A 128,944-nucleotide genomic window follows, 5' to 3' on the forward strand; every position below is an offset into this window, starting at 1 on the left:
AGAATAATTAACAAAGAACAAATTCTAGTGCTAAAGATGTCTTAAAAGAAGACAGGTTCAAGTAGAATCTGATTTCTGAATTAATATATAACATGGGGCTGAAAATTAAAGCTTGATATAGCAATCCAAAAGAATAAAATTATCAAAAAAACAAGATCAAATAACAACATAATTAGAGAAATTGGATGTATTATAACCAACATTATCAACATCAATGAAAGAAATATCAAATTGAAATACCATTTGAAAGTCATGTCAATCATTGAATACAAGTAAAGATGATGTTTTTCAGTTTCCAGAATTCAAACAAGTTCACTATTTTCACAAACAAACACACTCAAATCAATAAAATCATCAACATAAAGGACAAACAGAGATGTACATGAAAAAACATACTTACGAAATGTTAGGTATAGAGAATAAACTTCTCTATTTCCTTTCTCATTCATAATCAGACCAAATACTTGGCATTGCAATTGAATCCCTCAAAAAATTCCTCTCCTGATGAGCTTTCACTTGCTCAAAACTCCATTTTTAACACTTTAAAGATAATTATTTCATCTTGAGCCTCTTTTCCATTATATTGAAAATTGACCGGAGGATCTTAACTTGGTTCTCTTCAGTTGCTGCGGGCCCTAGAGAGAAGTGTGTAGATGATATCTTCACTATCGGAAGAAGTATGGAGTTTTTAGATCCTCGAGTGGCGGAAGCTGGTGTGACTATGCCGGCAGAGGAGATTCATGATCAGGGCGCAGTCTAGAATTCTTTGATGGCTTTGATGGCCTTAAGGATTGTTGTTCTTCCTTGCTCTGTCTTTTTATTATTTGTCCTTTTTGCTTTTTTCTGTTCCTATTGTTATGTTACCACACCCTGCCGTAGTTGTTTTTTCCTGTTTGTGTGGTTGACTGTGTACATGTTTTTTTCCTTTTATAATTGGAGTAGTTTATCAATTTTTAAAAATAAATAAATAAATAAATAAATAAAATGGAATATTTTTACATATACATACATTATATAACTCTTTTCATACTTCTCCATTAAAATGGAAGATTGTTACATATATACATACATTATATAACTCTTTTCATATCTAAGTTTTTTTTTTATTTGAAAAAAATTGGATAGACCATTAACTTATTAAAATAAACGGTACAGAAGTTAAAAAAAAAAAGATATAAATATTAAAATGGTCCTTATATTTTTTTGTTTCCGTCTTTTTAGTCCCTCTAATATAAAATCCGCCCTTTTGGTCTTTGTATTTGTACATTTTCGTCCTTTAGTTATAAAATCTGCACTTTTTCTCCTCAGTATTCTAGCGTTTTTATCTTTTTGATCCATCTAATTCATCATCTAGAAAGGCTAAAAAGACGGATCAGTCGATTAGAGGGACCAAAAAGATAAAAAAATATGAAAGTCTTGGGACAACAGATTTTTATATTAGGACTAAGAGGACGGAAAACATAAAATATAAGGACCATTTTGATATTTTAACCTTAAAAAAAACCTTACTATCATGAGATGCAGCATCTAGCCCTAGGAAAAGGCATTAAAAATAAAAATGAAATAAAAAACATTTTTTAAGATAATGTTTAAAAGACATCATCAATTGCAATGACCAGTTGACCAAGGAGTCAAACTCAAAGGAACTAATGCACAAGTCGGCCAAGCGTCTTTTGATCTCTTAGAATTGTCATAGCCTCATAGGCTCAAGTCAACGAATAACTAAAAAAAAATCTCACATTAAATTTGATATTTTTTTTATTTTGTTATTTTTGAAAAGACTAGTAAATTGCATGTATTAATAAAAAAGAAGGAACAAGTACAAAAAAAAAATAAAAAAAATAAAGATAATAAGGAGGAACGGATTCTATCTTCTATATATACAAATGTGATAAGCGCCACCCCACGATGGGGGTGTCAAAATATAGGATCAAATACAAAAGTGAATATTGAAGGAAGACAAAATAAAAAAAAAAAGACAATAGGGAGAAACGGGTCCTATCTCTCATTTTTTTTTCTTTTACAAAGACAATAAGCGCCACCCTAAGATGGGGTGTCAAGAGACAGAGCATATATCTGAGATGCTCTGCATTTATAGTAGCTTAACAACCCTATAGAGATTTATTAACTCGGCCAGACATCATATGGGGTAATTAAATTTCTACCATGTGCACGCCTAAAAAATATTTTAGGAACCAAACCAAGTTAATAAATTTCCTGCCCTAAAATCCTGGATCAGTCCAGAAAATATTTACAGTATATGCATAGTACTGCTACGGTATTTTATACAATACCTACAATATATATATATATATATATATATATATATATATATATATATATATATATATTACTATAATGATCTTGTCAACCTAGGAGATTCGACCCCGGGTCAACCCATTCACTATTCTAGTAACATATTACTACCCTATCTCCCATTGTTTTTTTAGAATTTCTATATTAAGGGATGATTTGGTTTAATATAAAACGCCCTCTTATTTAAAAAAAAAAAAAATGACAACAAGGCAGACTTGGAGAAACAACATGGAATAACAACAAAATACAAGGACAAAGATAACATAGTGTCTTTCTAGAGCTAAAAGATGCTTGGAGAAGCACTACACAATAAAATCTCTAACAAAGAAGTCTAGCTAGCTTATGGCGTGGTGTGGACTTTTTTGGATCACATATGTTGTTAGATCTGAACCTCAGAAAATTAAGGTTTTTTTGCACTGTGATAATTAAGTCTTCCAATGTGTTTTTTTAAGTCAAGGATTCATAGAATAAATATATGAATAATTTTCGTTAAGGTCACAAATCACAATAAAGATTTCAAAGTTGAAAATCCACTCATTTATTTCCAACCGGATATTCCACTAATAATTCAAGAAAATTTTTTCTAAGTGTCCTTGACTCCTTAACCATATTTTTTTTGGAAGAATTTATGATTGGAAAAATATATGAGTTGCATTTTAATTAATTATTTAAAAATATATAGCAGGGATAAAAATATTCTAAACATGTTCGAATAATATTTACATGTTTATTCCATACATCAATTATATATATATATACACAAACACACAACATACAACTGGAATGTTTTTTTTTTAAATATATATATATTTTTAAATAATAGGTAATAAATATTTTTTTTATGAATATAAACAGTATTGAACAGTACTAGAGTACGGATATGCAGTGCATGTACAATACAAAATAATATAAGAATCATGGGTGAATAGTGTATAAACAATAAAAAAAACAATACTGTCGAGGGAAGGATTTGAACCCATGAGCTCCTTTTTTATATTTTGGTTGACCTTTTTTTTTAAAATATTTTTCACTTCTTTATTATTTTTTCTTTATCTTCTCATTGAGATATAACATTTTATTTTACATATATAAGATCATGATTAGGAAGCGTGTCCAATGTGCCGCAACAGGTCTGGCCCGGCTGGCAGCCAACCATGACTTGACTCAGTCCATTAGTTTCAATTTTTAATTTTTTAATTAAAATTTAAAGTCTATTAATTCCCAATAAATTCCCCTCAAAGTAAAAAAATTCAACTTCTAATTTCAGACAATATATAGATTTAATCATTAATTGATAATTTATTTCAACCTTTTGTTGATTTTATTTACTTATTTATTTTTAGTCCCAATTTTATAAATAATAATAAATAAATAGCCGTAAATAAGTGGGAAATTTTAGTTTTTATTTTTATAAATAAATTAATTTATTAAAAATTCCTTTTTTTTCTTTTTTATTATTTATTATTTTATTTCCTTGAATTTCTCTGTGCAAAAGCTCCGAAAAAAAAAGAGATTTTTTTATTTTCCATTGAAATTCCCCGCGCTTCTTCTCGAGATTTCCTCCGATCTCTTCCTCTTTCTCGGCGATCGACGCAATGATTCTTCTCTAGTGTTCACGATGTCCGATGATCACAAGGCCCTGCTCCGATCCCCGGCCTCTTCTGGATCTGAATTCGATCTCGAGGCGCAGCCCTCACCGCCGGTGTTGTCGCCGTCGGGGAGAAGGAGTGGAATCAGTGAACTCTTGAAGAATCTTGACCGAAAGCTGTCTGGCCGTAGGTTGAGCCAGCGGCAATCGCCGTTGCCTGCTTTTGATCAAGCGCATGATGAGCTTGGAGATGGTGCGCCGCCTGAGTGGGCGCTGTTGCTTATCGGGTGCCTTCTGGGACTTGCTACTGGTCTCTGCGTGGCTGCCTTCAATCGCGCGGTAAGAGAAAGACTTGTTTGTTCATTTAATTGCGCACTAATTGGGAAAGTTTGTTCTTTGTCGAATTGGATTTAGGTATATAATTTGCATCAGTGATCTATGTAGTTGATTATATAATTGCTGGCATCTATTGTGTATTAGGTTTGGGCAATTTCTTTCTTGTTTGTGCGTTAGTATGGCTGAGTTCATTACTTCATCATCAATATCTCTGTTCTTTTAGCTACTAATCTATCTGTTGTTGTTAAAAGCTTAATGGTTTGATTGTTCTGGCAAAGGAAATGGTGCCAAGTTTGGAATTTTATATTTTAAATTGCTCAAATAGGTGATTTTTCCCATTTTCCTTGGAGCCTATCAGCTGGTAAAAATCTGTAAGTGTATTATATTATTGAAATTTAGTACTCCTTGCTGAGTAACATTGTAATTGCTGTATAATCAACTAGACTTTGTGTAAAACTTATGTTTGAGTCCTTGGTTAAAAACATGAACTGGTGACATGCTTCTAGATTACAGTTGGTAGTTGGATCTTTTGTGCCAAGTGTTTACCTTTCAAATTACGGTGACTGTCTTGAATGGTTCTGAATGTTTTGGCATGTTTTTATTTTGATGTTCCTTGGTATAGGTGTATATAATACATGAGTGGGCATGGGCAGGCACACCTAGTGATGGTGCTGCCTGGTTACGTTTTCAGAGACTGGAGGATACCTGGCATAGAATTTTGTTGATTCCTGTGACAGGAGGTGTTGTTGTTGGCATGATGCATGGTCTTCTTGAAATCTTTGAACAAATAAAACAGTCAAGATCTTCACAGACACGCAGTGTAGATTTATTGGCAGGTATTTTTCCCACTGTAAAGGCCATCCAGGCTGCTGTGACTTTGGGAACAGGTTGTTCTCTTGGTCCAGAAGGACCAAGTGTTGATATTGGCAAATCTTGTGCATATGGATGTTCTGAAATGATGGAGAACAATCGAGAGAGGAGGATTGCACTTGTTGCAGCTGGTGCAGCTGCTGGGATTGCTTCAGGTGTTATTTTCTGAAACCTCCTCTTGTCCAAGTCTTCCTTTTACTTTATGCACAAATCTTATTAATCTGCTCTGGAAAGGGAGTAAATTATGCGCGTGATTCATAATGGTGAGGGGAACCATCAATTCTTACGTTCTCTCTTGAAATCAATACTTACAAGATGATTGTCATTGACATATCCTCTAAAGTCCAGTCCAAGTCTGGATAATTCTGTCAAATTGTGTCTTTTAGAAATTGTGCAATCCTACTTGGTGTTTCTTGTGATTTCCTTAATGATTTTTCTGCTACTTTGTGTTGAATGTTAAATCCATTTTTTTACATTCATTGGCCTTCAGGTTTTCACGCAGCAGTTGCTGGATGCTTTTTTGCAATTGAAACTGTTCTAAGGCCACTTAAAGCTGAAAATTCACCTCCTTTCACGACTGCTATGATAATCTTGGCCTCTGTCATATCATCAACTGTGTCAAATGTTCTACTTGGAGAGAAGTCAGCATTTACAGTGCCGACGTATGAACTTAAATCTGCTGCTGGTATTTTATCACATTCCATCCCATTAAGACTTTGGAAATGAAAATCACTATATTATAAGAAATTTGTTGCAAGTAACATGAATTTGTAATAAACTCTTACATCATGCTCACTGTAATTTTTTTTTTTTTTTGGGTATTTTATTATCTTTGTCATTTTAAAAGCCAAAACTATTCTCCTTAAACACTGCAATTTTTGTTACTTGCTTTCCTGATTTTTCATAATTATATACTGATGACTTTATTTACTCCTTTAGGAATGTTAACGTTAATGAAACGGTTTTCCCATGCAACTGGTTCGAGTCTGTTATCTGCGTAGCTTAACAATGTTTTATATAATTAATCAATTTTGTCTACTGTTGATTCCATCTATTGTATGTTTCTATTTTGTTATGGTGCATGGGTGCTGCTGGTAGCAAATGTGGTTTATTTTCCATGGTTAATATTTTAGCAGTTTGCCCTGGTTTAAATGTAGCATCTACAAACATTTGATTTGAGTACTTGCTTATCAGTTTGACTACCTACTATATTCATAAAGGGTATTTTAGGGGACTCAAGATTTAAGAGACTTCAAATAGGTGATTTTGGTTGTATATTGAACCCATGGTGGTATCAGGAACATATTTGGGAGGATAAGAATGATCTTGGTTCGCACTGTGAATAAGGTTGGGGTTCTTCAACTTGTGTCATCCTAGGAAAATCAGTCCGGAACATTAATCCTCTGAATTTTTCAGAAGAACTTAGAGGCTTGACTCCAACATTGTTGAACCTTAGCTGCTTGATTTTTTTCATGAAATTTTTAGGTTTGAACTTATGGGAATCATACTCATTGAAGTCTTGAAAAGAATATTTGTGGGTCCAGATATGTCATTTTTTTTTTCAAGAAAATATCATAATAAAAGTGCGCATGTTAGTTGCTTGTGGAACTTATTGTTGGACTGGTTATCTATAAAATGAATTGACTGAATGTGCTGCAGTTTAGAAACACTGACTTTTGAAATTATTCGATTGGATATGTGCATTTGAGATCTAGTGTCTACTTTGGTGCAATTCCTAATGTTCATCAAATTGTGATTGTATCATTTGTGTGTCCTCTGTTAAATGACCTTTTCACCCTGCAGAACTACCTCTGTACCTTATTCTTGGCATGTTGTGCGGGGCAGTCAGCGTGGTTTTTACTTGTTTAGTGACTTGGTTCACAAAGTTGTTTGATTATATCAAGGAAAGATTCAGTCTTCCTGCTGTTGTATGCCCAGCATTAGGTGGTTTGGGAGCAGGCATGATAGCCCTCAAGTACCCTGGGATATTATATTGGGGTTTCACGAATGTTGATGAGATCCTACACACAGGCAAAACTGCTTCTGCCCCTGGAGTCTGGCTGTTAACTCAGCTAGTTGCAGCAAAACTAGTAGCAACTGCACTTTGCAAGGGTTCAGGGCTTGTAGGTGGTCTTTATGCTCCAAGTTTAATGTTTGGTGCTGCTGTTGGAGCTGTTTTTGGTGGTGTAGCTTCAGAACTGATAAATTCAGCAATTCCGGGAACTGCTGCTGTGGCACAGCCTCAGGCCTATGCCCTGGTAAGTTTTCATGCAAAAGTTCAACAGGTGTCCAAAAATAGTTTTGGCCCATAATAATTTTTTGTATATGTTTATCTTCCCTTCTAACAGGTTGGAATGGCTGCTACTCTAGCTTCTGTTTGTTCTGTTCCATTAACTTCAGTACTTCTAGTGTTTGAGCTAACAAAGGATTATAGAATCTTGCTTCCACTTATGGTGAGTAGTTTCGTGCACAGTTATATATATATATATATATATATATATAATTCAGTTTGGCTTTACTCTCAGTTTAAGACAGTATTGAGCTTGTCCTATAGTTGTGGATTTTTGAGGATGTACATTGTATCCACCTTATGATATGCATCACATCTTTATCCCTTAACTACTGAGCAATCTCCTGTAAACCACAGTAGAAGGATTTGTTTGAGTTTAATCCTACTTTCCCTAGTCATTCACGCGCAACCCCCCTTTCTGTCTCTTGTCAACTGCTTTAAGCATTAAGCCTATATATTGTTGTTTGTGGCACCACTTTTGGTATCATACATTCATGAGTGAATATAACATATTTTTTCTACATGTAAGATTTATTATTACTTCATGATTTGGGAATTCAAGAATAAAAGAAAAAAGGACATATTTTCTTTTGTCTTCAGATGGAGAGTGAGAACCAAGTAAAGATCAATTCTAGTTTATTGATATCTAGTTGCTTTAAGTCCTATGCTGACACAATTCTTGCCTCACACCTTGGCCTTCCTGCAACAGAGGAAACTTTGGTGGTGTGAATCGCATATTTCTTCCTATTTATATTTCTTTAATTTCAACAACAGGGTGCAGTTGGTTTGGCGATATGGGTGCCTTCTGTGGCAAATCGGTTTAAAAAGAGTGAGGCATTGGAGAGAAGGGTCTCTGTTCATGGTTATTCTTCTCTCGTATCTGATGAAGACAAAAATGAGGCTACTGGGAAACAGTCTGATGGGAATGATGATATGGAACTTTCTAATTTAGGAAATCAGAACAGCTATCAAGGAATTATAAACGAGGAAAATGTTCTGGAGCACCTGAAGGTTTGATACATCTTTGATGCTAGTTCTATCATGTTACAGTTTTTTTTACAACTTTCAGTCATCCTCTCTGTATTTATTCAAATAGACTTAAACAGGTCTCTCAAGCCATGTCAAAGAACTTCATTGCAGTTCTTCCAACATCTACATTGAGTTATGCCATTGAAATGATGCAAAATAACCAGCAAAATTGTGTTCTTGTGGTTGATAAAGAAAATCTTCTTGAGGGAATTCTTACTCTTGGTGATATCAGAAGGAGAGGATTTGGGGTGCATGGAGAGATGCCTTCTACTCCAAAGGAGGATTCAGCCATCAAAGATGTATGTTTCTTTATGAATGCTTCTGCTTATCGGTTTACCTTGGATGAAATTGTTTCTTCAGTGTTCATCTGAAGATCTTTTTTTAGATATTTTTAGGTGGGTTTTAATTATTGCAAATCCATGAGATTTGCAGAAATATTTCCATGCTTGTAACTTAGCATGCAGCTTTCTTAAGATTATGATGTTTCAACCTTTGATATTGGTTAAAGTCTTTTCCAGGTGTTTATCATAAATGTGTAGTTCAAATCAAGTAATGGAAAAACAGTGACAGCCTGAAGCATATAAAAAATAAAAACAAGAGAAATACTACAAGGAAGAAAGTTTTTGGTTCCAGTAGTTTGAACATTCATCCTATTTGTGATCTTTATATTTGATGACTTCATTAATTGTGTTTTGTATTATACATTGCATTCTTATAATCTTTAACTGAAGTGAGAAAACTTGTTCAGGTTAATACATGCCTTGTTTCCTCATGTTGTATTCGGGGCTTTCAATATCAAGGGAGGGAACGTGGACTCTTGACTTGTTCCCCTGACACAGATTTGGCTACTGCAAAAGAGCTTATGGAAGCCAAAGGTATTAAGCAATTGCCTGTAGTCAAGCGTGGTGGTCATATCAGAAATGATCAGAAACACTCAGTCATGGGACTTATGCATTATGAATCGATTAGCCGCTGTCTTCGGTTAGTGTCAACTCCTTGATCTTTAAATTGATAATCTTCATTGTTTCAATTATGTTTTTGTCCTGGTTGCTAACATCTGATCACGATTCCGAAATATATAAGCTTTGATGCAGTGTTATTTTCTTTTGACTGCTCATGCTTCTGATATATAATCTGATGATTTATGGCTATGTGTCCATTTTACTTAAACCGTGTTTCATACAATGGCATGCACATATCAGGTGATGTGCTACTGTTTAACAACTAAATTATGAGACATAGATAACTTGAGCTGTCAATGATCCTTTATGACAATTAAGTATAATCATCATAAATAAAGAATAGTGTTCTAAGCTAATAGTTAATCCTTGATTTTCTTTAGATGTAGAACAACCCTGTTCCTGAATGTCTGATGTGCTATTTGTGTACTTTCACAGAGAAGTAGTTGAGCATCAGAAATCCCTCTACCATGACAGAAAAGAAGAGTTTCAGGACGTTGCAGGCGGTCATTGAAAATCTGCCCACGGTATCTTAGGTTCTGAAGGATGGCTAATTTCTTTTGCATGACTACTCTTGTCGATGGAATCATTTATATACTATTATAACTAGAAAGCTGCCATAGAACACTAGTCTTAACAATAGTTATGTTTATAGGACTTAGTAAAGAAAAGCAAGGGATGAAATCCCATTGATATGTATTACAATTAAGATTAGGATTGTTAAATGGTTTTGGAGTAATTATACATCACCTTCATTCTGTCATTCTGATCTCTCTCCTGAAGATTCTTTATGTTTAATTAGTGCGTAAATTTATTGAAAGATCATTAGAGGGTAAATTTTCTTCAAATTGGAAGTTTCTGCAAAATTTATAGGTACATGTACACCTCTCTTAAGTGATGATTATGTGATAGATCTTGAAAGGAAAATGCATATGATACAGGAATATTCGAGTAAATCACAAATATTGACAGAAATTGAACAAACACAACCAAATCATACAAACAACACTTCATATATCCCTATTAATGATGATTTACTGCTGATGATTTCCTATGTGCAACCTGTTTATCATCTGGTGATAAACCAGTGATTTTGCTGCATTCGGCTTTTAGTCTGACCAGAATCCTCTAGTGGCATCTGATTTGTTCTTTGTTTGGTATTATTAACCCTGTAATATTTCCCGTTTACTGATAACAATGGGTGAACTTGATGAAGTTCTGATACTTTCATCGGTGTCCCCATGCTTAACTCCATGACACCAAGATTATTCAGCCCCTGTTGCCTTATTGCTAGAGAAAAACCATCTGATGTTGTCAAACTATCTTGAGCCAGAGTCAGCTCCGGCCTCTTGCGAAGAAGTTGAGGACGAGATATGGCACTGGTTGTTGCTATGGATGATGTCGAGTTTGAGTGATTGTTGCCTCTGGCAGCCGGAATGTCATGGTTATGCTTACCTTCGTAGCTTGTGATCACTGATTTGAGATCATTCGATGCCCGCTCTACATGTTTCCGAACTGAGCAGCCCGGATTAGTGCACTTGTAGTAGCTTCTGAATTTCACAAGACGACTTGTTACACGATTCTGAATCTAATTCTATGGTTTTGCAAAATGAGTGATTGATTTATTTTCATTGTAGAGGAAAGAAACTAAGGATGGCAAGGAATCGATGTAGCGACTTATATTTAGGCTTTATTTTACTGAAAATTTGATGGATTACTAAAGTACCTTGGATTTGGATTCCCCTTAACTACCTTCTGTCCGTATTTTCGCCAGCGATAACCATCATCAAGGACGTCAATCTCGCTAGTTGTTTGGACGACGACTCTTGGTTCATGTGCTCCGCTTGAAGCTGTGCTCATGTCAATCACACTAGCATCAATCTTCCTAGACAACACAGTCCAAAAAAAAGAAAAAAATCTTGAGTTAGACTAAGTAATTGCATTTGAAGTGATACTCGAATGATGAATAAAGCTAAGTGGGAACCTTCTTTTTGACTCTGCCTCTTCCTTTTCACCATCACAAGCTCCCCAATCATCCTCTTCGTCACTAGATATGGATGGATCACCAAACTCAGATGTTGCACATTGGTTATAATCCTGTGTAGTTGTCGTTAAAAGATTCCCATCAAGATCAATTTGTGAAGCCATGTTTTCCAAGTAATCAGGAGCAGGAACCCAGTGACTCAATGGAGGCTTGATGTGGTTATGAGCACCTTTGTAGATTATCTTTGTAATGCGGTGTTCATGAGATTGCTCGACCTTCTTCTTCATCGGGCAATTCAAGTGCGCGCATCTGTAATAGGTTCGCGGATAATCACAGCCCTTAACTTGTTTCTGTCCATATTTCCACCAACTGTATCCATCCTCAGCTTGTTCTGCAATAATAACTTCTGCATCCTTTTGGTCATTGAGAGGCGGAGAATTATCGCTTGACTGGAAGGAATCAATGACTTTTTCCAAAGGATTGCTGATCTCAGATGAGTTAGAAAGGCCGGTTTGAAGATTTAAATTGGTCTGGAAGGTAATTGCTGTCTCTCCGATGCTTGTCAATGACTGCTGTTAATCAATGTTCAGAAAAAAATAAAAACATAAGGTAGAACCCATTCATAACTTGCATTGCATGCATATTAAGCTTGTTGAGATAGTGTAACAAAATGATCATGATATCATCGACACTATTCGCTTGTTTATGCTAAAATTATGGGTAACAATGACTCTTTGTATTAGGGGAGCTACCAGCTCCACATTGTTTAAGTTGGTAAGTGTCGACTTAAATATTCAAGCCTATGTCTCTCATCCTATTTAGTATCGACGAAAATATTAGAGTAACTAATTATTCTACCTCAGTTAACCTTAGTAAATATGCATATAAACATAAGTTTGTTTGTCATCCTATTAGATTACTCGTTTGGATTGAATTGAGCTTAGTTATGCTAGAGTTGTATAGCGATAAGAAAAGCAGCGCATGATACTACCAAGATAAATCAGTTCAAGGACATGAACTACGAAAACGAATGCTCTGAAACGAGTATAACATGGAACTATACATGATGAACTGAAAGAAGACTTGGCACATTACTTTGTTGTCTGCACTTGCGAAATAAGAGGAATATGGTTCAGGATGAGACTTGAATGCAAACAATTCAGGAACTTCTTCAAGTGTATGGTGATCTCTAGCTTTATCAGGAATTCTTGTCGCTGAAACTAGTTCGGTATTATCGTATTTATTGTATGACAACTTGCCTGTAGTTGGAGATAGTTGAGCCTGCAATGACATATGTAGAAAGAACATGGCAGTTATAGATCTGCATAAACAACAACTCATGGAGAAGATTGAGAATATGATGATATACCATATTCGAAAGAAGTTTTGGAGAATCCAACAATGTCGTCGGACTTAAACCGGGAGAAATTGTTAGATACGGTGATCGAACTTCTGATGTCGTGGAATCCAATTTTGCTGATATAATACGCGTTGTATTGATCTTCGGAGTAGTAAATCCTGACCATGCCGGCCTTCTTTCTGAAAGACCGGAGCGCGCGATCGGTTTATGAACATCAATCTTGCTTATTTCCACTGAAGGACCACTAGAGAACCGAAATCCATCATCCTCTTTAGCTGTCGAACTATCGAGTTTTTGTTTATCGGTCTTCATTCGAGGGACATCATGATCATCTTCGATCAATGGAGTGAACTTCAAACTGAAATCATCATTCAAGAAGTTTGAGATCGAAGTCGGAGGCCAGCCACCGATGACGGAATTGTCATCCCAACCATCCATTGAAAAGATTCAGAATGAAGCAAAATGGGCAACTTTATAGTGTAGTTACCAAAGATCAAACACAATGATCTGAAAGCAGAAGGTGTTAGCAGTTAAAACCAAACAGAATGAAAATTAAATGAAGGGAATGGTAAATACATTCTAGTGATTAGATTAGCTCATCTTAGAAGCACAAAGTTTTGAACTTTATAGAGTAGAACACAAAGATCAAACACTTAAACAAGAGTTGAACAGAAGAAGTTACAAGCAATCAAAATCAAACAGAAATTACATTAAACAGAATGAAGATCAAAAGGAGGAAATACATACCAATGATTAGCTCATCTCAGAAGCAGAAAGATTACAAAGACCAGACACAAAGATTAGTCTTTTTTCTCAAATGGGCAACAAAGAAAGGAGAGAAAGACAAGACTAACATCTTTTGCAAGAAGTAGAGGTTCAGAAGCTGGGGATATAAAGAGAGACAAAAGAGAGTGTTGAAAAGAGGAAAAGGAAAGAGAAAGTTTGACTGAAAATTGGGAGGAATCCTTGGAAGTGGAACAAGCCATTGATGATTGATGTAGTGTGTTTGTTTCTCTGTTCCTTTGCTTTTTGTTTTTGTTTTTTTATATTTTTGTTATCTATTTATTTTATAGTAATTGTATTTCAACCGTGTATTGGAAGAGAATCGAATTTTTGACATTTCAACCATGTATTAGAAAGGAATTAAACTTTCGATTTTCTCTATATTTCTCATGAGAATCAAATGTCTTGTTACTGGGTTATACGATACGTAAGTTAATTTTTTTGTTTTATTTTATTATTATTGTTTGTCTTCTTTTGTTTTATTTGTTTCTTTCTTTAGTCATTTTGGTTTCAAATGTGAGTTAATGGAGAGGTCTTTGGTGGGGCATAGACCAGTGCCACGTGGAGGTTTGGGGTTCGTTCAATGAAGGATTCTTGGTTGCCACGTGGAGGTTTTTTTTGGTTGGGAGTAGGAGCATTTTCAATGGTAATACTTGTTTGAGAATAATAACTTTTTTTTTACTTCAAGAATAATGATTATATAAATATACTTTTTATTGTTGAATTTTACCTTGTTTGGGTTGGAATAGGGGCATTTTGAGAAGAAAATTTTCACTTACAAGACTTGTTGGGGGATAGTTTTTTTTTTTTTCACTTATTTGACAAAATATGCATTTTGCACATACTTTAAACGGTTGTTGTACTAAAAATTTTATTAAAAAAAATAGAATTTTTTGAACAGATATTTTCAAATGTTTAAAAATTTTAACTCAAAACAATTTTCTTACCTTAAGCAACTGAAATCCATGTTGATGTAATATATGTATTCTATTGCCAATTTAATTGTTGTCTGGGGGTCTTCTCATAATAAAATGGGAAAATTACAAATTTTAATGTTGGAAATTAGTAAATTGGGTATCATAATAATGTATACATCTCAATAAAATATCACAATTTGCATGGCCAAATTATATATATATATATATAAAAGACCAAACATCATCTGCGGACGTTCGTAGAACATCCGCAGATCAGCATAGTAACTTTAATAGGATTGGACGACTGTGATTGATTCAGTTACTGTATTGAAATTGATTGGATGGTTCAGATTAAAATACTGTGCATCCCACTTTTTACTGTACTTATGAATAATGCGCAGTGTTACTGTTTATAGACCGGTGTGCAGCCGTTGGATTAAAATCCAACGATCCATATCAACATTCACAGATTACGAATCTGTGAACGTGGGCAGAAGATGCATCTTCTATATATAATTGTTATTTTTTAGAGTATATATATATATATATATATATCGACAAAGACGACAAATACCATTAAAAGAAATAAATAGATATTGAAATACACCAGTTACGATTGCTTAACCTTTCGGTCATGTAATTCTGAAGAAAAAGAAATATAATTTTTTCTACAAAGATCCACACTAAAATTAGTAAACAGTGATAATAAACAGTATTGAGTAATACTGTATAATCATGAACAATATTTATAAACAGTATTATAAAAATAAAAATTTCATACAAAATACTTTTTTTTTTTTTGTTATCGATAGGGTTTGAGTAAGGGTATAATGATAAGAAATAAAAAATCACTGCTAAGCTTTGTTTAAGAATAAATTGGTAAAACTCTAAATACATTTTATGATTGCCAAATTTTATCATTGTCTTTTACTGAAGCTTTTTAAAAAGTTTGAAAGAAATCAAAAAGCTTTGCATCACTGAACAAAAAAGTTTGATAAAAAGTACACAGACTAATGAATCTGATGCTTTTAAAACAGTGTGACCCCGTTGACTAATTTTTCCATAAATACCCCCGTCAAAAAGTTGGTGATTGCGTTTATACCCAACAAATATTACAAAATACCTTTTTACATATACAATTATATTTACTTTATATTTAACAAGTGAAAAAGTTAAATTTCACAAGGTTATAAGTGCAAATAGAAACCCCACAGAAAGATTAAATAATTGTTTTTGACCAAATAAATTCATACTTCTATTAAGTATTGAACTAAGAAATTTCACAGAAACATCAATATAAATCTTTTCCCGCAAATCCTATATTCAAATATATATTTTTTAAATTAACTGATGTAAAGCTATTAGTTACTCTAATACAGATATTATCTCACAAAAGGCATTCATTGAACCGAAAAATAAAATCGAAATTCATTTCGATGAATTCGAGCATTAGTTTATGTTTGAAATTTGGATTCAGGAAGAACAGAAGAATATAATATTTTCAATCAATCCAAAGGAGCAACACTGAATAAATTCTAATGGAGACATAATTGCATAAACAAGTTGGACTGATTCAAATTAATGATCAGTCAGGCAAGAATATATCAGTCTGAAGAATTGAAGTAAATTGACAACACAAACAATGAAGACGAATTCAAGTTCTTAATCAGTGAAATGCTACATATAACCGAATCGAATATCGTAAAGGTGAGAAATTCTTTTCTTGAAATATAGCTCATGAGAATTATTTATATACATCATGGTCATAAAAGTTGTGAAAAGAACCATGAATTGTTGACTAAACATTGAATCTAGTTGCATAATCAAATGGTGAAATTACGTGCAGGAATAAGTTGTAAGAAGCAACTTATTCGATGAATCAGTCTGTACAAGTAGAATGACAGATACAGAAGTGATATCATGATATTTATAATTTGGGTATAAAAACAAAACAACAAATAAGAGTGATATTGAAACACCATGTTGAATAAATTACCATCTTGTTTTTTTTTCCATAAAAAGAGTGGCATCATTTAAGTATCCAAACAATCAGCGGTTGAAGAGATTCGGAACAGCAAAACATTGTTTAGTTTGTAGATGGAGCCTTCCAATTACTCACAAGTTCTTGCATTTTTTCACTTCAGGCCTACAAAAGAGAGAGATTAAGATGCTAGTAAGTGGACTTGAAATACAATTCTTATAAAATAAGCATAAGAGGAGTTGAATAATCGTAGATTTCAAAACTTCTACCTAAATATACTGTTCTTATATTCTCATGCCTTAGCCTATTTTAATAATGATGAGGAATGGAGAAAACCTTTAATTCACTCTCAGCTTCTTCTTTCTGCAGTATGCTCTTTAATTTGCAGACTCACTGAATACTGGATCTGCCATTTCCATTAACCGGGAGGTAGTTATTTCAACCTGCCCAAAAGAAATTCGTGAAAGTCATTAAAATCATAAATACAAACACACATACAAGAAGAAAAAATAAAGCAATGACAAAGCATATAGATTTTGACCAAGATATACGAAGGAAGAAAAGAGGACAAACATCCCAGGTAATAGCAAAACCTTTTTTTTTTTTTTTAATTATTATTGTACAATCTAATAAACAGAATACAAGAAATGCTTTGTAGGCGTTGAGCAGACAACATATCAGGTTGTGGAAAATAGTCATTTGCCAAGTTTCTTCAATTCATGCCCTCATTAAGGTTTTGCTCTGACCTGGTAAAGAACACAATTATACCGTTGGCAACAAAGGGTTCTATTAAATCATATACAAGTACCACAATTCAATGACAATGTCAATGAGAAAAATACCAAAAAACTATATGAGAAAAATCGAGGAAACTGAGTGTCAAATAATTTTATGGCTATTGAGAACTCTTGTTGTACTTACAAGAAACTTCAAGCAACTGCCAGATATTCCACAACAACTTATCTCTGCCCTCTGAGCTATCTCATTTGATGAGATGACCCTTACTGTCTGAAGAACATGATCAGAGATCTTTGTATCCAACAACAAGAGTGCATACAGTATTGATAGACCAAACAGATTAAAGAATGTGAGTAGAGCTGATGTTTATTTAATCTGTATCAAAGATGTTTCTTTTTTCTGCCACCGGACACTATAGATGTAAAGGCCTCAAGATCACCAGCTGAATAAGGTGGTACTCTTCCCCTTATCAATTTCATAATTTCTCTTGCATTTCGATCCTTTGAAATCTCCATAAGGCCTTTTAGCAGACAATGAATAGTGTCCATACTAGGAAACCAATTCTTTTCCATGCTATCCTTGCATAACCTGAATGCCAAATCAAATTCTCTGGCTTTACACAGGTAATGAACCATTGTCTGATATATCCTACTGTTTGGTTTGCATCCCCTCCCATGTAGAGCATTAAAAACCCTCTTAGCCATCTCAAGCTCACCCATCGAGCAAAAACCTTTAATGATCAGATTGTACGTTAACTCATCTGGTTTTATGCTTGTTGCAGACATCATCTTATGCATCAAATCATTGGCCTGCCAACCTCTCCTCCTGTTAATCAGATACTGAATTCTAACATTAAAGGTGGCCAGATTCGGTGAACATCTCTTAAGCACCATCAGATTCCACAAACCATCACCAATCTCACGGTGATTACATTTATATGCTGCAGCCATAAGCGTGGTATATGTAACAACATCAGGTTTAATTCCGGCTTTCTCCATGCCTACCATTACCAAGAAAGCTGAATTCAAGCAACCCAGCTCACACAAACTCTTCACAATAATGTTATAAGATATATCATCCAATTCAATCCCATACTTCACAGACGCATCATGAAAAAGCATATGAACCTTATCAAACATGCGAGCTTGGGATAAAACCTGCAATGTGGCATTGAACGACTTGACAGTGCGGGGGACATCCAAAGAGATGCATTTGATCGAATGTCTTCAGTGCATGGTCAGGCATCCCGGCTTTACCATAGAGCATAATGATCCTAACAATGAATCCTTCTCGCCGGCCTTGAGGAAGAGCTTTCTGGTACTCAAGAAGCTGCTCAACCAAGTCAAGCCGGCGCGCTCCAGCAAGACGTGACACAGTATCCTCGAAAACAAATCGATTCTCAACAACAAGCCGATTGCTTGCATTTGATTGAAAGAGACGAAAGAGCTTCTCGGGATCTCTTTCTTTCTTGATCTTAATCAATGCAGGCTCACTAACTGCTTCCTGATCACAATGACTACTTAAATATGAATTCTTTTTCTTAATGGCAGCTGCGCAAGAGGCAATGGTGGGGAAGCTCTCAGGGATCTGGGAAGACGAAGGAGCTGCAAGATCGGATCTTGCTCGCAATTTCGAAAGATTGGCAGCAATCACAGTCAAAACAACAGTATCAATCGCCGCACAAACTCTGCGAATGTTTCTCAGAGAGAGCATGATCTAAGGATCCTTCAAAAACTCCCACAATCTCCTCAAATCCTACCACATTTCATCAACAACAAAACACCAAAAAAATTCAAAATATTAACCATAACTCACAATGAAAACAACAGAGAGGAAAGCCAGGTGGGATAATCCCATTTCTCAATGGAACCCTAATTTCGGAGAAATACTAAAATCCAAAAAAATCAAGCCAAAGACCTAAAAAGGAACAAACTTTGAAGCGAAAAAATCCCATCTGAGGGAGATTGGAATCGGAAAGCTTGCTACATCGATCGATAGAGGATGAAAAAGGGATTGGCGCTAGGGTTTTGGGGGCATTAAGGGAGCTGAGAAAAAGTGAAAAACCCTAGAAGAGATGGAAAGAGAAAATGATGGGCTGTGAGTCTTCCACAACAATAAGACTGCGTGGAAGCGCGAAACACCGAAGAATTGAACCGGTCTAATTGAACCGGACCGGTTTTTTGCGTATATACCCTGGAAAATTTGAAAATTATGTCTACACGTTGTAAAAAATTTGTTGAGAATGTGTGTGTGTGTGTTTTTTTGAAGAAAAATAAATGGAGATTTAAAAATTAGAGAAATTATTTATCATATTCTCACATTCTAAAAATACTTTTTTTTTTTACTAATAGGCGAAATCGGTCCCCATTTAAATGATTGTCAAAGAGATAGATAGATAAGGAAATGCACTAGTAACGTTAGCTTACAGATCTCCTAGAAAAATCCTCCTGCCCTGCAACTATGAAAGGGTGAAATCATTGTTTCTCTTACAGAGGACCCATATCTAGGCCCGTGAACAGTACAGTACTGGACCCAAGTGTACAGATGTATGGATAATACAAAAATAGTATTACAGGAAGAATGATTCAAATCCTTGTCCTCCCTCACACACTCTTGTGTTATACCATTTAGCTATCCAATGGTTGACCATTCCAAAAATACCTCCTAACTAGTTTTTTTCAAAATTCATTTACTGACTTGTAAATAATTTTCAATTTTAATTTGAGTTAAAACATGTGTAAACAATTTTTCACTCTCTTTGTATAAGTTTTATGATATATATCATTAGATATTATATATAAAATATGACAATTTTTTCATTTTTAATTTAAAAATAATTATTTTATTACAGTCAATTCAATGAGAGAAAATTCTCTGTCCTCTAAAATTCTTAATGTTTTATTTTAAAATTTATATATACACACACATCTAATTCTACAAAATTCATATTTGTGTTTTATTAATATATACATTTATCATAGTTGGTTATTAATAAAATTGCTTTATTCAGTATGTTAACTACAGTATAGTTAATACACTATTTAATTTTAAATTAAATATAATCAAAAGAATTCATTATAGAAAAAAGATTTTGTTAAAATAAATTTTTTTTGACGAATACAAACAAATTACGTCAGAAGAGTGTACAGATATGGAGTTAATATCTCACACACTTATATCCTCTGTTCTTATTTTACTTGAATTGAGATTAAGAAATTTTACGATAATAAACCAAACTCTCATGTTAAAATAAATTTGATTATATTAAAATGCAGGAGCGTCAGTTATTTGAAAAAAAGAAAAAAATTGAGAAACTTGTATATAACATGGCAATTACAGAAAAATTCAGGGAGATAAATGCAAAAATCGCCGGATCCGGGTTTGCGGGTCCGATCCAATAGTGCTTATCGGGTTTCAACTCGACAACAAAAAATCCGCTTGGAAGTCCACTAGTCCAGTGAGAAACCCTTCGCTGGTGGGCATTTTGGTTGGCAATGGCGAATCGAGCTCGAGAAGGCGGCGCCGGTGAGCTCATAGAAAGGCTCCCCAAGGATGCCATTCTCGAGATACTGCGTAGGCTTGACTTGCTTTCGCTCTGCTCGGTGGCGCCTGTCTCTAGATCTCTTCGTCTCTTGGTGTCTCAGTCCCTGTCCTGTATCACCACTCTCGATCTCTCCGTGAGTGTTTGTTTCGTGTTTGTTTCGATTTTTTGTGTTTGAACTCATGGAAATATGATTTATTTTGATCGAATGTTGTGATTGGAGTTGTAAAGTTGAAAGCTTTTTGAATATTTTTAAATTTTTTTGGCACTCGTTTTGCATGTTTAGGTCTTAGGTTTTCTTGTGTTTTCCCCTTTGTTTGTACGATTTATGGGTTTTTGATTCTGCTATTTGTTCTTCCATTTGATTCAGGTCTTTTTTTTTTCTTTAGTCTATCATGCTATGGTTTGTTTAGTTCTTTAAGTGATGGATTTCTTTGACTGTTTACAATTTTGCACTTAATTTAGGGTTGGAAAGAGTTTGTTTTTTTTTTAATATATTCTTCCTTTTTTGAACTTGTTTGAAGATTTTTAATTGAAGTTGATATAATTTGGAGTTTGGTCTTGTAAAAGTAGGAACCTTTTGAGGCCAGTTTTTCTCCAATTTGTGTTTCATGTTACAAGATTGTTATTTTTTCTTCTACAAGAATGAGTTCATGATTTGAGAATTTGAAAGAAAAATAAAGATTTTTACCTTTTCTTTTATCGTTCTATTAAACAATATTGATGACTATTGCAGGGGTTTTCTCTATCAACAACAATTCTTAAAAGAGTTCTCGGAGATAATAAAGTCTTGCGGAGCCTGACCCTTGATTGCACACAGTTAGAGGATTCCTCCATTGAAGTTTTTGCTAAAGAACATCTCGAAGAAATAGTGTTGCTAAAGTGTTTAATGTTTTCTTCTTATATTTTCATTGCGATTGGAATGAAGTGTCATAATTTGAGGTATGTTTCATATTCATCAAGGCCATTCCCAACTTGACTCATTTGCCGCCATTTCTTTTTAAAACTATAGTCTTTACAGTTCTAAACTATTTGACATAAACATTTCTTCTCCATTTCTAGTTTCACAATGGTGAAGAAAGATTGATGCCTACCAGTCTTTAACAACTATGATTATCATTTTCTTTCGTAGTTTTGTTCTTTATTCCTAACTGATGCATGTAAATCATATTCTTGATTCATGAGGTGATACTGACTTGACAAAGATTGTTTGCAGTACCATGTTTCTGGTGTTACTTATATGCCTTTCTTATAGACAATGATTTGACTTAAGAGTTTCAAGTGAACCACCATTTATTTCAAGTCTCTTGAATTTGTATATTTGTCTAATTGAGCCTATATTTGTGGTGGTGTTTTCTCTCTTTCTGAATATTACTATCCAAGACGCATATGTTGAAACTATAGCAGATAGACTGAATTTTTTGTTTAACAGGCGGCTTACATTAGAAATGTTAGCTTTAGATGAGTGCGAATCACTCGATACTTGCAACAAAGACTTCTCACAGATGCTTAGGAGGTGTTCCTGCTTGGAGGTTAATCCCTTGAAATTGAGTGTTTCTCAACTACTATGTAGATATCCTATTCACAGTCTCATATGTAACAGTTTTTTGTGCAGTTTCTCTGGGTAAAATTGCCAAATCATTGTCCACATCTCATTGATGATGAATATTGGGAGAGTATTGGTTATGAAGATTTCGAATCCCCCTTCCCGAAAAGAATCAAAGGTTTAGTGCTACAACCTTTATTGGAACACCAAGCAGAGCTACTAAGCATGATGATTGGACAGAGCACATCTTCAATTAATGTTGGCATGGGAGTTGGCCTGCAATCTCTAACTCTTGTTTTAAATTTAATAACTGATGATCTGCTTGTGTGCATCACTGGAAATCTCCGTCATTTGGTTGAGCTGTGCCTCGAAGACAGACCAGTGTATCAGCCCTCACCACCCAATGACCTGACTGGCTTAGGACTTCTAGCTTTAAGCTCATGCAAGGGTTTGGCATGCCTCACTCTGATCCGCAGCAAGATATATTGTCCTGCAACCTTTAAAAGTGTAAAAGACGTTGATATGCAACTCCTAGCTGAGGGATGCAGCAGATTCGAATCTATAAAACTTGGTGGTTTCTCAAAAGTGACTGATGCCGGCTATGTATCTATTCTCCATTCCTGCAGGAACTTGAGAAAACTTGAGATCATTAACAGTTTAACCCTATCAGATTTAACATTTCACAATCTCGCTGATATTCCCTGCCCTCTCAGAGAGGTTAGACTGGTTGCCTGCAATGCCTTAACTTGTGATGCTGCAAGGTCTCTCTCATCATGCAGAGACTTGGAAGTGCTGGACTTATCAGGTTGCAGAAGCATTGCTGATGCTGGTCTAGAATCAATTGCGAAACTTTGTAAACTCTCCAAATTGGATCTCAGTGGAGCTGATATCACTGACGACGGTATAGGACTGCTTGGTAATGGGACTTCTCCGATTGCCTATTTGTATATCCGGGGATGTAAGAGGATTACAGACACAGGCATAGCCATGCTATTAACCGGCAATGGTATCATAAAGAAAACATTGAAAACTCTTGATATCAGCTACTTGCCAGAGATATCAGACAGATCTATATCAATTGTAGAGGAGCATTGTTCAGAGATCACTGATCTCAGCATCAGATATTGTCCTTCACTGACCGATAATTCTATTAAAGTTCTGGGTTCGATAGAGAGACGAAGATCACTTAGAAGGCTTGATGTTTGCAACTGTCAAGGATTTTCCAGTGACTCACTTCGGCTGTTTTCTCCTCCGTATTTTCGGGGACTCCGGTGGCTTGGCGTCGCTAACAGTAAACTTTTCTCATCTTCTAAGAACAAAAGGGAAGACATGTTATCGGAACTCACTCGTGAGAGACCGTTGTTGCGAGTTTGTCAAATTGGATGTGAATTGGGGTGTCGAGATAGATGGCAGTACCACGAGAAAGTTCAGAACATGATGCATCTCTTGAATTAGACTTTCCGGTTGATCGTAAGCCATCACAGACAAAGCATTACTTTTTTGGTCCTGAGTTTTGTAGCCAGCATGAAGATGTAATTTGTGAATACTCTCTTCATGCTGCAATTAACTGTAAAGTGCAATGCACATACTCTTTTTCTGGACTTACTTTTTATCTCTTTTGAACTTGTTTAAATATGATTCTATTTCTTGTTATAATGCCAGGGTTGTCAATTACCATATTCCCACAAAATGAGGTTTTTTTTTTCAGATTATGGAGACGATCATAAACAAGAAATCCAATTGATTAAATTTTCTCCACATGGTAAGAGAATTTTAATTTTCTCCACATACAACATCAAAAGCTTCTTTTAGATTTCTTTCAAACATAAAAACACATTTACTATCCTTGAAATCATAAACAAATTGTTTAAGTTGCAGGCATTGTCATGAGATGGAACCAAAATAACACAATCTATCAGCTCCATCAATGAACACTGAAGTTGGATATACAAGTTTCCGCGGCATGACAGATGAATTTTTCAGATGATCCTGCTGCCGTCACAGGATAAACAAAATCATCTGTTGAAAACTCACTTCACTTTGATTAAAGTTTGAATAGACAAGAGTAAAAGACGGAAATCCCGATTGGGAAGGCACCACGACGAGACATTGATCTTGAGAAGACGACGATCAAACAAAAATTCTCTGTAAATATGACCAACAAGAATTTCCGGTTTGGACACCTAAACGGAAGAACCATGATCACCTCAACTACTAGTAAATAGACGGTGACTAAATAAATGCCATCCTCCCTCCTCTTCTGGTCTGTCTGTCATACATTGTGTTAAATTTGTCGACCAACTCGTTCATGGTACTGCACAAAAAAAAAATATTTCTTTCATCATTCTTGCAAATTGTTTGGCAATGTCTCAAAGTAAATTAGTCCTGGTAAAATACAAATTATAAACAAACAAGTATATTCAAGCGTTTCGTTGTTTTTCTAGTTATGTGTTCATATTAAGATTTAAGACCTTAAAATCTGTCTTGCAAATCATCTGTAAGATTCTCTTATGTAGGAAGTTTTAACACATCTTCATCACTATACATGCTAAGTTTATCATATGAACACTCACTTGAAAGAACATTGGAAGCTTTTAACGATAACCCTATAACTCTAAAAGCCATCGATGTTCATATAACATAACAAACGGGCAATTTAATTTCTATGTGAATCATGGTAAATCAATCGGTCAGCAACACCTTTAAAAAGGGATAATCCAAGATGAGGAACATCAGCACATCTAAGCCACTCTAATTTGTGGTAGTGACTATAGGTCTCCACTTTTCAAGGATTAAAAAAATCACCTTGACTAGGAATTACTAAGCTAAAGTCTCATATTCATTAGGACAAAGTGCATTTTTAAGTCCCAGCGCTAAGGCTCTCTCTGGTTATTTTGGTCTCTGAATTAAAAAACGGTCAGGTAGATACCTTTAAAAAAAAGAAAAAATAAGAGAAAAAAAGAAAGAAAGAAGTGGTTAAGGTAGCATAAGCTGACGCGACATAAGATGCCATATGTCATATAAGCACCTCATTCAACATCAACAATGAAATAATATAGAACACGTGTATAATGTCAAGGGGCTAAAAGTGCACCATTCTACTGGTTCATGAACCTAATGATCAAGGACCTTAATTTAGGGAATAAAAGTGCACTTTATCCTGTTTATTACTAACAACATAGATTTGATTAGCCTCTAACTATTAATTTTAAAACCTCAAGTTTCAAGTTATAGGTCACTCATTGTTCCATATAATGATCACTCTCTCTGCTTAGTACGGAAAAAGGAAGCTTCTTGCATACCTTGAGCAGTTTGTAAACATGGCAAGATATGTAATAAGCAGTGTGTCGTTAAATTCCTGCAAAAGATCAACAAAATTATTTTCTGAACACAAAAACGAAGAATAAAAATCTTTTGTAAATTCATCTAGATCAGACAAGAACGAGCGAAGGACCAGTCAGTGCTATTAAAAAAATAAAAGGCGAAGCACATATCTGAAAAAATGGCTGTTTGAACACATGAAATTACAATTAAAAGGGATGGCCGATGGCACTATATAGAACCAACAAATAATCTCACAGCAAACAGGGATTCAATATCAAACAGCTAGATTGAAATGCAAAGCAAGGGAACATTGAACTTAGTAAGACAGGGCTAAGCATATTTATTATGAAAGTAGATGATCGAAACATGTGATTGGACAAGGACACATCTTGAACAAGGCAAATGGAGCAAAAAATGATACAAACCATTAGAAAATCATCCTGAAACTTCTCTGACTCCATGGTAGGCAATCTTCTGAGAAGGCTAGAAACTTGCCTGAGCAAAGAATTGTCAAGAGGAATATCACCTGCAGGTCCATCATAAAATAAGCATCTCCTAAAATACCATAAGCAAATAAAAACACCAGAACAATAAAACTAGTATAAAATTAGAATATAAAATGAATGCACACAAAAGGATATATCAATGGAAATATAAATTAAAGAAAGAAAATGAGCAGACATTATCTTGAGTCACGTAAGAATACCTCTTTCCATTGCCACAAGATATTGATGAAGTATCTTAACTCTGCTATTAAGCATTTTTATTGCACTGTGTATACCAGTGAGATGGGCAGCCACTGTTTATCAAAGCATAGATCAGTCAGATAATTCAACTTGTACTACACATATATGAACAAGATCTGATTTGGAAAATATATTAACCATTCAAAATAAATGCGGAAATAAGAGTGGAACCTAACATTGAGTTGCAGCGGAGCCTCCATCTGATGGCTTTAGATGTGCTACATGATCAACTGAGATTCTTTCAGCCTCAACAGTCTAAAATTAAAAGTGCTCACGTCAAAGGATAAATCTAACCACTGTGATAAGAAACTAGTGCATTAATAAAATACATACCTCAATGGTGTAATTTGACCTCACAAAGATCAGCTGAGGAATTCCATCAATTACATGCAACTCTTGAATGTTGGATAAAAACAATTGTTAAGTTACATTCATCAATCATAAACTAAAGACAAAGTAAAAATGACATCAAATATTAAACACCAAATACTTCATAGCTGTATATAATGGTTTCATATTTAGGTTAAATTTTATTATAAATACAAACAAGCAAAAGTTTAAAACAAGTAAATGGAGAATATGAAGAAACACTGTCCATACATATGTTGAAGACATTAATTTTGAAATGTAAAATGAGATTTTATTTCATATAAGCATTCTACAGATTTCTAAAGATAAGAATATCATGTTGAACACTAAATTCTTATTTTGGATTGATCTCAAGTCCAGAGAAGGTGATGATTTGCTAGAGTGATGTTGATTATAAGGGTTAGGAGGGATTCCAAAATACAGGGTGACCTAACAGTACATTTGGCTCTGCTATCTTCATGTCAACAATCCCAAGGTAATTCAAGCATACATTGAGCACCAAGTAGCAAAGGATACTGTCCATGATAACAAGTTTCAAAATACTAGCATTTACAGATACAAAGCATATGAACAAAATTGGTAAACCCCAAACCATGGGCATGAGCATTCTAATGAATAGAATGAATAGACTCTAGACATTATACAGAAAAACACATTACATACCACTTTCATAGATGGTCACTGGAAGATCCTTCCGTGTAGGGTTAGTTGAAGGATTTAGAAGAACGTAAACTGGACTTTCATTGATATCCATCAACTGTCTTAAGGAAGATTTGCATTAGCACAGTTCATAATGAACCCATCATCACAATAAACTTGTAGATTATTATAATTGCGACAAGAGGACAAACTTATGACAGCATTTATATCAATAGAACTATACAATAGCATAAGAACATGAAGTGATGAAACTAAAATTATACCAACACAAAGTTAGACAAACTACAGCTAGAGCCTGAAGCACATCTCCCAAGAGATCTACAGGAAACTGAAGACAGAAGGCTGAAGACAAAGCTATATCATACAGTTGCTAGAATTATGCAGCTGTATATCATATAAAACCTATCCCTACCATCCCAAAAATGGTACTTTTATAAAAAGTTTTATGGTTTTCTCCAGTTAAACATAATTTGGAGGTTGTGCTCCACTTGTCTTCAATTGGGAATGTGGCCATATACATTATATGTGCAGGGATGCCTTCCCACGTAGACCCACCCACATGTATGCACACAGATAAGCTCACATGGTCAAAAAGACATGGCCTTCTTCATTTGGCAATCTCTTTCCTCCTTGCATTCCATTCCTAAGGGTAAAGAACATATTTACCATCCAGCATTACCTATATTCATGAATGAGAAAAGTACCAAGCACCACAAGCATCTTTGATAATCCTGTAGTACAACAATGTATTTTTCTTGGCTCATTATAAATTTATAATGAATGATGATTTTGGTAACTCTATTTGCCTAACCGCAAGTATGACACAACAACCTTGAAAACTGACCATAAATGAGAAAGAAGGGTAACATCATATAAGTAGAAGGACTAAATTTCAATGCCATTTAACGGAACTGCTCTTATAAAAGCTATGAAATTTAATGGCAACAGCAAAACTTACAGCTCTATGAATTAGCATATCTGACTCTTGAGCATCACTTCCTGTTGAGTACCAACCCAAAACATAGAAATTTGGGAAAACCTTCTTATCTGCATCAAAGGTTGATCAGAGGATAAGAATACATCAGAACAAAAATATTTTGTCTTATCAACAATTCATCTGGAAGCAATTAAAACCAACTACGCTTTAATTTTATTTGCAAACTCATAACTTGCTTTTGGCAAAACCAAATAGTTAAGCGTTTCATTGTCTGACAAACCAAATTCAAAGAACCTATGCACAAGCATTACTTCTCAATAATTCCGCATTAAGTGAATTGAATTTCACTGACTAGGCAATAAAAGTCAATACCTCAGTGACCAAAGTGGTGGTTTACACTGAGTAAAATTTCACTAGTTTTCCCACCCACCCACACAGACGGCCAAATCCTAAGAAATCTGAGGCAATCACCGATTTCCACTTAACGAAAATCCCAATGAAAAGCACAAAAAAACCTCGACTGTCAACTAACCCCTTCTCCCAAAGCCCTAGCATCAGTGCAGCGGATACTAAAACCCTAAATATCATGACTCCAAACAAGACAACCAAACAACAAACGAAAACCCTAACTTCCGCCATAATTCCTCAACACAACTTTAAAAAGAAAAAAATCAAATTAAAGGAAAAATAAAAGAAACCAAGTGTATGCTCACAAAGCTCCATCTTTTTTTCGAGGAAGGGGCGATCAAGAGTGTGGGTTTCCGGGTCACAGAGGATCTCAAAGCTATTGAATATCTCAACGGTGCGGCCACGCTGAACACCGATTACACACCCAAAGACCCTCCCTCCAGCACCTCCGCTGCCTCCACCGCCGTGGTACAGACCCTGAGCCTTCACACGCGTGTGGTGATCCGAGATGTTGACGATCACCAGAGGATGGAGCTTGAACGTCAGCCCACTGCCCGACGACGACGCCATTCTCACCGCCCGAAACCTCCAAGAAAAACCTCGCCTTTGCTCCTCTCTCTCTCTCTCTCTCTCTCTGGTGGTTTCGTGTCTTCCTGAAATCAAAGAGAAGAAGGCTATGAGAGAGGGCGTATGCACGTGCTACTCACGTGTTTTGAGGGAGCTGATCTCGAGGTAATTGAAAAGCAATGACAACCACCGGATTTGACTTAGCCTTTTGGTGAATCGACGGTTGATATTGAAACCGGAGGAGTATCCACCGGTTTCATTATCAACCGTTGAGACCGCACCGACTTCAGTACTGACCGTCGATCTCGCTGTGATAAAAGGATTTTTGTGTGTATATTTATTTTTATTCGTTTATTTGTTTATTAATAGATATTTATAAAAAAAAATAAACAATTAAAAAAATACGAAGGTAGAAAATCGATTAAATAATGGGTTTTGAATCTTAAATATATATTCTGATCTTGTTTATGTATGTGTTTTTTTTAAGACAAGGAATGATAATAATAATAATAAAAACAATCTTATCATCAATAATTAGCTTAGATTTATAAAATTAAATTTTTTCCTAAGCCTGAATTACTATTTAAAATTAGATATTAAAAAATAATTAATTAAAACTAAAGTATAAAAAAATTAATTTTTTTTAAACACTCTATCAGGAGTATATGCACGAATTGAGAATTAATTATTTTATTTACGCATCACACTCGCATGTTAGGGCTTATGAGTTCTTTAGTAAATTAAATTAATTTTATTTTAAAAAATTATAGTTATTTTAAGATATTTTTATTTATTTAAAATAAAAAAATATTAATACACTGTCCCAAGAGTATATACCCCAAAAAAAATAATAAAAATAAAAATAAAAAGATTTATCGGAAAGGGTGCATCATAACACCATACTCGTAAACCCCATTAGATAAACATCCAGCATCGAACGGTCCAGATCTCATCAAGTCCACGTGGCTCACATCCAAACCAGTAGAGCCAAATCTTATCCGAATCTCAAAGCATTCACGAGGGTGTCATCACCGTCTTCCGAGTTCCAACCATAAAAAGAAAAGCAAAAGAAAACCAAACAAAAGACTCTCGTCTTCTCTCTCTCTCGCGCGTTGATATCCAGAGCTCGAAGGAGGGGCAACGATGGCGATGAGGGATCTCGTCACCGGAGAGCCGTCTTGCGCCGTCCCAGGAAGCTCTTCCTCGAACCCCTTGGGTGCTCTCGCTAGCAGGATCCTTGGATCATCCAGCAAGACCCAGGTTTCGGTTTTTCTCATCAGCTTGATCACCTAGCATTTGAAGTGAAATTGTTTGGTTTTGTGAATGAATTTTTAGTCTTATTTTTATAATACCTAGTTGTTTGAGATTTCGCAGTATATCCATCTGTAAGTCGCCCGGTTTCTTATTGGAAATCTTTGTGTATGTGAATCATGGAGTTTTTCTTGATGAAACTGGATTTTGATTGTTAGGAAGTTGCATTTATTTGTATTTAACTCTTTTTCGTTCATATTTATTTTCTGGTTCTTTGAAAGTTAAGATTTTTGGAAACTTAGGCCTTTGGTCTGTGAAAATTAAGTTTCTTTTGCATATAGTGGATTGCCTGTTATGCAGGATTTGTTATCATCCATTCTGTTTCTTTTGGGATTCAACTATTTGAGAGTTCTACTCAGATATCATGTTGGGTATTTTTCTATGTGAATTATGATATCTGGGAATCCGACTTTTTAACTGTTTGAAAAATTGTTATTGAAATTTGTTGGGTAGGTTTTTTATTCAATTTGTATTGGTTTGCAACTAAAGGATTTTGAGCTTGTGTTGTGCTTGAATGGATGCATTCTATATATTTTTGGCTCTCATTTTCTTTATTGTTTTTTGGCTCTGTCTTTCTATGATTATGTTATATTAGGATTTGAAGGGACTTCCTGGAACTTCAGTGACAGTTCCCGACGGTGCTAGGACTGAAGCTCCTTTGACTACCATTCCAGGTTCTGAATATGAAGGAGAGCAGTATCAGCCACCAAATCTGCAGGTTTTTTCTTTCTTTTTTTTCTTTACATATTTGTTATCTTCAATAGAGAATGCCTAAACCAGTTACCTTCCCCAGAGTTCAGAATTTTTGCGAGACTTCCATGCCACTGGTCATGGTGATCTTGCTGGTGCATGGGATGAGATCCAGCGACCTGCAATTCTTCCTCATGTCCCAGGAAGAGGAATTGAACCTTACATTGCTGAATTTGAACAGATATATGACCGTGGTGCTAGTTCTTTCCCTCAACCCATCCTAGAAGGTGATATAACAGACATATTTACACCTTGCTTCCTCATTCACCATGCTCTTTATCATTTCGACAGATTCTTGTTCACTTATTTACACTTGAATTTTTCTTCAAATAGTTCATCTTGCTTAATTTGTGATATGTTTTTCAGGGCCACCACAGAGGGTGTTATCCAGTTTCTTGCATTCTTTCTTGGAGAGTAGTCGTACTGGTGTGCCATTTCGTCCAGCACCTCTTCCCATGCTCGGGTTGTCTGAAGGAGACAAGCAATGCATACGTGATCGTAGCTGCATAATGGCACGGCATATTTTTGCTGACAAAAGTGAAGAATATATCACTGCACAGGTTGGTTTTATGGTTCCCACCAGTAATTCCAGATATGTAAGTTCAAGAGATTGCCCATATGCATTGGTACTAGAGAAGTTTGTGTTGCTGGATATCTAAGTTCAGACGACTACTAAGTTTGGTAGACTAAATTTACTAGCACTATATCCCTTTTCATTTATGTTGCTCTTGCAAACTGGCTTTTTCCTTAAGCTGTAAAATGCTTTGCTTTTGGCTACTAATGTTAACTTATTTTGTTCTTCCTTCTCAAAAATTCTTTCCATATTGGTTGACCAGTAAATTGAGGGTTTCCTTTTCCCCTTGCAAGTATCCATACATTGTTCCACTTCTATATTTCTTTCTGATTTTTCTTCTTTCTCACCTATTCTGGTTCTGTTCTCATTGTTATTATCTGTGTGTTAGGTAAACGCATTACTACACTCCTTGGATATTGACAGTGATCATCGAGTTAGAGGGCCTATTCGTGGAGCTTATCCAGAATTGGAAGAGTACTGGACTGAATCCCAAGGTTCTATAAAACCAGGGATGCCTCATTTAGCAGACAAGTGGATTTCTGAGTTTAGTCAACAAAGAGAAGACAATAACCCTGAGTCATGGGCAAACTCTTTTGAACAAGCACATGGCGCCAATGGGTGGGCATCTGAATTTGAGCGGGTATGTTATCATTTTGTAGAGCCTAAACTCTAAACTTGAACCATGCATCTGTACTAAACTCCTAGCTACTTCCAGTTGAATCAAGCCCAAATAATATGTTTGCTATGTATCTAATATGATATTAAAGCATTTATTTGTTAGTTTGTTTGCAATGTAGATAGTTAAAAATAGGCTAGCATGCATGCATGAAGGGGGCATAGTAAAGTAACTAATAACTAATAGTCCCACAATAGTTAATTTGGTAAACTATGGATTTATATAAATAAGCTTGGGTCTCTCATTCTTTAAGGTTAAGATTTTGGGTTGAATTAGACCTAGATAATATGTTTGGTTGCATTTAACAACATCTAGTCATCTGTATCTGCACGTCCATCGTTATAATTATGAACATGTATATTGACTACCTATGTGAAGTTATGTTAAGATATTTTAAAGTCCTCTTAGCAGCATGTTACATCTTTACTTCTCTCTTACAGGAGCAAGCTCAGATGACAATGTTTGGACAGGCAGGAGGTGCTAACATGGCTAATATGGCAGCAATGGAGCAGAGTCGTATGCTTGCACATACTCTGGCACAAAATACAGATCCAAAATTTCAGGTATGTGAGCATGCACATGCATCTTGTGCAGTATGGAAGTCTTTTCCCAGTCGGATTGTTTCTAAAAACATCTATTGAGTTATGAGGGAGAGATAAGGTTCTGCAAATTGCTTGTTAGCCTTAGTATGCACATGTTTGTCTAATTAAACGGCATCTCTTAACTTGTCATATTCAATGCTATCAGTATCTGATGCTGATAATTCCTGTTGTGGACAGAATTCAAAGTTTCTCCAGTTTGTATCAAAAATGAGCCGTGGGGAGCTTATTGTTGATGAGAATCAAATAAAGCCCATAGCTGGTGATGTCTCAGGTGGTTGGGCTGATGAATTTCAAACACAGCATGGTGCTCATCCTAGCACTTGGGCTGGTGAATTTCAAACAGAATATAATGCTAATTCTAACACTTGGGCTAATCAGTTCGAACGTGAAGGGGTAAGTGTTATTGTTTGATTGGCTTTAGGTCTTTTTTCTTTGCCCCATAACTAATCAGTGTAAAGTTGTCAGCATTGGAAATATTTGTCTTGCTTGCACTGTCAATGTATTTGTGTTTTACCTGGCTTGAAAATTTCTTTGATGCTATTGATATTTCAGAAGTTCTATTTAACTGCTAATCTAATTTTTCTGGTACCTTGTCAGGTTATATTTAGAAAATTAGCATTTAGGAAAGCTTGCCAATTATAATGCTGTCTTTCAACTGATAGATGATGACTTTTTTTGTTCCAGCTTGCAAATGGAGCCAATAAATGGGCAAATGAGTTTGCAAGTGAGCGTGTTCTGCGAGGTGGTGATGAGTGGGTAAATGAATTCTCGAATTTACGAATTGAGGATTGGGGAGAGGAATTTGAACAGCAGTTCAGTGGGGGTGTTGCTGGTGAATGGGCAGATTCATTTGACAAGTAAGCAAGGCTGCTTTTATGCAATATTTGTAAAATAATATAATTGTTTTGAGTTTGGAATCTCGCAGAAGAATTGTCTCTCTTTGTTCTTTTTTTCCTATTATTTTTCTAGTAGTGGGGATTCTGTTCTGGTTGTTTCTAGTTGCATCTTCAACCAACAGTCTTATAAAGGATGTCTTGACAGTTTTCCATTCCAAAATCATGATATCTTTTTTAAGTACTGTATAAGCATTTCTTGTGGCCAAAATTATCTTCCCTAGGAATCAAGCACTGGCTAGTGATGTATGATTTAGATGATAATGCCATTTATATCATCTTCTATATTCCTCCATTAACTACTTCCTGTGATCAACAACCTGCTGAAGCGCTGGCAAGCATGGTTAAAAAACATAAAGTTTGCCAAACAATTTTTTTATTTTTGTATTATTTACTTATTTATTTTTGGAGGCTGCATTTTCCTTTTCGTTGTTCGTTCATTATATGCCTTTCTTTTGGCTGTAGTTTTATGAATGAGCAAAGGAAGCAATCTGATACTTCAAGAGGAATTTATGAATTCTCTGATATGAACCCATATGTCGGTCGTCCCAATCCTTTGAAAGATGGGCAGGATCTCTTCCGTAAGGGCCTTTTAAGTGAAGCAGTTCTTGCTTTAGAGGCTGAAGTTCTCAAAAATCCTGAAAATGCAGAAGGTTGGCGATTACTTGGAATAACACATGCTGAAAATGATGATGACCAACAGGTAAATTAGTAGTGGATTTAAATGGCCATCATGAATATCAATAAATGACATGTTTGGTTTGCATCTAATCTGAGTCTTTAAACCAATAAGCTGAATATCAATTTAAGCATGGATCTAAATATATAAACCTGAGTCTCTAAATTTATAAGCTTAAGCTTTTTGGTTGAGTTAGGCCCAAATAATATGTTTGGTTTGCATCTAACATGGTATTCTAACAAAGTTTGGTTGATTTGAGTTTTTTTGCAACTTGACGAGTTAAAATAAACTAGGTGGTATTGAGGGGTGTATTAGGATAACTAATAGTCCCACATTGGTTAATTGAGTAAATATGGATTTGGATATATAATTCCGGTTCTTTCATCCTAGAAGCTTAGGTTTTGTGGCTTGAATCATGCTCATATAATATGTTTGGTTTGCAGTCTACCCTAATAAAGCTTTGATTATGTTCATGATGACACTAGACCTGCTAATGTAACAATGTGACATATTGGCATTATCGTCAAACATGGTGCAGCCCTTATAATGTTGAGCAGTCAGATGCTTTTGCAATATATCATACTAACCTAAACTTTATTTCATTTTGCACATATTATATGTGACCTGAACTTTTGAATTATGAGTGAAATTTGTGGGACTGAGCATCAGAACTGCAGCATTTCTTGAATCTTAGCGGGTTGTCTCTCCATGTTCAGGCTATTGCATCCATGATGCGCGCCCAACAAGTGGATCCAGCAAACTTGGAAGTGCTCCTTGCTCTTGGTGTCAGTTATACCAATGGTAAAACAGCCACATTGATTTGCTATCTTGTATGCTAGAAACTTTCATGATTCGTCATTTAATAGCCATATATGAGATTTCTTTTATATTGTTCATCACTCAAGTATTCCTATTGCCTACTAGTGTACCATTGTAAGGGTCATGCTGCTGCTGATTTCTGAAACTTGCTGTCTAGTATACAATGTCTGACTTGCTTTGCTTTTTTTGAAGACTCTGGTCATCAGCGTACTATTTTTTTAAATATAATCTGGCTTTACAGATTCCAAAAAAATTTATCCTGGTTGCTGATCATTGAGAAGATTTGTTCTTAAATCTAGATTCAAAAGCTTATAAATGGATTTGGTAGCTAAACCTCTTTGGAAATGGTTACTTAGTGAACTTCATTCTTCTTCTAAGCAATTACCTTGGTTTTTTGGTTAAATTTTGTAGTAAACTGCTATGCACACATGTTAACTTTGTACTTAAAGTTTGTGATTCATTTTAGGGGCAAGTACAACATTATATGTTTGCTGTAGTTTTGCTACATTATCTTGCTATTTGTTTTGCTTTCGGTAGTTCTCATGCATGTTTGATCTTAGCTAATTTATTTTCATAAAGATTGTGCTTTACTTAGCAGTCTATACTACAATATCAATTATTTGACTTTGCAAAGATATCCAGGCCATTGATAGATTGACTGATGTTACCCAAATGCTATTGGAGTTTTCTGCTTCCTTTCATTTTCTATCATGTTTTCCTGTTAACTTCTTGTTACTTTCTTGAAGAGCTTTCCATCTTACTAAAGATTTTCTGTAATTTGCAGAGTTAGAACGAGAAGAGGCTCTAAACTATCTCTATAAATGGCTTCAAAACCATCCAAAATATGGGTCTCTTGCTCCTGCTGAGCTTGCTAATTCCCTGTACTACGGTGATGTAAGCTGCTCTAAAAGATATAATCTATTATTATTTAGTAGTTAGCATATAGTAAAGCATTAGAGACATTTCCTCAGATATCTTGTGTTTTCTAGATTGAGGTTACCATGAGTGATTGAGTTAACAAAGTCTTCTCCCAAATATCATTTGCCACTTCTTAACAATATTAGATTTTGTAGAAGTTGCCTTTTCTGATCAGTGGTGGTCTTGCACTCTGGCCTTGCGTAAATGCTGAATTACTCATACTCATTTGATACTTACGAACATCTGTTTCTGAAATCAGATTATTAGATTGTTCAATGAAGCTGCTCAGCTGGCGCCTGAGGACGCCGATGTTCATATAGTACTGGGAGTCTTGTACAACCTGACAAGGGATTACGATAAAGCCATAACAGCCTTTGAAACAGCATTAAAACTCAAGCCGCGTGACTACTCTTTATGGAATAAACTTGGTGCCACTCAAGCAAATAGTAGTCTCGGCACAGATGCGATATATGCATATCAACAGGTATAAACTGCTTTCATGTCGTGTCCTTTTTATCACCTCTGCTGAAATAAATTTGAACTTTTAGAAGCTCAAGCTGTAAAATTTCTCACTGTTTCTCACTTCAAGTTACTCCACCTTTCTGATTCATAAGGCACTAGATTTGAAGCCAAACTATGTTCGTGCATGGGCAAATATGGGTATCAGCTACGCCAATCAGGTTTGTTTCTTCAGTCACTAATCTTGTTTACTTCTGAAGCTTTTTAAACTCTAAAGCATGGTTCAAGGTGAAAAGAATACGAAAAATACTTGAATCATTGTGAAATTGAGCATCACCCTGATGGTTTCCAATGGGTGATTACTGTTCTTATTCTTTTTTACTTCACCTAATCTTAACTGATTTCTTCGGTTTTTTTTTTCAATCAGGGTATGTATCTGGAGTCTATTCAGTACTATGTGAGAGCACTCGCAATGAATCCCAAAGCCGAAACTGCATGGCAATACTTGAGAACATCTCTCGAGTACGTTATCCCTCGGACCCTTAACAAAATTTTTTAGAGTTTACAGATTTATATTATCTCACAATACTTTCGACATTTTACACAGCCTTGCATCCCGGCACGACATGTTCTCCGCCTGTGATTCACGGAATCTCGAACTTCTCCAGAAAGAGTTCCCTCTTTAATCTCATAGATGATCTTATATTCAGAGAGGTCTTTCAGTGTATAGAACAGCAACAGAGCTACCAAACACAAACCAATTATAAAATATCAGTTTACTTTAGACTAAAATTGCATCCAGATCCTCAATGTGCAATATATCTTCTTGATTTTGGGAATTCAGGGAATAAAATTACTTTCAGTTGAAGCTGAAGATGGCAGCCTTCGATCGTCGCCGATCAGCATGCAAAATACTCCATGACACAACTTGTTTAGGTTTATTTTTGTAAAATAATAACTTGCAGATGTCCTTATCATACATGTTCTATAGCTCACATTTGGATTACTCTGAGGCATTGTTATTTTATTTTTTATTTTTATTTTGCATAAAATATCATTTTATGTTCATCTGATTTGCAGTTGCCTTATTGCCAACAGGTAATTCAATTATTTTTATGAGGAAAAGCGGTGTTATTTTGTTTATTCTAAATAAATTTCTAAGATGGCTTTGGGTAACAAGAGTGCCCTAATTTTTTTATTTTTTTATTTTTTTTTTTTTACACCAGAAGTCCCTAATAGTTTACTCAATTTCTCATGAAAAACATGCAATTAAAATTTGCTCCAAAAAATTTTAACCGAAAACTTGTTATAAAATTTAAAAAATATAACTCGTGTGTTTCAGATCAATAATCAAATTAATAAAAATAAATATTTATGAAAATTGTTTTCAATGATTCCAATTTCTTTTTACAGAAAATTTAGTTAATTTTTAATATTTTTTAAAGGTTTGAATAATGCTATATAGAACAAAGCAATCACATCACCAGTCACGTCAGTTATGTGGTTGGTTCGTATGATTGCTTTATAGCATTACATTTCTTTTTTTTTTAAAAAAAAATATATATATATATAAAGATATACCCCAATCCATCTACATCAAAGCTGGACTATGACATCCATTTTTGGTTAAAATAATATAAAACCATCCATTCTTAAGAGTAATAATACAACACACAACTAATACTTTGGAGAATTAAATTTTGCCAAATTGAACTTTGTCTCAAAATCAAATGTTCATACAAATATCACCTTAAACAAAGCACAAAAATTATTTACATACATTTGTATACATATAACCTCCAACCAGTAAAACTAAAACCAACATAACAACAACACAGAGAGTTTCTTAACATGAATCTACAAGCACAAAGCTGAAATAACAACAGAAACTTTGACAAAGAGCAAACAGAAGGAAAAAAAGGGAAAAAAAAATCTTGAACCAAAATATAGCAATTGCGAATACGAGTTAGTTAGCAGTTGCTTGGCTCTCTTGACTCAACAATTGCGATAATAACGGAACGAAAAAGACCGGCTCTGATTTCAGATTCTATAACCATTTCTTCCGGTTGATGTTCTTCTTATCACTAGACAAGAATCTCGGAAGATTTAGCAAAGAGTTTACTCTGGTGACACCTTCAAGAGCAGACCATTCTTCTTCCTCTGTGTTTGATAAGCATTCTGCAAGGCTCCGAGCGGATTGGCATCGATCAGGCATTTGTTCTAACTTTGGCTCTTCATCTTCTACTACAATCTCACTGACATAACTCTGAGTTTGTGGACTTCCGGTGACTTCGTCGGTGACTGATGCATATGGTTCTTGTTGTATCAAACTTGATACAGTTGTGTCGGTTTGTTCTGTAAGAAGTTTCTCAGAGTTGTTTTCTGGAAGTTGGTTAGATGAGCATGGGATGTCTAGGAACAAAACCACAACTGCACAGTCATCACTTTTCGATGTTGGAAACTTGAGCCGCCAAGATCGGACAGCACATTCTACCAGAGCTCTTGCAGCGGTTGAACGGGTTGGCGCTGTAGCTACTATATCTACCACTTCCTTGTTTGATAGAACATCCCATACCTGCAAAAGAAACCATTCATTCAATTCATTGATGATGATTATGCATATATACATTAGTAAAAGTAATTAAAGTTAAATTGCCTTTTTATTTTCATCATGAATGTCACAAGGATTCCCGTAAAAGATAATATGAAATGATAATAAAGAACGATAACCCTTCAAATTATTCAATTCCAGGGCATGGCTATTTCATAAATAATAAGATAAATTTCCGAGTCAAGCAAACTATTTTTCAGCATAATCAAGTAGTAGTGATGCATAGGAGAAGAAGGTACCCCATCTGAAGCAAGAACAACAAACTCATCCTTGTCGGTAAGATGTCGATAGGATATATCAGGAACAGAAATTAAACCATAATCCTTTAGGCAGAAGTCTCCAAATGCTCGAGCCATAGCTAGTCCAGGTGAGTCATTGTTCGGCAACCATACACGAGCAACTTCTGGCTCATCCTGCAACGCAAAAACTCTTCCTCTGCATTGTTGGATTCTAGCAGCCTCTCCTGGAAACAACCAATTCCTATGATGGTAAATACTCAAAACAAGGCACTATAAATGCGAATTACTATATGCCGCTTATACATACTGGGAAGGTTAGGCTTCAAATCAACAGTCAATTGTACAGCAACCAAATTATTGTCCATATCTCGGGTTCCCATTACCGCTCTCGAGTCTCCAACATTTCCGATCACAAGATCATGGCCCTGGAGGAGAAGAACTGCAAAAATTATAACAGCCTGTGGATTACTAAAGATAAAACAATTGACCAAGCATGTGGCCTTGCTGACTTGGTGTCAACCCAAAAGGAAACAAGTTTTTTCTAAACACTGAACATGTTCCATCAGTGAATTAATTCAATTGATTACCTGCTTCAACACAGTAACAGCAGTTGTCCCGCTGCAAAAACAGTCGATTGTTGAGTTAAGTTTTAGCTCTTTATCCATTAACTTAAAAGCCTTTAGTAGGGACTCTTTGAGTGATGAATATGTCTCTGGTAGCTTTCTGTTCTCGTCGACATCAGCGGACTCAGCCCATTCATTGTCAAAGCTAATGGATGTTGTTTCCTCAGAATTCATACTTCCAGGCAGACTGCCATTTTGGAGAGGGCTGTTGTTGTTACTGGTATTAGCTCTCCATTGCGTGCACAACTTGAGAGGAAGTGAATCTCTGACTTTCTTTGCAACCATGTGACCGAATGGACCATGACCATCAAATACTCCACAGAAAATGGTGTCACTTCTTGAAGTGAAATTCTGCCATCACAAGTTTGCTATCAAAAGAACTCATTTGTAAAATAAAGGACATCATAAGATGAAAACCTGATTTTTAAAGGAGTAATTTCACTAAATTTTATAGACCAAGCCCCAATTAAGACAGAGTAAGTAGTGAGGTGAGAGAACAATAAAGCTATACATTTAACCAACCATAGTTAAAGGGACACTAAAAACCAATGACAGATCAACTACATTTCCATAAACATTGGGAAAAGTAGTATTAAAGGAACTCATGCTGGTATGAAGAAAATTTTTTTCATGAATGGAAAGCACTTCTTTCTCTTCCTTGGCTCAAAATCCTAACAAGACAAGGCAGAAGAAATAACTACTTAAAATAATTGGAGCATGGATCAACAAAAGTTATAATTGAAAAAAATGTATCAAGATATCTCACAATAACTATCAAATCAAACTAATAACCTTTAACCATAATCAGGTAAGAATAAAATGTTTCCTTGTTCTGCATACAAATCCTAAGGGCTACCTCACTTGCATATGTGTCAGTGTGTGATGTTGATTTTTCCAGTGGAATAATGGCTATAGAGAAAAAGGAATCCATCTAAGAATGAAAATCAATAGATAAAGAGCACAACATATTATTCACCCCAAAAAAAATCAAATCAATCAAAATCCTAAATCAAGATAAAAGTTCACAAATTTATTCAATCTCATTTGTTTACAATCAAAATAGTACAGCTATGCACAACCAAAGAGGAAGCTTTCAGTTTTAGACATTATATCTAGTTATAGCAAACAAAAAAAAATAAACACACTATTCTGAAAATGTAAAGAGAAAAAAGTGATCATTATTAATTCAATGATTTTTATTTTTATTTTTTGATAAATGTGGTCAAGCCACAAACCCTCAATCATTATTAATCCAACGCTTTTAACCAACATGCACATAAACAATAAAAATAGCAATACCCACAACCGATTAAAGCAAAACAGTTCTTGAAAGTCGACAAAACGGCCAAAAGAGATTGCCTCATTCACAATGGAAATTGTACATACTAACCATTTATGAAGTGAAAATTAAACAGAACCTTTCCCCCAAAAAAATTATCTAAGAAATAAGGCAGCACAAGTAATCCAATGGCTTTTAACCGAGATAAATATAAGGCAGTTCGTTTCGATAGGTGAGTTACAATAATCCAAATCCAAGACAATCAATATGCTTCAAACCAAACAAATATCGGCCTTTCGACTTCAATGGAAACGACAATGCGCACAATGACAAGGAAACTTTCTGACTGAGGATCAGTGTTCTGAAAATAGATAAATCAAATGGACAAAATCTGAAAACAAAAGAAAAATCTAAAGAAAACTATGATCAATCCAATGCTTCAAGCACCAGCAATCATCAACCAAGATCAACATCACCATTTCATTCAATCAATGACCTAGTTTACTCAAAACAAGTATCACTATTGTCCAAGCATAAGGAATCAACTAAATCCAAAGACAACAAATTGAAGAAATACCATTTAACATTCAATCACTTGGCGAACTTTTTTTCCCCAAACATTGAATCCATTCAATCCTAATCAAAGATCCCTCCTTTCATCAAAATAAAAAACTAAAATCAAACAAAAATCAAGAATTAAAGAAACCAATACCTCCCAAACGATCATGGCATCCTGATTGGTCCCCTTCCTCCCCTGCTGCGTGAACAAGCAAGCAACCTCACTCGAACCATTCAAAAACATCCTTCCCGGCAGCCGGTGAAGCTCCTCCTCCGCCATTTCTCCATCTCCACCGCCGCCAGAACCCGCCACAAGCTTCCCCTCAAACAACCCACTGATTCCCTTCTCTTTCTCCCTTCTCTGCTTCTGCTTCTTCTTCTTCTTCCTCTCCCTCTTCGAGCTCAGCCAGACGCCGGACGACGGCGAGCTCGCCGCTGCCGCCGCCGACGAGCGCGATGAGAGGCACGAGCCCATCAGAGAGGATTCTCAGGAGTAGTAGTGGATCATAATTAAGAAAGATGAATAAAAGTGAGATTTTTATATTATGGAAGGGTTTTTATGAATATTTACAAATTTTTTAATTTCAAAAAAGTAAATAATAATAATAAATATAATATATTATTATTATTATTATTATTATTAAAAATTAAAGCTTTCCAAAATGGAAGACATAAAGTTTTTTCTTTTCATTCTATGAAAGTAAATAATAATATTAAAAACAAAACTTTTCCAAAATGGTTGTTAAGTGTTAACATAATTTTTTTATTTCATAAAAAGTTAAATTTTTGTTATAAAAGTAAAATTAATTTCTTTATTATATGGTAATATTGGTGCCACTTTACTTCATAATATTTTATTAAATAAAGTTTAATGAGAAATTTCACTCTACAAACATTAAAAATATAAAGAAAATATTATAATATATATATATATATTATACATTCAATTAAAATGCTTTGTAATAGTTAACTCATAAAAAAAATTATTTAATAATTTCCATTGAATTTTAGTAAGTATAGTCAACCAATTTAACTTCTAAAATTATTAAATTTGAATGTTATGTGGCTTAATAAAAATATGATTAAACACAATTTTTTTTTGTAATTTTTTATTAATTTGATTTATACGATTTAATTTTCTATCTATATCAATAATCCACAAAGAAAGGGCACTTAGTGGTCACTTAGCTTTCATTCATAAAGTTGTTGATTGATATATATATATATATATATATATAATTAATAAAGTTCTAGTCTTCTAGACCTAGTCAACCAATAGTATGTTCTTTGATTAGTGGCTTAAATTTTTTTATTTATTTATTTTATCTTTGTCAAACTTGGTAGGTTTCCATTAAATATTAATTAACATTTGATTATTGTATTAGTTTGCTACTAACCCAACTAGTGATCCTATTTTGAGATATCTTTAATTGCCACAAACTAACAAAGTTTATTAGAGCTAGTATCTTACTAATTAAAAAAATACTTATTCATGCGCTAATTCGTACACGCTACGTTGATTCAAGATTACTTTATATTATTTTACAACTAATTAAGTGATCCATCCTACCAAATTTACATTAATTTAAATAATTAAAGAACCTAATAATTTTTTAAAATAAAAAAATGGTACTAATTTGAAACATAATTATTTTTTTTTTACAGACATGTGATGTTAATTAAAGAAGTGTACATGAAAGTTGAGAATTGCTCATCCAGCCAGTATACTCTCATACTGATAATAAGGGATGTGAGCTATAAATTTAAACCCAGATCAAAGATCTATTACCACCATTATATCTAAGGAGACTTGAACTTAAAGACACTTAAAAGTCCTACACTCATATTTTTCGATAAGACTCAATATAGTTGGGAATGCGAATTATTTGGCACACCCAATTTCATTAAATGATGTATCTTGATTCATACAAATTTTCTTGGATGCTTACTATTTGGTGTTACAGTTAATTAATACACAAGAAAGGGCAGTTTAACTAATTCAATTAATGCACCAAACTATAGTATAGTTTGGTTGCCATGTATTCTTTTCTATAAAAATGATCATATTACTTAAATATCAATATAATAAGCAATATTTATTTATTAGTGTTGATTAAAGTTCAGCTTCATTCTTATCAGTATCATTCCCGCATCCATCATTTATTCTTTAGAGCTGTGATCCCATAGACTTGATTCGGCCTCACAACAACTTAGTTTTTTTGGATACTGGGGTAACCCCAATATTAAGTTAGCGCCGTAAAAAAATAAAATAAAATTTGGTTGTTGTAAAGTCACGTCTCAGTTTCCACTGTGTTTCTCATGGAACCAAGCCTGTGATGTCACAACTTTTATTTTTATGGTTAATATGTGTTATGTTTAGAGTGGTACAAATGAATCAAGAAAATGAAATTGAATTGATTGAGTATATTTATATTTATGTTAAAAATTTAATATCAACCATATATATGTAAAACTTAAAATAACATAACTCTTTTGTTCAAAATAATACTTAAATTAATTAAATATTTATATATGAAAATTTTTCAATGAATTTATATAATTTTTATAAAATTTATTTTTTTTAAAAAATATATTATTTATATTAAATTTCGACCTAATAATATATTAAATCACACTTTTCGCATTCATTAGAATGAGACGTGTACGTTGCATATCAGTGTCATTTTCTTCATTTCGGGTATTTAAATAATATCAATGGTATATTGATCTTATTATCAATTTAGTCCGTGATTTTGTTATTAATTTTAAAAAATATTAAAATCTTATAATTTTGTTTATATATTTATGTTTAATAAACCTTGCAATTGCTTTTATATCTCAATTAAGTTTCTACCCTATTTCTCCGTAGGACCATAACTTTTAAAATTTTCAACATTTCATCAACCATTTTGCTTCTTCATATATTATTAGATTAATATTATTTCTTTTAAATAAATAGGCAACAACCATCATACTTAAGAGTGTCAAAGGACTGGGTAGATGGATAATAATTTAATAAATTTATTTATTATATAATACAGAATATATGTTGGTAATTATTTCAAAAAATTACTCACCCTTTATTTCTAAAAATCACTAATATGAAGCAATCAAATTTCTGAGAATGAATCACATCTTAATTTTATGGTAATTACTATGAAATTGTGTCTATAAAGATCATCTCATGTAGATACAAAAGTGCATTAGTTATAGTGGTTTTAATGATCTCTTAAGAATTTATCATGGAGGGAAAATTAATACCGTAGACAGGGAATACATATCACATACGTCCAAAATGATATATTAAGAACCATAATCACATGATGATAAATTTCTTCTGTCATGCGATTTTGAAAAAGTGAAAAATACAGCTTCTCCCAAAAAAAGGCCCATATTGAGACCCAGTATACAATATCTTGTCTCTCTAAAAACAGTTGTGACAGATTAATACCATAGACAGTGAATGCATATCACATACATCCAAAGATGATATATTAAGAACTATAATCCCATGATGATAAATTTCTTCTGCTATGTGACTTTGAAAAGCTAAAAAATACTTCAGCTACTCCCAAAAGAAAGCTCATATTGAGACTCAGTATACAATATCTTGTCTCTATAAACTGTTGTAACCATTATCTATAAAAATTAAAAAATAATTTTCAAAATAAATAACTATTATATATATAACCAATGAGCAACTCTCCCGCCAAAAAACGATGCGACCAAACGACGGCGATGAACTCGCCCGATCCCTCGCCCACTTCATCGTCTCCGGCGCCGTGCACCGCCTCTCCTCCCTTCGCCACCTCGTCGGAATCCTCTCTCTTTCGCCCAACCTCCCCTCCTCCCTCTCCCTCTCCCTTCCTCTCGCTCTCCACTACTTCCACCTTCTCCCCTCCTCCACCACCTTCCTCTTCAACCTCCTCATACGCGCCTTCTCCCGGAGCCACCACCCCCACCTCTCCCTTTCCCTCTTCTCCTCCCTCCTCCGTTCCGCCGCCCTCCCCGACCGCTTCACCTTCCCCTCCCTCGCCGTCTCCCACGCCTCCCGCAACGCACCCCGAGAAGGCCACCAATCCCACTCTCATATCATAAAAAATGGCTTTGATTCCGATCTCTACGTGATCAACACTCTTATCTTCATGTACTCTGCTTTTCGTGACATGAAATCTTCTCGGAAAGTCTTCGACTTTGGGTTTCAGGTTGTCGATGTTGTCTCTTGGAACAGTGTTATTGATGGGTATGTGAAATCTGGGGCCTTGGATAATGCCAGGAAGTTGTTTGATGAAATGCCTGTGAGAAATGAGGTATCTTGGAGTGCGATTATTTCTGGCTATGTTGGTAAGGGGGAGTTGGATGTTGCCAGGTTTTTGTTTGATAGAATGCCGATGATTGGAAGGAATGTTGTGACATGGAATTCGATGGTATCGGGTTTTGCTCGGCATGGGTTGGTATCGTTGGCACGGGAGTTATTCGATCAAATGCCGGTAAGAAATGTTGTGTCTTGGAATTCGATGGTTTCTGGGTATGCAATGAATGGGGAGATGACAGCGGCAAGGGAGTTATTTGAGGCAATGCCGGAAAAGGATTTGGTTTCGTGGAGCTGCATGATATCGGGTTATGTGCATACAAATCAACATGCCGAGGCGTTAGAATTGTTCAAGAGAATGCAAACGGAGAGTGATGCTAGGCCGAATGAAGTAACCATGGTCAGTGTGCTCTCAGCTTGTGCGCATCTTTCGGCATTGGATCAAGGGAAGTGGATACATGCATACATTGACAAGAACCATATGATATTAGAGGATGATAATAATCTTGGAGCTGCCTTGATTGATATGTATGCCAAGTGCGGTAGTTTGGAAACGGGTGTTGAGCTTTTCCGAACTATGGATAGGAAGAATGTGTCTTCATGGAATGCTCTGATTGCAGGGATGGCTATCAATGGTACCGCTGTTGAGTCTCTTGATGCTTTTGAGAGAATGCAGGAATCAGGGGTCCGGCCGAATGACATAACATTTTTGGGTGTGTTGACAGCTTGTACACATGGAGGGTTAGTAGTTGAGGGCCGCCGATATTTTGAGAGCATGTCAAAGGACTATGGAATAGAGCCGGAGATGAAACATTATGGATGTATGATTGATCTTTTAGGCAGAGCAGGATTGCTAGAAGAGGCGGAACGAATCATTAGAAGCATGCCGATGAAAGCAGATGTGATGGTACTGGGTGCTTTGCTTGGAGCTTGCAGGATTCATAAAAACATTGAAGTTGCTGATAGAATACGGAATGAATTCCTCGAATTGAAATCCCGGCAAGCTGGCTGCCATGTTTTACTGTCTAACATCTATGCTGCGGCGGGAAGGTGGAGCGATGCGTCTCGCATGAGAAGCTTATTGAAAGAGAAAGGTATTAAGAAGGAACCGGGGTCTAGTTCTGTTGAATTGGATGGAGTAGTGTATGAGTTTGTTGCCGGAGATCGGTCTCATCCGGAGGCTGACTCGATATATTCTTGGTTGGATAAAATGAGTGGGAAATTGAGAGCCCACGGGTATTCGCCGGCAACAGAGGACGTGTTACTTGACCTGGATGAAGAAGACAAAGAGACATGGCTATCTTGCCACAGTGAGAAGCTGGCTTTGGCATTTGCTTTGTCGAGAGCTGCTCCTCCATCGACGATAAGAATCGTCAAGAATCTAAGGATTTGCAGGGACTGCCATTCATTTGTGACTCATGTTTCCAGATTATTTTCTCATGAAATTCTTGTTCGAGATCGAATTCGTTTCCACCAGTTTCAAAAATGGCTCTTGTTCTTGCAATGATTACTGGTAACTCTGTGCTCTGGATATGTACCATCTTCACAGTACATGATTCGTAAGTCTTGTTTATTCCCTCACAATGATGAGGTTGTAACAAACACATGTTGATGTACACAATTTGCATCAATACATGATATACAGCTGATTTCAAGATTAGATTGAATTTCATCAATACATTACAGGGTAAATACATGTAGAAAGATGAGAATCTTTACTTCATGCTTAAAACATAAATTAGCCGAACAGAAATACAGAGTTCATATGAATAGATAAATTGGTCGTTATCTAGTATGCAATCCTTAAGACTGGATCCATGATAATCTCCATGGTTTGTTTGTTCGTCAGAAAGTGATCTTCAATTAGACTGGAGGTGTTTCCGGATTTTTTGTTGCCGATGCTACTAATCCTGCCAAAGAAGGCAACTTTTTTTCTGCATGTGAGCTTCCGGACGCTCCAGAGTCCGTCTTCTGCAACTGTGACTCAGCACCGGGAACACTCGGTCCATTTTTACCACCCAAGAATGAACCTTTCCCTGACCGCTTTCGCTTTCTCACATCCTCTGCCCATCCATGCAGTGTTGTTCTTAATTGTGCCGCAAATATCGCTTGTTTAAACATGTCGCCCATCTTCATATCGCATAAATCAATCGATTAGAACAATGTTCGAGACAGAAAGAACGAAAGAGAGGTCGTATGCTTACCTGAGTGACAATTGCATACAAAGGAAGGGTACTATAACTGCAAAGCACTTGAATGAGCACTCTGCCAAATAATGCATAATTTATTAGTTATAAAAAGTACGAATTTCTTGAACCTAAAATGTCGAAACATGAAGCAAAGTGGAGTTTTGATGATTACCCGATAACAAGTCGGGGGATTATATAATTTAATTTTTCCATGATGCACGAGTTGAATCCATACGTGCTCTGAAAATTTTCTCAGTATCAGTTTGCACCATACATCTTGTATTGAAGTGATTTGATTGAAATTTTAATTACCCATATCCAGAAGAAAAACGCCATCTCGAAGGAGTTCTGGAACAAGATGAAGTGAATCAAGTAAAGAACAATTCCCGGTCTCCGGAACCAAAAATGGTGATCTGAAGGCTTCACTCTTTGTGCTTCCTTATCAGCTGCTCCTTGAGCCAATTTTGTAATGATGTACTCTAATTTTGCACCGACAGCGAGTAGCAGCTGCGATTTCTCTAAGTTACTCGTTAATAACAATTAGCACTTGTGAAAATAAAATGGAATTTGGTAAATAAGACTTACAATCAAAGGCAAGAAGGATAACCAGAAATATGTGTGCCATCCTGCAGGAAACATCAATATATCAAAATTAGATCAACCAAAATGAGTATTTTTCTTTTTCATAGAAAAAAAAATTATCTACATCAACGTACCATTCACATTGAGCAATAGAAACAGGACGACGAAAAGCCACAAGTACCAGCTGCGGGTAAAGGAATTCGGAACAATGCAACATAAATAATAAAATGTAAAAAAATTTCTGCATTTTTACAGATATTACTTACCTTATACCGACAACAATCTTGAAAGTCATCCTCAAGAGCTCGCATCATGTATCTGTGGAAGTCGAAGTTTGGGTTTGAACTGCAGTGTTTCTGAAAATCAGTAAGACCGGGAATTAATTCAAATAACATTTTCATGTGAGACTATAAAAGCCGAATCTTGAAAACAATAATCAGGATTACTACCATGATGAATCCTGATCGAAGTGCTTTGTAGTCTGATTTTGTCACAGAGGCATAAAACTGCTTGAAAAATGACATCTGAAACAATAATAAGACAGAATTAGCACCACATTTATAGACATGCTTATGGGCACTTTGACAGAATTACCAAAACAAGGGAGATCATAAAAAGACAATTTAGCAACTCACCATCCCACTTATAACAACCGACTTTCTCCAAAATCCCATTGCCCGCTCCTTGACAAACTCATTTTCAGCAGGAGCATTTAGATTTTTATTAGTCGTCACTGCAAACAAAAAGTCAATGCAAAACAATGATAACAAAATTTTAGAAAATTAAAAGAGAGTAATATACAAAGGTCATTACCATCTTCTTGCTTTGAATTCTCTTTCTTAATAGCCTCTTCCCAATGTTTCCATCTTCTAATCTGTAAAAGATTACCATTCATAGTTTTACACCCTACACAAAAAATGTAAACCATATTTACCGACATAATGATAACCATATGCACCTACTTTAGCTCCTCCAAGAACCATTGTTGTGGCACAGAAGACAACATGGACGACTGCGAGCACAAAAATAAAGATGTGGAGATGGTGCAGCGATTCAAGAGATAATAATGGAACTTTCCCCTGTAGTTTGGTAAATAAAAATTACTGTTTACTGAAAAAATAAGCTAATAATGCAATTGCATCAGTAAAGGAACACAACAAAACTTACTTTACTCAGGCAAAGAGAAGAACCAGAACCTTCAGACAAAAGCCTCCTCTTGTTTAGTGTATTTCCAAGAGAGAAGTGCTCTCCGTGATGAGTCTCTTGCTCGGTGTCGAATCCCTTCTCTATTTTGCATGGAAGCATAATAGATACAGCTCTCGGAGGAACACAGATATTGCTGATCAAACCTTGGAAGACAGTTAACATAAGGGAGATGAAACCGAGAAGCATCAATTCTGCATGTAAATACGAGCAAAAGATAATTTATATTCAGTAAACAATGGCATCGATAAATAGTATAAGTAAAAAAAAAAAGGAAGGGGTGTTAAACCAAATAATGACTTCATCAAAAGAAAAGTCTAATTACTTTTCTACTCAATTGACAGAAATGACAAACTGGAAGAAATCATTTGAATTAACAACCTCCAATTTAATCAACTTAAACAATAATGGACAAATCAAAAGTAAATACAATAAATAGTAAATCCCCAAAACCATGCATAATCAGTGCCCACCTTCTTTTAATTTCTGCAAAGCCTCAAACAGTGCATCCAGCCGTCGGTGTTTCAGAAACTGAAAAAAAAATTATTAAGAACTAATTAAGAGATTATTGAAGAAACAAAGCATCAAGCATCGCATTCCGTTTTTAGTAGTATTGATTAATTTTACAAAAATGAAGGTTTTCAATCTGCTCATAAAATGAAAAGCAAAAATAAAAGAAGATTTACATGCAATTTTTTTCATTGAGCACTTGTAAACCATCTATAAAGAGAAACACAAAAAAGGTGATACATTTATGTGAAGCATAAAGTTTAAGTGCCACTTCATTTATTACTCATTATCAAAGACCAAAATTTCTTTTCAACCTTCTAATTTATATCAATTTCTTCCTTTTTTTTTATCCTAATTCCACAAAAATAAACCATCAAATTCAGCTCAATTTCAATCACTGATTTGTGCCCACAGGGCCTTCTAATTAGGGTTCATCCACAGACATCCTTCATGAGTCCACAAGAACCATGACAAAGCTTTTGCAACCAATCAAACAACAAATCAAGTCAAGTGAACAGTAAAACAAAAAACACTATTACAACCCCACATACTAAAAAAAGTAGGAAGCTTTTAGCCAAATTGGATTCTTTAGCAACTAAAACAAACCAGACAGAAAAGTAAACCCCTAGAATTAGTTTGGCAAAATCAACAAACACCCTTGCAACACATCAAACTCAAAAAGCTGAAAACTTTCAAGCCAAAATGGTTGAAGAAACAAAAATGGAGCTAAGAGATTGTACCTCTCCAAGGTAATGGAGGCCACGCTCTGCACAAAGAGAGATGAGAACAATGATAGTGCAAACAGTGGCAACAACCCAAGTGGGAGTGTATTTGAGAGTATCCAACATCTCTGAACTAGGAACAACAGCCATGACTATTGGCTGCCACCAAACTCAAGCTCTGAAACTCCAACAATGGCAACACTTCAAAGTGAGTGTAAAATCAACAGAGGAAGATCTTGGGAATCTCAGCAATGGCAGCATCTCACTCTCCAACCCCTTCTGTTTTTTTCTGCCATTTTTGTTCTTGTTTTTTGGTAGTGTGTTTTTATTGATGCAAGAAGATAAAGTAGAGCTCAGGTATGTGTGATACACAGTGATATAAGGGTACAAAAGTCAAATACTTTGGGAATTAGTGCTCAAAAGCATATCGTGTAAACAAGTCTTCACTTTTTTTTTTGTTAAACCTAAATAAAAATAAAATCTATAATTAATTTAATTATTATATGCAAATTGTTTGCATGTATCCCATTCATATTGTAATTACTAGTTTGCTCTTGTAACAAATATATATGTGTATACTTTTGAGTGTTGTACATATATATATAGCCTTAGATGTTATAATTACTAATTTGCCCTTGTACAATCTGTATATATACATACCTCTCAGATGTTGTAATTACTAATTTGCTATGTGTTGACAGCTGCCTATGGTCTTGTTCTGATTTTTGGTATTTGATTTTTTATTTGTGGTATTGGGTTGTTTGGTTTGAGAACTGCACCCTGTGGTTGTTTTATTTTTTTCTCTGTCTATTCTTTTTCTTGTTTGTATTTGTCCTTATTTGTATATTCTTCATTGTTTAATACATTTGTGGCTTATTTATTTTTTTAAAAAAATTATTAATTTACTGGTGAAACAACTATGGCAATTTTTTAATAAAATTTTTAGTGTGAACTACTCTTTTATTTGTTTTTAGATTGTGTTCATTACATGGATATCAACTTTTTCAAGTTATATATAAAATAAACCTGCTAAATTTGTACACCATCACTTGTGGGTATATATATATATATATATATATATTAATAATCATTCCAAAACAGATATATTTATCTATACTTAAAAACTAATTTAAAAAATTTATGAGAAGTTAGATTAAATTGGACTTTATACTCTTTTAGAAATCCAATAGACAAGAGTGAAGGGTATTTTGGTCCTTTTAAGAAAAATTTCTTATTAAAAAACTATATATAAACAATTTATAAAGGTATATAAATAAATATGGTTGTTATGAAGGGCGAGTAAGAAATGTGAGGTTTTTAATATATGAATGAAATTTTATAATAAAAACAAATTAGATTAAAGAAAAATTGAAAAAAAATATATTATATTTTAATTTTAATTATATTTTAAAACTTTAAATATCAAAAAATAAAATAAAAACCAAAGCCACTTAACTCAATTGGTTAGAGCCACTAAAATAAATTTCTCGTGTGGCGTGCAGAGTGGTGAGGGTCAGAATCCTTACTGTGAAAAATTAACTCACAAATAATATCACAACCAACTTATATACCATAAAAATAAATGCTTGTGGCTCTTTAAAAAAAAAATTAATAAAAAAATAAAATGAAATATATTGAATGGGTACAGTTTTACCTTTTTTTTATAAAAAAAATATGTTGATTACGTGTATTGGCATTGTTCCACATTAGCAAGTCAATTATCCTTTGATGGGTTGGGCTCCAATCCATTATATCTCTATTGATTACTTTTCAATACAAACATGAACGTTTGCCGTATATCATATATGTTTTTAATGGATAGGATTCAACTGTTTCCTTTTTTTTTCTTTTTATGTTTATTTGAGAAAGAATAGATCATATATATATATATATATATATATATATATATATATATATATATATATATCTATAACATTGAAATTGCATTTAAAAAATAAATAAATAAAGTTTGTTGCAATGGTTACGAAAGATAAAAATAAAATAAAATAAAAATTTTAAATATAAAATTGATCCAATTATTACATAAAATAATAAAAATTATTTTTAAATTAAAAAAATAAAAATAAAAAAAACAGAATTGGCAGAAAATAAAGTTTGTTTTTGTAAAATAAGAATTTAATAAATATAAAAATAAATAACAAAGAAAATAGTTAAATTCTGGCCATTGAAAGTATTTATGTATGATAAATGGTAAATATCCATGCTTGTATTGCAAAATAATGAATGGAGATGTAATGGACAAGCAGGGACCCTCCCTTGTCTATAGGCATGCATAGAATGTTCATGTGACGTCTTTGCCGAGGAGGTAAATTCGAACATCACCTCATAGAGATTGAGAGCATATTTGTGTTGAAATATTAATTCTACGCTTGCGCACAGCCTTCAACGCGGTTTCTCCACTTTGTCCCAAAAAAAACTAAGATTAGATAATTGCATTTAATTATCATAAAATCTAAATATCCACACCACTATGTTGCATGATTATTAATTTATTATATTTTTGTCACATATAATTATACATATACTTAACACATAAATATTATCTATAATACAAGTAATTGAAATCTTGAAATTTTTTTATTGAAATATTGTTTGAAAAAGATGCAGAAATAAAATAAAATAAAATTCTTTACCACAAATTTTTTTTGACAATAAGGCAATGGGATTTTTAAGGATATAAACAAGGTTTATTCTTAATAAATAATATGAAGATGCTATGCACACTCATATATGTTAAATGAATTAAATAATTGTCTTTTGACTTGATATTTCTTTTTATGTCTCCAAAATTAGAAATCCAAAGCCAAAGTTAATAAGTTTGAGTAATTTTATTTTCTCAAAAAAGAAAATGGAGCAATTTTATATTTTTAATATTTTCATTTTCTTTTGACATTTTTAGCCATTTCCTTTTTTTTTTTTCTTCTATTTATTTTTATTTTTATTTTTTGTGGCTAAGGATATTTGGCTTGGTGTACCAAGAGGGCAAACCATGTGAGTGCATATGAGTTGAAAGTTGGCACTAGGGATTGATGAATCACATCACATTATGAATTTATTGTTAATACAATTAATGTGATTAAATGTGACATGATTAATCTTACATCTTTAAAAGTAAATGTCATTGGCTAATAAAATTATTAAAAAAATGGATTAGTAATTACTAATAAATATCTTAAGAGTATATAACTAATAAAAAAACTATAGCAAACATCCAAAACACACTTTGGAAAGTTTAGACTTACCAAAAGTTAAGATTGTTTAAAATCAAAGTGAGGTTGTGAGTAGTAAGTGTTAATTACAAATATAATAATGATTTAATAAAAGAATCGATTAGGTAAGTGCTATCAATCCGAAACAAATTAATAAGAGACAAGTAATTAGTGGGAGAAACACATTAAGTTTAGAAAATGGATTAAATCAAGAATGCATGTGATTAGTCACTTCCTAAACGACATTTATTTTTGGAGGGACATATTGGCAATAAATGTTTGATCCAACAACTATGGTTGATTAGATTGCCATATGGGTATCATTAAGGGAGGTGATTAATTTACTGGACGTGCCCTCAATAATATATTGACAATAAATGTTTGAAGCGATTACATAAATGCTTGAAGTGCCACGTGGACATGCAGGATTGTAGAGAGGTTCGTTTGGTTTATGAAATATTAAATTACTATATATGATTATTACAAGGTGTTTCATTGCCATGTTTGAAATGGGAATGAGCAATCAATGAGTCTAACCCCTTATGTGGGTGTGCATGCATGGGAGTGTGAGAGGCATGGGTAAGGAATAAAATCATGAGTCATAGTTAATCACAATGCCCCTAAATTTAAGAGGATTCTTCATTCCTCCATGATAACCTAAAAATAAAATAATACTTCTGCCCTTGCATTAAAGCCATGTTTTCTATTTAACTATTTTTTTAATTTAAAATTATTTTTTTTTTACATTCATTTTTTAACATTCAATTGTTAATATCAAAGTATAAAATTTTTTAAATTAGCAATTTAATTTTTATAGAAAACCCCTTAATTTTAATATATTATTAATGCCGATAATTAATAACTAATTAATTATCCCAATGAACTATTAAAATTAAATATTTGTTTATAATAATTAAATAATTTTAATAATTCAATATTTTAAAAAATAGTTAAAACTTAAAAAACCAATTATTGTATGTATAGTAATATTTATTTGCATAAGGGGCATAAGAGTTATTTTATCATTTTTTTTAATTTACTTTTCTTATACCTAATGCACTATTCTCATGATCTTTTACAACCAAATATAGTTTTTATTCCCATCCTTTTCCATTCATCCCATTTTTATTCCTTCTCCAATTCTCTCAATTCTATTCCTTGCAATCAAATGCTCCTTTAATGATATAATTCTTAGAACATATTGATGGGAATATGTACAATTTTAATTTGTTTAATTGACAAGATAGTGGTTGTTATGTAATATTGTCTTATTTGATTAGTTATGAATCTTTCATTGCAAATTGTTATTTTACTAAAATATTCTTGCAAATATATCAACGTTAATAATATTTTGAAGTAAATATCAAAATTGTTTAGTAATAAATATTTGTCATGATTAAAAATAAAAATTTGATTTTAATATGGTTAATTTTTTATTAATATTAATTACCTCAACTTTATTTATTTTTAAAAACTATAATTTTTTCCTCTTACTTTATATTTGAAAAAAAAAAATTATATTTGAAAAAATTAATCTCAAATGATTTGTTTTCATCTAAACATTTGAATGAATATATTTTCATATATATAAAAAATATATCTAGTTTCAAAATAAGTTGCTAAAGCATTATAGAAGTAATTAAATACATTCTATCACAATTTTTTCAAAAATACAATCAAATTTTTTTAGAAAGATGATATTTTTGAGATTTTGTTAAATTTGAAAGGTATAACGAGAAAAAATTCACATTCAGTTAGGAATGTGACATTACCACCTATTGAGTTGGTAATCACATTCCCGGTACATTCCTAATAATATTGAATTGGCATGGTTATCATATTCCAGAAAATATGATATATATTTTATATAACTAAACTAGGTAATATAAAATTACCTAGTCCACATTTTAGGGTAATCCAATATTAACCCTAACCAAACACCCCCATGGTTGATTAGATTGGCATATGGATATCATTAAGGGAGGTGATTAATTTAAACATATAGATAAATTATATATATATATATATATATACATTGAATGATGGTATTAAGTTTTTTTTTTAATGAATGTGATAAGCACATATACAATTAGAGTATATACATAGGAGACATTGATGATTTCACCCATGCACCCCCGCAAGACCGACATGGGGATTGGATTGCAAACTCACAACCACAACCGGGGACGTACTTTTGGCACCACTGTGTTTGGTTGATTTTGAACCTAGACAATGAATGTTTCACAAACCAGGCTGATACACTCCTAGCGTATACACTGTAAGTGCACAAATTGTAAGAAATAGTAAAATGTACCCTAAGGGTAGTAGGGTAGTCGAATCCACAGAAACCGATGTTTTTAATACTAATTCACCCTGTATTATCTAGCCGACTCAATCGAGGGATGTATAACATAGTTCAATAACAAAACAATTGGGGGTCAAAATTACAAAATTATTCAAGATAAATAAAATGAAATTTCATGTCTACAAAGATAATGAAAATGGTGAATCAACTAGCTTGTAGTCAACTTTTATTCAACAATCCCTGCTACACTACCCACCATTCTATTGTTTCTTGATTTAAAAAAATGAAAACAAACTCATGAGCTCAACTACCCATTAAACAACCACTAAAAATATTGGGATCATGTAAATGTAAAAACAAATTTGAAAACGAATACAACCGATGTAACATAGTAAACATTTCAATAATATTACAAAAAAGTCAAAGTAATTTAATGGAAATACAATCTATCAAATAGTCAAAAATATATGTTTACCAAATTTACAATAGCAAAACCAAAATATTATAGTTTATTAATTTGTTTAGACTCGATGAATTAAGTCAAAAATCCAGAAGTCATTTGTTTACTTTCGGTGGCTTGAATAAGAATATTTAGAGGTTGTTAATCTTCACTGATGGAACCGTGCGAAACTATAGTTTTTTTTTTTTACAAAATTTCATGATGATATGGTTATGTAACCCCAAATGACAAGATTGGTGCATATATAGTTTATTTGAGGACTGCGGACAATCATAACAAAGTATCTATTGTTTTAGACATTAATAAAATGCACAAGTTGCAGGAAATATTAGATACATGTATATATATCAGAATATAATTCAAAAATTTTCAAACATTCATTGAAGCAAGAATACAAAAATTCGCATAATCCCAATTTTCAGTGTATAAAAATAATCCAATTATTTTAATATTTAGTATTTAATTAGTAAATTGTAAAATAACAAATAATTGAATAATTGAACAATTAAATAACTCAATATATATGTGTATATATATAATAACCATAATTTTAAAGAATAATTCAAGGAATAATTAAATGATAAATAATTGACACATAATTATTCAAAATAAATAAGTGAGATTAATTAGAATGATAATTTCGGAAGTGCCAACAACTAAAATTTATAACTGTATACCATAATTTATAGGCGGTTACTTATTTAGTACTTGTTAAATTTCTAAAACTCAACTTGAACCCCAAATCAACCATCCGTAAAAATGTCTTATATATTGACATAAAATTATCTCTAATCACTTAGCAAATAATTCTAATATTTTGCAACCACAAAATCAACATGCAAACTATAATGCAGTTGAATAGGTGAGCCCTCAAGAAAATTTTCGTAAAATTTTGATAGTATTAAATATGGTGGGAGAAAGGGGCTTAGAATCAATAATTAGCTACAGCAAATGCTTCTGTACACACACAATGGCTGCAAAAGTTGCCTGGCCAGAAAGGAGAATAGCAGCGAAAAATTTCAAGATGGAAAAAAATAGATGAATGACCATGCAGGATAACACAGGATATAATCATCACAATCTCTCTCTAGGGGTCAGACAGAGAGATGCAACAGCAAAGCCATGAATAAAGTGTAAACAACATACTTTTTAGTGTAATCCCATCAAATAATTTTATTTTCTTATGCAACATAATCTAGAAGATCTTATTCCATAGATAAGCTGTTGAAAGAATGTATTATTATTATTATTATTATTATTATTATTATTATTATTATTAATTTTTACTTGTAATTATTGAATTTACAATTAGATTTGGTGTTTAATTCATTTTTATTTTCATATTTTAGCTATAATGAGGACATATAAATTAACATGATCAAATTTGAGGCGATTTGAGAGCTAATTTTAGAAGAAGCATAGAGTTTTTTCAGGATAACTTAGGGTCGGACTTATAGTACTATTATGGGCGAGCATTGTAGTACGTAGTATAATATTCATGTCACTATAGCAAATCACTATTATGAGCATTATTATTATGGGTGTAACACCTAACCAAAAGAGACTATGGGTGCTATTACATTTGTTGTTATGGCCGTATGCACTAGACAATAAAGACCTCTACTGCCATAAGAACTTTTGATTTTTGAGTTATAAAAGCCCATAAACTAAGGCTTTTGGGGGATATTTTTCTCTATTCTTTGGCTCTCCCTTTGGACGGTGATTTAGAGGGTCTCTACTACATATCTTCTCCGGAGGAAGAAAGCAAAAGTGAGAGATTAGACGAAAGTTCAGAGCTTTAAGAGAGTTGTTGGTGGAGAGATCTTGGTGGTGATTTGGGGAATCTTCGAAGAACTTCATCCATTGATTTAAAGATATTGTGAGCTTTGAAAGAGTTTTATTATTCTCTTATGTATTTTTTTTCTTTTATTCTCCAATAATGGAGAATTAATTTTTATAGTATTTTGGCATAGATAAACTTTAGGATTTATTTATTTTGAGACTTGGTTGTGAACTTTCAATCTTTTATTGACTTTTATATAATGCATCATCTTAATTTAGATTCAATTGTATGTTTTTTATTGTCTTGAATTCTATTGTTGCGAGAGTCAGGAATTTTCACATGTGATGTATGTGAATGATGATCGAGAGGTCCACCATGTATAGGCATAATGCGATTAAAAGGAAACATTAGTTTACCTAGAAATTGGGTAATTTGGGATTGAGATTTCTCTCCATGTGCTTCTTCTGAGTGAGTTAACATTAGGGTTTTCTTTGCGTAATGCAATCACAGGAAGCCAGCTTAAGGAAGAGATTCTAATTTTACTTTGTATGTGATTAGTAATAATTTCTTTGAGAGAAAGATTGTCTAGTCTTTTGAATCTATGCTTTCTCTTAAAAAAGAGTTCATAGAGTGTATTGCGGTCATAGGATAGTCTGTATCAGCTATGTATGAGACCAGTTACTACTTTATCTTGAGAAAGAGGTTAGTATGTATTACGAACTCTCTCGGTCTAATCGATTTTGCACTCATTCGACACACCTCCAATACCTCATTATAACCTTATAAAAAGTCTATGTCCAGGCACCTTTGTCTCATGCTTAATTTGCCCCTTATCAGTTCCCATCATTAATTTTATTTTAGTAGCATTGCCTTTGTACAAATTTGCTCACTGACTCTTGCTTTAGGCTTAATAATAGGATGAATGTTAGTACTAATATTTACTAGTTTCTCATGAGATCGACAACTCTGTCTTTTAAGCATACTATATTATTTGATCGGTATGTGCATTATGTTTCATAGGTGACATTAATCTCTATCATTCACTACCTATCCGGAGAAAATGAAAACATAAAGGTTCTTTGACATGTTATAACTTACAACAAGCTATTAATTGACTTTCTGGTAGGATATCTTTATATATATATATATATGTATAAGCACACACTTTAATCGAAGCTAGTTCCAATTAATGCTGTGAGCTTGCTAACACTATAATATATGTAAAATTTTCGCTTGTTTAAATTTTGTTTCTCCACTAACAACAAATCAAGACTAAGTAATGATATACTTTACTATATAAAGACCCATCATGTCCATAGCTTTTGAGCATTTAGGCCATCAATTAACATGCAATATCCCTGAATTCACAGGACATATATTGGAGACTTAAATCTCACGTAGAAATAAGTAAAGCAAGCAAGATGCTTAAAAAAAAACCAAAAACAAGAAACAACATCTAATTTCTATAACAAGATCTAATCATAGAAATTTACCAAGAACTTCATAGATCTAAAATACTAACATATCAGAAGAAGAAAAACTTGGTTTATAAGTTGATCTAGAACCATCATCCCTCTTCCTCACACAGCCAACAAGCATCCAGAAAAATTAGAACCAGCCAATTTTTGTTCTGCATTTAAACCAGTGTCTGCAGATATATACACAAACACTTCATGACCCAAATTTGCAAAATATGAAAATCTTGGTATAATTTTAATATTTATTATTTTATAAAGTCATATATATATACTAACATTTAATTATGATTTTCAACGCTTCTGAGCAAGAAGCATGTAGATTTCTGTTACCATGCATGTTTGGAGGGAAAAGTGTTGGTGTTGAGGTGGTGCCGTGATTGAAGCTCGGTGCAGCGCGTTCGTCATCCAAGTCGTGGGAAGCATAGTGGATCTCTGAACTGGAGCATGACGGCGGCATGGATCGAGGATACGCAGCATGGAGTGAAGGAAAGGCTGGGCATGGTTGCTCAGGAGCAATGTTTTTAAAACCGGACCGGATAGCGAACCGGTCTCATATTTGGGTCACGGGTCAGTCGGTTCAACCGGATGACCCGTTTTGGTCTGGACCGGACGACGCTATAAATAAATAATTATCTTAAATATTATATATATGAATATATATATACATATAATAACAAACTTTATTATATTTTTTTAATCATAATTATCTTAAATATTTATTTTAATATCATTATGATTTTTATCAAAAATGGTTGAAGATTCAAATAATTAATCTAGATAAAGCAACAAATACAATTCCCCTAATTATGTGAGGATGAGACAAGGCATGATTCAAAAACAAAAACTAGAACTAAGTATGATTAATTTAATTCTCATATTTCGATCATCATTACCATTAAAAATAAAAAGTATAAAAATAAAAATAAATCCTAAATGATCTATACCTCTTAAACAATTTACAAGTTTCTTTTTTTATTTTCTCATACCTCTAAACCCAAAGTTCCCAAAAATCCAAATAATATTTTTCAACAAATCAAGACTCAAAGAGTATCATGAAATAAAGAAAAAAAAAGAGCCAATTCATGCCCCTAAGTCCTTTCTTAAAACAAAAACAAAAAACAAAGAAAAACAAAAACAAAAACAAAACAAAAATAAAAATTGAAAACCGGTTCCATCCGGTTTTGGTCCGACCGACGGTTCACCGGGTTTGGCGGGTTTGACCGTCTCAAAATCGGTCAACATTAATTCTAAAACCGGACCGGCTATGGGCTCGGCTCCCGGTTTTTTTCCCGGTCCCGACCGGCCGTCCCGGTCCGGTTTTCAAAACATGGCTCAGGAGAAGCAAGAAGACTTTTCTTTTGAATTTTTGACTATCTTTTTATATAGTATCTGTGATAAGGATGCTGGCCAATCATGTTTAACTTAATGAATCATGCTGGCCAATCAGATGTATTTTAATGGCTTAAGTTAGCCAATTAGGTTGCTAGTAGTGTTATAACGTTTGGGTTTATTTTGACTATTAATAGTATGAAGACTGATAACTCATAGGTTAGATGAGCAAGTATTATTCATCTTTTCTCTCTTGACTTGTGTTGACTGAGAACCAGTGCTTCTTCTTCTCATCTTCTTCACAGGTTCTCATCTCTTCCTTTGTGCTTTTCTCTCCAGTAGGAGACACTGACGGAGGCTTGCCGGCATCGCGATCCTCAACAAAAATATCACTGAATATATATATATATGCATGCTGATGCAAAATCTAGAGCTTGGATTTAATTTATGAACGAGTAATCAAGATGCAACACGAACGCAAGAGTACATCACAATATATATATACATATTATATAATATATAAAATATATTAATTGCAGGCATTGATGGAACGTCCGTAGTGCATCCCACTTTTTACTATAGAATTTTTCATAAATGCAGTATTACTATTTAATTAAAGAGTATTAATTGTTGAATTGAATTCATAAATACAATATTACTATTTAATTGAAGGGTATTAATTGTTGAATTGAATTATAATTCAACGACTAACAACTGATGACCAATTTATGTAAATTTTAAATCTGAGAGTGGGCATAGAAGACACGCCTTCTATAATATATCCCATAACATAGACAACACTCTTACAACATTAACTTGCACATTCTATTAGAATAATATAATGTTTATCACCTTTTTTTAATTTAATTTCTTCCATCCTCATTCTTCATATATTATCAACACTACCAAAATATGCTCCAGCAACACACATGTGACTACTCATGCATGCATTCCATCTAAATTACAAGCATATCCACTCACAAATTAACAAGCTCGCCGAGCTTATTAACAACATCAATATCCTGTATTTAATCCAACACTTATAACATGGGAAATTTCTCAAGATATAAAGTAGTGACAAAAACAAATATTGAGAATACCTTTCTAACAATTGAATAAGATCATATACACAATCTCATAGTGCTGGGCTGGGTTCTGTACTATGTGACTCGGCACAACATGCTGCCCGCTCAGGCATGCCGACCGTTGTTGGCAGCCAGGCTATTGAGCAGACATTTTTTTTTTTAAATAAATGATAATTTAAATTTTCAAAATTTTCCATTCATGTACTTTAAATATAGTTATTTTTCTGTAGTAATATTTCTTTGGTTATCAACAGTTACTTAATTAGCCTATTAATTAGTACTGGGTACCTTACTTAAGGTTCTTATTTTGGAGGGGTTCTAAGATCAAGACAAGGTGTTTATCGCCTAGTGTCAAAAAATGTTTTTTAAGTTTTTTTCCTAATCTTTGCCTCAATTGAATTTTTAGTAATTATCCATGTCCTCTGTATGTGTATATCTTAGATTTTTAACTGAATGTTTAACTTTTTCATATTAAAATAATTTTATATTTACTTATTTAGGTTTTTAGATTTTTTTTTTTTTCTTATTTTGATATTTTCTGTTTTTATTTAATTTTAATATATATTTTACAATTTGTTTAAAGAGGTCTTCCTCCGTTCTGGCCCGACCCCGGTGTTACAAACACATGGGCCGTGCCTGCAAGCACGCCCACAAAGTCCCAAGGCCATACAGGACCGTACTAGCCAATCAAACATGCAGTCAAGAAAGCAACATGGACACAAGAGCGCATCACATCATCATCATCATCATCATCATCATCCCATGATACATATATCTCAGGCACATTAAACTGCATATTTTCATTACCAGCAGCATTGGGAATTAAACATACATATAATATATATATATATATATATATTACCGACTTCATACATATAACAACCACGGAAGACATGTACATAACTGGCGCATGCATGCATGGACGGCGAACGTAAAACAATGCTCTTATTATATATATATATATATATATCATCTAATAAGTGAACGTTAGCATCATCAGTTGGTGACTACCATGGAAATGTTTGCAGCCTTGGCTTCTTCTGCAGCTTTATTTGCAGGCAAAGCACCAAAGCTGGTGGCCTTAATAGTGGTCGAATAGCGATTTGGACCATAAATGACAACCTTCCCAATTTTTTCCAGGATGAGGACATAGTTGCCTTGCCCCGAGGAGGAGTCTCTCTTCCACACAACAACTTTCTTGTTGCTGTTCTTGTCATAAATGCTAATCTCACCATCAGTCTTGAAAGAGAGATAGCAGTTTCTGCCTAAATAGGCAGTGCCACTAGTCCAACATGGCTTTTGAGTGCCATCCAGCAGGACCAGGTCGCAGTCTTCCTGCATTTTGAACTTGTAGCTCCCAGCGGTCAGGGATTGCCCAGACTTGAGGGATTCTCCAGGGTAGAGTACGTCTCTGGCCATGCAGCAAAGAGGAGAAACAAGAAGCAGGACGAGGAAGAGGGAAGCAAATGCTTTAGGGATAGCCATAGTGCAATTAGACTGAAGTCACTGAACCCAACTGCAATGCATTACTCTTTTCTTTGCCCTTTATTTATAGATAGAAGAAATTCACGTCTCTTTTGTTTTTTTTTACTGCTCAACTGTTTCACTGCTGGTTAATTAATCGTTTACTAGCTAGTTTTCACACTAGAGTCCTCTGGCCTATGAATGGGTCCCTAGATTGGTCAGATCTGATGGGCTACTCAAATAGGGTGACTTACTGCACACTATGGCGTCAGGCCTTCGGTTAAGAATGACGTAGATCCCTGGATGACTTAAATCTGACGAGCAGCTTAAGCAAGTTGGTCGGTTGCACACTGAGCCTTGACAAAGGCGTCAGGTTTTGATTGAATGTGCCATGTAATGTAATGGATCTAGAATTAGTTCCGCAACTATTAATTTAAAGAAACATGTGTTGGAAATTAATTAGAGTACGCTGTACTTTCAACTAAGTATATAAATATGTCGTATTATAAAACTAGAATAAAATATTTAATTATGTTAGATTAAAAATAACGAAAACATAATTACTTACATCCAGATATAACAAATTAAACAATACATACATTTGAAGAAACTAATGACTTTACAATCTATCCGTTCTCTCCATTTACATCAAGGAAGCTGGGTATTCATAAGAACGTTAGATCGGGACTCTGGTATTGATCTACATATAATTTTTTCAATCAAATGATTAACTCCCACTTTATATTTTAAAGTAGATTATTATCCAAAATATCTATTATGATTAATATGAGGTTTAAATGATAATGTTATGAAGCACTATAGTTATTTAAATCTAATTTAAATGAACATGTTGTTTTGGGATGCCTACCGTCTATTTATATGCACAATAAATTAAGCTTTTATTGAGATACCGTCCGTGCGCGATTTGGGGGCTAGCCAGTTTTGCACTTTGCTCTGCGGTCTTCTGATCTATGCATGAATAATGGTATGTGTCCTCAGATGAATCAAACATGATGGCTCACTCTATAAATATGCTGGTTAGTTGCACACTGGGGTTTAATTTTCAATCGAAGATGATATGTAATGTACTCAGAATCAGAATTAGTATTACACTGGCTAATTATAGAACGTCATTTTATGACGTGAACCCCCCACTGTCACTGTACACACAACAAATGGTAGTAACTGTGGTGATAACTTCATCGTACTGATCAACCATGTTCATTTTGTTATCTGAAAACAAATGTGAAAGGGTTAGGCTGAGGCACATTGATAACTCTCAGTCTCTCATCCATATTTCTTGTCCCTTAGCGCTAGATTTTGGGACCGTCATGAAATACAGTTATTGTGGCCAACTACCCTGTTTTTCACATGGGGAAGTCTAAAGTTTAATTTATAAAGCATTTATTTTGGTTCCTCTACCCAGGCTGCCTGGATTTTAAGAGGTTGTCGGGAAGTTGCTCCTAGTTAACGAGCAGAGATGTTCGAGAGTTTTAAATACATAACTTTATTAGATAAAAAAAGAAATGGTAAAATAAATAAATTTTTATGAATTTTTTTTTATCATAATTATTATTTCTTTTACTCTTGATGGAACAATTAAGGTGAACGTTTATGATAAGTCAGAAGGATTATATTGGCAAGAGTGAAGCAATATATATTTTGTTACACTTGTGATCTCCTTTTATCCTTCATTGAGATAAAAGGAATCAATACAAGTCTTATTCATTATTATGTGGTTATGTCTTTTTATTAATTTTTTTACCCAAATATCATGTTCTTTTTTGGCCTTTTAGCTGGTTCACTGCCAGTTAATTCATTTACCATGATTTCTATAGCACATGTGGTGATAGGTTCCCCTTATCTACTCATATTTATTGTTATGTATTAAATTAAAATGTGAAAAGGATAGGGTTAATTACTCATTTTAATTTGTCCATGAACAATTGTTAACGAATTTCACGTGAATTAATTCAATTAATTCATTGTCAATTAACAAAACTATTTAACATCAGTTCCGAAGATAAGATTTTGTTTATAGTTAATACAAGGTACGAGGGAAATAAAAGTACAAAGAGCAAATAAAGTTAAAGTACAACATAATATATAGATAAACAGAGTGATCACTATGGTGGAGTACGGAGAAAAACAATGGGATAAATAAAAGACCAGAAGTAGATCTCCTAGTAGAGGCGGAGATGGGTCTTTCATTAGGGTTGCATTTGGTATATGGAAAAATACCCAATTTTTGTTCCATTTGGTATATGGAAAAATACCCAATTTTCCTTGGAAAATAACACATGGGAATGACTATCATATTTGGTAGAATTTTTTTGTTAAAAAGTAGCTTTAACATGTGAGACAAAATCCATCAAAATATTGGAAAGTCATTCCCTCGTGCAATGGTGGGAAAGTTGGTTTTTTCATGGGAATGGAAAGTTAATAATTTTTTTAAGACCAAAATACCCTCAATCATTTTCTAAAATTATTGAAATGCATAAATATTCAAATGAAAAATATTTAAATAAATAATATTATAAGAATACTTAATATTTTTAATATGTATTATTATTTTAAAAAATATTTAAAAAAAATTATTATTATTATTATTATTATTTAAAAACACATTATTATTTTATATATTAAAAATATTTTATACATTTTTAAAAAATATATTATTATTTTATATTATTAAACATTGTATTATTATTTATTATTTAAAAATATTTTATTTAAATATTTAATATTAAAATTTTTTTATGCATTTAAAAATATTTTATTATTATTTTTAATATTAAAAATTGATTGATAAGTTGTTGATAAGTAGAATAACACAAGGGCATTTATGTCATTATGCCAAAAAGATTCATATGAATATTTTTCCATACCAAACACGTATAGAAATTGTCACACCCACCCCTTCTACCGAGGTAAATGTGGCACCCATCAGTTAAAATTCCCTTTTTAATCGGGAAAGCCCGACACCTGCTTTTTAAACAAAATCGGGACCCTACAAATCACAATTTACAATTTTTTTCACCAAGTACATGTTCAAATACATAAATACAATAAATATAATCACTCTAATTTGCGAGTACAACCGCTACTAAGATCACAACAACAATAAATAGAAAGAAAGGAAGGGGGACCCACTGCGATCACTGGATTCAACCCCCGACTAGCTCTATACTCAATCGAGGCAATCTAGGGTCCCGCTCCTGCAGTTTCTAAAGACATTCGGTTGGTCGGGTGAGTGGCTTAATAATTTCAAATACTTAAATACGAGTATATATAAAGTATATAAATACCATCTGCTCAAATAATTTTTCCAACTTTTCCAAATAACGAATTCTAGCAAAAATACATTTTTTAAAGAACTTTTGAAACATAAATTCAACATAGATCAACATCAATTTGATTTTTCTCGAAAACACAAATTTTGTGAGATCATCGCCCTCATCACAATTCAAAAATAACATAAATCTCAAATTCAAAATACAAATGAATACCCAACACTCACCCAGAGATAACATGAGTCTAGAAAACTCTCTAAACCTTCGCCGTGGCTGGCTAGGTTCGAGCCGTCAAGAAACTCATGTCCCTATCGCTGACCCATCGGTTCACGGTCGGTGACTCCCGGCCACCCGATGAATATCCGGTCCGAGGGCTCTCCGCCTCCCACCGAGCCGGCCCTCGTAGAAATCAATACTCGGTCCACCACGCCACCTCTAAAGGTCGGGCCCGTGGGGACCCACTATCGCAGATGAGTCGGGCCTTAGCCCGCCGTCACCGTCCAAATCATCAAGTAGATACAGCAATAATACAATCGAGATAAATCATATCACAGCGTCTTTATCCAGGACAAGCATTCACAATACAATACATGCATAATACTAGAAAAGTCCAAATTCAGGGACACCATTCCTATACCAGGAATGAAAACCGGTCCCACAAATATTAGTCGGTAAAAACATTTTTAATACGGCGCACATGATTTCACAAATCATTCCAAATCAAAAGCATATGTAACCATCCAAAAATAAATACATGAATTGTATACTTAAATCACATATACATGTATTTCCACTATTCTACAAATACGTATAATTATACAAAAGCTGATGTATCAATACGGTTATCATGAACATCAATGGCAAACAAATATACGTATATTTCAACTATATATGAAATCAAACATGATAAAATGAAATACTTAAACATTTATTTCCAAAAATACTAGCTATTAAATAATTATTTCAAAATAATAATAATTAATCAATTATTTAAAAATAATAGCCACTACCAACTCACTCGGTGTCCTTGGGTTCCTTCCTAGGCCCGAACTCCCTCCCAAGCCCCTGAACAACACCCTAATGTAATAATATAATAAAAATAAATAACACATTTAAACCCAAAATAAAATACAATAAACAAAAATAGACTCTCTATTGGGCCCACTCACTCCAATCGGTTAAAACCCGACCTTGCATAATCCAACTGGATTTCAATTGCACTTAAACCAACTCAATTTAGGATAAACACTGCTGAATCAATCTGAACCAACCTTAATTCCACTGAACCAAGCTTAATTGCACTGGACCAAACTCAATTTCACTGAACCATCTTGAACCAACCCAATTCTTATTCAAAATCCATTGAACCAACTTGGTTCAGTCCAAAACCCTTAACCCAAAATCAACTGAACCAAACCCAAACCCAAACCCAAACCATCTCAACTTGATTTGATCAAGCCCAACTCAACCAAATCAATTTCAACTTGGTTTGATCTAACCAAAATCAATTTGGTTAAAACCCAACAAATCAATTCAACCATCATCATTACACCTTAATCATCATTATCATCACCTTAATCATCATTATCATCAACTTAATTAACCATCTCTTCATTTTTAACTCCTCAGTTCATCGTAGAAAACGATTGGAGAAGAAGATGAACAACACTCAGCTCTAGATTTTTCTCTCAATTAACTCTTCACATTTGAAATTCACTTTTTAGTCCCTCAAAACATAATTTCTTACAAACATGCTCTGAAAAAAACTCACAAATGGTCCCCTGAATTATAAAATAGTATTCTCAAAAGGTCCTTTAAAAATTATCCAATGGTTCCTGGATTATAGCACAATATTTCAAAAAGATCCCTTCATCTTACCTTTCAGTCCTTGGTTGCTAGAAACATTTTATATCAATCCTTTTCCTTTTACTCTTTAACCAAAAATCTTTTTAAAAACTTTTTACACTTAGGTCCTTATTCTTTTCCACTGGGGTTTCTCAACAAGATTACTCAGTAGAAAAATCTTCATCGTATCGTAGTAATACCCTCGAATATATTTTTCCAACGTGTATCCAAAGGTTCTGTGGTATTACAATCCTTCTTAAGAAAATTTCGTCCTCGAAATTTCCTTAGCATACATCAACTGATATCACTCGAATTTCACTTGTTCCAAACTGCTCTCTTGTTCCAAAATATGCTCAAGAGTAAATAACAATCATCGTGAAAGGATGTCCAAGTATCTCACGATGATCAAAGTGAACCCCGATTCCTTCTATACTGTGTTATACACTCGGTATACAAAACTCTTCCGATGTGTTACTCCGGCTTCCTCACTTACAAAAACTCATACTAATAAAATAATCTTGTATTTTCCACAATCCAGAAGAAAAGCAACTTCTTATTCACAAGTAGGAATACATCATACTGGAAAATCACAGTGTAGAATACAAAACATCTCAAGCACACAAACGATAATACAAAATGATTATTCCACTATTCACAAGTCCTCATACGCCTCATCGAACCTCATCCTTGTCTACGGTTCTATGTTCAACCTTTCCCTTGCTCCATCGCTCAACTCGCCCAGACCGTGAGTTAAGGATCTGCATGAGCATCATCATATGCAGTTGGAAACTCCTCAGAACTCCATACCTCCTTCTCAATTCTGGCATATGACTCTCGTCTAGGTGAAAACGTTCCATGTAGATATTCCTCAGCTCTGAAGCAACTATAGAGCTAAAATCTCTGGTATTCATGGTTACTACATAACGAGCTTGTGGGACATAAACATCAGTCATTGCTTGCTCTTGATTACCAGGAGCAATGACAGAACTAGAAGATGCTGAGGTAACAAGAGTAGAGCTAGAGGGTACTTGAGCAGCAATATGGGTTTCCATCTCTTCTTCCCTCATTCGTTCCTCCTCTCTCCTCCTCCTGCTCCTCCACTTCTCTTCTCCTGCTCTTCTTCTCTCTTTGCACGCTTCTTCCAGGAAATATCTCTACTCTTTCTATTATACCCTGAGGAGATCCTCGCCCCGACTCGTCTCAAACGCCTTGGTTCCATTACTCAAAAATCCTTAAGACACTCAAAAATTCCATCGATGAAAAATGCAAGTCCGATCTTCTCCTCTATTTAAACACAACTAAACTACACTTAGAGGAGCTGCCATAATTCATCCAAAGTCCGACAAATCAAACTCGAATCAATGTCACATCATAACACACCTTTTAAGAATCAATGCAAAAGGTGATAAAGAAGACTCGTTACTACGTGCTAATCTCCATATTCATAAGCACAGGTATGTCCAAAGTATCTTTCAAATCAAACTGCAAATCACTGTGTACCAGTCAACAAAGAAAATGCCAAATACCTTTCTTTGGCAACTTTAAGTTAACTTATTTTGGATAAAACCAATTCCAATAAATATCTCAACCAGTGATCAGGATCACAATGTGCTGCTCAGTTCTCTGCCTCAAATGACAAAACCTACTATCAACCTTATTCCCAATATGCAACTTAGGTTTTAACCAGATTGGAGACTCTTAATACTTCTACTGGGCCCTTAACTTTCTGTCTAATCACTACTAAACCTCTAAGTCTAGACATGACTTCTAAACTTAGGCTCAGATCACAACCCGTGATCTCTACCAACCAGGGATATCTCAACCTACAGCTCTGATACCAAAAGATGTCACACCCACCCCTTCTACCGAGGTAAATGTGGCTACCCATCGCTTAAAATTCCCTTTTAACCGGAAACCCGACACCTGTTTTAAACAAAATCAGACCTACAAATCACAATTTACAATTTTTCACCAAGTACATGTTCAAATACATAAATACAATAAATATAATCACTCTAATTTGCGGGTACAACCGCTACAAGATCACAACAACAATAAATAGAGAAAGGAAGGGGACCCACTCGCAATCCCGGATTCAACCCCCGACTAGCTCTATACTCAATCGTGCAATCTAGGGTCCTCGCCTCCCAGCCTGACAAAGACATTCGATTGGTCGGTAGTGGCTTAATAATTTCAAATACTTAAATACGTGATATATATAAAGTATATAAATACCAACCTGCTTCAAATAATTTTTTCAACTTTTCCAAATAATGGAATTCTAGCAAAAATACATTTTTAAAGAACTTTTTGAAACATAAATTCAACATAGATCAACATCAATTTGATTTTTCTCGAGAAAACACAAATTTTTGTGAGAGCGCCCTCATCACAATTCAAAAATAACATAAATCTCAAATTCAAAATACAAAGAATACCCAACACTCACCCAAAGATAACATGGTCTAGAAAACTCTCTAAACCTTCGCCGTGGCAGCGTGCTAGGTTCGAGCCGTCAAGGAACTCATGTCCCTAACGCTGACCCATCTGGGTTCACCCGGTCGCTGACCCCGGCCACCCGATGAATATCCAGCCGTGGCTCTCCGCTCCCACTCGAACTGCCCCTCGAGAAATCAATACTCAGTCCACCACGCCACCTCTAAAGGTCGGCCCGTGGGGACCCACTACTGCAGTAGTCGGGCCTTAGCCCGCCGTCACCGTCCAAATCATCAAGTAGATACAGCAATAATACAATCGAGATAAATCATATCACGACGTCTTTTATCCGAGACAAGCATTCACAATACAATACATGCATGATACTAGAAAAGTCCAAATCCGAGACACCATTCCTATACCGGGAATGAAAAACCGGTCCCACAAATATTGTCGGTAAAAAAACATTTTTAATACGCCGCATACGATTTCACAAATCATTCCAAATCAAAGCATATGTAACCATCCAAAAATAAATACATGAATTGTATACTTAAATCACATATACATGTATTTCCACTATTCACAAATCACGTATAATTATACAAAACCGATGTATCAATACGGGTTATCATGAACATCAATGGCAAACAAATATACGTATATTTCAACTATATATGAAATCAAACATGATAAAATGAAATACTTAAACATTTATTTCCAAAAATACTAGCTATTAAATAATTATTTCAAAATAATAATAATTAATCAATTATTTAAAATAATAGCCACTACCAACTCACCTGGTGTCCTTGGGTTTCCTTCCTAGGCCCGGAACTCCCCTCCCAAGCCCCGAACAACACCCAATGTAATAATATAATAAAAAAATAAATAACACATTTAAACCCAAAATAAAAATACAATAAACAAAAAAATAGACTCTATCGGGCCCACTCACTCCAATCGGTTAAAAACCCGACCTTGCATAATCCAACCGGATTTCAATTGCACTTAAACCAACTCAATTTTAGGATAAACATCTGCTGAATCAATCGAACCAACCTTAATTCCACTGAACCAAACTCAATTTCACTGAACCATCTTGAACCAACCCAATTCTTATTCAAAATCCATTGAACCAACTTGGTTCAGTCCAAAAACCCTAACCCAAAAATCAAGCTGAACCAAACCCAAACCCAAACCCAAACTATCTCAACTCGATTTGATCAAGCCCAACTCAACCAAATCAATTTCAACTTGGTTTGATCTAACCAAATCAATTTGGTTAAACCCAACAAAATCAATTCAACCATCATCATTACACCTTAATCATCATTATCATCAACTTAATTAACCAAACCAAACCCTAATCTCGGTGCTACAAGAATGCTACGATAGAATCCCGACGAAAGCAACTCCACCAATCCAAGCAATTTCATCACAAATACAAGGGTTTTTTTCAACACAAAAATTATTTCACAACAATTACTTTTCTCATCCTCATCAATATACATTCAAATCCATAATCATTTTTCATCCAATCCAACTAAAAAAATACATATTTATACATGCATACATACATCCATACCAAAAATAATACAGGAAGCCTCTTACTAGCTAAGTCATCCCTCCGTGAAAGCTCTCTCCGACTGATCTCCAAGTTTTTCTCTTTAAAAACCTCTAATTTCTCTCATTTTCTTCATTTTTTTTTTAACTCTCGGGTTACTGTAGCAAAAACAGTGGAGAAGAAGATGAACAACACTCAAGCTCTAGATTTTTCTCTCAATTAACTCTTCAGCCGAAATTCACTTTTAATCCCTCAAAACATAATTTTTTACAAAACAGTCCCTGAAAAACTCACAAATGGTCCCTGAATTATAAAATAGTATTCTCAAAAGGTCCTTTAAAATTATCCAATGGTCCCTGGATTATAGCACAATATTTCAAAAAGATCCCTTCATCTTACCTTTCAGTCCTTGGTTGCCAGAAACATTTTATATCAATCCTTTTCCTTTTACTCTTTAACCCAAAATCTTTTAAAAACTTTTACACTTAGGTCCTTATTCTTTCCACTTGGGGTTTCTCAACAAGATTACTCCGTAGAAAAATCTTACTGCAACTGTAGTAATACCCTGAATATATTTTCCAACAGGTATCCAAAGGTTCAGGGTATTACAGAAATATTACTTTCTCATCAATTTAATCAAAATTTTCAATGTATACCAAACAGAGGAATGTTATTTTTTCATAAATTACTTCCCATTAAATCAAATCCCATCCAAATATTCCCATGATAAAGCACCAAAGGCAACCTAGGATTAGCAGGGCGCCTTCAAAGAGAAAGACTTTCCTCAACCAATTTTCTCTATCTTGCTGGCAGGACCCTAAAAACTACTCTAGGCTTTATTTGATTATGGAATCTTAGGAATTTCATGGGTGTGGACACATTTCTAGGAGTGTGAGTTGTGGTTGTGTGTGGATGTGGGTGGTCCAGGCTCCCATGTGTGTGTGGGTCCCGCCCTAACTTGCTCCGCCGAGGCTTATACACACCCATGCTTTTTTTAGCGGTCTAGAAGCTCATTTTGGCTAAAAAAAAACTGCGAAAGCAGAGTCCACTAACTTTATTTCTTTTTTCTTTTATTCTTGAGTTACATAACAAGATAATAACATGTGAGTTGTTCTAGATGTGATCAAACAAATCATAAGAGACAAAGTGCTTAAAAATTCAATCATTTTTTAACCAAATATGTCAAATAATCGATTTAGATATTTAGATAATAAGTCTAGTGTCTGCTTTTATGGACTCTAGAGGTTAGATCTCCAAAAACCCAAAGATCATTTTTTGTAAATTTTGATGTGTACATTCATTTATGAGTTATGATTTAAAACAACCTTAAAGATGAGTGTGTTGTTCTTTGTGAGTGTGTTGTCTTCAATGATTTTATTAAACATTTATATTTTTTAAATAATTGCTTTTATGCTAATTACTCATTACAAATGGAATCTCAAGATATACTAGAAAGCCATAACTTGGCTGGGAAGAAAGCATCAACTAATGTCTGATGGACTACAATGATGACATCTTTCATGTTAACATCTCTTGTTGAGCAAGAAAATATTGGGCTTAAATCTGATAAGGGATTTAAAAATGTTGCTCTCAACGCAGTTGCAAGAGCTGTTAGTGAGAGGTTCAACCTAGCTGTGAGTGACACGTACACATGTCAACAATCGTCTTTGGCATATAAGAAAAATATGGTTAATTATTAAGAAAATTAAAAGTTTAAGTGGTGTGCCATAGGATGATGTGGAGAAAAAAATAGGGTTTAATTGCTGTACAGGTCCCTGTAATTATATACTTTTTACCCTTTTAGTCCTTGCAATATTTTTAGGTATAATTAAATCCTTATATTTAGTCGAGTTAGGTCATTTTAGTCTGTGGGGTAGATGGGTAAGTGTAAATTGGAAGGACTTAATTGTACATAAAAATATTACAGTGGACTAGAATGACCCAACTCGACCAAATATGAGGACTTAATTGTACCAAAAAATATTAAAAAGACTAAAAGAGCAGAAAGTACACAATTATAAGGACCTGTATGGCAATTACACCAAAAAAATAGTCATGGGGGAAGAGGAATACCAAATATGCATACAAGTCATAAATTGTGGTTAACGATTAATAGTTCATATTACATTTTACACATTAACCCTAATTGTAGAATGTAATGTTTATTATATGTCAAAATATCAAAATGGTCCCTCTATTTTGTGTTTTCCACCCTTTTAGTCCCTCTAATATAAAATCTGCCTTTTTGGTCCTCGTATATTCACATTTTTGTCTTTTTGGTCCTCTAACTGACAGATATGCCGTTTGGTCCTTCCAGTTGATGAATTAGAGGGACCAAAAAAGATGAAAATGTGTAAATAAGAGGGCCAAAAGGGCAGATTTTACAACTAAAGGATGAAAATGTGTAAATACAAAGACCAAAAGGGTGGATTTTATATTAGAGGGACTAAAAGGACATAAAATAAAAAATAAAGGGACCATTTTGATATTTATACCTTTATTATAACAGGAACACCCCGGAGAGGAGATTTATATTAATAAATCAATAGAAAATTATGATGAAATGGCTATTGTATATGGGAATGATCAAGCAACGGGGTCTTTTGTAAGAACGGGTTCTCAAAGCTCTAGGAGCTTAAGTGCATGCATGGATCAACTGCCAGCATCACCAGTAATTGATCTTGACAACTAAACCCAAGGATTTGATGATTTTGATAATTTTACACCAAGTGAAACTCCTACTAATGACACACCAACGACCGCCACTTCCATGGCGAAAAAAGGTAAAAAAACGAGCAAAGCATGCTAACGCGGATGAAGAAATCATGTAAGATGTAAAGTTTGAACTATGAAGAATTGCAAATGTGTTAGAGGCGGACAAGAGCAAGTTTATTAGTAAAGAATTGCTTGATGAAATCATGACCTTAAGTGCTCACTATAGTGAATACGACCTTAGACGAGAATATGACTATTTGCTCCAAAATCTCCCTTTAGCAAATGGATTTATGAATAAAACTCATTCTTATTGGTGCATTTGAATGGATGACTTTCTTGATCGTTTGAGGGATGATCGCCGAGCATAATTTAAATTGGGGAAATATTAGGTTGTGCTTTGTTTGTTGTTTGGACAATATCGTGTGGTATTGTATTTTGTCATTTGGACAATTAATGTTGTATTTTATTTTGTTGTTTGGACAAATGTATTGTTGTATTTAGTTTGTTGTTTAGACAATTATTATATCATGTTGTATTTTATTTTGTTGTTCATCAGACATGTACCATGTTATATTTTATCTTATTGATTGGGCAAATGTATTGTTGGTATTTTATTTTGTTGTTCATGAGACAAGTACCATGTTGTCTGGTATTTCATTGTTTGGTATTTTAATACTATCTCCTATAAAAATAAATATGTTTTAATAAAATATATAAATGTGAATAGTTAGGTGTTGCCATATAAAAAATAATGTGGTTAATTTTAAATGTTGAATGCTATATGTGGATAAATTTTAATGATCTTATATTTTGATTTAAATATTTTGTAATGTAATTTTATGTTTAAAAAAAAATATTACTTGTTAATTAAATTTAATGCTAAATTTTTAAAAATATAAATATTAAATATTTTCACATTTTAAGTTAATTAATTATTTTATTTTAAATTAATTTGTATGATAAGTATTAAATAATTAGTAATAAAAACTAATGGAGGTAATCTCACCATACTATTTATATGGTAACCATACTTTTCACACTTACATCAAACCAAAAACATAAAAAGTAAATATATCATTTTCACTTACATCAAACCAAACAACAATGCTGTAAGTTGAAATATAGTATTTTCACTTACACTGTAAATCCATACTTGCATGTAATTTGAGTTAATGCCAACAAAACAACCCAAGTAAAATGAAAAATAAATAAATAAATAACTCACAAATGAAGGTACGCACCAAAACTTACAATATAATGCAAAAAAATCATAACTCACAAATGAAGGTATATCAAACAATACTTAATTTGTCTCGTACAAGCAAACATCAAAACTTACAAACATAATGCAATTACCGAATGAAGGTACACATTTTTTTTATAAAAAAAAACACTACAATATAAGAAGCTAGTTTCATCTATTACTCCACATGTCATTCATGATTGCTTCTCATATTGCTATCCATTCTCTTGTTTCTTCACTGACTTGCGATTGTGTTCTTATCTTGCGGACATTTGGATTAGGTTCCTACTTTTCAAGATTTGGTATGTACATGTCACTACCTCCTTGTAAAATATAATTATGTAGAATGCAACATGCAATCACAATATCTATTTGTGTTTCAAAAGGAAAAAATGGACTAGACGTCAAGATCTTGAAACAGTTTTTCAACGCTCCGAAGGTTGGTTCAACCGATGTACGCAAAGAAGAATGTCTATAGTTAAACAATTCTTTGCTATTTTATGGAGAATGTGCACTAAATTCCTTATGATGGTATCAGACACAATGGAAAAGTGATATAAAACCAGGTCATGTGGAATACCCCTCATCAATAAGGTAATATTTCTCTATAACAAAAAGTTACAAGTTATTATATAATTGTTATAGGTTAAATATTTTAATTTTTATAAGATGGTATGATACCTTGGGCACTATAAGTCCGTCTTCTCTTTCCAAAGCATTCCGAAGGACAAGTGCATCATGAGTTGAGCCTTCCCAACCGGCTAGCACATATGTAAATCGTAATTCAAAATTAACTGCAGTTAACACATTTTGAGTTGGATAAGGTTTTCTTCCCTGAAAATGGGCCACAATATCATGCGGAAAAGAGATATGAATATGTGTACCATCAAGTGCTCCAATGCAATCCTAATTGTTAACAAAAAAAATTAGTAAGCTTAGTAATTGATCTTCCCAATTTAATCATAATTAACTATAATTTTTTTACCTTAAAATATGGCATGAATCTTGAATCTTGAGCTATAATCTGACTAGTAGCTGTATTAGGTGGTACGATTAACTCACCACGAAGTTCTCCAATAACATGCAACACATGGTGAAAATATCAGCTAACAGTTTCTCCATATCGTAAAAAATTCATTCCAATGACTATTTCTCACATTGTGTCCAACAATGTGAAGGAACATGACCATTTCCTCTTCAACACTTACATGTAATGTGTTGAATAATAATCCTTTCGTCTTTAATATATCATCTAGTCCAAAAAATGATGTTTGTTTCATTCTTAGCATAGATATACTAGCCGCATCAGAGCTATATATAATTCTTGAAATATAATTGGTGCATTGTTCATCCCTATTGTAGTAAGGTTCCCATGACAAATTAAGTCTTCTTCCTCTATACCACATTAAAGCTAAAATACTAACAAACACAGCGGAGGCAACTGCAACATATTTATCTTCAAAATTTGTATCCATCTATAAATCATGTTGTGGTAGTCAATATGTAAGACAAGTAAAAATAAATATAAAAAAAGGCTCCTAGTCTAAAAATATCTCATGTCACATGGTATTTAGAGATCAAACAAGTTCATAATACAAGGAAAAATATCAATATACCAAAAACCCAAGCTATCATAACTATAGATAAAGTAATGCAAAATCTTGGCCCAATTATTTTATGGGCTCTAACCCTAGTCCAATGAAAGTTTATCACTATTACAACACTCATCTTTTATTTATCTTCTCCCAAGTCCCAACAAATAAATAAATAAATAGATAAATAAATAAATAAAAAACCAGCCAACATGTGCTTTTATAAAAAAAAGTAATAAAAAATACATTGAACAAAACAGTCCTTATGTAGAAGCATATATATATATATATATATATTTGAAAATAAACCAACAAACAAGACTGTGTTTTTTATATTTTTCTTTTATATAATTAATTAAACAATTATAAATACTTTTGCAATAGTTCAATCCAAAGAGAATCCAAGACTAGTAGTTTAATATCATTATTTTTAAATTATTGTATTTGGTTGCAACAACAATGACATGATGAAAAATTACTTGGCTATTCATAGAGTATTCAACAAAACATATTTCTACAATCAGTCAACAACAAGCACAAAGAGACAAACCTGATCAGGGTCACATACAACCAACAACAATGCCATGATGAGAATTACCTAGAAATCATGATTAATGTTCAAACATAATTAAGCACACCAAACTTTCATTATCCCTCAATACCACACTAACAAAATCCTATTCCTCACAACAAAGAGCTAACAACCATATATGAATTAACAAATAACTCATATCATAATCACAACAGTAAGACCTCAAAATTCATAGAACAAACCGATGGCATAGATCAAAATGAATAGATCCACCAACAAAGCAGCAACTAGGTAAAAATTACTAAAAAAAAAAGAGATACCTTCTCCACAAAGAGATTTTCTGGTGGTGATGTGAAGAACCTTAGTGGGAATCCTCATGGGTCCCTTCTCCTTTAACCTCTTCTCTTTCTCTCCCCTCACAAGATCTGCACACAATGCGATCAACCAAAACATCATTAGAACACGATTCCAAACAATCAAACAAACAAAATCAATTGATCGAGAGGAAGAAAGCAAATCAATTGAGAGAGAGAGAGAGAGAGAGAGAGAGAGAGAGAGAGAGAGAGAGAGAGAGAGAGATATCTCACCTAGCTGCTCGACGCTAGTGGTGGAGGAACTCATCGGTGCTGGAGGCCGTCGTCGGTGGTGGAGGTCGTTGTCGGTGTTAGAAAGGCGTCATCGGTGGTGGAGCTCATCACCGGTGATGGAGAGTCTGAGTAGGTGTTTGCTTTTGGAATTGAAAATGTGGTGAAGTGACTGTAAAGCTTTTATTTTACAGTATTTTAACTCATAGCAAAAGTTGATGTGAGTTAAAATGCTGTAAAATGGGGGGTCTCATGTAAAACTTTTCACAAGTAAAATTAACTTTTACATCAAACCAAACACCCAAATGCAAGTTTCACATGTAAAACTTTTTACATCACATCTACTTACATTTAACCAAACAACCTCTAAAGGATTTTGCCAAGGTAGCTTAGTGGATTTCTGTAGAAATTTCATAGTCATGCAACAACCAAACACCAAAACAAGAGTTCCAAATTGAGGATTTTGTTATCTTAGGTTAATCATATCAAAATGCTAATAAAAATTAATAATAAAATGATAACTCGTTTGTGTATATATATATATTGTTTTATCTATTTATTTTATACTTTATGAAATTGGAAGTTTAAACATTTATAAATTGTAATTTATTAATTAATATAAAAAAATATATTATTTATTTTTTGAGGGAGGATTTTCACATATGATTAAAGATTTAGGACAAATAATTAATGTATCCTACCAGTTGATTCATATATGATATAATATGAACACCATTTTAATGATATAATTTATAAGTTTAAGGATTTTTTTTTTATATAATAATATATACAGGATGCCTTTTCCTTCTCTCAATTGCTCTTTGTTCTATTTTCCTTTAGCTAATAGCGAGCGTGACCAGCATAAGTGAGTTCTATGAGAAGATGAATAAAAAAAAAAACCCAATATAGACACCTTTTCGAAGTTAAATATTGAAATTAATTAATTTATCCTTTTTTTATATATATAAATAGATAACAAGCGTTCTTTATTTATGAACAAATGTGAAATAAGCTCAACAAGTGAATGTACTCTCATCTTTCATGAGTTTTGAGTTTGATCTCGAATCCTCCCTGAAATGAATATCCTACACAAGAGACCCGGTGGGTAAATTTTTGATGAGGTCATTGTGTTTTGACCAGTTTTCACTTTAGTAATTATGTTTCAATTTGTATCAAAGTGGTCATCACAAATCATATTTCATTTCACCAGTAGGTCACTTTTGGATTTTCGGTCAATTTTATCTGATGTGGCCACCGGAGATGTCATATCACATTAAAATAAATATTTCTTAACATGACGTGGACTGGACATGTTAGCCCCTAGTCCACGATCATGTTAAGAAAATCTACTCAGCATCATAGTCTCCTGGAGATTTTTTTAATATGACGTGGACTGGGGCTGACATGTTTAGTCCAGTTGAGCATTAAGAAATTTTTATTTTAATGTGATGTGGCATCTTCGTCTGCCAGATCAGATAAAATTGATAGAAAATCTAAAAATAATATCACGGTGAAACGAAACTGATTTATGATGACTATTTTGATATAAATTGAAACATAATGACCAAAGTAAAAACTGGCCAAAACACAGTGACCTCTTCAAAAATTTATCCGAGACCCAGTAGCAATGAGCCAAAAAGCCCTTGGTTTTATCCATATTTTTCAATATATATATACATTAGTCATTTTTCTAGAAAAAAAAAATTAAAGATCTAGTTAGTATAAAAAAACCATTTGAGGTTTTAGGACTCCTTGTTAGGTCACTTATAAAAAAAGTAGAAGTTTTCTCCAACGCGTTCACTCATTCACATGCATGGTTAATATAATGATCATCATATTATATACTATCTATTCAATCTTGTGAAGCCAATTTTTCTCAATTACATTACATAATCCATTTAATCACCGATAACTGTAATAAATAAGTTTTATCATTTTTTTATTAATTTAAACTAAAATTTTTTAATTAACCCATTAAAATTATATTATAAATCAAAATATCATACTTATTTCATACACACTTAATCAATTCTCTTTTTTTTTGCAACCAATATCTATACACAATAAAACAGGTTTACAATTACATGAAATTTCTCACCAGATGATCTCTAAGTTTAAATATGAGTAGAATTAATTACCAAACCCAAAAGAAAATGATCTAGATCTCCAAAAATCTTCCTCCTCTTTCCATCTGCCATCATCAAAATTCATGGTATAACTAGCAAAGTCATAGCTCCTCGTCGTCGTTCCTTCTACTCTCCGGTGTTTCCTGAACACTTGCCGGAGTTTCACCCATAGCCCCACCCATGCCACCCGTCTCATCCACCTTCTCCTCCTCCTAGTCCTCACATACACCCTAACCACCCTTCTCATCATCCTCCATGACCCTAGTGGCATCCCTTCTTCTCTCTTGCTACTCTTCTCCTCCATCACTAACTTCTCATAATTCATACCCATATATTTATGATATGATATGATGATGATTTCCTCCTCCTCCTTCTTCCCCTTGGATTTGTTAGGGCATGAGCTTTGATATTTCTCTCTATATTAGAAAAGTTTGAATAAGTTCTTTTTATATACATATATATCTATATATTGTGTGTGTGTGGGCCAGTACTCTAGGGACCGCATAGACTTTAAATCTACGTGCTGTTGGATACCTTTCTTTTTCACCATTCTCTCTCCTTCCACTTGCTCTCGCGCCCTTTTTCTCCCTCTAAAATCTTAAAATACCCCTACCACCTTTTCTCTTTCATCCCACTTAATCTCTCTTTTATTTTATTTTTTTCCCTGAGTGTCTAACCTCAAGAAAAGCTTTTTTTTAATATTATATATTTTTAAATTAATTATGTAAATAAGTACGTTTTAAAAAAAATACGATTTAAGCAAAACGGTGATTAAATCACCAATGTTTCCCTAAATCAAAGGAAAACGATAAAGGATTTAGGTTTTTCCGTAAATGCCTTTACCATTTTCATTGGTTTTTTTCTTTTTATTTTTTAATTTTTGTATACAATTTTTCATTTGAACCCTTTAAATATTTTGAATTTTTTATAGTTTTTTAATATAACATTTTTACATTTTAACCTCTGAATAAAAAGTCACAACAATCATTAAATAATGCACATTTCAGAACTTATCTCTGTACAATTGGGTTTAATACTCTTTCTACACTATTCTCAAGGCCTGGGTGTGGGTCACCTATTAGAGACAGTGTTTCACCATTCTAGAGTTACATGACAGAGAGATTTTTCTAGGATGTATGTAAACTATTATAACTGGTGCACCTCCATATCTATCTGCCTTTTGGTAACCCTTAATGGGGCAGTTGTCCTCTATTAGTACGGGATGCATCAGTTATAGTGGCTTATAAACCTCTTAGAAAAATCCCTCTACCCTGCAATTTTGGAAGGGTGCAATCACTGTTTCCCACATATGACCAACACCCAAGGCCCTGAGAATAGTATAATAATAGTATAATAATAGTATTAGACCCAAATGTACAGTGCATTTCTGAATAGTGTATTGATTATTATGACTTTTTATTGAGGGGTTAAAATGTAAAAAGGTAATATTAAAAAACTACAAAAAAACAAAAATGTAATTCAAAAAAGGGTTCAAATGAAAAATTGCATAATAAATTAAAAAAATAAAAAACAATGAAAAACTGTGACTTAATCACCGTTTTGCCTAAATAGGTTTTTTTTAAAAAGTAATTATATACATAATTATTTTAAAAATATATAATATTTAAAATAAAACCCCAAAAAAACTTTATTGTTATGAATATTGTAAATAAATGGATATCTACTTCAGTATATGTCGACACAGCAAACGCTATTGTAGTAACCTTGTAGGTGTTATTATAGCAGCCGACCACATTCACTGTATCAGTCACTAGCACTGTTATTATTTCATCTACTAGTGTATTTTAGACCGTTGAATCAAATCAATCATACATATCTGTCTATTCGAACCCTGAATGGCTATAAATAAACCGCCCTCCCAACTTGCATATTGAAAGATATAGAAAAGAAGATATAGATAAGAGGATGAATTATTAGTTGCTATTATAAATATAAATATATCTATATATCTATTTAGAGGGAGAGTGACAATGTTTATAGACTATGAAGGACCTTTGCAGGGATAAAATGACAAGATGCTGGATTATTTTATAAACCAATGTAATTAAAAAAATAATTAACATTTTAATTAACATTTTATTATATGTATGTGTTATATTATGTAATTTATAAGATGAATACTTTTTTATTTAGCTATATTGTGGGTCATTGGATTCACTCTTGAAATTTACCCTAATTAGTACGTTGAAAAGTTAGAGAGAACAGATTCAATGAACTTTAGCATCGTTTTTCTTATTTTTATTATAAGATACTTTCGATGGCAAGTATTCTACTTTTACCATATGTGGGAGGAACAAAAATTTGATTTCTAATAGTCTATATCCCAATTTCACCATTAGTATGAAATAACATCTTTCATTATATTAATTTATAAAATAATTCATATTCTATGATGTTTTTCATTGATTTTTGGGTTAGTTGTCAATCAAAACTCGTTGATTGTTATTATAAATTTCCAATAGAAGACGCTTGCAATATAAGTCCGTGGAAGAGTATTTATGTCATTTCAGTAGTTGGCTTGGGTCAAACTCCATTACCGGTCAACTCCAATAGAAGACATATGCCATTTCAGTAATATAAATTTGCTGGTGGCCGTCTTATAATTAGCTACTTATTTATTCATTTATTTTTTAATGGGGACTTTCTTTCTTGGTGACAAATGGGGTTCATTAGTGATATATATATATATATATATATATCTATATAGAGTAATTATTCACCAAAAGATATTCCATGTATATTTATCAAGAGGTTGGTGATTAGGTGATTGATAGGAAAATATTATCTTGCTGTCAGAGTGCATAATTGGACATTCCTCACCATCCAATTTGGTGCCGCATTTGTCAACATTTTAATTAAATCCAAATTTGAAATCATTGCGGCCCACTCACAACATTACATTGATTTATCCTCGGTGTTTATAATTTTCCATCACTCTACATGCTATTTTATATGATTATATATATATATATATATATTGGAAAAGATATATAAATCACTTAAATTTTTTAAAAAAAAAAAAGAGTACAGAGGGATGCACTAAAGTAAAATAGAGATACAATATAGATCATTGAAAAAAAATTCTAAATATCTCCGGCTCTCAAAATTTGATTTTTAAATATTATGTATGTATGTTGGAGATATTCTAAATATGTAATTGAAGAAGTGCTAAATACATGCTAACAAAAATACTTAAAAAATAGATGATCAACTGATTTAATAGTACTATAATAGAGAACACAAGGTAGGATTGAGAGCTTATTGCATCACCTAGATGCAAGGATCTTAAATGTCTAAATTTTATTATATATTCTAGGCTATATATATATATATATATATATATATATATATTTTAATATAAGCCAAGTAGATGTATGTAAACTTCAAATTTATGCAAATCTATGCACGTCTCTAGAGGATTGGTGAATAAGCTCATTTATTAATGGCCCTCATCCCTTTTTTTAATTTTTCACCCTTCTGCCTATTTCCACTCACTTTCCTCGCCTTTCTCCTCCCTAAAATTATTAAAATACTCATATACATTTAAATTAATAAATATTTTAGATTTGATCATCTCTAACCCATAGTACCAAAATTTTATCCAAAATATCAAATTTGGTTCTACTACAATAAAATTATATTCCAATTACAACCCCCAAATTTTACCCCAAAAAAATATTTTTCATAATATTCCTTATATGTCCTATTTTTTTATTATTACTATTCAATCAAAAAATATTTTAAATTAATTATTTTTAATAATGATTTAATTAAATATTTATTATAATTGATATATTGTTTTAATATATTACATTGCATTATCTTATATTTAATAGCTCAGTGTATTATCAGTGAATATTTATGCAATATTATTAATATTATTATAAATGTATTTTGTTTTAAATTCATAGTACATGTGTCTTTCATTATTTTTAATATATTTTAATTATTTTAGTTTAATAAATTTATCATAAATTAATTTAATTAACAATTTTATTATTAATTAATTAATTGCACATAAAATTGTATAAATTGACTACTTATAATTATATTCATGAATTATTAACTTTATAATTTTAAAACAATAATAAAAATAAAAATATCTTGATTAAATAATTAATATATATGTGGGACCCCAAATTTTGGGTTACAAATAGTTAACCCCAAATTTGGGGTAATATTTAGAGGTGGGTTGGAGCTAACCATGACCCCAAATCTGGAATTTAGGGTCATGGTAGAGATGCCCTATGTTTGGAGTTAGGGGTTTGGGGTTTGAAGTCCTCCACCCTAGGTATTTCCAACCATGACCACAAATCCCATTTTGGGGTCATGATAAACTCCAATCAACCCCAAAATATTATCCCAAATTTGGGGTTAACTATTTGTGACCCCAAATTGTCCCCCACATATATTAAATTTTTAATTAATATTTTTTATTTTTATTATTGTTTTAAAATTATAAAGTTAATAATTCATGAATATAATTATAAGTAGTCATTTTATACTTACAATATTAATTTTGTGTGCAATTAATTAATCAATAATAACATTATTAATTAAATTAATTTATGATAAATTTATTAAACTAAAATAATTAAAAATATATTAAAAACAATGAAAGACCCATGCACTATGAATTTAAAACAAAATACATTTATAACAATATTAAAAATATTACATAATAGTTCAACGATAATAAACTGAGCTATTAAATAACTTTAATAAAAATTAATGCAATGTAAAAACTAATTTAGGTTTCATAGATGAAGTATAATTTATTATAGTATAACCAAATTTAGGATTAAGTTTTGGGATTGTGGGTTGGAGATGGCTAAATGGAGAACAATTATGTAAAATTTTGTTAGAATTTAACAACTAATTAAACAATGCCAAGGCCTGGACGAGGCAAAGCCTACTACTAAGGTATGTGGCCCATTATCCATTACTTAGGGTCCATAATGCATGATTTTTTAAAAAAATATATATAATTTTATTTATTAATAACATTATTTTATTTAGATAACCATATTATTAAGAATATTAATTTTTTCAAATAAAAAGTTAACTTATTTAATAAATTTATGATAATATTAAATTATTAAATTTATCATATTATCAGGGCTGGACTCCATGATTTTTTTGGGCCCCCACACCACACGGGCCACACCTCATGATTTTCCCATTTTTTTAAATTTTATTTATTATTTTATCAATATAATCATAGGTAAAAATATTAAATTTTAAATATAAAACTTTTATTTATCTTATAAATTTATGATAAATAATTATATAATTTTTTATTTAATAAAAAATTATTTAAATTTATTTTTATAATTTTGATTAGGGACTCATTTGCACAAAAACCAACCCTGAATAATACCTTCTAATGAATATACTTAACATTATTATTATTATTATTATTATTATTATTATTATTATTATTAACTTAATGTGTTATAATATTCTTCTTTGTAGGACAAGAAAGCCATCTTAATAATATCGCAAAGCCCTTCAAGTTTCCTAGTGTTCCTCTTCATCCTCATGTACCCTTTCTTCCCCTAATTAGGCCCCCGCTAGTTCTTCACAATGATGTAATCTTGTCCCTTGGATGTTCCATATCCATGATCAAGCTCACTCCATGATTAAGCTCACTCCCGCAACGTCCATCATACTTCTGATTAAAAGGTCGTTAAATCAGTTACAGGAAAGGCACGTGAGCAGGAGGATGGGTACAACTGACGTGGACGAATCTTCGTTGTCAAGATAGAGAAGCAAAAGAAAAAGGTGGAGGAGTTGTAGACTCGCGGGTTATGTTACACCCGATGAGATGGCAGGGGAAAGGGCTGTGAATGGTCAGGTAAAAAGGAGTTATGCTATCAGGCTCCTGATCGGCTGGAGAGGGGAGTCGGTTAAGGGAGAAGTTTAGAAGTATAAAAGGGAGGGAATGAGAATGAAGAGGCAAGCGAAGAAGAAAGGGAACTTTGGGCCTGTGGGTTGATCTCCGGCGATATTCTCCGGCAATCGACACCGGAGAGAAGTTATTCCCATATATCTTAGTATTTTTCATTTTGTAATCACTGGATCTATAGCTCAGTGAGTAGAGTAATTTCATTTGGTGTTTGGCATGATATTGTTTTGAGATTTGTTGAGATGATGATGATCTGAATGTTTGATGGTGGATTCATGCTTATATGTTGCTGGATTGGTGTTTCTTCAGTTGAATTGTCATTAATTTGATAATCAATTTGATTTGGGGAGAGAATTTCAATGAATTGAGTTGATTGTGAACTTGTTTTGAAAACCAGGAATCCATTAATTCACTACACATACCTCCAACGGTTGCCATTCCATGATCAAGCTCACTCCTGCAACGTTCATCATACCTCCCTACAGTTGAAGTTAACACCAAAAAGTCAGTGCATATGTACATTCACTAGTTTTATTAATGAAAAATATATATCTTACCCCACTATAGAACTGAAAATCTCTCAAGCTTCAATTGCAACACTATCAGTTTGATGAGCTAAAGCTTTGGTGAGGCTATGTTCATAATTATTTTGTGGAACATCTTCACATCCATCAATGGTCACAACTTTTAGTTTCACCCTAATGCCATATCAACCGTGGGTGTAATTTTTTGGTGGTTACTAAATTCATTATATATATATATATTATTTTTTTCATTTAGATATCCAACCTTTAATTTGAATCAAAGCGTTGTTTCAACTGGAGATCACTCTTGGGATTTAAGATCATATTAATTTGTTGATGTGATGCTAGAAAAACCTTATTAGCGCCTTCATCACACGCCATAAGCTCGACTGGTGCCTCCACATCACCACGAGGAAACCACTTGTTGACCCCAGTACTAACCTTTTCTTTTCCTCCTTCATACCTTTTAGATTCCTTGTTGATTAATTAGTATGCTTGAGAGCAAATTAATTTTCTTTTCCTTCTACCTTTCTATATTTCCTCCCACCTAAAGCCTCCAACAACCATGCTAAGCCATGCCATCACATGGGGGTTTGAGCTTCGAAAGAAGGTATTGTAGCCCAAAATTTTTCTCTACCTTGGGCCTATCATCTTTAGCAAAATAGGTGAGGACTTAAAGCTCTTCACTTGCATATCTTGATAACCAAGAGAGGCTTCAAGTGGGTGTTGCACTATACTTCTTCTAAGCAAGTAAATCTTTTGTTAGAGTCCTTCTTGCTTCCTTCAATCTAGGTTGATAGATCGTGGCATGGTGTTTTAGCTGGAAGCATATGTATTACTTGATAGCATATATGTTGATTTTTTTTTTTATCTTTGTTTGTGGTTGTAAAATGCTATTTATTACTTGATAGCATATGTTATTTGTCAAGATGTCTAATTGCTTAGTGTTGAGGATGCACACAAAGTGTTTGTTGAAATGTCAATGCCTTTGAAACTTGTTTTATGCCTATTGTGTGATATTGTGGTTGGATGTGTGATTGGAAGCTTAACATGTGTACTTATACTTAATGATTGTTGCTATTCTTTGTGGTGGTTCTAAGGCCTTAGAGTAGTAGATGTACTACAAGGGGTCCATGGGTTGATCCTTTCTTGTAAATTAGTTTTGTGCAAATCTTGATTTATTTTTTTGTTGTTGCTTCTTTTGATTATGACCTTTAATTGTTGTTTTGCTTAGTTGTACATTGTTGAAATTACCTGTGTTAGAGCTTGCCAAGTCTAGTTGTTCTTAAACTTTTAAGCCTTACCTATATGCTAATATCGATATATATATGTATTTCTTCCTTTTCAATGACATTTGCTTTTACTTTGAACTTATAAGTTAACCTTATCTTGAGTAAGCTTTTGGTATAGGATCTTCTCTCTAGACTCATGTTTATTGTTAGTGTTTTTCTTGATGCTTATAGGTTGGGTTTCAATTTAGTGTGTTGATTAAATGCCTAAAAAACTGACGCAACGGAGATAGGGTTGAAGACTTGTTTAGTCTGAGAATACCCAAGTCAACAACAAAGTAATAAACCTAAACTCTATTTAGTCTAAGAATACCCAGGGATTTAGAGAAAAGAACAAACTAAATGTTATTTCATTCAAAAAAACTGCCTTCATAGCCAGAAGGCTTACAATAAAATAGATCAATAAGAAACCCCTAAAAAAACATAAAAAAAAGAAACAAATTGAAAATTTGCCAAAATTGAAAAATTTCCAATTGACATTATAGAAATAAAAATTATAATTAAACAAAGTGAATGCCAAAAACGACACCTCAATCAGAGATTCATAGCCTAAGATATGGCTGGACGAAATCTTTCTATAAACGACAAAATTATTGTTTTTGAGGTCTAGATGATGGAATTTGACCGAAAACTGATATGACTCCCGAGCTTACTTTGCAAGCTTTTGACTTGTGTTTGTTGACCTGTTTTCCATCTAATGGGATCCTCTGATTACCAAAATTAGCCGTTCAGGAAAATTATCAAAATGACCATGCCTAGGTCATGCCCCACTTGTCCATGTAGGCACATGCTAGTTCATCAATCCGGCCCACATCAAAAACCTTGTCTTGATGCTTAGTTGTAACATAGTGTTGGAGTTATATTTGAAGAGATGCATGAGTTGATCTTTGTTGTATTAGTTCTCATCGATCCATATGGCTATAACTAGTTCATTGATTTGGGTTACTTTTGTCTCTTGAAATAATTAGATGCCTAGTGCTAGATGGAGTAGATAGTGGTTTCGTTTATTTGGCGTATGGTTTTGGTCCATGTTTTGGGGTGTGTTAATTTATGGTTTTGAGCTATTGGATTTTGATTATCCTTTTAGGATTGTTCAAGAAGGATTGATCTTGTCTTCAAATGGGAGTTAGAGTTTAGGATCTCTAGGTAATAACTAATCAACATATAAATTATCGATTATTTTTATTGTAAAAATTCAGTTATTTATTTCCATTCTTTTTATCATGAAACAATTGGCTTAGATTCAATATAAACACGGGATCATGCAATTCTTTTAAATATACTAAGTTATGGTATCTTTGCTCAAATGACAATTTTGGAAGAGTTTGATATTATATATTCTGTCATATTATGCTATCTTGGTTTGATAACTTAGCAATATTTTGGTTGACTAGTATCAACAATCTAGTTCTTTGAAAAGACTGCTTTTGATACTTATGGCAAAATTTATTTCGTTTTAAACATTTTTAATCCCAATAAGCTATGCACACACTAACCCAGTTAATGGGGGTCAACATTGACCATGTCAATATGAATTCTATGAATTTAGACTATAGTTTTGCTCAAAGCCTTCAGTGGAACAACAATTGTATCTAACCCTGGTCACCGAGGTAAAACAAATGGACTTTGATATTTTGACTCGGCTGCCACCAAGGTAAAATAAATAACCAGTAATTTTGGGAGACATAATTTTGGAAAATTGTTACGTTTGAAATCTGTATTCTTTGTTAAAGTCTTTTTGCCAGGAGACTTATATTTGATAATTATCACACTTTGATATTTGATTTATAGGAAATTTGTATGTTTAGAAAAACTATTGCAAACCGGTGTTTTGGTAAAGCATTAAGGATACAAAATCTATCTTTGGATAATTATTATTGTTATATGATATTCGGTATAAGTTGTGATTTATGTTCTACCCTTTTAATATGCATATGTACAAGTTTTGCTATATATATACACTTGATATTGAATTTGAAGTTTTGAACTTTGCATAATCTCCAAATATTTTAGTGGATTGTTTACTAGGATGTCAAGCTCATAAAATTGTTCTTAATTCTTTTCAGATCAGGAGAAAGTTCTGCTGTAACTTAGTGGGCCATCAAATATCTTTCCCCCAGTGTAGTTAACTTGTAATCTCTCTGTTGATGTAGTCTTTGAATTATGTACTTAGAACTTGTTGTATTTTTGTTGTCTGTAATTCGTGGCTTTGTCAAATCATATTTTGCTATGAATCAGGTTTTTAGGCCTTGTGTACCTATATGGTTTTTGTCTTGTGGGTGTGTGGCCATTTGTCCTCCGCCAATCCAGGTTTAGGGCGTGACACCACATCACTTAAAACTATTTACATCAGTAACTTCTTCATCTTTTTTTTATGAAATGCTCTTTGAGAAGAGTTGTAAGTAAATTCTTATGAGGTTTGGTGGGAATTTAACGAGTGTTTTGTTTGGAAAACCAGGCCTTGGAACTATTCAAGAGAGAGTCTTGGAGAAGAAACCATCAACTATAATGCACTCGAGGTGTTTGATGGGAGCTTAACGAGTATTGTTAATCTTTTTTAATCTGTTTTTGTTTGCAGTTTTGTTTTTCCAAGGAGACTTTGATTAAGGGGGAAGTTATAACTGAAATGGAATAACATGACATTTTTTAAATATCACTTTATAGTTAATTTATAGTACACATAGAATAATTTATATGAGTATGTAAACAATCACAAATAAATTTATGATTGCCAATGTGCTTTCATGCAGATTATATTGAACAAACTAAGTAAGATGGAAGGAAAAGAAAAGGATGTTTGCCATTAACACATGTTCTTCATTCAAGCAAACGCACAAGAACAACTTTCCTCAATATCTCTTCTTTACTTTTAACTGTATTTTCTGATAAACATTTGCAGTTCACAATCTTGAGACTCAATGGAACAAGTTCCGGCATTGAATTGAATGATTTTTCTCCCTAAATTTATTAAACAATGCCCTTCTAACACATTGAAGTAGAAGATGAGATAAACTGCAAGAATTATACATATAAAATTCACCTACTATATATAATAAACTAAAAGCCATGAAGAAGTTCCCATTCCACTAAAACATTCTATCAGACACTAAAAGCGAGTACTTGTTTTCTCTCAAGATAACTAAATTTAGTTCACAAATCAAACAGAACATAAATTAAACCATATGAATCAATAAATTATGAATTCACTTACAATCCTGTATAGCATTGGAAATAATCACAACATTGAAGGAATTTAGATTGCAGGCACACATTTCATCAAGTTAAGCTCACTATCAAAAATCAATTTCTGTAAGCTAATCAAGCAAAACATATACTAAACTGCAACCATCATCAAAACAGGAGTTTACTTGCAATCCAGTGCAGTTGTACATGATTTGAAACTTAGATCCCAGTCACCGTTGAGGATCGTCCCACCGATAAGCCTCCGTCACCGTCACCTGCTGAGAGAGAGATGCTGAAGATACAGAAAAACAATAGTAAAGAGAAGAGATAGCAAGTAAAGGTCAGAGCTTGGTCAAGAGAAAGGTTCTCAAACTAGTTGTTAGCTCATCATACCATGAGCTTACAGTCACTACTATCTTTATAATAGTCAAAAAGTGGATACACAACTGATTATCCCATTGGCCAGTCTTTTTCACTAACTTAACACTGATTGGCTTAAAACCTTAACTTAGATACTATATTATAATAGTAATCAAAACATTAGATTAAAAACCCAGCTTCTTCTAAACTTCAGTGCATCTGCCAATCCTCGGCTCCATGCTGTAGATATCGCGCCCAGCTACACCCATGCTTGTGTACAACCACGCACCATGCTCTTCACGACTCGAGTGATGGCTGCGCAGCACTGAGCTTCAATCATCTGGCCAACTCAGCGTCAACACCCTCCCTTGATTGAAGCTCTCTGATTCCCAATTGAGCTCGCATCTTCTTATGTTTCTCTGAGGGTAACGGTTTGGTCAGAATGTCAGCCAGTTGATCTCTTGTGTTGTAATGCTGCAATGTGATCAATCCATCTGATACAAGACTTCAAATGAAATGGACCTAACATCTATGTGTTTGGTCCTCCCATGATATGCTGGATTTTTTGCTACTGCTATAGCTGATTGGTTATCACACCAAAGAACAGAGGGTCCTTCACTCATCCTTCCACAATCATTGAAAATTCTTCTCAACCAAACTAACTGACAGGCTGCTGAGGTGGCCGTTATATACTCGGCTTCAGTTGAGGAAAGAGCCACAACATCTTTTTTTTTGATGACCAAGTTATCGAACATGTTCCAATCCTGCATAGAATCCCTGAGGTACTTTTCCTATCAGTCAAAGAACCTCCCCATTCGCTGTCTGTGAACCCTTCCAGACACCCGCTACTTTCACACGAGTAGAACACTCCAAATGATACAGTTCCTGCAAGATATCTCATGCTCCTCTTTGCTGCATTAAAATGATTGACACTCGGCCTGCTCATAAATCTTGACAGGAGATTAATGGCATAGCAAATATCTGGCCTCGTGTGTATGATGTAAAGCAATTTGCCAATGAGACTCCTGTACAGTCCAGTATCTGTTAGTTCTTCCTGATCTTCTTCTGAGAATTTTTTATTTATCCCAATTGGTGTCTCAGCATGCTTGCAATGCTTCATGTTCATCTGTATTAAGAGTTCTTCAACATATCTCCTCTGTGAGATAAAAATTCCTTCGCTTGATTGGTAAACCTCCAATCCTAGAAAGAACTTGATTTCTCCAAGGTCTGACATATCAAAGTTGCTTATCATCTCCTTTTTGAATTGCTTGATCAGATTTTGTGATGCACTAGTATATACCATATCATCCACATAAAGACTGATCAAAATGTAATTTCCTTCTCCATCTTCCTTTTTATACAGTGTGTGTTCCGTATCATTCTTCACATTTCCATGATGTTTGAAATGAGCATCAATCTTGCTATACCATGCTCTCGGCGCCTGCTTGAGCCCGTAGAGAGCCTTCTTCAGATGATACACCTTGTGTTCTTTACCAATAATCTCATAGCCCTCGGGTTGAGACACATAGACCTCCTCTGAAATTTCACCATTAAGGAAAGCAGATTGTACATCAAAATGATACACTGGTTGGCAAGTTTGAGCAGTAATAGCAAGGATGATCCTCACTGTTTCAATCCGGGCCATCGGTGAGAAAACTTCATCATAATCCAAACCATACTGTTGAACATATCCCCTCGCTACTAGCCTCGCTTTGTGTTTCTGAATTTCTCCATTGGCTCCATATTTGGCCTTGAATACCCACTTGAGACCCACGGCCTTCTTCCCAGATGGTAACTATGCTAGATCCCAAGTGTCATTGCTTTGGATGACCGCTATTTCTGCATCCATTGCCTGCTGCCACTCTTTATGCTTCATAGCATCTTGATACACCTGTGGATCACCTACATGAAGAGCATAGGAACATGAGTTATATACCTCAGTCAAGGATCTCATTCTCCTCGGTGGTGACTCATCACTTGATTCTCCTGCTGAGCTTGAGTCACCGGAACTTGGAGGACTTCTACTTCTACTTGTTTCTTCTCCAGCTGCTCTGTTGTTAATCACATCTTCACTGGTGTTCAAACCCTCCAGTGCAACTACAGTCTCATCTCCATTTGCTTTCCAATTCCACCTTGAATTCTCATGAACAATTACATCCTTGATTATGATTATCTTGGATGTCAATGGTTCAAACAACCTGTAAGCCTTGGAATTATGACAGTATCCCAATAGCACACACTTCAGTGACTTCTCATCCAACTTCCTGAGCCTCTGTGAGGGTATTAAGGTGAAATCAATACTTCCAAACACCCTGAGGTGACTTACATCAGGTTTTACTCCATGCCACATTTCAAATGGAGTCTTTCCCTCCAAAGTTTGTGTAGGAGATCTGTTTATCAGATACACTGAAGTTGCTGCAGCCTAGGCCCATAATTCTATTGGTAATTCTCCATCTCTGAGTAGACAGCGAGCCATCTCAACGATGGTTCTGTTTTTACGCTCCACCACTCCATTCTGTTGTGGTGAGTAGGGTGCCGAGTACTCCCTCCTGATTCCGAGCTCTTCACAATATTTACTGAAGGCATGGGAAGTGAATTCTCTACCGCGATCACTCCTCAACGTCTTCAATTTCCTCCCAGTCTCCCTCTCCACCATGGTGTGAAAAGTTTTGAAGTACTCGAAAGTCTCTCCCTTGTATTCGAGAAAGTAGATCCAGCACTTTCTACTGAAATCATCAACAAGGAAAAGAAAAAAGTTCTTACCTCCCAGTGAGGGTGTGCTCATTGGTCCACACAGGTCCATGTGCACCAACTGTAGTCGGTCTTCACTCCTTCTACACCTTGTTGTTGGGAAGGAACTTCTCGCATGCTTGCACATCGCACACTCTTCACATTGAGCCACATTATACAACTTCGGTAGCCCAATAACCATCCCTTCGCGCATGAGTAACTCAAGACTTCTATAATTCAAATGCCCGAACCTCCGATGCCACAACTTTGATGCTGTATGCTTGTTTACAACCAAATTCAGTCTCTCTACTCTAGAGAGATTCACTGGGAACATATTGTTACTCATCCTTGGTATCTTGATCACCACTTCCCTTGTATAATCATCCGTGATGACACACTTGTTCTTCTGAAAGACCACAGAGTACCCTCTTGTGAGGAGCTGCCCAACGCTGAGCAGGTTATGAGCCAACCCGAAAATTAGTTGAACTCCTTGGAGTTGTTTGGACTTGCTACTTTTCATGCTAATGGTGACTGTGCCAACTCCAAGCACTTCCATTTCCTTATCATCTCCCAGACGAACTGTAACCCTATGAGACTCATCTAACTCGGTGAATAGACTTCTCTCGCCCGTCATGTGGTTCGAGCACCCCGAATCCACTAACCAGATTGAACTTGAGGTCTTAACTCCTTCAGTACTTGCCATGAAGACATTATTCACATCCCGTTCCTCCGCCACCAGAGATGCACCCTTCACTGATGTCTTGCTTCTCTCGCGGCACTCAGCCTTCACATGGCCGAATTTCTTACACTGAAAACACTGGATACCAGACTTGGACTCACTTCCTTGACCCCTGGACCACCTTCCTCTTTCTCTCCCTCGTGAGAAACCTCTCCCACGGCCCCTGGTTGAGTTCCAACCGGATGAAGAGGTAGGACTGCCCTTCTCCTTCGTCTGTGTCCCTGAATTTTCACCCTTTACATACAATGCTTTCTCACTTGTCTTCCCAAGTGATCTGTTCACCCTTATCTCATGAGCTTGTAAGGAGCCACAAAGTTCATCAAGTGTGAGCTTTGAAAGATCTCTGGTCTCCTCCATCACCGTAGCTACATAATCGAATTTTCGAGGGCAAACTCCGCAGCACCTTGGCCACTACTTCTGCTTCAGAGAGTGTCTCCCCAAGCGCCTTCACTTGATTCACAATCGCCACAACCCTGGTAATGTAGGTTTGTATGTTTTCTCCGTCTTCCATCTGCAAAGTCTCAAAGCTCTGCTTAAGTGCTTGTTTCTGAACTACAACCATCTTATTAGAACCATGGTACAACTTCTTGATGATTTCCCAAGCTGCATGTGCCGTTTCAGCATCTGCAATCCGATCAAGGACTGGACCATCCACTGCCTGTTGAATGAGACACATCACCTTCGCATCCCTCTTCTTGCTTTCTCTAGCATTCACTTCGTCTTCCCCTTGAGGCATCCCCTTCTCTACTAGCTCCCAGAGCTCTTGTGACCGGAATACGGTCTTCATTCTCAAGCTTCATCTCCCATATTCTTCATCTTTGAAGACCAGGACACAGTGCTGCGTGAGACTCACCGGAGCATCACTCGCCATCACCACCTGACGCTCTGATACCACACTGTTGAGGATCGTCCCGCCGATAAGCCTCCGTCACCGTCACCTGCTGAGAGAAGATACAGAAAAACAATAGTAAAGAGAAGAGATAGCAAGTAAAGGTCAGAGCTTGGTGAAGAGAAAGGTTCTCAAACTAGTTGTTAGCTCATCATACCATGAGCTTGCAGTCACTACTATCTTTATAATAGTCAAAAAGTGGATACACAACTGATTATCCCATTGGCCACTCTTTTTCACTAACTTAACACTGATTGGCTTAAAACCTTAACTTAGATACTATATTATAATAGTAATCAAAACATTAGATTAAAAACCCAGCTTCTTCTAAACTTCAGTGCATCTGCCACTCCTCAGCTCCATGCTGCAGATCTCGCGCCCAGCTACAGCCATGCTTATGTACAACCATGCACCATGCTCTTCACGACTCGAGTGATGGCTGCGCAGCACTGAGCTTCAATCATCTGGCCAACTCAGCATCAACAAGTCACACATTTCCTCAAAGACCTCCAAGCCAGTATCACTTTAGATTATATCCTTGTAAAGGTATACACACTATCAAAAATCATATTTGGTTAACTAATCAAGCACAACACGTTAAGATACACCCATCATGCATCAACATAATAGGAATTCACTTACGAGCCTGAATCATGAAACAACAACATCGTTCAAAGATACACGCATACTATCAAAAAGAAAATTTTGGACTTTTCAAACAGAACACTCTTTAAGTTCCCCTCAAACCTTAAAATAAGAATTCACTTGCAACTCTGCTCAACAAGCATTCCATAAAAAAAACGAAGAAGTTGCCCATGTGGATGGTTTCAAGGTGATGTGGAGCCACTAAGCAGGTCTATGACGTGTTTTGAAAGTGCTGACGAGGCTTTTTTGGTGTCCATATCAGTAAATAAGAGCTGAAATCCCTCATCTCCTATTGAAACAAAATTAAAATTTCATAATCATTGTAATTCAAATTAAAATTTAGACACCAAAATAAAAAAAATATATTTTAATGACTCACTAAAAAATTTACCATAACAGTGAAATATAGACATGCATTTGTACTCTCATAATAAATGTTTTTGCAAACATGTTAAACAGTAAATGCTAATCAAAATACAATATGTAGACTTTGGTTTTAGTTACCTTTGAGCGATTATTGTCCATCCTAAAAGAGTCTGGACTCTTTATAGAGTCAGTCATCAAAAAGCAAAAGCATTCTCCAAACTAGCGATACAGTTGTTCACATGGCTTGATATATAGCTAATGATCATCATATTACATTATTATCTATTGAATCTTGTCTAGGCATTTTCTAGCTTGTATATATAACATAATTCAGTTGATCATCGTCAGTAAATTAAAATAAATGTTAATTTTAATTAAATAAGTTTAGTATTTTTATTATTATAAACTAACTGTAAACTAACAAGCATTATTTTAGCTACAGTATTCCTTGCTCTCATAATTATATGAATAAGATGATGCATGGCAGCCTCCGTTTATTTTGGCTTTTTCTTGACGTGATAAAAGGGAAAGCAAATACTAGTGGCAATAACCAAAAAGCAAATATTCGCCAGCTCCTCTTTAAACTCCTTTTCACTTTGTCCACTGCTTTTTTTGTTTTCTTAAATTTTATTATTATTAATATTTTATACAAAGAAGATTAGTAAAGAAATATGAAGGTACAATAATGTACTAGTTATGATGATTTAATAACCATATAGAGATTTATCTTGTAGGATGGATTAACCCCGGAGAGTAATGATGTACTAGTTATGATGACTTAACCACCAATGATGTTATATTATGGACCATAACTTTATAAGGATAAATCTCTCATGCTCTAAAACCCCGGAGAGTTGGTGAATGTAGTGCAATGCATAGTAAATTTATAATATTCTACATTTCCATTATAGTATCGACCGCGGAGAAATTCTAACCTACAACTCACTCATGTCCACATGTTTTCCAATTGCTAGGCAACTGATGGCGTAGAGATTATTATTATTATTATTATTATTATTATTATTATTATTATTTTTCTAAGATAATAAAGTGATGGTTTATTCATTGAAAAGAAAAAGGCAAATATTCGCTAGGAAAGCAATAAATGAGAAAGAACCAAGCAGCCAGAGTTCTCATCAGAAACCAAAATGCAATTCATCAGAAAAGAACCAAAGATATTAGGAAGTAAATAATTCGACATAAAGAACCAAGAACCAAGCGTTGATTCTCTCTCTTTCCCTTCTGTTGACAACGCTTTCTCTTCTCTTCTCTCATAACACTTTGCATCTATCATGGTTTCTGCAACTTTGTCCACCCTTGCAGGATATCTTCTTTCACCTTTGCCTGGCATATGTTTGGATAAACTGATCAATTATGTATTGGATCATCTATCTGTTAAAGAAATGATTGAAGACAGCAAGCGTGTGGTGAACGTGTGCGCACGTTATGTGGTGGATCGCACGTGACCAAGGTGAAGAAGGACGATGGGCATGGCAGCCGGGATGATACTCTTTCAGTTCAGGATGGCTCTCTGAAGAAGTAAGGAGATAAGCATGGTTGACTGGTCAGTAGGTGAAGCAGTTGAAGACTTGTGTTTTTGGAGAAGGATGAGAATCATATTAGAATATCTTTGGGTGTTAGTGTACACCCAATGTCAGTTTACTCTAAGGTTTTTAAACAGCCAATGGGAAGCCAGATTGTGTGTTAACCAATGAGTGTTAACCCTTTTGTCTGCTAAGTTGTAATATTTAATATATAAATGCTAGAGTAGTGCTAGTTTTTGGTTGGCCCAGAGAAAACCTTTCTCTTCACTTGTCTGTTTGACTTCTTGACTGAACTGAGAAAAACCCAGGCATTTCATCAAACACTTGGGGGATTTTTTCTCAGTTCACCTGAACGACCTTCTTCTTCCTTAATCTGGTTGTTGCTATTCCCTTCACTATCATCATCACCATCACCATCTTCCCTTGATGAAGCGGAGAAACAACAACAACTGAAGGATTCACTGGAAGCCTTGATAGATGCCAAGTTGAGTGTCAAGTCAATGCATAATAGAATCATGATATTGTTTGAAAAAAATAAGCAAAACGAGAGGGTGATCGGTTTGCACCACAAACTCAAAGATGTTGGTTATGACATACAAGACTTGGAATCAGATATGAAGAACTTGGAGCTGGAGAGAATGGTGCAGGAGATCAACAAGGCTGATCAAGAAGCTGACACTAATAGCCAATCCAGTAGAGGACAAAAGCGCTTGTGGTTTCGTCGGCCAATTTCATCATCAAGTGATAAAAAACGTCGTCTTTCGAAATCAGCGCAATCCTCAAATGTGTCTACAGGTTTGTGTTTTTTTTTTCTTCTTTCTTTTTGAGTTGATTTTTCATGCAAGATCCTTGTTAGTTAATTTGTTTTTGCATGAACGATATATAGATAATAAATTAAAGTTTTTTTAGTTTATTGAAGACTGAGACATTTATATTAATTGCAGATGATGACGTTTTGAAAAAGATTACTAGTATTATAAATCAAATAAAAGGCATTAAATCAAAGCTGGAAGAAGAAACCATCTTGCACCAATGGTTAGCCGAGATCAACTTGAATGGAGTTTATGATCCGTACGAACGAGTCACCACATCATCAATAAATGAAAGTAAGATATATGGTCGAGATAACGAAAAAAAACTGCTGATTGAGTTTTTCAAAGGGCCAAATGTCAATGTCAATGTCAATAGTAACATTTCTGTTGCACCAATAGTTGGGATGGGTGGTATCGGCAAAACTACTTTGGCTCAGTTTGTCTACAAAGAAATAAAAAATTATTTCAATAATTCGGCTTGGATATGTGTATCAAATCACTTTGATAGATTAAGAATCACCAAAGAAATGGTAGATTCATTTCGCATTGGCAATACTAGCAACTCAAGTGTTCAATGTAGCAACGCCACCAGCTTGAATCTTCTTGAGGAAGAACTCATAAAGCATTTAGTAGGGAGGAAATTCTTACTGGTGCTGGATGATATCTGGTCTGATAAATGGCAACAACTTCTTGTCCCTCTCCAATCTGCAGAAGCACAGGCTATTAAAATCATCGTGACTTGTAGACATCCTACAGTATTAAGAAGCATAGACCAAGAAAATAAAATTATTCTGGAAGGTTTTGATGATCAAGAGTACTGGCCATTTTTTCAGAAGTGCGCCTTTGCTGGAAACAATCCTGACAATTATCCAAGAGAATTGCATGATATAGGAAGGCACATAGTGGGAAAGCTGATGGGATCACCATTAGCAGCCAAGACAGTGGGAAAGCTTCTAGGACGTGATCTAACTGAGAAGCATTGGAATAATGTATTGGAAAATGATTTGTGGAAATTTAAAAGTGATGCACATGATATTATGCCTGCACTTGCACTTAGTTACTATCATCTGCCTCCTCATCTTCAGTCATGCTTTGCTTTTTGTTCGGTGCTTCCTAATCGTAATCTTGATCCTTACTATGATATGGACACATTGATTAGCATGTGGAGAGCTAACGGATATCTATCTGAAAGAATTAGTTCAGAGACAGTGAATGATATGGGAAAAGAGTACTTTCATGAACTGCAAGCAATGTGTTTCTTTGATGGGCATGCAGGTTATACTAAATTTCTCAAAATGCATGACTTAATACGTGATTTGTCCCAATTAGTTTCTCATGGCGAGACTTGTATTTATGAGAGTGGAAGAGATAAAAAAATCTCCAAAAATGTCCGTCATTTGTGTGTATATGATGGTTCGACTGATCTTGGGTTTTTAAGCGAAGCTAATAACTTACGCACCCTTCTGTTATTACAGGGAGCTAATGGCATGTCTACCTTCCTCAACCGTGAAGCATTCAGCAGAGTCCGAGTGCTAATAATCAATGACAGTAATATGCAAGAATTCCCGGATGCTATTCCTTATTTAAAGCACTTGCAACATTTGACTTTGTGGAGAAATAAAATCAAATCGATACCAGATTCATTATGTGGGCTTTATCAGTTGAGAGTGTTGAAATTGATGTGTCCACAGACCCTACCAAGTCAATTTCATAACCTCATAAATCTTGAAATATTGCATTTGAAGCAATTAGATACATTTGATCCAGAGGAACTAGAATATCATGTGAATAGAGAAAGAGGCTTCACGGTTGCGCAATTGAGAAATATGAATGAACTAAGAGGAGGCCTTTCGATTCTATGCATGGAGAACATCGCCAACAAGGAAGAAGCAATGAAAGCCAAATTGAAGAAAAAACTTCATATCAAGAAGTTGCGTTTATGTTCGATAGATATGGTGGATGGTTGCGAGCATGATGCCCAAGAAGTACTTGAAGGCCTTGAACCTCATTCTAACTTAGAAGAACTAGAGATTGAAGGGTACATGGGTTCCATAACACCAAGATGGCTTATGAATTTACAGAAACTATCAAGAATATACTTAAACAATTGCAGAAAACTGGCTCGTCTACCTGCAGCAGTTGGGTTGTTACGCTCCCTTGAGGTACTACGCTTACATGGCATTGAGAACTTAGCAATTGAATGTGAATCATGTGATGATCCTGATTATGAGATGTTTCCATCCTTGTTGTGGCTTGAACTGTACAAAACAACAGTGTCATTTGAGGGTATGTCAACATCATCATCATCGTCTTTAACAACACCAGTACAATGCAAGTTGTTTCCACGTCTTCAGAACCTCAGTGTAACGGAATGTGATGGAGTGAATGAATTTCCCTGGCACTTATGTTCAACTCCAAAGCAGCTAGAGATAATAAATAGTCCCGGCTTCCATGGCCTCTTTTCTCTTACTCAGTTGCAATTGAGTGGGCCAAATATTAAAACTTTTCCTGCAGAGGTGATGTCCACACTGCATGCACTAGAGGAAATACTTCTTGAAGATTGCAATGAGCTCTTGTCGGTGGAGGGTTTACAAGCCCTCCCCTCTTTGAGAAAATTGTCTATTTATAACTGCCATGAATTCAGATACTTGTGTATGGAGGAGATGACAAAGCTGCATGAATTAGATATAAAGTCTTGTCATGATCTGGAATCTCTGCCTGCTTGGTTGCATCGTCTGCCTTCACTGAAGCATTTAAATATTCGATATTGCCCAAAGTTCCATTCTCTACCAAAAGACGGCCTCCCTTCCTCACTTGAAGCATTGGAATTCATAGATTGTGATCCAGGCTTAATGAAACGGTGCCAAGAAGAGCTGTCTCCAGAATGGCAAATGATTAAGCACATCCCTAAACAAAATTATATTTCTGATGATTTCTGAGTGGTACGTATTGATCCATGCCTTTGCTTGTCACCCTGTTTTCTCATTTGAACTATCTTCAATTTCACTTGACCAATCATAAGTTATATCAGGGAAAAAAAATCATGTATTTTTTTTTTCTGTCAACGTTAGCTCAGTAATTCTATGCTAAAATCTCTTCAAATTAATTGTCACTAATGATCGCAGGAAATGAAGGAGCCTCTCATAAATTTCTCTATATCAGTGATACTAGAAGTAAGTTAACTACAATTAAATAGTCTCTGATTATATTTATGACATGATGTTATGGTTTGGATTTTCTTTTGTAATTTGTTGTCACAGCTCGCTTGATATTTGTTATAAGAAAGTTTTGGTCTTAAGTTAGGATGTGATTTTCTTTTTTTCTGTTATAAGAATGATAAGTAAATCTAATACATAATTTCTTTGATTTAATACAGAATTCATTTTGAGAATAATCATCTCTAGAGTGAAGCAGAATTCAAGTTTTCTCCAACAAGTGCTGAATACCTAGCTCTCTTTGACATGCTGCTCTGACTTGAATTAATAGCATTAATTATCTAATCACTCTTGGGAGATTGGAGGCAAAAAGTTATTGCATCACCCTTTAGCTGGAGCATTCAAGGTTTCATAACACAGATCTGAGAAGAAATGTGGATGAACTTTTCATGATTGTCATATATATTATTATGGTTGCTTCTCTTTCTTGTAGTTAATTCCAGTACTAAATAAACAAAGGTATTTTCTCTTTTTGGTGTTAATTCTGTTTTTAAATAAACAAAAAGTGTTGAGAGCAACACAAAGAGTTGTATGATTTGTTTGGTACTCCCTTTTATTGTCTATGGTTTTGTCTAAGTCGTTTATAATGAGTTCTCCCTCTAATAAAAGATCTTTATTATGACATTAACTTCTACTATTCTGATGGGTGCTTTTATTATTAGCATGAAAAGATTGAGCTTGGAGAATGAGCAGGGTGTTTTTCTTTTTAAGTAGCTTTTGTTTCAGTCAGATTTAGGACTTTGCTTGAACTTTCTCTGTTTTTTCTAATAAATTTCAAATTTACCTACTTTATTAAAAGAAAGAAAAAAATTTGTTGAGTGACACTGGGAAGCACTCTTTTTCGGTTTTTTTATTGCTATGTTTCATATCCAAGTTTCCCCTACCATCCACCGCTAGTGGATTAAGCTGTCAATCTCTCTGTATTCTTTTATCTAGTTCTAGTCATTGTGATTTACCTAGTTTTTTTTTTTAATATAATTATTAGTTGCTATTTTGAAAATTCTTTTAATAGCAATGACAACTCTCATGTGATGAAATATTACAAAATCAAATAAAACTGTAGAAAATTCTTCTTCATATGTGTGTGTGTTTTTTAAAATATAAAAACTTTTTAAAATAAAACATCATATTTTTATTAATTTATTTTTCGTAATTTGGTGAATTATATTACTTTCAGAAGGGGTTGTTGGAAATTTGTCGGGATATATATTTTTTTAAATTTATATGAAAAGATTGGCATATTTCAATTTATGCACAAGTGTTTACATCTTGACATATGTTAAACATTTCATACTAATTCAATAACGGTAAAAATCTTAGTTGAGTATTGTACAAACTATTTTTTTCAATTTGAGTATCGAACTTTAATTTATATTTTTTTAGATATTCAACATCAATTTATTATCAACGGGAGGATGGTTGTGAGTGTCCAGATATAAAATGCTGAACTGTGTATTGGAATGACCAAGTCAGTGTTTATGTGTTGTGTCCTTTGCTGTGTCACTAATGGCACATCAATGTAATGTCCACGCAACCTATAACTTATCCACACACCTGACCACATCAGCCCAAGAAAAACCACCTTAATTCCTCCTTCTCCCCTTTCCTCCTTTGCCACCCTTAGCGGACGAGACTCGCCTCCTTCCCCTCCTAAATAGTTGGACATGCTCGCAATCACCGGTGAGAGGACTCTGGTTGGTGTGTCATGACATTCTTTTGGAAAATGATATATTTTGTGATCCTACAAAGCCACCTTTGAATTATAACCTCCCCCAAAATTTTAATTGGGTCTTCATTCATGGTATTTGGACCATAGCCCCCGGAAAATTATTGAAAGACCTCCAAGCTTGGTCTTCACAGGAAGAAGAAAAGACATAGACAGAAAACTTGGAAATTTTGAGTGGAGAAAATCAAATCGAGGCCCTGTCCCCAAATAATGACCATCAAGAAGTGGGTGCAACAGGACAAGAAATTGATAGCTCTGATAGTCAAGCAACATATGACTCAGAGTCTGATTTTGAGGATAAAATTAAACGTTTGCTTCACACTAGGCAATTAGAAGACCCCACTCAAGGAACCAAAAGAATTGAACATAAAAAGAAGCCTTCCTCCCCATGGACAAAAGAAGCAGCATTCTTACCACAACCACCCAAATCAGGGAAAAAGAGAGGAACTACTACTTCTACCTAGGAAGAAGGTACTTCTTCCGCCCCTCTACTCATAACTGATTGGTCTGATATTCAGTTGAATAATTATTGCTCTGCATTTGGGATTATTTTTGACTTTTTGCATCATAGAGATAACTGCTTTTACATTCTCTAAGGGGGATCAAGCGGGTACCTCGAGGTCAGGGGCTGCTCTAGGCAAATATTAGTTTTCCATGAATATTATTACCTGGAATGTGCGCGGTCTAGGAATACCTTAGAAGCGCTTTTCTAGTTAAAGATTTTCTCCAATTCCATCATGAAGATATCTGTTATCTCCAGGAATCTAAGCTTAGCTCTATCGACTCTACTATTTGGAGATCGATTGGTAGCCCTCGTTTAGACCAATTTTCCTTTGTCCCTGTGATTGGTTCCGGCAGTGGGATAATTATTGGGTGGTATAATAATTTATTTGAAGGAAAATTGAAGTTTAAGAGGATGTTTAGTCTAACGATTGAATTCACAAATAGAACCACAGTTTATGAACCAAACGTCAGACACCTTAAGTAGGAGTTTTGGGACAAGGTTAGAATTTGCCATCCTAACCCTGCAGTGCCTTGGGTGATTTGCGGGGACTTTAATTCTATCTTTGCCCCTTCTGACAAATCAAATGGAACCTTCAATTGTGAGGACATTCGCTTAGCCAAGACTTAATTAAGGATCTCCAGTTGTTTGAACTGCCCTCCTTTGACAAACATTTCACTTGGACCAATGGCCAATCTAACCTGATCTGGGTTAGATTAGATCATTTTCTGGTTAACTCTAGATGTGTTGAGATGTTACCTACGGTCCTCCAAAACTGCCTTTCGAGATTGGGGTCGGATCATGTTCCTATTTGGCTTGAATCAGGAATTCACATCCCCAAGTCTCGCCTATTTCGCTTCAAACAAGCTTGGTGCTCGGCGGAAAATTTCTTTGATCTTATCAAAGAGTGGTGGGACTCTCCCCAACTAGTTGGTTGTGGGGAGTTTATTATGGTGAAAAAGATCATGATCCTTAGAGAGTGACTGAAATACTGGGTGAAAGTGGACTTTGGCTATCTTAAACTAAAAAAATTGGCGCTCTTGTATGACATTGGATTGCTTGATGCTATAAAGGAATCCCGCCCTCTGACAGAGGAGAAATTGGTGAAAGATAGTGATCTAAGATCGGAGATGGTTTCCATCCTCAAACAGGAAGAGATTTACTGGAAACAAAGGGCTAGAGTAACTTGGCTTAAAGAAGGAGATGAAAACACAAGCTATTTTCACTCTTTTGCCAACGGTCACATGAATAGGAATTTCATTTCTTGGGTCTAGCATGATAATCGTAGGGTTGATGAGAAGGATTGGTAACTCTTTTACCTCCTTTTATAAAGGCCTCTATGGCTAAGCCCAGGAACACCGATTCCAAAAAAAATTGGACTAACCTACTTTGCATAAAAGTTCAAAATGGCCTGACGGCGTTGGATATCCAGTTCTCTCATGATGAAATCAGGGCGCCTATTTTCGGTATGAGTGCGGAGAAAGCCCCAAGACTGAATGGTATTTTAATTCTTTTCTTTCAAAAGTTTTGGGAAATCGTCAAGTTTGACCTTGTTAAGCTTTGTGATGACTTCTATAGGGGGAATGCTAACCTTGAGAGAATTAATTGGGCTGACATTGCCTTAATTCCGAAATGCCAAACTCAAGCTAATCTTTCCCATTATCATCCAATCAGTCTAATTAATTCTACCCTTAAGATTGTGTCAAAAGTCTTAGCTAATGGACTCAGCCACAAGATTGATGCTTTAATCAACATAACACAATCGGCTTTCATTAAGGGTTGGTACATTATTGATAATATTTCCACAGCCCAAGAGCTCATCTTCTATATGTAAAAATATTGACTTCCGGGATTGATTCTTAAAGTAGATTTTTCCAAAGCCTTTGACACTTTTGATTGGAAATTCTTTCTTGATCTACTAAGGGCCTGAGGTTTTAGTGCAAAATGGACAGGGTGGATTGAGTCCATTTTATTGAGCTCAAAGGTATCTTTCCTTGTCAATGGAACTCAATGTGTGTAGGTTCTTTACCGTAGGGGCCTTAGACAAGGAGATCCACTCTCACCATGATTGTATGTTCTTGTGGTGGATGTACTAAGCACCATGTTTAATAACACCCTGAATTTTGGGATTCTTCATGGTATCACGTTAGGGGATCGAGGGGAAAAATTTGTGTCACTTCCAATTCGCTAACGACTTTCTAGTTATGACAACTGGGGAGGGGAGAATCTGCGTATAATCATGTTAATCCTATATTTATTTTAGGGCTTCTCAAGACTCAAAGTCAACTTTAGCAAAACTTGCTTGTAATCTGCTCAAAACAATCTAGAGCCCCTGGCCTACCTAGCTAGAACCTTGCGCTATATTACGGACACCTTTCCTTTAGTATAGATGGGTGTTTTGATTTCGGGTTGTCGCCCAAGAAGACAAGAATGGGATGTTCTAATAAGCAAAATCCGAAATAAGTTAGCTGCTAGGAAATCCAATCTGCTTTCTCTTGGTGGACGATTAACTCTCCTGAATTCAGTGCCTTTTGCTATCCGAACATACTGGATGTCTATTAATAAGCTACCCTATTGGGTAATCAGAAATATTGATAAAATTGGAAGAGAGTTTCTCTGGTCAGGCCCTGATGGCCATCACTCTAAGATGAGACTGGTCGGATGGTCGAGGCTTTGCAGATCTAGAGAGCAAGGAGGATGGGGGATTCTAAACATAACCACCTTTAATAATGCCTCGCTTGGCAAATGGTGGTGGAAAATTAGCAGTGAGAGGTAGTGGTGCGGAGAATTAATCTTTCGTGCAAATTACTTCCGGAACTCAACTTATTGGAACTTATTCCACAAACACTACTCTAGAAGGTCATTCTTCTGGAACGGTATTCTCAATGTTTTGCCAAACCTTCAGGAAAAATCTTATTTCTATCGTTCGAGATGGGGCCTCCACTTTGTTTTGGCTCGATAATTGGGTGGAAGGACATGCACCGGCGGATATCTGGTCAGATCTTTTCCAATTAATGCAGCATAAGGAAAGCACCATCAAAGATTTGGTTGGTAGAAATCCACATATTCCGCTTGGTGATTTCTCTACTACTCGCATTCTATTTTGCCCAAATCACTTCGAACCTTGAGTCGGTGAGAGATGGAAAACTATGGAAGCTATCAGCAAATGGTATTTTCAGGGTTAAATCCTTCTATAACTTCCTGAATGATGGTGGGTTAAGATGTGGTTGGACTCCTACTGTCCTTAAAGGGCAATGCCCAAAGAAGATTAACCTGTTTAACTGGTTGGCTCGTGACAACAAAATCTTGACTCTAGAAAATTTGGCTATGCACAGATGTAACCTCCTACATTCTATCACGTGTGTCATGTGTTACGCTGATGTTGAGTCGGGTGATCACCTTTGTATCTAATGCCCTGTGGCATCCCACATTTGGAATATTTTTAGCCAACTCTTGTGCTTGAGTGTCCCTAAGTCGCTTAGTGATTTGTGGGGGCCTTGGAGGAAAAACATCAAAAAGCCACTTATTTTTCTCTGGGACTTGTGCGAGCAATCACCTGGAACATTTGGCTTGAAAGAAATGTGCGCATTTTTAATTATAATTGTCTTTCGACTATTTCCATTATAGTAAAATTTGATCATATGATTCTTCTGTGGTTATCTACAGTCCCTAATTCGAAGAAGGCAAGACTAGAGGAGCCATTGGCGAAGGTCAAGCGTAGCCTTGAGTTTCTCTCCTCCAGGGACTCGGTGCTGAGTGTCTCCCTTGAGCCCACCCCGAACCCTGGTGAGCTCTAGCTAATTGTTGCTAACGTTGTCCTTCCCTAGAGGTCTCCTCCTCTAGGGTTTGTGTGGTCTGTTTTCTATTTTGGGACTACCCCTATTGGTTCACTGATGCGGGCCGTATTGAGGAGATGGCATGCGCGTTCATGCGGAAGTGGGACTCGAAGTAATAAGGGTATTTTAGTAATTCGCCAGGGGTGGAGTTTTTGGGTTTCTTGGGCCTAGTCTGATGGGAAACGGGCCAACGGACACAAGTCACAGTTTGCTGCGCAAACTCGTGAGTCATGCATGATTTCGGCCAAATTCCATCGTTTAGGCTTCGAAAACCCTGATTTTGCTATTTTTAGTAATAATTGATTTCGCTATTCCTTTGGCTAGAAATCTTTGATTTGTAAGCCGTTTATGGCATTAGCATTTATTTTGTTAACTCTTTTATTTCTTGCCGGTATTTGAAAATTTACCATTTTTGGTATATTTTCGAATTATCTCCGTTTTAGGATTATTTTCATATCTTTAATTTTTCCTATTTAATGTAAGCTGATGGGCAAAAGTAGGATCAGTTTTGTAATAGTTAAGTGAGTCTATCTGGTCTGTTTTTCATTGAATGATGCCAAGAGAGTTCCATCTTTATCATTTTGGCTCCAGATTGTTTCTTTTGGTTATATCTCGTCTTTAAGCACTACCCGAAGCCTGAGAATACTAATACCCCATGTTTAGCATCTAATTTTATAATATTACTCTAATACACACCTAATGAGTGTACAAAATAATATTAAATAATGAATAATTGTATACTCATCAATGCTATTAATTGATGCTTTCTCTGCAAGTCACTAGTATTAAAAGTCTAACCAATATCAAAAATTTAACCAATTATAAATCGTGAAGAGGAGGATTAGGTGAAGAGAACGGTGAGAAGGAGGATTAGGTGAGTGTTATTAATTGATGCTTGCTCTTTAAGTCATTAGTATTAAAAATCTAACCAATATAAAAAATTTAACCATATAGAAATCGCCAAATGGCTTTCTAAAACTGAGGGGTCATTTGGATGGAGGGAATGAGCACTATTGGAATGGTAATCATTCCCTCTATCCATCTTACACATTGTTTGGATGAAAGCAATGAGAATTAAAATTCCCATAATCAGAATGTTGGATAAAAATTGCCAATACCACCAATATTGGAGGTAATAAGGGATAATGGGGGCTATAATGACCTTATCACCCGTTTTTTTATAATTAATTAATATTTAAATTTTATATTCATTATATTTAATTATTAATTTATATTAATATAATGGTATTTATATTATTAACTTATATATTTAATTATTATATTATCAATATAATTAATTATTTAATTTAATGATAATAATTAAAATCAACATTAATTAAAGTGAATAATAATATTTAAGTCACTCAACAAATAAAAAAAGTTAGTTAGTTTTATAATAATTAAAATTAATAATAAATGAAATGAATTATTTAATTTAAATATTTAATAATAACTTAAAATATTTTACAAATTATTTATCATAACCATATATACTATTTATTTACAATAAAGGTACAAAAGGGATTTTGTTATACATTATCACTTTAGTTTTCCCATTCCCAATGAATTATCTTTTTAACCAAACACAGTTTTTATTTCCATTACCATTTTTTCCCATTACTATTGTCATTACCATTACTTCTATTCCCACTCCAATTCCGCAAACCAAAGGCCGCCTGAGAGTTTAAAAGAAAGTCATTAATATTAAAAGTTTTACTAAAATAAATAATTTAACCAATTATAAATCATGTAGAGGAGCATTAGGTTATAAGGATGGTGAGAGGCAGGATTATGTGGGTGCTATTAATTGATACTTACTCTTCAACTCATTAGTATTAAAAGCCTAACTAATATAAAAAATTTAACTAATTAAAAATCGCCATATGGCTTTCTAAAACTAAGAGTCCAAAAGAAAGTTTTTAGGGGATAGAATTATAGGTGAAGAGGGTGGCGAGAGGGAGGATTAGGTGGTTGTTATTAATTGATGCTTGCTCTTCAAGTTATTAGTATTAAAAGTCTAACCAATATAAAAAATTTAACTAATTATAAATCATAAAGATGAGGATTAGGTGAAGAGGACGGTGAGAGGGAGGATTAGGTGGGTGCTTGATGAGTCGCGAGTCTTACGATATCACTTACGACCGTAAGTCCTGTTCGTAAGGTCTTCTGTCTGATGTTACAGTCTAGTTTACGGCTGTAAGGGCTAAACCGTTTATTTCTCTAAATGACCCTTACAACCACCCTTACAAGCGTATATTGTGCTCGTAAGCTCCTCTGAAACAGTCCTTACGGTCTAACTTACGGGCGTAAGTCCTGTCGGTAAGTCTCTCTGATTGTCCTTATGTTCTTTATGGGGATAAGCATGCATGCAAGGTTCTCTAGAAGAGGCTTACGGGTGAAAGTACAGCTGTAAGGTGCCCATAGGTGAGTTTATATGGCTTGCTATTCATTGAATGATGCTAAGAGAGCTCTATCTTCATCATTTTGGCTTTAAATTGCTTTTTTTTTTATATCTCGTCTTTAAGCATTACCTGAAGGCTGAGAATGCGAAATATGAATAATGAGTGTACAAAATGATATTAAATAATGAATGATTGTATAGTCATCAGTGTTATTAATTGATACTTTCTCTACATGTCACTAGTATTAAAAGTCTAACCAATATAAAAAAATTTAACCAATTATAAATTGTGAAGAGAAGGATCAGGTGAAGAGGACTGTGAGAGGGAGGATTAGGTGGACGCTATTAATTGATGCTTGCTCTTCAAGTCATTAGTATTAAAAATCTAACCAATATAAAAAATTTAACCAATTATAAATCGTAATAAGGAGGACTAGGTGAAGAGAACAGTGAGAAGGAGGATTAGGTGAGTGTTATTAATTGATGCTTGCTCTTCAAGTCATTAGTATTAAAAGTCTAACCAATATAAAAAATTTAACCATATAGAAATCACCAAATGGCTTTCTAAAACTGAGGGGTCGTTTGGATGGAGGGAATGAGCACTATTGGAATGGTAATCATTCCCTCTATCCATCTTACACATTGTTTGGATGAAAGCAATGAGAATTAAAATTCCCATAATCAGAATGTTGGATAAAAATTGCCAATACCACCAATATTGGAGGTAATAAGGGATAATGGGGGCTATAATGACCTTATCACCCGTTTTTTTATAATTAATTAATATTTAAATTTTATATTCATTATATTTAATTATTAATTTATATTAATATAATGGCATTTATATTTAATATAATTAATTTACATTATTAACTTATATATTTAATTAATATATTATCAATATAATTAATTATTTAATTTAATGATAATAATTAAATCAACAATAATTAAAATGAATAATAATATTTAAGTCATTATACAAATAAAAAAAAGTTAGTTGGTTTAATAATAATTAAAATTAATAACAAATGAAGTGAATTATTTAATTTAAATATTTAATAATAATTTAAAATATTTTACAAATTATTTATCATAACCATATATACCATTTATTTACAATAAGGTTACAAAAATAATTTTGTTATACATATTTATCTCTTTACTTTTCCCATTCCCAATAAATTATCTTTTTAACAAAACACAGTTTTCATTCCCATTACCATTGTCATTCCCATTACTTTTATTCACATTCTCATTCCCATTCCGCAAACCAAAGGCTACCTGAGAGTTTGAAAGAAAGTCATTAATATTAAAAGTTTTACTAAAATAAATAATTTAACCAATTATAAATCATGTAGAGGAGCATTAGGTTATAAGGATGGTGAGAGGCAGGATTATGTGGGTGCTATTAATTGATACTTACTCTTCAACTCATTAGTATTAAAAGCCTAACCAATATAAAAAATTTAACTAATAAAAAATCGCCATATGGCTTTCTAAAACTAAAAGTCCAAAAGAAAGTTTTTAGGCAATAGAATTGTAGGTGAAGAGGGCGGCGAGGGGGAGGATTAGGTGGTTGTTATTAATTGATGCTTGCTCTTCAAGTTATTAGTACTAAAAGCCTAACCAATATAAAAATTTTAATCAACTATAAATCGTGAAGAGGAGGATTAGGTGAAGAGGATGGTGAGAGGGAGGGTTAGGTGGGTGCTTGATGGGTCGCAAGTCTTACGAAATCACTTACAGCCGTAAATCCCGTCCATAAGATCTTTTGTCTGGTGTTACAGTCTAGTTTATGGTTGTAAAGGTTGGACAGTAAACTTCTATGGATGGCCCATGCGACCACCCTTACAAGGGTATGTTGTGCTCGTAAGCTCCTCTAAAACAGTTCTTACAGTCTGACTTATGAGTGTAAGTCCTGCTGGTAAGTCTCTCTGATTGTCCCTATGTTCTTCTTTATGGGCATTACCATTGTCATTTTCATTACTTCTATTCCCATTCTCATTCACATTCCGCAAACCAAAAGCTACCTGAGAGTTCAAAAGAAAGTTATTATTATTAAAAGTCTAACCAATATAAGAAATTTAATCTATTAGTGCAACCGCACTATAATTGGCATGATTTGACACCAAGACAAGATGGCGTGACAACCTGTGTGACATGGCAAGGAATCTTGACTTAGAGGCAAATATCTTGAAGATCTTGGTGGAGTTATTTTTGGCAATGTATTACAACTTGAAGACAAGATCATATCAAGACCATATTTAGGGTGATTTGATTGAAGATTAAATATGGATAGAGCTTAATTAAAGAAATACCTATGAATGGCATAATTGAAGACTATTGATGGTATGATTTGAAGAAACCTTAATAAGGATGATTGAAGACTATTAAGGGCAAGATTTGAAGACATGCCTATTGTTGGAATGATTGAGTTGATTGATTGAAGATCTTTCTTGAGAAGATTTGAAGACCAACCTTGGGTGAATTGAAGATCAAGTTTGGCAAGTTTCGTGAAGACGCACAAGAACATGCACCCCTTGCGAGGAGACTGTGTGATGAGGAACTGAGGAGGTAGGCTAGTTACCGGCAGTCGAGATCGGGAGATTTGGCTGCACCGACTCAAACTAAGCATGACCGGGAGGTTGATGGGTCTTGAGGTCATTCGCATCGTAACCAGAACTCAGTCAAGTCAGCAGTCAAGGCCATGTTGCAATTCATGTTACAACAGCAGTTGCAACAGCTAATTTTGGAAGGTTTTTAAATTAGTAACCACGGAGATTCTAAAAGAGGTATGTGCTATATTTGGGATGTCGAGGCGTCTATATAAGCTACCTTGCTCTGAGATTGTGTATCACTTGTGGAGGAGAGTGTGTGAGCACTAGACAATCTAGAGAGGGTATTGATCTTTATTGTTGGGAGAGTGAGTGACAAGTGTTTGTACTCATCTATTTTCACCTCTTTTAGTAGATTGTTTATATCCAGGCTTGGCCCCCCAGACGTAGGCGAGTGGACGCCGAACTGGGTTACCAATCCTGTGTGTCTCCTTCTTGTTTGGTTTGTGTGAGCTTTCTATTAGTGTTTGAGTGTTCTCTAAACCATAAACCACATCGATGGAACTAACATAACCAATTATAAATGGTGAAGAGGAGGATTAGGTGATAAGTATGGTGAGAGGAAGGATTAGGTGCTATTAATTGATGCTTGCTCTTCAAGTCATTAGTATTAAAAGCCTAACTAATATTAAAATTTTAACCAATCAGAAATCACCGTATGGCTTTCTAAAACTAAGAGTTCAAAATAAAGTTTGTAGGGAATAGAATTAAGAGTATGTATATATATGATCACCACAACAACAACTACTGAGTTTAAGCAGGAGTCAGGACATGAGTTGATAAATAGGTAAGTAGATGACAATTTTGATCCAAAGTAAGAAAATTAATTATGTGGGTGTCGATTCCTCTCACATCTAAGAGAATACGTAGAGAAATTAATCTGGTATATGAATGAGGTAATTGCAAGCTTTTTTATCTTCTTTAAATAATTTTGAGTTATTTTGAATTTTTTATTTATTTTTTATTTTTTTGAATTTTGTTAATTATATTTGAGTATTTAAAAAAATCCAATGAGCTAATCAGTGAACCGGTAGGTTCTAGTCCAACCTCCTAGTTCAAACCTTGACTCGATGTAGAACCACCATGTAGCATAAACTAGTTATGAGTCTGCTTTTGGTGAAGTAGAGCTTGTAGGTCAAATCCACCAAGCCCGATTAACCAGTCAGTACCCACCTACAGTGTAATGTAGTTTGTTCACATTAAAAAAAATGCACTCATTATATGGGGAAAAAATTAAACAAACAAATAATAAGGACTTTGACATTGAAAAGTTTTTTTTAGTTTTTTTTTTTACAATTTTAGAACTCCTCATTGACGTCCCACACATAGCCTTCCATGGCTTTAGCTTCTTCAGCAACGTCATCTCTAGTGTCATCTCTCGTCTCAAGCTCCATCACGTCATCTCCGACGATCAAGAACCCTTCCTTGTCCCTGGCCTCATCAAATAACCCTAACCAAGTCACAGCTCCCTGAGATGCTCTTAAATGAAAATCATGAACTTAGAAGTCCAAATTGGAGAATTAGTTCACCAGAGCTTTGGCTTCATCGGCAATAACTTCAATCACTTAGAGAATGATTACTTTGATCGCCTCAAGTTTTTTTGTATGAAGTTTTGGAGCATCGGCTCAATTTCCCTCTGCAACAAGAATGAGCTCGGCATGACGAAGCGAGGTGGTGATGGATTAATATCAAAAAATTCAGTTCAAGTAAATAAGTGCGCTGTTTGGCTTGCTAAGCAACGCCAGAACTCAGTTTTATAAGTGAGTTTTGGTAGTTTAACCCGGTTCACTAAAGCTCAACTGACAAAGATCACCGCTGGGCTTGAAATCTCCGGCCACATCATGGACAGCACCATCGAGCTTCAGTGTAAAAACAAAGACCGTCTTTTGTACACTAACTCGTGCGGCAATAGCTCGATTGATTCCTGTGGTTGGGGTTGGGAGTCCGTCCTGTTTAAGCACCCCAGTATGTTTGAGACTCTCGCCATAGACCTTGCTTTGAAGGAGTTCATCTCCCCTGGTTATGGAACAAGAGAATACATTGGTTCTAGCCTATCATATTCTGACACGTGTCCCATGTGATTTTATTATATTTTTTTATTGTAATTGGAGACACGTGTCATGTTTTAATCGGCTGAAATCAGAGTATTCCCTGGTTCCAAAACCAGGGAAGATGAGTTTGCTTTGAAGGATGTAATCATTGCTGACTTTTGCTAATTCTAAAATTGTAAAAAAAAAAAAAATTAATCAAGGTTGTTCACTTTACTGTTTTGCCTAGTTGTGTTAGTTGGGAAAATTATTTATTAGTACTTGTAGTTTTTTGAATTTCTCATGCACTCCTTTGACATTTCATTTTCCCCTGCACTCCCTCCTTTTACAGTTTATTTATTTTTCAGTCCTTGCATCAATTGATTTTATTTAAAAATCTAATTTTGCCCCGCTTACAAAATATACTTCTCATTTATTAAGTATAGTTTTTATTTAACATTATATGTTTACATGTAACTACATAAGTTTTCATTTAATATGTATATTTGAGTTTAATATTTGTTTTTTATGTTTGATATCTTAGTTTTTTGTTTACTATTTTGTGTTTCCATTTAAAATTATTGAGGGGCATTTCTGATAAAAGTATTATAAAGTAAGTTGTTAGACAGTGTTAGAAAAAAGAATGACTTTTTTGAGGATACGAAATAGTCCAATGATTTTTTGATCAAGAGAGGAAGTTCGAGGGGTGATATATACAACAATTTTCTCTAATTTTTTTTTTAAAATTTACTTATTTTAAGTATGTTAGTGCAACCATACTATTATTGGCACAATTTGACACATAGTCAAGATGATGTGGCAATCTACATGACATGGCAAAATTGATGACATGGAGAGTATGGTGACATGGCAAGGAGTCTTGTCTTGCATGGTAAAACATTTTGAAGATTTTGGTGGAGTTATTCAAGACCATATTTAGGTGATTTGATTGAAGACTAAATATGGTGGAGCTTAATTGAAGAAATATCTATTCATGGTATGAAGGCTAATTGAAGATATGATTTGAAGAATCCTTGATGATTGAATTGATTGATTGAAGATCTATTATTGGCAAGATTTGAGGACCAAACTTGGGTGAATTGAAGATCAAGCTTGGAGAATCTTTCGAAGACTAAACTTGGAAGATTGAAGACTAAATTTGGCAAGTTTCATGAAGACGCACAAGGACGTCGCGCCTTGCGAGGGGACTCGCGTGATGAGGAACTAAGAAGGTAGGCTAGTTCGTCGGCGATCGGGATCGGGAGATTTGGGTCGCATCGACTCGGACTAAGCATGACCGGGAGGTTAATGGGTCTTGAGATCATCCGCAACGTAACGTAACTCGACCAAGTCGCGATCAGGGTACATGCTTTCAACTTATGTTACAACAGGAGTTGTAACAGCTAATTTCAAAAAGTTTTTAAATTAGTAGCCGCGGAGATTCCAAAAGAGGTATGTGCTATATTTGGGACGTTGAGGCGTCTATATAAGCTACCTTGCTCGTAGATTGTAAGTGTGACTCATGGAGGAGAGTGTGTGAGCACTAGACAATCTAGAGAGGGTATTGATCTTTATTGTTGAGAGAGTGAGTGGCAAGTGTTTGTACTCATGTATTTTCACCTCTATTAGTGGATTGTTTATCTCCGGGCTTGACCCCCCAGACGTAGGCAAGTGGATGCCGAACTGGGTTACCAATTTTGTGTATCTTCTTCTTGCTTGGTTTGTGTGATTGTTCTTTGAGTGTTTTGAGTGTTCACTAAACCACAAATCACATCACCGGAACTAACAAGTGGTATCAGAGCTTTGGTCACCGTATTCGCTTTGGTTTCAAAGTCGGCGAGGTCCTATCAAGTTCCATTGATGGCCAAAAAAGAAGGAGCTTCCGTCACACGACCACTCATTGCTTAATGGATCCAACTATCCATACTATAAGGCACGCATGAAGGATTTTATCAAGTTAATTGATGAGAGTGCATGGATTGCTATAGAAGAAGGTTTGTCTCCTCCTAATCTACTTGATGAAGACGAGAAGAAGATCTTAAAGAAGAAAAGCAACTGGAGTATAGAAGATATGCAAAGAGCTAATGCTAATGGGAAGGCTCTCAATGCAATTTTTGGAGGTATTGATGAAAACCAGTTCAAGTATATTACCACATGCGAGTGCGCTAAGAAAGCTTGGGAGATTCTTCAAACTATTCATGAAGTCACCAACCTGGTAAGAGAATCTAAACTCCAAATGTTGATAACCATGTTTGAGAATCTCAGGATGGGATCAGAAGATGAGACGATAGCCGTGCTCAATGCCAAATTGATGGACATAGCAAATCAAGCCTACCAGCTCGGCAAGGAGTACACGGATAAGAAGCTAGTCCAGTAAGACTCTTAGATCGCTTCTAAGGAGGTTCAATGCTAAAAGTTGCTGCAATAGAAAAAACAAAAGATATCACAACTATGAGACTTGATGAGTTGATGGGATCTCTACAAGCCTATAAGATGAATCTGAATTCAGGTAGAAGAAAAGAAGACATATCTCTGAAAGCTGCAGCAACAAGCCCAAAAGAGTTACAACAGACTGAAGACAAAGAAGAAGAAGAAGAAGAAGAAGAAGAAGAAGAAGAAGAAATTGCCCTTTTAACTAGGGAATTGTGTAGATATTTCAGAAAAATCCTGAAAGAAGACAAAGCTGATGATGCAATCAACAATCATACTTCTTTACCTGTTGTGCTAAAAACATCAAAGGTTTCAGAAATTTCAGTGCTTTTGCAAGTCCAGTTACAACATCAATTGCAACATCTGGAGAAATTGTTTATAAAGAGATTACTGAAACTGATCTTCTGCATGGGTATGAACTCATGATAACTAAACTTGACAAAAATGTTATTACAAAACAAAAAACTTGTAAAAGAATTGAAAGAATGTCAAGAAAAGCTAAACAATGCTGAAAAGCCCATTAACAAAGGAAAAGCCAAGATTGAGGAGGTACCTTTTCAAACAGGTGTGATGCAACACCATATAAAAGAGACATCAGGAGGCAAGCAAAGCAAAGTTGAAGCAGGTTGCATTCTATCAAATGCTCAAGAAAATAAACAAGAGAAATATAATAAGAAGAAGAGACGACAAAGAAGACAAGTCCCAATATGTTTTCATTGTGGAAAAAGAGGCCATATAAGACCCGAGTGCTACCAACTAAAGGAAGATATGAAGATTGGTCGAGTATTTGGAAAAGCAAGAAAATGGATTCCTACATGTCATTACTATGGTGTCAAAGGGCACATTCGTCCAAGATGTTGGAAGATGAAGAAAGATATAAAAGAAGGCAAACATAAGGAGCATACATCATATACCAGAGAAAAGAAGAAAGAAAGCAAGAAGATATGGGTCAGAAAAAAGATCTATTGGGATACTCTTCAATAAAAAAATTCTCAAAAGACAACTGGTATTTTGACAGTGGTTGTTCAAGACACATGACAGGTGACAAAGGTTTTTTTGATGAATTACAAATAATGTCCAATTGGGCATGTAACTTTTGGTGATGGTCAGAAAGGTCAAGTAGTTGGAAAAGGAACATTGATGGTTCCTTGGTATCCAAGACTGAAAAATATTCTGCATGTAGAAGGACTGAAGGCAAATCTTCTGAGTATAAGTCAGTTATGTGATTGAAATCTGGTGGTAAAATTTACTCATGACAGATGTGTGGTCTATGATGAAGCTGGTCAGTGCGTTTTAACTGGTTCAAGATCTTCAGACAATTGCTATTTGCTAGAGAAGTTGAAAGTCTGTTATAACACATCTTGCAACATAACTGAAATTTGGCATCAAAAGCTTGGACATCTGAACTTCCGGAACTTGATGAAGATTACAGAAATGAAAGCTGTTAAGGGAGTGCCCAAGCTCACGAAAAAGGAAGATGGTGTATGCGAACCTTGTCAACTGGGAAAGCAAAGTCGTGCTACTCATAAAGTGGTGCAAGACATTGGTACAACGAGAGTGCTAGAACTCTTGCATATGGATCTCATTGGACCCACACAAACAGAAAGCTTGTCAGGTAATAGATATGTATTCATGTGAGCTTGTCAGGTAAAAGATATGTATTCATGTGTGTTGATGACTATTCCAGGTACACCTGGGTGGACTTCCTCAAGGAGAAATCATATACTTTTGGAGCCTTCAAGAAGTTATGCATGCAACTTCAAAATGAGAAAGAGTGTCAAATTGGGAAGATTGTCATAATCAGAAGTGATCATGGAAGAGAATTTGAAAATGCTCAATTTGTAGAATTTAGCAGAGAACATGGGATTCGTCATGAATTTTCAGCTCCAAAAACTCCTCAACAAAACGGTGTGGTAGAAAGGAAGAATCGCACTCTCCAAGAGATGGCTCCCGTTATATTGAATTCCAAGAAACTCTCTACAAGGTTTTGGGCAGAAGCAATCAATACAGCATGCTACATCATTAATAGAGTGTACATTTGGCCTTCAACCAACATGACACCGTATGAAATTTGGAGAGGTAAAAGGCCAAATCTTAAATACTTTCACATATTTGGAAGCAAATATTACATTCTGAATGATAGAGATCAGCTGGGAAAGTTTAACAAGAAAAGTGATGAAGGATTATTCATGGGATATTCAACTACTAGTAGAGCCTATCGGGTCTTCAATTCAAGAACCAAAAAGATGATAGAAACTATTAATGTTGTTGTTGATGATTTCTCTGATATAGAGACTCAAGGTGCATCAAGTGAGCCAAACAAGCCTATCATTCAGAATCATGAATCAGCAGATGAAGAGTTACAGGCAGAACAAGAAGTTGCAACACAAGTTACAACACCAACTACAACAACGGAAACTACTCAGGACTCAGACAGACAACAAGTTATAACTGATGTTGCAACTGAAGTTACAACAGGCGAAATGATCTCAGAATCAAATAAAGAAGAAATTGACAACGAAGAAGATAATGAAGACAGCAGTCGTGAACCATCCTCAAGAATAAAGAAGAATCATCCTATTCAGAATGTGATTGATAATGTGACTGAAGGAAGGAGAACCAGAAGCACTCAAAGAATTGATTATCGAGAATTGGCCGACTGCACATGTTACATCTCTCTTATTGAACCAAAGAATGTCAAAGAAGCTTTAGTTGATGAATACTGGATGGATGCAATGCAAGAAGAATTAAATCAATTTGTTCAAAATTATGTGTGGACATTGGTCCCAAGGCCAAAAGATGTGAATGTTATTGGAACCAAGTGGATTTTCAAGAACAAGACTGATGACAAAGGCAACATCACCAGAAATAAAGCAAGATTAGTGGCTCAAGGATATACTCAAGTTGAAGGAGTTGACTTTAACGAAACATTTACACCAGTTGCACGCTTGGAATCCATCAGATTATTGTTAGCAGTAGCATGTTGTATGGGGTTCAAGCTACATCAAATGGATGTCAAGAGTGCTTTTCTAAATGGAGTTCTAAGTGAAGAAGTTTTTTGTGGAGCAACCAAAAGGTTTTGAAGATCCTCAACATTCGATCATGTGTTCAAATTAAAAAAGGCTCTCTATGGCTTGAAGCAAGCTCCTCGGGCTTGGTATGAAAGGCTTACAAAATTCTTACTTGAAAAGGGCTACCAAAGAGGGGGAGTAGACAACACTTTATTCATTAAGAAGTCTAATTCAGATCTTATGGTGACACAAATATATGTTGATGATATCATATTTGGTTCAACATCACAAAAGCAAGTGGATGAGTTTGTTCATCTAATGCAAGAATAGTTTGAAATGAGCATGGTAGGTGAACTAAACTACTTTTTGGGTTTCCAAATCAAACAATGCAAAGAAATAATTTTCATTTCTCAAACCAAGTATGCACAGAACTTGGTGAAAAGATTTGGTTTGGAAAAGGCTAGACATATGAGAACACCCATGAGGGTGAATCAGAAGTTGACAAAAGATGAGCATGGAAAATATGTAGACCCAAGTCTCTATAGAAGCATGATTGGACACTTACTCTATCTCACAGCCAGCAGGCCAGACATCTCATTCAGTGTTGGAGTTTATGCAAGATATCAAGCAACACTGAAGGAGTCTCATTTGAAAGCTGTTAAATGTATCATCAGATATGTTCATGGTACTGCAGAATATGGAATTTAGTATTCAAAAGACTCCAACTCACATCTTGCGGCTTATAGTGATGCAGATTGGGCAGGAAACATTGATGATAGAAAAAGCACCTCAGGAGGATGTTTCTACCTTGGTAACAACTTGGTAACATGGTATAGCAAGAAGCAAAGTTCTATTTCCCTCTTCATTATCGAGACTGAATACATAGTAGCAGGAAGTTATTGTACACAATTGTTGTGGATGAAGCAAATGCTTGAGGACTATGGCTTACAAAAAGGGCTATTGACTATATTTTGTGACAACAAAGTGCAATTGATATATCCAAGAATCCAGTCCAACATTCTCGTACCAAACACATTGATCTTCGACATCACTTTATACGAGATTTGGTAGAAAACAAGACAGTTGTTATTGATTATGTTGCAACAGAAAAGCAATTGGCAGACATCTTTACTAAACCCCTTGATGCTACAAGATTCGAAAAGTTGAGGGGTGAAATTGGCCTTTGCCAACTTTAATATCTATTTGGGACTACAAACGACCTGCATCTGCTACAGTTTATTAATGTCATTTGTAGCATGAAGAAGGAGTTATGAAGACAGGGGGAGCTGATGACCAGGATTTCTAAAGATAGGGGGAGTTGTTGAAGAAGTTGTAACAAGTATTGCAACAACCAGTGAAGACTTTGCCATCAATTCAGACACAAAGGGGGAGAAGTTGACTAGTGCAAGAGTTCCAAACCAACTGCTCTACTTAGGGTGTATTTGTTTGTGCTTAATTTGTAAATCACTAGTTGCAGTATAATCAAGTATTTTGTAACCAACTAGATGATTTTATTTAGTTTGTAAATTCTGTGTCCCAGTCGAGTTATAACAGAATATTGTAACAAGAGTCAGTCTGGGTGCAAAAGTACGTAGTTGTGTTAAATTATGCCAAAAGGGGAGATTGTTAGTGCATTCGCACTATTATTGGCATAATTTGACACATAGTCAAGATGACATGGCAATCTACGTGATATGGCAAAATTGATGACATAGAGAGTATGGTGGCATGGCAAGGAGTCTTGGCTTGCATGGTAAAACATCTTGAAGATCTTGGTGGAGTTATTCAAGACCATATTTAGGTGATTTGATTGAAGACTAAATATGGTGGAGCTTAATTGAAGAAATATCTATTCATGGTATGAAGGCTAATTGAAGATATGATTTGAAGAATCCTTGATGATTGAATTGATTGATTGAAGATCTATTATTGGCAAGATTTGAGGACCAAACTTGGGTGAATTGAAGATCAAGCTTGGAGAATCTTTGAAGACTAAACTTGGAAGATTGAAGACTAAATTTGGCAAGTTTCATGAAGACGCACAAGGACGTGCGCCCCTTGCGAGGGGACTGCGTGATGAGGAACTAAGAAGGTAGGCTAGTTGCTGGCAGTCGAGATCGGGAGATTTGGCTGCATCGACTCGGACTAAGCATGACCGGGAGGTTAATGGGTCTTGAGATCATCCGCAACGTAACCAGAACTCAGTCAAGTCAGCAGTCAGGGCCATGTTTCAACTTATGTTACAACAGGAGTTGTAACAGCTAATTTCAAAAAGTTTTTAAATTAGTAGCCGCGGAGATTCCAAAAGAGGTATGTGCTATATTTGGGACGTTGAGGCGTCTATATAAGCTACCTTGCTCGTAGATTGTAAGTGTGTCTCATGGAGGAGAGTGTGTGAGCACTAGACAATCTAGAGAGGATAGTGATCTTTATTGTTGAAAGAGTAAGTGGCAAGTGTTTGTACTCATGTATTTTCACCTCTATTAGTGGATTGTTTATCTCCGGGCTTGGCCCCCAGACGTAGGCAAGTGGATGCCGAACTGGGTTACCAATCTTGTGTGTCTCCTTCTTGCTTGGTTTGTGCGATTGTTCTTTGAGTGTTTTAAGTGTTCACTAAACCACAAACTACATCACCGGAACTAACAAAATAAATAATATATATAATATTAAAAAAATTCAAAATGAGGAACCAAATTAATTATTAAAAATATCATAAATTATAATACGTAAAATGGACTCCATAGTGCTTGTGTTGTTGTGTCGGTTGTGATGTTGATTAATGTTGTCATCAAAAGACTTTGAATGCCCTTCAATCACTTATGAATTGCAGTCCTAATTATGCTATTTCTATGACTAATTAATAGTCTTAATTAAACTTGCAAACAAAAGATGAGAAAATCCTATGAATAGAAGATTTATTTTTTTATTTTTACACTTTTCCCCCGAGAGAAGAGAATGAGTGTCAGATGAGTAATTTTATAAAATTATTTTATTTAACCTCATGTCAAAGATGTAAGCAACAAAAATAGAAATAATTTATAAAAATAATTAAGTAAACACTGTTTCTCGAAACAAGACTTACGACATAAACCTTTTTTTTGATAAATCAGTAGTTTATTTATTTTTATTTTAAAAAATTATATGGCATAAGTACGTCAATCTTTATTTATGCCTCTCTCCATCTAAATGTACAAGAAGAAGAAGAAAAATGATGAGGATGTGATATTTTCACAAGGAAACCTTACTTCTATAGATTGTTTCATATTCTATTTAAACAGTAATTTTATGACACTAGTCTTCTCATCTTTGGCTATGGCTTCTCATACCTTCTCTCATGTTTTTTATGATTTTTCATTCATGTTATTATGTTGTTATGTTTTGATTCACAGTTCATTTATCGCCGAAGACATCACTGGCAGTGGGCAAAATATCATCAACATTAGCTCACTGTTACCACAAACAGTGTGCTCCTCGGTCAAAGGTTTATTAAGTTAATTTATCTATTTTATTTATAAAATTTTACGTATCATTAATAATCACCCATTATTATTCATTCATATATTTCAAGATATAAAATAAAATTAAATACCATTTAAGTTGGTTTTTCACTTCTTGTATTCGAGCTATTAAACCCAACCAATATAAGGGGCCGTTTGGATGGAGGGAATAAGTACTATTGGAATGGTAATCATTCCCTCTATCCATCTTACACATTGTTTGGATGCAAGCAATGGGAATTAAAATTCCCATAATCAGAATGTTGGATAGGAATTCCCGTTACCACTAATATTGGAGGTAATGAGGGATAATGGGGTTATAATGACCTTATCAACCCTTTTTATATTTAATTAATATTTAAAATTAATATTTAATTATATTTAATTATTAATTTATATTAATATAATGGCATTTATATTTAATATAATTAATTTATATAATTAACTTATACATTTAATTATTATATTATCAATATAATTAATTATTTAATTTAATGATAATAATTAAAATCAACAATAATTAAAGTGAATAATAATATTTAACTCATTCTATAAATAAAAAAAAGTTAGTTAGTTTTATAATAATTAAATTAATAATAAATGGAGTGATTTATTTAATTTAAATATTAAATAATAATTTAACTAATAATGATATTTAAAATATTTTACAAATTATTTATCATAATCATATATAGCATTTATTTACAATAAGGGTACAAAAGTAATTTTGTTATACATTATCTTTTTACTTTTCTCATTCTCAATGAATTATCTTTCTAACTGAACACACTTTTCATTCACATTACCATTTTTCCCCATTTCCATTGTCATTCCTATTACTTATATTCCTATTCCAATTCCCATTTCGCAAATCAAAAGCTACCTGAGAGTTCAACAGAAAGTCATTAGTATTAAAAGTCTTACAAATAGAAATAATTTATCCAATTATAAATCGTGAAGAGGAGCATTAGTTGATAAGGATGCTGATAGGGAGAATTATGTGTGTGATATTAATTGATACTTACTCTTCAACTCATTAGTATTAAAAGCCTAACTAATATAAAAAATTTAACTAATTAAAAATCTCCATATGGCTTTCTAAAACTAAGTGTCCAAAAAAAAGTTTTTAAGCGATAGAATTATAGGTGAAGAGGGCGACGAGAAGGCGGATTAGGTGATTGTTATTAATTGATGCTTGCTCTTCAAGTTATTAGTATTAAAAGTTTAACCAATATAAAAAATTTAACCAATTATAAATCGTGAAGAGAAGGATTAGGTGAAAAGGGTGGTGAGAGGAAGGATTAGGTGGGTGCTTGATGGGTCGCGAGTCTTACGAGATCACTTACAGCCGTAAGTCTCATCCGTAAGGTCTTCTGTCTATAGTGTTACGGTGTAGTTTACGGATGTAAGGGTTGAACCAAAAACTTCTCTAGATGGCCCTTGCGACCACCTTTACAAGTGTATGTTGCGCTCGTAAACTCCTCTAAAGCAGTCCTTACGGTCTGACTTACGGGCGTAAGTCTTACTAGTAAGTCTCTCTGATTGTCCTTATGTTCTTCTTTACGAGCATAAGCATGCCTACAAGGTTCTCTAGAAGAGTCTTACGGGCATAAGTACGAATGTAAGATGCCCATAAGTGAGTCTATATGGTTTGTTCTTCATTAAATGATGCCAAGAGAGCTCCATCTTTATCATTTTGGCTATATATTGTTTCTTTTGGCTATATATCCCGAAGCCTAAGAATACGAAATACACCATATTTAGTATCGAATTTTATAATATTACTCTAATACACACCTAATGAGTGTACAAAATGATATTAATTAAATAATGAATAATTGTATACTCA

General features: G+C 34.4%; 11 protein-coding genes across 12 annotated transcripts; 5 read left to right on the forward strand and 6 right to left on the reverse strand.

The window, feature by feature from the left end:
• The first annotated feature begins 3,814 nt into the window (after positions 1–3,814).
• LOC120251548 (chloride channel protein CLC-f-like) lies at positions 3,815–10,151 on the forward strand. The gene is made up of 9 exons (XM_039260107.1): positions 3,815–4,243; positions 4,863–5,265; positions 5,601–5,795; positions 6,914–7,368; positions 7,459–7,563; positions 8,175–8,411; positions 8,507–8,728; positions 9,178–9,410; positions 9,827–10,151. Exons 1-9 carry the CDS (start codon positions 3,935–3,937, stop codon positions 9,900–9,902), a joined length of 2,235 nt encoding a protein of 744 aa, XP_039116041.1. The 5' UTR covers positions 3,815–3,934; the 3' UTR covers positions 9,903–10,151.
• A 66-nt stretch (positions 10,152–10,217) lies between these two features.
• On the reverse strand, positions 10,218–13,820 carry LOC120251557 (probable WRKY transcription factor 2). 2 transcript variants are annotated; one of them, XM_039260118.1, is made up of 6 exons: positions 13,480–13,820; positions 12,742–13,239; positions 12,468–12,653; positions 11,373–11,944; positions 11,115–11,273; positions 10,218–10,938 (listed from the first exon to the last, which is right to left on the reverse strand). In XM_039260118.1, exons 2-6 carry the CDS (start codon positions 13,168–13,170, stop codon positions 10,458–10,460), a joined length of 1,827 nt encoding a protein of 608 aa, XP_039116052.1. In that variant the 5' UTR covers positions 13,171–13,239; positions 13,480–13,820; the 3' UTR covers positions 10,218–10,457. The 2 variants fall into 2 exon arrangements, with proteins under 2 accessions (XP_039116052.1, XP_039116059.1); XM_039260125.1 differs by having other exon boundaries at positions 11,373–11,941; positions 13,480–13,819.
• A 2,343-nt stretch (positions 13,821–16,163) lies between these two features.
• LOC120257059 (pentatricopeptide repeat-containing protein At1g80150, mitochondrial) lies at positions 16,164–19,203 on the reverse strand. The gene is given in 5 exon segments (XM_039264691.1): positions 16,164–16,578; positions 16,750–16,856; positions 17,335–18,344; positions 18,346–18,906; positions 19,085–19,203. Coding segments are annotated over 2 exon segments (1,332 nt in total). The 5' UTR covers positions 18,865–18,906; positions 19,085–19,203; the 3' UTR covers positions 16,164–16,578; positions 16,750–16,856; positions 17,335–17,531.
• Positions 19,204–20,634: 1,431 nt separating this feature from the next.
• On the forward strand, positions 20,635–23,873 carry LOC120282146 (F-box protein At-B). The gene is made up of 4 exons (XM_039288901.1): positions 20,635–20,828; positions 21,429–21,634; positions 22,125–22,224; positions 22,308–23,873. Exons 1-4 carry the CDS (start codon positions 20,646–20,648, stop codon positions 23,691–23,693), a joined length of 1,875 nt encoding a protein of 624 aa, XP_039144835.1. The 5' UTR covers positions 20,635–20,645; the 3' UTR covers positions 23,694–23,873.
• Positions 23,874–24,041: 168 nt separating this feature from the next.
• Positions 24,042–29,312, reverse strand: LOC120252759 (COP9 signalosome complex subunit 6). Its single transcript, XM_039260911.1, has 9 exons — positions 28,988–29,312; positions 28,296–28,384; positions 27,341–27,434; positions 26,642–26,703; positions 26,485–26,563; positions 26,269–26,361; positions 25,988–26,088; positions 25,541–25,596; positions 24,042–24,552 (listed from the first exon to the last, which is right to left on the reverse strand). Exons 1-9 carry the CDS (start codon positions 29,250–29,252, stop codon positions 24,471–24,473), a joined length of 921 nt encoding a protein of 306 aa, XP_039116845.1. The 5' UTR covers positions 29,253–29,312; the 3' UTR covers positions 24,042–24,470.
• Positions 29,313–30,344: 1,032 nt separating this feature from the next.
• Positions 30,345–37,996, forward strand: LOC120252741 (peroxisome biogenesis protein 5). The gene is made up of 15 exons (XM_039260886.1): positions 30,345–30,509; positions 31,156–31,278; positions 31,354–31,537; positions 31,677–31,870; positions 32,273–32,524; positions 33,001–33,123; positions 33,340–33,555; positions 33,847–34,019; positions 34,521–34,758; positions 35,451–35,535; positions 36,338–36,447; positions 36,731–36,955; positions 37,086–37,151; positions 37,358–37,452; positions 37,538–37,996. The coding sequence occupies exons 1-15, from the start codon at positions 30,393–30,395 to the stop codon at positions 37,614–37,616; spliced, it is 2,280 nt and encodes a 759-aa protein (XP_039116820.1). The 5' UTR covers positions 30,345–30,392; the 3' UTR covers positions 37,617–37,996.
• Positions 37,997–38,620: 624 nt separating this feature from the next.
• On the reverse strand, positions 38,621–42,739 carry LOC120252752 (probable protein phosphatase 2C 66). Its single transcript, XM_039260897.1, has 5 exons — positions 42,395–42,739; positions 40,368–40,754; positions 40,088–40,205; positions 39,781–40,004; positions 38,621–39,505 (listed from the first exon to the last, which is right to left on the reverse strand). Exons 1-5 carry the CDS (start codon positions 42,713–42,715, stop codon positions 38,978–38,980), a joined length of 1,578 nt encoding a protein of 525 aa, XP_039116831.1. The 5' UTR covers positions 42,716–42,739; the 3' UTR covers positions 38,621–38,977.
• Positions 42,740–45,959: 3,220 nt separating this feature from the next.
• On the forward strand, positions 45,960–48,212 carry LOC120255045 (pentatricopeptide repeat-containing protein At1g08070, chloroplastic-like). The gene has a single exon (XM_039262958.1). The coding sequence runs from the start codon at positions 45,960–45,962 to the stop codon at positions 48,057–48,059; it is 2,100 nt and encodes a 699-aa protein (XP_039118892.1). The 3' UTR covers positions 48,060–48,212.
• On the reverse strand, positions 48,193–52,102 carry LOC120257253 (MLO-like protein 13). Its single transcript, XM_039264791.1, is given in 15 exon segments — positions 48,193–48,682; positions 48,757–48,817; positions 48,914–48,981; positions 49,054–49,248; positions 49,327–49,367; positions 49,458–49,507; positions 49,590–49,612; positions 49,614–49,679; positions 49,773–49,847; positions 49,959–50,056; positions 50,137–50,197; positions 50,286–50,402; positions 50,491–50,720; positions 51,000–51,057; positions 51,777–52,102. Coding segments are annotated over 15 exon segments (1,542 nt in total). The 5' UTR covers positions 51,909–52,102; the 3' UTR covers positions 48,193–48,415.
• Positions 52,103–64,107: 12,005 nt separating this feature from the next.
• Positions 64,108–64,913, reverse strand: LOC120255056 (mannose-specific lectin-like). Its single transcript, XM_039262965.1, has 2 exons — positions 64,440–64,913; positions 64,108–64,218 (listed from the first exon to the last, which is right to left on the reverse strand). The coding sequence occupies exons 1-2, from the start codon at positions 64,911–64,913 to the stop codon at positions 64,108–64,110; spliced, it is 585 nt and encodes a 194-aa protein (XP_039118899.1).
• Positions 64,914–100,611: 35,698 nt separating this feature from the next.
• Positions 100,612–105,519, forward strand: LOC120282976 (putative disease resistance protein RGA3). The gene is made up of 4 exons (XM_039289805.1): positions 100,612–100,871; positions 101,423–101,818; positions 101,968–104,777; positions 105,212–105,519. Exons 1-3 carry the CDS (start codon positions 100,772–100,774, stop codon positions 104,772–104,774), a joined length of 3,303 nt encoding a protein of 1,100 aa, XP_039145739.1. The 5' UTR covers positions 100,612–100,771; the 3' UTR covers positions 104,775–104,777; positions 105,212–105,519.
• Positions 105,520–128,944: the final 23,425 nt, after the last annotated feature.

The sequence above is a fragment of the Dioscorea cayenensis genome, chromosome 3 (genome assembly GCF_009730915.1).
Source record: "Dioscorea cayenensis subsp. rotundata cultivar TDr96_F1 chromosome 3, TDr96_F1_v2_PseudoChromosome.rev07_lg8_w22 25.fasta, whole genome shotgun sequence".
NCBI lineage: Eukaryota > Viridiplantae > Streptophyta > Magnoliopsida > Dioscoreales > Dioscoreaceae > Dioscorea > Dioscorea cayenensis.

What these genes read in the sequence shown, in the direction of transcription:
- LOC120251548 (XM_039260107.1), top strand. Translation starts at nt 3,935, where the DNA reads ATGTCCGATGATCACAAGGCCCTGCTCCGATCCCCGGCCTCTTCTGGA. An exon ending in AGCTGCTGGGATTGCTTCAG is followed by an intron (nt 5,266 to 5,600) that starts GTGTTATTTTCT and finishes ATTGGCCTTCAG; the next exon opens with GTTTTCACGCAGCAGTTGCT. An exon ending in ATGTTCTGGAGCACCTGAAG is followed by an intron (nt 8,412 to 8,506) that starts GTTTGATACATC and finishes AGACTTAAACAG; the next exon opens with GTCTCTCAAGCCATGTCAAA.
- LOC120255045 (XM_039262958.1), top strand. Translation starts at nt 45,960, where the DNA reads ATGCGACCAAACGACGGCGATGAACTCGCCCGATCCCTCGCCCACTTC.
- LOC120282976 (XM_039289805.1), top strand. Translation starts at nt 100,772, where the DNA reads ATGGTTTCTGCAACTTTGTCCACCCTTGCAGGATATCTTCTTTCACCT. An exon ending in TTATGTATTGGATCATCTAT is followed by an intron (nt 100,872 to 101,422) that starts CTGTTAAAGAAA and finishes TCCCTTCACTAT; the next exon opens with CATCATCACCATCACCATCT. An exon ending in ATCCTCAAATGTGTCTACAG is followed by an intron (nt 101,819 to 101,967) that starts GTTTGTGTTTTT and finishes TATTAATTGCAG; the next exon opens with ATGATGACGTTTTGAAAAAG.
- LOC120252759 (XM_039260911.1), bottom strand. Translation starts at nt 29,252, where the DNA reads ATGGCGTCGTCGTCGGGCAGTGGGCTGACGTTCAAGCTCCATCCTCTG. An exon ending in AGTGACCATCTATGAAAGTG is followed by an intron (nt 26,704 to 27,340) that starts GTATGTAATGTG and finishes CCAACATTCAAG; the next exon opens with AGTTGCATGTAATTGATGGA. An exon ending in ATGTTTACAAACTGCTCAAG is followed by an intron (nt 24,553 to 25,540) that starts GTATGCAAGAAG and finishes TTTTTTGTGCAG; the next exon opens with TACCATGAACGAGTTGGTCG.
- LOC120255056 (XM_039262965.1), bottom strand. Translation starts at nt 64,913, where the DNA reads ATGGCTATCCCTAAAGCATTTGCTTCCCTCTTCCTCGTCCTGCTTCTT. An exon ending in AGGCTGCAAACATTTCCATG is followed by an intron (nt 64,219 to 64,439) that starts GTAGTCACCAAC and finishes GAAAATATGCAG; the next exon opens with TTTAATGTGCCTGAGATATA.
- LOC120251557 (XM_039260118.1), bottom strand. Translation starts at nt 13,170, where the DNA reads ATGGATGGTTGGGATGACAATTCCGTCATCGGTGGCTGGCCTCCGACT. An exon ending in CAAAACTTCTTTCGAATATG is followed by an intron (nt 12,654 to 12,741) that starts GTATATCATCAT and finishes ATGTCATTGCAG; the next exon opens with GCTCAACTATCTCCAACTAC. An exon ending in AAGGGGAATCCAAATCCAAG is followed by an intron (nt 10,939 to 11,114) that starts GTACTTTAGTAA and finishes TGTGAAATTCAG; the next exon opens with AAGCTACTACAAGTGCACTA.
- LOC120252752 (XM_039260897.1), bottom strand. Translation starts at nt 42,715, where the DNA reads ATGGGCTCGTGCCTCTCATCGCGCTCGTCGGCGGCGGCAGCGGCGAGC. An exon ending in ATGCCATGATCGTTTGGGAG is followed by an intron (nt 40,755 to 42,394) that starts GTATTGGTTTCT and finishes TTGTGATGGCAG; the next exon opens with AATTTCACTTCAAGAAGTGA. An exon ending in TTGTTCTTGCTTCAGATGGG is followed by an intron (nt 39,506 to 39,780) that starts GTACCTTCTTCT and finishes TTTCTTTTGCAG; the next exon opens with GTATGGGATGTTCTATCAAA.
- LOC120252741 (XM_039260886.1), top strand. Translation starts at nt 30,393, where the DNA reads ATGGCGATGAGGGATCTCGTCACCGGAGAGCCGTCTTGCGCCGTCCCA. An exon ending in ATCAGCCACCAAATCTGCAG is followed by an intron (nt 31,279 to 31,353) that starts GTTTTTTCTTTC and finishes TACCTTCCCCAG; the next exon opens with AGTTCAGAATTTTTGCGAGA. An exon ending in GGGCATCTGAATTTGAGCGG is followed by an intron (nt 32,525 to 33,000) that starts GTATGTTATCAT and finishes TCTCTCTTACAG; the next exon opens with GAGCAAGCTCAGATGACAAT.
- LOC120282146 (XM_039288901.1), top strand. Translation starts at nt 20,646, where the DNA reads ATGGCGAATCGAGCTCGAGAAGGCGGCGCCGGTGAGCTCATAGAAAGG. An exon ending in ATGAAGTGTCATAATTTGAG is followed by an intron (nt 21,635 to 22,124) that starts GTATGTTTCATA and finishes TTTGTTTAACAG; the next exon opens with GCGGCTTACATTAGAAATGT. An exon ending in GGAGGTGTTCCTGCTTGGAG is followed by an intron (nt 22,225 to 22,307) that starts GTTAATCCCTTG and finishes TTTTTTGTGCAG; the next exon opens with TTTCTCTGGGTAAAATTGCC.